Source organism: Eulemur rufifrons, chromosome 30 (genome assembly GCF_041146395.1).
Source record: "Eulemur rufifrons isolate Redbay chromosome 30, OSU_ERuf_1, whole genome shotgun sequence".
NCBI classification, from domain to species: Eukaryota; Metazoa; Chordata; class Mammalia; order Primates; family Lemuridae; genus Eulemur; species Eulemur rufifrons.
In genome coordinates this window covers 80420876-80565054 of record NC_091012.1, presented here as the reverse complement: position 1 = coordinate 80565054, position 144179 = coordinate 80420876, and the positions used below count along the sequence as shown (strand labels likewise).

General features: G+C 35.2%; 2 protein-coding genes across 3 annotated transcripts; one reads left to right on the top strand and one right to left on the bottom strand.

Annotated features, from left to right (window-relative positions):
- The first annotated feature begins 5676 nt into the window (after positions 1–5676).
- ZNF711 (zinc finger protein 711) lies at positions 5677–27053 on the top strand. Of its 2 annotated transcripts, XM_069463703.1 has the most exons (8): positions 5677–5755; positions 13029–13574; positions 20006–20161; positions 20854–20991; positions 22829–22966; positions 23796–23843; positions 25116–25259; positions 25876–27053. In XM_069463703.1, exons 1-8 carry the CDS (start codon positions 5677–5679, stop codon positions 27051–27053), a joined length of 2427 nt encoding a protein of 808 aa, XP_069319804.1. The 2 variants fall into 2 exon arrangements, with proteins under 2 accessions (XP_069319804.1, XP_069319805.1); XM_069463704.1 differs by lacking the exon at positions 22829–22966.
- Positions 27054–36918: 9865 nt separating this feature from the next.
- Positions 36919–136573, bottom strand: POF1B (POF1B actin binding protein). The gene is made up of 16 exons (XM_069463621.1): positions 136547–136573; positions 136107–136430; positions 121418–121492; positions 118365–118445; positions 108871–108972; positions 94307–94489; positions 69002–69132; positions 63658–63685; positions 62455–62529; positions 54493–54585; positions 53525–53638; positions 52230–52382; positions 51770–51889; positions 47789–47917; positions 46868–46950; positions 36919–37114 (listed from the first exon to the last, which is right to left on the bottom strand). The coding sequence occupies exons 2-16, from the start codon at positions 136389–136391 to the stop codon at positions 36976–36978; spliced, it is 1791 nt and encodes a 596-aa protein (XP_069319722.1). The 5' UTR covers positions 136392–136430; positions 136547–136573; the 3' UTR covers positions 36919–36975.
- Positions 136574–144179: the final 7606 nt, after the last annotated feature.

Here is a 144179-nt window from a genome sequence, read left to right as displayed (position 1 = left end):
ACAGAGGAACTAGTTAGCAGGGTGCTGCAGAAATCCAGGTAAGAATGGAAGTGAACCTGAACAATGTAATGATATTAGGATTGGGAAAAGGTGGATCAATTCCACAGATATGAAGGAGGTAGAATCCTCAGGACAGTTTTTTTTTTTTTTTTTTTTTTTTTTGAGACAGAGTCTCACTCTGTTGCCTGGTCTAGAGTGCCGTAGCGTCAGCCTAGCTCACAGCAACCTCAAACTCCTGGGCCCAAGCAATCCTTCTGCCTCAGCCTGCCGAGTAGTTGGGACTACAGGCAGGCACCACCATGCCCGGCTAAATTTTTCTATATATTTCTAGCTGTCCAGCTAATTTCTTTCTATTTTTAGTAGAGACATGGTCTCACTCTTGCTTAGGCTGGTCTCTAACTCCTGAGCTCAAATGATCCTCCAGCCTCGGCCTCCCAGAGTGCTAGGATTACAGGTGTGAGCTACTGTGCCCGGCCTCTCAGGAGATTTTGATTGACCAGTTGTTTGGAGAAAAAGGGAGGAGCAAGGATGACCAAGGTTTTAAAAATTATCTACCACAGTGTATCACTCACAAAGGTGATTGATGTAAAACCCCACAGCACATCTTTCTCAGCTTTCTTCTTTTGGTGTCCTCATGTTGGAATTGCCAATGGGAAAAGACTATTAAATAGTATTTGCCAGAGTATCCAATATAGAAAAATGTCATATATGGGAATACACTCATAAAAATACGTTTCTTCATCTAGGAGGGAAAATAAAAGTGTAAATAAATGACACATACGGGGTGGGCAAACTACACAGGCCAAATCTTGACTGCTGCCTGTTTTTTGGACTGCAAATAAGAACGGTATTTACATTTTAATAGGTGAAAAATTCAAAGAAGAATATTTTTTCATGACATATTAAAATGAAATAAGATTCAAATGTCGATATCCATAAATAAAGTTCTACTGGAACACAGCCATGCTCATTTGTGTACATATTGTCTATGGCGTCTTTTGGGTTACAATGGCAGAGCTGAGTAGTTGTGACAGAGACCCCTTAGCCTTCAAAAATATTTTATTTACTACTGTTTATTTACAAAAATAAAATATTGATTTCCTGGCCCTTTACAGAGAAAGTTTTCCGAATCCTGGTCTTCTATGAGCCGGGTACTGTGCTCGGGTTTTCACATCTTGTCTTCTATAATTTTCTTAAAATCTTTGGTGGTATATTAGGTTATAAAGACTTGGAGAAAGTAGAAGCTAGAACAATAACATGTTTTATTTGTAAATAGTCAAATGACTTACACAAAGGTAATGAGTTATCTTTTTTTTTTCAGTGTTTCCATGCTTAAACACTGCTATCGATTCCAAATGCTTCTAGAATTAAAGCTAAATTCTCAGAACATAAGACCCTTTGCGAATGCAATCTAGTCTCTACCTACCTTTCATCATATCTCATCATTCTCTTCCCCACCTCTCACTCACTGTTCTCCCACCTTTTGCAGACAGAAGCTGAAAGTGACACATTCAAGAGATATTTAGTGTTCCCTTTCATTTAGGTCCTTTGTCCACCTTTCCCTTCCATGCCTTTTTCACTTTCCTTTACTTTCTTCATCGAATTGTCTACCATTATGAAACATAAAAGGAATTAAAGGAAGAAAGGTGGGAAACTGCAAAACGCACACAGGTTTTACTGGGGGGGAGGCATACCTCTTACCCCTCTGGTCAGCCTAATTTGTCAAATCCTCGAGGGTAGGGCCGGTATTTTTTTTAACATCGTCCAACATCTATTAGAGGTTCAGAGAGTGGTCGTTCAGTCATTAATTCTTCCCCTCCCCCTATTCTCTCCCTTGGGAAACCTGTAAAACAGAAAATCTTCCCACGGAAACTCCTCAGGGGCGCGCCAAGATCTGGGCTTGCGCACTTGGACTCGGCCGGCGCTGCATCCCTAGCTGCAAGTCCGCGGGGTCTCCAAGTACAAACCCGGCGCGGGCGCCTAGATCTTCCGGGCGCGCGTGCGCGCCCCCCTCCTTCGGCCCCCTACCCTGCAGCAAGGGTAGTGTGACGTAATGCAACCTCAGCAGGTCATCAGCGCTATAAAGGAGGACGAGGCTGCGCGCCTCCCAGACGCAGAGTAGCTTGTGATTGGCTCAGGCTGCGGAACCTCGGAAACCCGAATGTGAGGACCTTACGGATCCACAGCTGCCGCCCCCCGCAGCAATCCAGAGCGCGGTCATAGTCTGACTGGCGGCGGCCGCAGGTAAGGAGACTCATGAGGATGAACTAGAGGGATTTGGACCCGCCATGCTCAGTGTCTCTTGTGTGAGGGGAGGAGAGGCTCACACCCAGCTTGTAGTGTAGGGCGAAGGGAACAATGGAAGTGGCGTCTAGTCTAAAAGCTTTCCCTACCTCTCGGTCATACAGTTTTTCTCCTCAGCGGCAGGCAGGGGCTGGAGGAATTGAGGGAAGTATGGGTTTCCCTTTCAGCCAATCTCCTCTTTCCTTAGGCCAGAGACCCAGGGAGCTAGTGCTGAGCCGTCGTTGAGCCGTCGGTGGTTTAGGGTGACAGGAAAATGGCGGAAAACAAAACGGCGAACTGAAGAATGCGGCTTCCCCCTGGCATTTTCTCTCAGCGACCCCCCCCCCCAATATTCCTTTCACTCTCGCCTCCCGCCCCTGCCTCCGCCCGCAGCTAATAGTAACCTTTGGAATGTGCGAGGGATGGCGGCGTTTGTGAGGTGGTGGTACTGAATCGGGCATTTTAGGGGATAGGGAGCCATCAGAGCCTGGGGGGCGGGAGCAGCCTTGTGCGGCAACTGTCGTCTTCACTAAAACACCACCATTTTGGTTCCCAGCCGTCTCCCATGTAGCTGGGCAGAGGAAGCAGGAGGAGGGTTGAGGGGCTGGGCAGCACGGCGTGGGTAGCAGTGGTGGCGACCGCTGCACCAAGTGAGAGGGAGGAGAGGAAAGGGTATTCTGGTCTTCTCAGTCTCTTCCTTTCCACTGCGAAGGTTCTCTTGTTCGGTATAAGATCCAGTCAGATGGGTAATATCGGAGAGGGCACCTGTGAGTGTTCTGCTCGAAATGATTGAAACTTGGCATGGTCGTGGGAAACGGAGACTTATGCGGGAAGAGGGCTGCGTCCAAAGCTGCAATACTGCTACTTGCCACGGCTCCTTTGTCTCCCATGTCTGCAAATACTACTTTCGCATTCTCTTGCTCTGCCGCCTTATCATTTCTCTTCTATTCGTCACCCTATTGACATCACTGAGAAGCTAGGTCCTGAATGAGCTATGCTAGAGAAGACAGATAAGAGTAAAATTTTCTTTTTGTGATTTCTGCTCCCCATACATTGATGAAAAGATATTTACTTTAAATCTACATGGTGAGTTACCTCCATTCAATAAGGATGTGAAATATACGCTCTTAAGAAGACTAAGAAGCCTACCTATCCATTGGCCATTGAATACTTAACACACTACAGTTCTCATACTTCATTTATTATTGATCTCATTGAAACTTCCTATATGGGAAAAGGGTGCTTCAGTTTGGTATTCAGACAGTGTAATACTTCTCATGATAGTTGCACTATGTGTTGTAATTTTTACACTTCACTGAGTGGTATTGCACATTTTTTTTGTTTGGGTTTGGCAAGGATAAACCTTGCCCTTGGTTCTCTTTCACTTTCCAAAATATGGTGTTGCTAGTGATTTTTAAAATGTGCCTTAAAGAAGATTTTGGTTTAATCAAGTGGTCGAATTCTAAGTGTAATAACATTGCTTATATTGTAGTAACTAGTTGTTTCTGTTGGAATCCGTTGGGTTGCCTTTTAGATTACCACAGATTTGAGCATATGAGCCCTTCCCAGCCTCACACCACAAATTCAAGTGTAAAGAAAAACATTCTTAAGTTGTGTAAGAGATTTGGTTTAAAATGTTTTAAAATATCTAATTTTGAATGTATTTTTATAATAGGTAAAGAGAACGTTTTCCCAAAGAAAATAATATAGTTCAGAAGGAAAAATAGAAAGAAATTGCTGCAGATTTTACTTTGCAATATGTAAAAAAAATCTACAGTTTCTTCGAGACACTGATATAAAGGTGATTAACAAATTACTTAATGTTTTATCTTATTTAAAAATTAAAGTTAAGTTTTTAAACCATTTTAAGACATTCGTAATTGTTCTATTAGTTATGTGATAAAGAAAGCAATTAGTCTGATTAAAATCCAAATAGCATACTGTTTAAAATGTTAAGAATGAGTCCTTATGGCATTTTAATTTATCTGTGTGAACACACAGGTAATTTATTGTGAATTCTCTTGACCTCATTTTGCATAACAGCAAGGCAGAAAACAATGTGATTGTTTGAAAAAAGATAAAACACAGCTAAGAATTCTAAAAATGTGTAATTTTGCTCACATATAAAGTAATTCTCTCTGAATTGTTTGATACATGGAAATGTCACCTACTTCTGTAGCATATTTATATATACAACTTAAATGTTAATAGGGGTTACTCTGTGAGACTCTCCTGCCTCCTAAATACCTAAATAACTTTTAGGCAAGGAAAAAAACCTTAGCGATCCCCCTGTACTTAAACATAGATTAAGTTGTTTTACATGGCAGCTTACTAAAACTTTCATTAATGATTTAACTTCATCTTTTGTGCAGAATAGCTCAATCTGTTAAACATTTCCAGGTGAAAATGAGATAAATGCTTTATAAAATTGTTAGATTTTTTTGGTTGATTTACTTAGAATCTTGTTTGAAGAGAAATGCAGATATCTAATTGTAAGAAATATATTGAGTGAAAGCATTTGACTTTATGTTTATACTGTTTGATAATCTTATATATAGGATGAGTCATTTGAAATGAAATAGAGTGAGCCCTTGTTTTCAAAACCACCATGAAGCTAGCATAATTTTATTAATCACTAATGAAAACAATTCAATTGTACAATTACAAGTAAATGATAATGCTGAAAGAAACAATTTGCTAAATATTTGTATGTGATTGATCTTATCTTTACCATATTTAGGTAGCAGTCATGTTTCATGAGTCCTCAAAACTGTGAGACAAGAGAATGTAGTAGAGTGAGGCCAGAAGTTCTTACTGGTTCAAAGAACTCCAGGGAAACTGGGATAGCACATTTTACATTATAAGTAGAACCCCGGGAGCCAGAGGTGAATACAAGTTTATCTGCAGAGCTTCGCTGCAGAGCTGAACTGGGTCTGGAAGAAATGGATGAGAACCGCTGGATGAAATTCACTAATACTAGACATCTGAGTCCTCTAGTAATGTATAAATATCCCAACTATCGTCTGTTGTCATCTTGTTCTTTTTTTCCTTCTTTTATAACATATTTAAACTGGAACCCCAACACTGCAATTTTGTTCTTTTGCTTGTTTCTATCACTTCCCCATGGCTCATCACCCTTACTGTGCCTTATTCTCCATTATGTTTGGTTTATGTCCACCTGGCCCTTCTTTTATTTATGGTTGTCACATAAAACATCTCATCAATGTTTTAGTTTGTTTTCTTTTCTTTTGAAATGAGCTTTGCACACCTGGTTGAGAGGCATATTTTCAATTGCATTTTTTTCCTCAAAACAACTGACTTTGAGCTAAATGTATTTAAACTATTTTTAAAATCATTTCTTTTACAGATACTTGTGAATGAACTTTGCTAAGTATGGATTCAGGTGGCGGAAGTCTTGGATTACACACATCAGACTCTAGAATGGCCCATACCATGATTATGCAGGATTTTGGTAAAGCATTTTCTTTGTTGCATTTTACTTTCTTTTTAAAAATAAGAACATACTAAAAATCAAAAATAAATTGAGGAAGGAGAGAATTACAATGAAAAATTGTTCTTTTACTAGGAAAATATATTTGTAGAGCTTATATCTTTAAACTATGTATCAGTGTTCTACTTAAAATTATCCTTACAATTTGTGGGAAGGTGAAGGTAAGGAAACTTGGAATATAGTGGTAATATGTTACTGGAAGTGAAAAACTCAATTTGCATTAACAACTGTATAATTATATCATATTCTGATAGTACATATCAGCTCTCACATGTAAGAAATGTTAAATTGGCTTTCTAAAATACATTTTAACTTGCCTTATTAATAAAGCTGGAAAAAGAAGTGCTTCCATCAATTCAAAGAAGTTAGATGCTCATATAGTGATATATGCAAAATCGTACACTAGATGATTAATTATATTCTGATGCTATTTCCTCAGAAAGTTTTACCATTAGCATACATTTTTTTTTTAAAAAAGAAAAGACTCCCTACATTTGTGGCCAAGTTTTTCAGTAGCCTCTTAACAGTAATCATTTTGGTGAAGATGCTAAGATTCTGTTGACAGTCAACAAAGAAACTGAATTTGGCCAGGGATAGTCTGAGTTATAGAAGAAATAGAGGTATCTGAAATATAAGAGGCAGGGATGGGATCATAAGAATTGAAGATAATATTGGAGTGAGAGCAGAGAAGACATCGTAAATTGGGATAAAAAATAGGAAACAAGGTAGTATGCAGTTGTTGAAGCTGAAATTAATCATGGGGGACTAGAACTAGTGATATTTTGCTCAATAAAGAAAATGCTACTACTGTTCTTGGATATTGTGGCTGACTATGTCATTTGGTCCCCTGTTGTAAAGCCCATGGTAATGGGAGTCAGAAGAACTATTCTAGGCATGGCAGTACTATTAACTAGCTGTGTAAACTTGGGTAAATTACTGAATTCACTTTTATAATGAGGGAGTTGGACTAGATAACATTTAAGTTCCTCTCCATTTCTATGATTCTTCGACATTTCTGTCAGATGAATAAAGTTGGGTAGTTCAAGATTGAATGTGGTAAGGTTTGAGTTGGCTGGGTAGTTAATTGATGAAATAGAAAGGAATCATGAATTTATTCTTCTAAAAGATAAATGAGTTATATTGATTATGGATGATTTAGAAATGATTGAGGTGAAAAAAAGTACAGGAATTAATTCTAGAGGAAGGACAATAGGGCCAAAAAGTAAATGAGTAAAGATATCATTGTGAATTCTTTGCTAGAGAGTTGATAATTTTTAGAATATCGGAACACTTAAATTTCAGTATGGTAAATAAATTTTGGTTGAAATGTCAATTTTATTTTTTTACCTTTTAAAATATTTTAAAAACAGAAGTAATATACTATTTTCTCCATTTAATACGGAATATTGCCTACCCTGCAGCATTTGATAAAGTGCCAGAACCCCCTTCACTCCTGAAGAAATTGCTTATGAACAAATAAAATGTGATTCCTTCCAAAGGATGAAAAAATATGATTGGTGCTGGTGAATATTTACTTAATGTTCCTCTTACCTTCCTTTCCATTGTTCTCCCTCAATGTCTTGAGGTTTAATTAATCCTTTATTACATCTAATACTTATTTCCTTTTAGTTGCTAGGGAGGTAGAGAACATGCATATTAAAATCTTTTTATATACATGTTTTTTCTTCTTTACTTTTTATTAAGATATAATTTACATACCATATCATTCACCAGTTTTATAGTATATAATTCAGTGGTTTTTAGTATATACACAAAATTATATAGCCATCACTACTACCTAATTTTAGAACATTTCATCATCCTAAAAAAAAACCTCATACTCATTATCAGTCATTCCCCATTCTCTCTCTTGCCACCAGCCCTAGGCAACCACTAATCTGTCTGTCTATGGATTTGCTTATTCTGAACATTTCATGTAAATAGAATCATACAATATATGGCCTTTTGTTTCTGGCTTCTTTCAGTTAGCATGTTTTCAATGTCATCCATGTTGTAGCATGTATCACTTTATTTTTTTTTTTTTTTTTTTTTTTTTTGAGACAGAGTCTCACTCTGTTGCCCAGGCTAGAGTGAGTGCCGTGGCGTCAGCCTAGCTCACAGCAACCTCAAACTCCTGGGCTCAAGCGATCCTACTGCCTCAGCCTCCCGAGTAGCTGGGACTACAGGCATGCGCCACCATGCCCGGCTAATTTTTTCTATATATATTTTTAGCTGTCCGTATAATTTCTTTCTATTTTTAGTAGAGGTGGGGTCTCGCTCTTGCTCAGGCTGGTCTTGAACTCCTGAGCTCAAACGATCCGCCCACCTCGGCCTCCCAGAGTGCTAGGATTACAGGCGTGAGCCACCGCGCCCGGCCACTTTATTTTTTTAATTGCCAAATGATATTCCATTGTGTGGGTAAACCACATTTTGTTTGTTCATTCATCAGTTGACAGACATTTGGATTGTTGAAATATTTTTAATGTATTAGAAAAATTTTGTTTGACCTAAAGCTTTGCATCTTAGACTGGAGTATTAGTGACCTTGGAGGCATGTAGCAGTGTGCCAAGGCTTACCTGAAACAACAAGATAAACAACACGTCATCTTGGACTCCCTTTCATTTGAATTGGGGAGAATATGCATACATACATACATCTACCTACACACAGTTATAGTCACATAAATATGGGATAGAAAGCAAAATTTTTATTCACTTTCCCCTCTCTCTTTAGGAATAATAAAATTTGAAAAGTTTGAGAACTACTTCTAATTTTTAATTGTTATTTTCATAGTATCATCTTAAGCCCTTTTAAAAACAAATTGAATACAGTAAATAAACTGTTTTATACCAGAAAAAAAGTTTAAAGCTACTGGTTTTTGTTACATACCTGTTCATGATTCAACTGCCTAGTAGTATTTTTGTCTATTGGTTTTTTTTTAATGATGCAGTTTTAAAAATTTTATTTTTATGTTCTCTTAAATTGAGGTATATAAATCGATGACAACTTAATTGTTTTTATGTTTTGGTGAGATTATTTTTCTGAATTTCCAGTTAGATTAAGAATGACTAATATGTGCTATGCTCACTCATTCGTGTTTAGGGATGATATTGACCTAAAATATGTTAAATTTCCATTTGTCCTTGGTAAATAGATTCTGAACTCTTAAAAGACAGGTACTCTCTCTATATTTTTTCATATGTAGTTCTGAGCACAACTTCATACATAGGTGTTTTCATTTTTTATATGATATTTTGTGAAATGCAAAGGTGTCAGATAGGTCTAAACCTAAAAATACCTTTATTGGGAGAACTTTTGGAAATTATATCCCCAGTAACTTAGATTTCTTCTGAAAGCAGCACTCCTCTGATTGATTATTTTATCCACATATTACACTTTCTAAATTCTAAAATTTCATTAGAAATTAGACACATTCTCTTTAAATTTCTGTTAGCATCAAAGTTTAGATATTTGCAACCCTGTAAATTAATGATATTTGTGAAACATAATGTTTAGCATACACAGGTAGAGCTAGCCAAATAACACTATGTGGCACATGATTTCCAAATTCTTTAAGGTTCTTGGTTGGGAGTATGGGATGACTACTATCCAGAGAATCTGAATCATTAATTCAGAATTCGTTATACCAATTTATTTTGAAGGATCCTTGAGATTTAAAAATTTACAACAGTATGCTTTCTGTAATAACCTTGCTGGTGTCTCAGTATGATGTTTGTCCTTTAAGCCTGCCATTGAATTAAATAGTTGTTTACAATTTTAATGCTGCAAAAAGTCTATGTGCTGTGGAACTTATTGTAAATAGCAAAACAGCCTTAGATAGTGATCCGAGACAGACCCAACAAATAACTCATTTCATACTATCATTCTGGTGATGCTCTAGAGGTATTCACATTTAAATGAAATCACTTTAATAAAATGGAAAGTACCTGAACCAGGACTTGTTTCTAACTATCTAGTTGTCTAATTGATTTCACACTTTTTAAATGATTTTTTTCCTATAATTTATAATTTCCTAAACTAGTAAGATAAATTCTTAATGCCACTTAGTGCTGCTTACTGAATGCTTTAAAACTTAAATGAGTGACTATGTAATAGGTCTTTTTACTCTTTCCCTCAAACTATTCCTCTAGTAGTGTCTCACTTGGTTAAGCTTGTAAATCTTTTTACAAAACACTATCTAGGGTAAATAAACTCTATCTTCCTCTTAAGCAAGTATAAAAAAGCTAGTCTGGAATCAGTGAGTTCAGTTCCCAGCTTGGACCTTGGGCAAGCTTATTTAACAACTCTAAATCATAGTTCCTTCATGTTTAAAATGAGTATGATAACACACTTATACAGTTGTTCTGAGGATTAAATGAGATCAAAATATGTAAAAATATTAGCAGGTTGCTTTTTACGTAGTGCTTAATAAATATAGCTAATGTGTAGATAAATAAGTCACTTTGTTTAGAAATTCGATGAAATGTAACAGATGAGCTGATAAGAGGAAAGAGCAAAATTTAATAGGAGACATCGTAGATCTTGGTCCAAGTAATCTGCCAGTATGCTCTGTGGGGAAATTATTAGTTCTTGGTCTAGTATCCTTGAGATCATTTGGTTCATGGTAACAAGCATATTTGGATTTTTTTTTTCATTTTAGATCTGATTTATTTTGACACGTAAATTCCAACTAAAGTCTAGGTAAACTCAAAAGCACTTATTCCACCCTATGCCATCTCCTTAGAATCCACTGAACCAGGTTAATAACTAGCATTCTATTCTTCCATACTTTTCTATGCTCTATTCTCAGGAACCAGACTAATCTCTAGCAGTTCTCTAAAATAAATGGAATTTTCCATATTTTAAATCTTTGGTTTGTAAAAATATTTCTATGAAATAGTAATTTATTGTTTATATATGTTGAATTCTCATGCTGCGAATTTTACAGGATTAATATCTAATTTTTTCTTGCTAAAACTACATTTCCAGTTATTGAATGTTAAATTTGAACCCCCACCTCTTCCCCATGTCTGAAATGGCCAGTGGAGTAAGAAGTAAATAAAAAGTACTTGTTTTATACATACTCCATTTGTCTACCAGATTTCCAGAATTATAGCTGTGTCCTTTTGGGGTAATTTAGTGGTTTAGGTGAGAGTTTGAGAATGATGAGAAGGATCCAGAAGGGTTGAAAGGAAAATAAGCCCAAGAGCTCTGTTGAAAGATGAGTTTTCCCTTCTCACCTTGTTCTTTGTTGGCTTTTAGAGTATTGACGGTCTCCATCCTAACTTGTTAACTAATTTCCATAATGAGTTGGGTTAAAAATAGTGAACACTGTATAGCAAATGGCACTCTTTCAGGTACTTCTTTATAGAGAGTGATCATTATGTGGGAAAGGTTTGTACTGGATGATTTCTTGTAGATAATTTATTATTATAACCAGGTCCACAAACTCTCTTGTTTACTGTACCATCTCAGGGAGGCAGAACTTAACAGAATTCTTCATGAAGGGATTTTATGCTCATACAATATTTATAAGGTAGGTAGTTGTTTACCATGCTTCTCAAGGAAAACATTAAAACTTTGTTCCTGTAGCTTTACTGTCATCACTAAATCTTAGCCTAAAATGAGTAGGATTTTTCCCCACTACATCAGGTGTTGAAACATGCCTTCCACTTTTGGATATAATAGTTCTTCTTTTTCTTCTTTTAAAAATTTCAATAGATTTAGGGGGTGCAAGTGGAGTTTTATTACATGGATATATTGTATAGTGGTGAAGTCTGAGGTTTTAGTGTACCTATCACCTGAATAGTGTACATTGTACCCATTATGTAATTTTTCATCCTTCACCTCCCGTCTCAGAAAGTCTATTTGAGTCTCTGGTGTCTATTTTGCATACCCATGGCTTAGCTCCCACTTATAAGTGAGAACATGGAGTGTTTGATTTTCGTTCCTGAGTATTTTTATAAGTTGAAGAAGTATAGGAACTTTCATGTTTGTGATACATATTTTACAATAGAATACTTTATTAGCTCACTTAATTTAACATATTAGTATCCTTTTATTTTTTTGTGTTCTTTTTATTTTAATAGTTTGAAATGATCATAGACTCAGAAGAGGTAGGAAAATGTACTACATAAAATCCCATGTATCCTTTACTCATCTACCTCTAAAGGTGGCATCTTATATAACTGCAGTACAATATCAAAACCAGGAAATTAACACTGGTGCATTACTGTTAACTAGACCACAGATCTCATTCAGTGTTCACCATTTTTATGTACATTTGTGTGCATGTGTGTATATAGTTTTGTGCAGTTTTATCCCACATACAGATTCATGTAAATACCACTGCAATGAAGATACAGAACTGCTCTATCATTATATATGTGCTATCCCTATGTATTCACACATTCACCCCCACACTTACCAACCGCTAATCTGTCCCTCTATTGCTATAGTTTTATTAGTTTGAGAATATTATAAATTATTTCATTTATATGTCATATGATATCGTAACTTTGACTGGCTTTTTTCACTGAGAATAATTTTCTGGAGAAGATTCAGGCTGCTGAATATATCAATAGTTTGTTCCTTTTTATTGATGAATAGTATTCTGTGGTAAAGATGTGCCGGAGTTGGTTTAACCAATCATTTACCTGCTGAAGGACATTTGGGTTGTTTCCAATTTTTTGCTACTGCAAGTAATAGCTACTGTGACTACTCTGAACTGTTAGTAATATTTTAATTTTTCTGGGGAAAAATGCCCTAGATTGCAATTGTTAGGTTGTATGGTAAGTACATGTTTAGTTTTGTAAGAAACTGCCAAACTATTTTCCAGAGTCATTGCTACCATTTTACATTTCTTCCAATAATATGAGAAGTCCAGTTTCTCAACATCCTCACCAGCCTGTGGTGTTACCACCTTTCATTTTAGCTGTTTTAACTGGACTATAGTGATATTATGGCTTTTATATTTTACTTAAAAAATAAAGTACATGATTTTTAAGGTCTTAATTTAGATTTTACTAACATAGTTTTCATCTGCCTCTATCCCAGTTCCTTGTTGGTGATGGTTTTTATTGCAGTTAAATTGTCAGCAATTTTTTAAAATGATATATTTGGCCAGGACTATTCAGTGTTTAAGAAATATTTTATAGAATTTGATATATTAAATATAATGCTTTTGATTAATAAAATAACTTTATCACTTTTTGGATAATTGTTTGTATTATAGTGGCTGGAATGGCTGGTACTGCGCATATCGATGGAGATCATATTGTTGTTTCAGTTCCTGAAGCTGTATTAGTTTCTGATGTTGTCACAGATGATGGGATAACTCTTGATCATGGCCTTGCAGCTGAAGTTGTCCATGGGCCTGATATCATCACAGAGACTGATGTAGTAACAGAAGGTGTGATTGTTCCTGAAGCTGTACTTGAAGCTGATGTTGCCATTGAAGAAGATTTAGAGGAAGATGATGGTGATCATATCTTGACTTCTGAACTAATTACAGAAACCGTTAGGGTACCTGAACAGGTTTTCGTGGCTGACCTTGTTACTGGTCCTGATGGACATTTGGAACATGTGGTCCAGGATTGTGTGTCAGGAGTTGACTCTCCCACAATGGTATCAGAGGAGGTTCTTGTTACTAATTCAGATACAGAAACTGTGATTCAAGCAGCTGGTGGTGTTCCTGGTTCTACAGTTACTATAAAAACCGAAGATGATGATGATGATGATGATGTCAAGAGCACTTCTGAAGACTATTTAATGATATCTTGTAAGTGAAACATAAAGTCCATAATTACTCATGAGATTGATTTATATTAATATAATCTCAAAAGGTTTTCTGCTATGGGGGATATATTCAATAAAAGTCATGGGGGAAACTTTGAAAGATAATTTTTTTGAAGCTGTGTTTTTGAGATGCTTTCTTGAGTTTACTCATATTTTTAATTTATTCAATAAAAAGTCTTATTCAAAATGAAGTAAAATGATGCAATTTATTAGTATCTTAAAATAGAAATATAGATTTGGCAGGTTCAATAAGAACATTAACTGATATAAAATTTTAATGATAAATATATACATATATATTTAAAATGGGAACTTTCTTTTATGTAGCCATAGCTTTCTAGCTAGCCATAGAGTTGTGAATTTAGTTTTGCTTAGGAATGTAAGCATAATGTTATGAAATGTTATATTTTTAAATTAAATACTAAAAAGTAAATCATGAATTCAGATTGTATCCTATAGTTCTCCCTGTGTTTATATTCTGTTTGTCTAAATATGTGTGTGTATATTTTATGCAAAACTATTTAACATGCTTATTTCAAACTGCTTTGCAAGACCCTTAAAATATTTCATCTGAAAGGGGAAGGTAGGAATATTTTGTCTCTTTTTAAGTGATAGATTTGCCAGAGCAACAGTGATAATAAAAATCTCATGATAAGTTATTGGAGTTTAAGGAAGAGGTGAGTCTATTACTTATTAAATTTGAAGGGCTCATGCTACAAGTAGTAAAGATTACATAAAGACTTTTCACTTTTCCATGTAGGATTTTTGTTCTTTTCTCTTTAAAGTACAAAAATGATTGATTGAAGTGAATCAACAGGTAGACTGTGTATATATGTGTGTGTAAAGTGATTGAATGTTATATGCATGTCAGTGAATTTAAAACTAAAAATAAACTAGATTTATTTAATTTGTAAATTTGATTCTGAATGTTAGCATGTTAACTTTTTTACCCTATAAGCACTTTTGAAGGTAAATATTTACATTGTCTTTAAGGGGATGATTTAAGCCACTAAAAGACTGCAAATGTTGTTACCTATTCTCAGATGTGGATTACTAAAGCAACTCCATATTTACATCTTAACCTGACATTTAAAAAAAACCCTTCAGTTTTGGTTATCATATAAAATGATGTGACAAAAGTTGATAGTCTCCCTGTACTAAAATAAATTCCATATGCTTTCAAAAGGGTATTCATTAACTTAAACTGTTTGGTATAAAAGTTGTCTAAAATTTAGATGTCATGTATTATGAATAGTCATACTTTACATTATCTTCTGTGATTTGATTCCACCAAAGTTTTTTTTTTAAATTCTGGAATATTTTAAGCTATAATATTTATTTTGATAATTACCTCATGTCAAATGCAAGGACTTCTGTCCTTCTAGTCTAATAGAATTAGACTGAAAATTAAGAAGAACATTGTATTATAATATTATTAAAACTGCTGTGAGGTTATTTTAGGGGAAATTTAGGCTGGGGATTAATTAATTCTTTAATCATTAGTAAAGAAACAGCAACAATTTTTAAAAATTTCTTTAAAATTTAATTATTTTTATTGTGGAAAATGCAGTGTACAAATATACGAAAATTAAGTATTTCCTCTATCACCCATTATCCCATTACTCAGACCCTTGGCCATTTTTATAATGGTTATCATACTCAAATTGGGACTATTTACTATTACCATTTCCATTTAATTTATTTTATTCTAATTGTTCTTCATTTCTTCCTTACTCTTCATTTCATTTTCATTGCTTCTTGGTATCTGTTAGCCATTGAATCTCTCAGGAGTTACAGAATAAATTGCCTTGAAAGACCTCAGTGTTAATTCAAGAAGTCCCTTCTCTGTTTTTTTGTTTTTTTAAAAATAGGGATTTTTCAAAATATCTAAAAGATAAAGTTGAGGACTTAAAACAGATCTTTGTTTTGTTCCTGAATCCCTAAATATTCCTGTAAGGAAACCTCATCAGTAGTTGAGTTTTAGAGTTAATGAGTAGTTTATCTTCTCTCAGTATCTGAGGTGCATCTGAGTTTAGTCCATGTTCAGGCCAGACCTCACAAATTCTTTATCTTAACAGATGTTATGTTCTCTCACTTGTGCTAAGTAACTTGGAAATTAATATAGTATAACTTTATCTGTCTAAAGTTGTCTCAGATGTGCTCTTCTTTAAAAATACCTAACACCCATAAGACATTTATGGGTGATTATTTTCTTTATGAAAAGCTTCCCTGGGACAGAGAAGTTCCTTTATAATGAACCAGTATAATGTATCTAAATGACTTTTTAGAATCAATTCATATTTCTTCCAAGAACATAATTTTGTATGAAGCAAAATATCTTGGTAGGGTCATGATGGGAAATCTCATTCAAACCTCTCCAATTTTAGGGTTAAAATAACAAAGTTATCACCTTTGTAATTTTTCAAAATATAGCAGCTTTATTGAGATGTAATTCACACACCATACAATTCACCCATTTAAAGTGTGCAAATCAGTGGGTTTTTGTATATTCACAGAGTTGCCCACCCATCACCACAATCAATTTTATAACTTTTTTATCACACCAAAAAGAAACTGTATGCCCTTTAGCAGTTACCTCCCCATCTCCTCCCAGGCAACCAATAATTTAATTTCTGTCTGTATAGATTTGCCTATACTGTACATTTCATATAAATGAAATCATGTAATGTGTAGCCTTTTGTGTCTGGCTTCTTTTACTTAACATAATGTTTTCAAGGGTCATCCATGTCATAGCATGTATAAGTACAGTTGACCCTTGAACAATATGGGAGTTAGGGGTGCTGACCCCCACCCACTTGTGCAGCCAAAAATCCATGTATAACTTTTGACTCCCGAAAACTTAATTACTAATAGCCTACTGTTGACTAGAAGCCTTGATAAGTCAATTAACACATACTTTGTATGTGTTTATGTGTTATAATACATACTTTATATGTATTATATACTGTATTATAATAAATAAGCTAGCAAAAAGAATGTTAAGAAAACCATAAGGAAGAAAAAAATATATGTACTGTTCTTTAAGTGGAAGTGGATCATCATAAAAGTCTTTATCATCTTCACGTTGAGTAGGCTGAGGAGAGGGAGAAAGTGGAGGGATTAGTCTGCTGTTTCGGGTGGCAGAGGCAGAAAAAAGTCTGCATATAAGTGGACCCATGCAGTTCATATCCATGTTGTTAAAGGGTCACCTGTACTTCATTCCCCCCCCCTTTTTTTTTTTTTTTTTTTTTGGAGACAGAGCTGTTGCCTGGGCTAGAGTGCCGTGGCATCAGCCTAGCTCACAGCAACCTCAAACTGCTGGGCTCAAGCAATCCTTCTGCCTCGGCCTCCAGAGTAGCTGGGACTACTGGCATGTGCCACCATGCCCAGCTAATTTTTTCTATATATTTTTAGTTGTCCAGCTAATTTCTTTCTATTTTTAGTAGAGACGGGGTCTCGCTCTTGCTCAGGCTGGTCTCAAACTCCTGAGCTCAAATGATCCTCCCACCTCGGCCTCCCAGAGTGCTAGGATTACAGGCATGAGCCACTGCGCCCGGCCCATTCCTTTTTTAATACTAGTAATATTCCATTATATAGATATATCACATTTTATTTATCAATTCATCAGTTGATAGACATTTGAATTGTTTTTACTTTTTGACTTTTATGAATAATGTTGCTATGAAGATTTGTGTACAGGTTTTTGTATGGACATATATTTTCACTTTTCTTGGGTATAAACCTGGGAGTGACACACATTTGAAATCTAAACATGACTAATTTTTTGATTTTGCATATATTGTGAAATACAGATCTTCTGTATATTACCCGATCCCATCCCTGTGGCATATCAGTATACTATAGTTATGATATCATACCTACCATATAATTTTGGTAGATGTAACATACAAAGAGTACAGCAAAAAGCCTACTTAGCTTTAAAAAGGAATGTTATATTGTTCATTTTACTAAAATGAAATTTTAATCAAATTGTGCCAATAGGCTATAAAAGAATATTGAATGTTACCAAACTTTGCAGTGTTGGCAAACAATACACCTTAACTCTTCTATTTTATCATGTGCCAGTAGAATTCTGTAGTGGTTATTATATTATTACTAGGTTAGGAAACAATGCTATGAGGCTTGAATATTGCATGCCTTACAATAAGCAAAAAAGTTAAGCTTGGATTTAAGGTATTTTGAATATTATCTTAATTTAGAAGAGTCTTTGTAGATTTATTCCTAAAGTCAGTTGATTGCCTATTAAGTCTTTGTTAATTTTGTACTTTCTGTAACAAAGGATATAGAATAAATCTTGGTAAAGTTGATGGTTTACCTCTTAAAACTACACACCAACATTTTTAATAACTTTATCACTTATGAACTTGAAATAAAGAACACATTTAGTTACTCAGTGCATTTTAAAATTTCTCATTCTGAGGAATCTAATCTAAGTAGAAAATAATGGATACATTAAACTTAAAGTATGAACCTCAAGAAAAGGTAGAAATGGAATCAGAGAGAATAGCAACAGAAAATGGAATCAGAATAGCAACAGTAATTTCAATACTTAAAGCTAAAATTATGCTACAATGCTATTAAGAAGTGTTAAAAAATGTCTTTTATTTCATTAGCTTTAATTTTGTGAATTATATTTTTAATTCAGCTTATGCCAGAGGGAACTATGGTCACCTTAAACCATTCATGTATAATAAAGCAGGATTTATCAAACAAGAGTATTTTTAATTATTTCATTAATTTACCACAAGTTATCCTAAACTAAGAAATTAATATTTTTGATACTTTTTGAAGTTTTTGTGTATTCTATGTCTTTATTTCTAAGAATGAAAGAGTACTGTTTTCCTGAAAACTTACTTTAATTTTTTCTATGATCTTATTTTATTCAATATATTTTACAAGAGAAGCTATTAAACTAGTAATATTAGGTACTTCATCATTTTTTTCTTTCATTATAATTTGTTTCATTGCCTAAAATGTTGCTGAAAATACCTATTAAAATTAGGAACTATGATGGAATGAAAATATTTAGTCTGTTTATTTCAATCATTTGGATGCTTTCTTTCATAGGCAATAAACTATTCAAACTCTTAAATAGTGTGGAATCATTGATATTTAATCACAAAGTTAAAGTAGCTTTGAAATGTGAAAAGAATTTCTGAAATGTGTGTTTTCCACCATTTTGATAGGCCAAATGACTTGTTTTTGAAGTTATATGTATCAAATTTGAAACTGAAGTAGGGATAATCTTAGACTTTGACCCATTTAGATATTTTTTTGATTACCAAGTTAAAAACTTTTTAATAACACTTTATTATGCTTTTTTAGTTCTAGAATTGTTAGGTATACTCAGGGGCTTCAGAATTTTATGTTTCATATGTATACGGTATTATGATGTATATAATAAGGAGGAACAGATTTTTGATTTAGGTTATAGTTCAGTTTTTTATAGGAACAGTGTTGAAATAAAAATGGTAGGCATATAATATCTAGGGGGACATATTGTTTGAATATTATTTCTGGTCATAGGACAAATTTCATTAATATCTATTTATTGCATAGTTCATGCATAGTATTCATGTGAAACTAAATGTTATACTTAAAGATTATAGCAGAGAAACAAATTTTATAAGTATACATAAAATATAAGTAATAGTCTCAAATATTGTTGCTTTGCCTTTATATATTATTTTTTTATATTCAGTGAAGCATGGGGTTTTTGATAAGGAAAAAGTTAGAAGCATTCATTTATGTATTTCCTTTGTATGTAATTTTGAAATAAAGCATACATTGCTAAATGTAGATGTATACAAAATTTCTGGCTTGAAGTTGTTGTCTATTGACTCAACAGAAATTACAGTATTGACTAAGATTTTCTTTTTGTAATGATTTATGAAAAAACCCTTTTATAAAAATCACTTATGTATTCTCTGTGTTTCCTTTTTTAAATCCTAGATCTTGTATGTTAATTGGTTTTAGAAACAACTTCTGTTTAATTTGGGAGCTGTTGTTTATGCGAGCTTCTTTTATGAGTAAATGTAATTTATGTTCTTAATTTTTCTGTTATTCAATTTAGTGCTGGGATTTAACATAAAATGTTGAAAGTGATAGAAGATTATTTAATATTTTCTCTAGCCATTTTAGTTAAAGGTATATGGTTATTAAGTATTTTATATCTAAAAATCGAAACCTGTGAATAGATTCTTTAATATCATTGTGACCTTGTACCTGTTTTTCCATGAACCATAACACTTCTAATGGCTGTAAAATAGGTCATCAAGTGAATATGGTGGGTAGGTGGTTTAACACATTATTTCAGGTTGCACTTATGCTTAACACCCACTATATGTCCATGGTACTTTTTGACTGAAACTTTTCCTCCTTTATATTTTACAGTGGATGATGTTGGAGAGAAATTAGAGCATATGGGGAACACACCATTAAAAATCGGCAGTGATGGTTCACAAGAAGATGTTAAAGAAGATGGGTTTGGTTCAGAAGTAATAAAAGTGTATATATTTAAAGCAGAGGCTGAAGATGATGTTGAGATAGGTACAAAGACTAATTTTAATTTATCGCTATAATAGGAATTAGAATTTATTCTTACCTTTTCTGTGGACTATTTGAAAATAGCACAGATTTTTCTTACAAGTTTCTTTGGGCATGGTATATTTTAAAAAATTGTATATGAATATAAAGCAGAAATGCAGAATATGTTGTTCTTAGATTCTTTCAAACATGAGTAGAATATTGCAGCTGAAAATATCAAAACAAATTAGTGGAGAGGATTTCGTTTAAATTAAGAAATTATAAAGAGTGTTTAAGAGCATGTATTCTAGAAGCAGGCTGTTTGGGTTTTAATCCTAGTTCTGCCACTTAGCTGAGTGACTCTCAGTTACTTAACCTTCTGCCTCTGTTTCCTCATCCATAAAGTGGCCATAATGATAGTAACTACCTAATAGGGCTGTTGTGAGGATTAAATGGGTAAATATATACAAAAGACTTATGTAGTGCTTGGCATATATGTGTGATGTAAGTGTTAGCAATTGTTGTTACTTCTCAGTAATTACTGAAAATTTAAGGTGTAATTTATATGAAAATTTTCTAGGCACTTTCAAATTTATTTTGGAATTTTTAAAAAATATTTTTCTAAAGGAATATATTTCTTATATTTCCTCCTTATTAATTATCAGGGAATTATTTCATGATACTTCTCAATTTTGATACGTGTTTTAATTTTTAAGGTGGAACAGAAATTGTCACAGAGAGCGAGTATACCAGTGGACATTCTGTAGCTGGAGTGCTTGACCAGAGCCGAATGCAGCGGGAGAAGATGGTTTACATGGCAGTTAAAGATTCTTCCCAAGAAGAAGATGATATCAGTAAGAAAAAAAGGGCACTGTACTGACTTATCAGTGTCCATCATACATTCTTAAATAAAAAAGCAATCTCAGAGATATAAGTACTATATAGAAGAAAAGTTTGATAAAATAAGCCTGACCCTTTTCTTTAAATAATTTAAAAGGGAAGGGTCCTTTTGACCATTCATATATTGTACAAATCAGCAAACATGAAATACTGTGTCTCATATACTATGCTAGGAAGATAGAGATGAGCAACATACAGTTCCTGGCTTCAACGGAGCTTGCAAATATATAATTATTGAGTACCTACTTTGTGTTTATGTTATTGGATGTGTTGTGATGTGTTATCTCATTTAAGTCTCACAAGTTATCTCTGAGGTGGGTGGTATCATCCCTGTTTTATGGAAGGGAAAAAGATGCAGGGAAAATAATTTGCCCAAGATCATTTCAATGTTAAGTAGGGAAGGTAGGATTTGAACTGAAAACTGTCTATCTCTGCTGCTGGTGTTCCTTCCACGTGGCAGTGAGCACTGTTGGCCTCTATCTGGATTTAACAGTGGAGGGCTAACTGGTTGCTTTTCTTCTGTCACTGAAGGGTTTTCTGTGTAAGTATTCTTCCAAGCGAAGCTGCCAGGATCTTGATTTATTATGCTGTTGATGGTCTCCAAGTAGTTGCTGCTTAAGGTTTCTTGGGGCTAAGTACCACAGGATGAAAAAAGCTACTCGGGTTTCCTTTCTTGCCATGCTGCGTGTTTCCTTATAAGGACATTTTACTCTGCCTACTTTCTCCTCACCTCAATATAGGAATGCAGCCCTTTCCTAAGGCGACTTCTGTCTTCTTGCTATGCTGAGAAAAACACTACTTTGTTTTGCTCTAGAAGGGCAAGAGCCTCCATTTCACTGCATTGCCTTGACAATATTGGGCTTTACCTCAGCTGCACTCTGATGCCTGTTTCTTAAGTTTCCTTCTCTAGAAGTCATAAGGTGCTGAGTTCCATGCCCAAACATGAACAGTATATTACAACTTGAAGATATCAAAACAAATGAATGGAGAGGATTTGGATGGAGAGGAAAAGAGTTCAATGAAATAATTCCTGTTTAGTTTCTAAATTCTTTATTTTTTAATTCATTGGTCAGGAAAGGGGCACAACAGGAGGTGGGAGACTGAGGCTTAGGTTAACTGATGTCAGAATTATGTGGGGATTTGGAAAACTTAGACCAGTGTTTAAATGTTTTTAACACAATGCTATTTTTTTAAATGAGCCTCACTTAATGCTTTTTCTCCTCATAGAATCTCTTAAAAACCAGCCTCTTGAAGAGTATCCACATACTCTTGATCACTAGCAATATATATATATATATATATATATAAAATTTTATTTTTTAACTTTTTTTCAATTACTGGTATTTTTTGCTAATTTTCATTACACGTATAGTACTGCATTTCAATTATAAGTGTAGTATGTGGGATAGCATGGACCACTTTCGTATTGTTTCTATGGGAAATGTTTTCTGAGTTCCAAAGAACTGTCAGGCAAATTTATGGAATACAACTCTTTTTACAAATTTGAAATGCCTGATGAACTGTAAGATCAGTCAGTACATTCAAGCGCACGTTTTATATAATTAAAAAGCCATTTTCGTAGGACTTGGTTCTAAGAAGAGAATAAGAATTTTGGTGAATGATAGTCTCCTAGTGGCACTAACCTTCAAAAGCGCCTAATATAAATTGAAATTAAATTTTTAAATTAACCAAACTGAAATCTTGAAAGTTGAAAGATTTAAATTGTTTGGAATTTTTACCCATTTATTAAATATTTGGGGTTATAAACGAGCAATTATTTCTAAAATTTAGGTTGCGCTGAAATAGCAGATGAAGTATACATGGAAGTCATTGTAGGGGAAGAGGAAGGAACTTCTCTCCCTGAGATTCAGCTTGAGGACTCTGATGTTAATAAAACAATTGTCCCTGTTGTCTGGGCTGCGGCATATGGTAGGACACTGGCATTTTTTCACCTGATAAGTACATAACATATGTATTTAATTAGCCTTTAGGCTATTAAATATACTGTTCTAATGCCACCATGAGTTGGCTAATATAATAAAATGTTTTGCTGTGGACTGATTCATCTCTACTTACTTTACATGATTTTTCTATCACATATCTTGTACTATTTAAAATGAACCTTGCTTAATGCATTGCTTTTCAGTAAGATCTATTTTAAATCCTACCTGTATAAGTGAGTGCCATAAAAAGTTTTATTTTTCAAAAATAGGAATAGTTTTTAAAAATCTATCCTTCCCCTTTTAGAAAAACTTATTTCATTTATTAACACCGTACATAATATTTGGGATTTTGAAAAGAAAACAAATCCAGGTATGCTCTTTTACAAAGTATGTAATGAAAGGTAAATTTATCTTTTCTCTTTGTCTATTTTATTTCATTCTTGTATAATGTACAACATGGTCCAGGTATACTCTTTACTTTGAAAAATTTATCTAAACTTGGTTCTCCCAAAGGTTCATTCATTCAACAGTCACATATTGAGCATCTTCAATGTTGGGAGTACTCTACAGAAATATCTACCCAGTTTTTATTTAAAAATTAAAACTGTTCTAGATGTTAACAATTCCAAGGATGCTGAAAACAGCCCTTGTTTTCAGTGTGTGACATTATCTAATCTATGGGAATGGAAGAACTCAAGAAGAAATTTTCTAATCCAAAGAACGATGGGCAAAGTAAGATTTTGTAGATTAAGATGTGATCCTCTAGTAATCACTATAATCAGCATATCAGTTTTTCATTAGTCTTTTTTTTTTAGGAGATGAAAGAAGAGTTTCTCGAAGGTATGAAGATTGTCAAGCATCAGGTGAGAGAGCATTGTGCATGAGATGTGAGTTAAATGTCTAGCATTATATACTGCTTGGTAAGTGTAGAGTTTGTGTCTACAGACATTTGTTGGACTCTTAATTGCCTGGTCACATCTAATCTAGTTAGTTACATAGCAGTTCACCTATTTGGGGTATTGATTAATTTATACATGTGCATAATATGTGTTAATTTGTAAATGCAGTTCATTTTAGATTTCCCTCAAGATACAGGTATCAGGTAGCTTACCACGTGGACCATAAAAGGTTGCTATAGAAAAAATTATATAATGGAAATTATTTGGACAGAAAACTAAAAATTATTCATGATATCAGCTACTTGTTAATGTCTTTCTTAGAGTGGAACTGTTTTCTTAATTTCTATGGCAACCAGTAGATTTATATATAACTTATATAAAACCCATGTGTCAGCTTAATTTTTTTAGTTTTAATACACTCTAGTGTTAGTCCCTAAATGGTCTTTTTTTTTCCCTTAAGCAAGGAGAAGTTTTCTCATGATAAAGTATCTGATTATTCCATTTCTATCCTTGGGAAATATTTGACTCTCTATGCTTAATTGGAGATTTCAGAGAAATTGATGAGAGGCATAGATCACAGCATACAAGCTAATGACGGTTCTGTAGGTCTATATTTTTAAACTAAATTGCATGATACCACAACATATTTGTGAGAACTGGGACTTTATTAAGTACTTACTTCTGAATGTACTGATCCCACTGAAATTATAGTAAATTGCCTGCCACATCTATTTTAACCCCTAAAATCAAACTTAATACTCACTTAATACTCTTCATATCTAATATTCTAAAGCGTACATGCAAAGAGATCTGTTTTGTTTTTTATGCATTACACATAGTTACCATGACTATGATGGTTCGCTGATACATGTATGTTTCTTCCTAAGTCCCTTTAATTTCATTAGCCATTATTAGTGAAAAATTGATCTGATGCCAAGATTTTGTTTAGGGTCATAAAATGCAGTTTCTTATGTTACATTCATGTTACCAGTTTATTCCTTGAGGATGATCAAACTGAGATACTTTAAAGTTAATTTCACATGATATCCTATTCAAAGGATTGGCATGTACATGTCTATGTGTGTATGAGAGAGAAAGAAAGATAATGAGAAGATGGGCATACTTTGTAAAATTTACGACTGCAGTGGTAACTTGGTACCATGTCATGTGTATTTAACAGAACCAAAAAAGTATAAATATATGTAGTTTAATGGTGGCTTGATTTTTTTTTTCTAGGAAATACTTTGGACTCAACATTAGAAAACAGAAGTAGTACAGCAGCCCAGTACCTTCAAATTTGTGATAGCATTAATACAAATAAAGTACTTAAACAAAAAGCCAAGAAAAGGAGAAGGGGAGAAACCAGGCAGTGGCAAACAGGTAAAATACTCTGCTTTATGAATATTATAATGATTTGAGATGTGGAAGTATTTTTCTATACCAAAAGGAAAAAATCGATTGTTTACATGGTAGTCCTACTTCCCATGTACCTGTTTCTGTATGATGCAGATAATTAGGCTTTCTTTACAGTGTGTAACTCGTACTTAATAAAACTATGCTCATTTTCTCTTTATTCAAAAGATGTTTTAAGATTTTTATCCATTGGGCCAGTCTATGTCTCTTGAGTGGGGAATTCAATCCATTCACATTTAATGAGAGAACTGATAAGTGAGACGGATTGCTGTTCCACATGTTGGGTTGAATTTCATTGATCTGTTTTTTTAGTTTGGTTTAACAATAAAGGGTGCCTTTTTCTGATGTTCAAAGTATCTGTAACATAGCCTTTTGGCAGATGAGTAGGACATAGTAGAACGCTATTTATTACTTTTTAGTGAGATACTTTACCATAAATTGCTTTTAGTTGGCATTTTTATCCTGCAGGATTTTATTCAACCAGTATAGTTTTCACATAGTGAATGCCAACTATTTGGCACCTTTGTTATAAAATCCTTTAAAACAGTCTGACCAAATGTCACAACTTCCTTTTTTTATCTAGCTGTTATAATAGGTCCTGATGGACAGCCCCTGACAGTGTACCCTTGCCATATTTGCACAAAAAAGTTTAAATCCAGGGGATTCTTAAAAAGACACATGAAGAATCATCCTGATCATTTGATGAGAAAAAAATATCAATGTACAGATTGTGACTTTACAACTAACAAGAAAGTGAGTTTTCATAACCACTTAGAAAGCCATAAGCTTATAAACAAAGTTGACAAAACCCACGAATTTACAGAATACACACGAAGATACAGAGAGGCTAGTCCACTGAGTTCGAATAAACTTATCTTAAGAGACAAGGAGCCGAAGATGCACAAGTGCAAATACTGTGACTATGAAACTGCAGAACAAGGACTATTGAATAGACATTTGTTGGCTGTTCACAGCAAGAATTTTCCTCATGTTTGTGTTGAGTGTGGGAAGGGTTTTCGACATCCTTCTGAACTCAAGAAACATATGAGAACCCATACTGGTGAGAAGCCATATCAGTGTCAGTATTGTGTCTTCAGGTGTGCAGATCAGTCAAATCTGAAAACTCACATTAAGTCTAAGCATGGTAACAATTTGCCATATAAATGTGAGCACTGTCCCCAAGCATTTGGTGATGAGAGGGAGCTTCAGCGCCATCTGGATTTGTTTCAAGGACATAAAACACACCAGTGTCCTCATTGTGACCATAAGAGCACCAATTCAAGTGACCTTAAGCGGCACATCATATCTGTCCATACTAAGGATTTTCCTCACAAATGTGAGGTCTGTGAAAAAGGTTTCCATCGGCCTTCTGAGCTCAAAAAGCATAGTGATATCCATAAGGGTAGGAAGATTCATCAGTGTAGGCACTGTGACTTTAAAACATCAGATCCATTTATTCTTAGTGGTCATATCCTTTCAGTTCATACTAAGGATCAGTCATTGAAGTGTAAAAGGTGCAAGAGAGGATTCAGGCAACAAAATGAGCTCAAAAAGCATATGAAGACCCATACTGGAAGGAAGATTTACCAATGTGAGTATTGTGAATACAGCACTACAGATGCATCTGGCTTTAAACGACATGTGATATCAATACATACAAAAGACTATCCACACAGATGTGAATTCTGCAAGAAGGGATTCCGAAGACCATCAGAAAAAAATCAGCATATTATGAGGCACCACAAGGAGGCTCTTATGTAATACGATCACTATAAAGAAAGAAGCTATTTACAAAATATGATATGCTACATGGGAGAAAAATCTCACTAACTTTCATCTGGTTTCAAAGCTTGATATTAAATCATAACTTTACATTCTTTGTATTAAAGATCTTAAAACATTTGAATTAACAGGGGATCTCATAGCCCTTTGAAAATTTCTTAAATAGTTTAAGAAGCACCATAGAATGGTCACAGAAAAACTTCTTAAGTGTCTATTTAATAGTATTAAAACTACAGAGGGGAAAAGCAAAGACAAATACTTTATTTGGCTGATCATACTACAGTCAAATGTTTCTGAAAAGAATACATAATTGAGTTTAGCAATGCTTTGCAATAGCAAGCAAGCCTCACTTTTAAGAAATTTTAGAAATTGGGTGGGGAAATAAAATTCAGTCATCCATCAGTCACTTACTCATTGAGCCTTTTATATTGTACCTGGAAATTGAATTCCAGAAATTACAAAAGTTTTGTGTATTCATTAAAAGAAAATTCACTAGAAAACAGGTTAGATTAATTCAGTATTATTAAAAAAGAATTTCAAAGCTGCTAATGTTTTATCACAGGATAGGATGTTTAAAATATAGCATTCTGTGCTGAAGTCTAAGGTGAAGTCTAAGGATTAAAATTCCCTTTTTTGGATGTTCAAGTTGATTGTTCAGTATGGCATATATAAAAAAATATATTTGAGTCAAATGTGGCTTTCTAAAATGGATGCAGCAGTAATGTTGCAAATGAAATCAGCACTATATTTCTTAATGATCTAAAGATTAAATTGAGAGAACACAGTTTTCTTAAGTATTATAATGTCTAGAGGGTTTTTTAGGACAGTCTTAGCAAGTATGATTGTTCTAGTCTTACTTGCTCTAATGTTTAAAGGTGCAATTTTATGCCATTATTGAAACTTTTGATTTTTAAAATCTATATACCATATTATTAACATGAATTTTCAACATGAGGCAGTATTTATGCAGTATTTAACATAACAATATACTGCCAATAGAGTTTGGAGGTGGACATTCAGTTTACAGTGTATAAATTTAAAATATGCATCCCTTTAACAACGCTTTGTGTTAGCATGCTGCACATCAAAATGGCACTTAATATTAAAAGCTGGTTTAGGGAAATTTAATGAAAATCCTGTTCATAAATGTAATGCATATGATGTGTACTTTTAAGTTTTAGTTGTTTCATGTTTACATTCAGCTGTTCAACATAATTAAAATGTAATTTTACTTCATGCTATATTGTGGCTTTGTGTTTCAAATGTTCACCTTTGTTTTTGCACCAGATAAGAATCCATTCCTTGAGAATAAATTTTTTATCTTTCTTAACTTCAGAATATTAACTTTGGAAAATCTACTAAAATTGTGTGTTATGTGGCTGTAAATGATGTACACGCTGTAAAATAAGATCGTCACTGTTACGTGGGATTATTATTTCTAAATGTTACTCATTGAAATGAGCATACAATAAAAAGCATTTGTTGCACTTCAAGGTTTTATGAATTTATTTAAAGTTGTGTTGTAATGTTCATTCTTTATTAAAAGACTTTCCACTTCAAATTTCTCTTAGGCAGTTTGGTCCTTTCTTTAATGTCTTGTTGATTTTTGTGCATTGACAGCAAAATGAGCTAGGAATTTAAACAATTATAATGACTATGGCATGTATATTCCTCAAGTGTCATTTGCTAAAACCATAATGAAATATGATAAATAAAGGTGCCCATTTTAAGACTTGAGATATAACATAGAGAAAATTAAAAGTTCTTAACTTGCTTAAATTGCACAATCCTGAGAAATGAATACATCTAATTATGTTTCCAATATACATTCAAAAGGAAAAGTATTGATTTAAGTATTTGGGAGACATTTCTGCCAGTGAGCATAAAATAACTTGCTATATTCAAACTAGTCAGCATTTAATAGAATTAATGTACCTAGATATATAGCACTATTAGTTAAGACTCTTTGTCAATTGGGTTACTAATTATTCTTTAATAGTCATTAACGGAGAAAGAAGTCTATTAGCCTTGCATGTTAGACCAGTGCTTCTCAAATTAAATGTCTATAGAGATCACCTAGGGAACTTGTTAAAATACATATTCTGATTCAGTAGGTATGGGGTGGGAGCTACTATTACGCATTTCTAGCAAGCTCCATATGCCACCATATGACGAATGAGATAGTAGACAAAAGCACCCAGTGTAATTCTGGTATACATTGGCAACTTTGCCTAAACAGATAGCTGTGGGTGAGTGCATAAAGGCAATGCTTACTGAGGACATGGTGTTTGAGCTGAGACATAAGTTGCAAGAAGGAACTAGTCATATGAAGATCTTATGGAAAAGGAAAGCAGAGAAACCTGCAATTGCAAATAACCTGAGGTGGAACAAGCTTTGGCTGGGCAATGGTTAATGAGGGGGACTGGTAAGACTAGCAGACCTGTGAGAAGTTTAAAGTGGGAAGCCATTGGGGAAATTTAAGCAAGGGAGTAAGGTGATATGATTTATATTTTGAAGATCACTCTGGAAGCTGTGTGAGAAATGTATTGTAGAGGAGCTGAGGGAAGCAGAGAGCCATGTTAAGAGATTATTCCAGTTGTTTGTGGTTATAGTGGAGTAGAAGAAAAGTAGATGAATTTTCTTCTCCTTGTAAATTAGGCCTAGAAAACCTCAGCCCAGGTAGAGCAGTTAAGACTTTAGCCCATGTTACAAACAAAGGACTGTCTTAAAAAATACAGATTTTACTGACACAAGGCTTTTCTATATGCCAGAGCAGATTCTACCTAAGGAGAAAAAAATGGGAATTACTGAAAAATTATTTTTCTAGAACAGTTCAGGGTCATTATGTGCAGATAGATATGTCCACTTGTCATTTTTAAATGGTCTATGCTGTATCAGGAGAGGATAGTATTTGGGAATTGTTACCCAAGTAAGGCCCTTAAATTCAACTCCTCATGTCTCAAGTAGGACAACCACCAGTTTGAATCTTGAATCCCCCTTATAGATATATTTATATCTTTAATTGCAGAAAACCATATACAAAAGTAGAAGAATATAGTGAACCTCAATAGCTATCACCCAGCTTCAACAATTATTACTTCATGACCAATCTTGTTTCATTTATATTCTTCCTCACTCCTCCCTTCATCTACTTACCCCTGATTGGTTTATTTTAATGCCTCCTTCCCCCACTAGTTTAATTTGAAACAAATACCATACATCTTTGTAAGAATTTTAAAGGAAGATGTAGCATAATTTTAAATATATCTACTTCTAGGGGGAAAAATGACTCATCTCCTAGGAAGGCAGAGGAACAAAAGAATCCTCTTATTCAGCTCTTTCTACTTCCCCTTGTTCTGAGAACCCAGAAAAAGCTGGCTAGGCTTGGAATTCTATCCAATAAGATTTTTAGAACTAATAAGTCTTTATTTAGAGAAAATGTAAGACTAGATTTGAACCCTAGAATATTATTGGATTAGAGAATCTTTCCAGTTTCACAATTTTGCAGCTCTACCCTGTCCTTTCAAAAGAATTAGCTTGTAAATTTGGAACTGGTTGAGAAAGATCTCTTAGAACCTTGGCTCTCAGATAAGAACTGAATGTTGTTATCAGCAATCTAAAGGCCCTGCAGAAGAAATTGACTAATTTGTAGATGCAAGGGTATAACACTAGATATCCCAAACTAAAAATGTTTCATCTGCTTTTTCCAGTTATTATGCCTTTCTTTTTGATCATTACCCAGAAACTAAAGGGAATTGCTCCATTTTAAAATCTGAACCAACTGACAATATTGACAACTATCCCATTTAACCCATAATGTAAGTCTTAGTAACCTCCCATCTGATTCTAAAACCCTGTAATCCTAGATTTCAACACCACCCACCACCATAGCAGTGCTGGATCATCAGATCCCTTTAGGGAACTACATCAAAAAGCCTATGTGTTCTCCCATTTTAAGAAATTGGTCTGCTTTGTTGGATCTTGGCACATAGGAACTAGGAGTATTCAACACTGTGTTAGCAAACCAACTGTAGAATAAAAGCATTATATTGCAAAGGCTGTCCCTTAACATAAAGGATCTCAGGAACACATACTTCAATAACAAAGAATTATTTTAATGTGGTAGGCTGAGAAGCCAAACATAAAGATCATGAACTTAACATCTCATTGTGTACAAGAGACCAACCCAAGATTACCAAGACTGCCTGGCTATCATCTAATTATATAACAATTCCAGTGTTCCTTTGTAGACTAAAAAGAGGTATGTTTTTATTCTGGACTAAATATTGTTAAAGGTTTTATTAAGAAAGATGCAATTGTTAATTACATTCTTCATTTAAATGCTTACTATTTACTATTTATCTAGGGTGAGCATGAAATACTTTATATTTTTTTTTCAATTGGACAAAAAATTATGAAAATCCAGTAAATTTAGTATTAGCATGTGGTGGGGAAGATGAACCTTGTAATTAAATCTTTTCACAGCATATAATTTCCTTTCAAAAGAATTACTTTCAAAAAAAGAATTATTTCCAAAAGAAACATGTCAACTTTGTAGATTGAAATAATGGGAAAACAGCATGTGGATGGCTTTTCGTTAAGGTGACCTAAATTGGGTAGTGAGATGACATTTTTTAAAGCTTTATTTTGGTCCTTTTGTACTGTCCATGTTGAGAAAAAGTAATACAGTTAAAGCAACATTACAAGAATAGGATGAATGCTTTGTGAAATGACATTTGAAACAAGTGAGTTATGGAACTTAGAAAACTAGGTTTGTAAGCAAAGAAATTCTAATTTAAAACAGAAACCTGCATCAACTGGAAATTGGACTATGTTAAAGTAGTCCACATCAGGAAGTTTTTTTGCTTTGTTTTGTTTTGTTTTGTTTTCAATGAATACAGTGTTTATTAGCTCCAACATAAACCTTCACATGATAATTTCCTGACAAAAATATACAGGTAAGCTAAAAATCCTTCCTGTACATTTTCTACTTGAACTTTCACAAAAACTATACAGATACTTCACATATTTCACTTAGACATGTAAAAAATTACTCTGCATTTCATCACGCAGCCTCCATTTTATTTGACAAATCTAAAGCAAACACTTACTGGAATAGAAATTAGATAATTGGGCCTCACCTGAAATATGTAGTTTTCATGGATAAGCTGAGTGAAACTTAAGAGGAAAATATATCACTACTATTTCTATTGATCTTAATCATAAATTGGAAAAAAATACATATTTAAATGATCACCATTTAAATACAGAGAACAGCTCTCTATATCATTAAATTTTGTATTAGAATTTTAAAAATTAAGTATAATAAGGACCTTGTTATGACCCCCATTTAATATCCATGGATCAAATGGGCCAATAAAGTGCTTACTTCATAACTGCCCCCAAATTTTGGACTTTGTCATTTTTAATATTTTGGAAAAATCATACCTGTTCTCACTGTCAAACAGTAATGATGGCAGTTTTCTATCAAGCTAATAAAAACTTCCCCTTATATCATTTGTAATATTTGGATAACATAGTACACTTTTGTTATAGTTATATATGTGAGTAGTTAGCAGAGGAGAAACTGCACTATTGTAACTACACCAAGGGGAAAAAGTATAAGGACTATATAGTTCATGGAGAATATTAACATTTTCTATCACAAGATATTGATAAAATTGGAATTACATCAATTCATGTTACAGAGCTTAACTTTTTAACCAAAGTATTAATATAAATAAGGCATTTAGCTTCATATGAAGACCTATTTGAATATATCTATAAAAGAATACTAAAAGCATTTTTCTCATTTATGGTTTAATTTATTATACTGCCTCATCTGTTCTTAACAGTTTCTCAGTAAAATGAATAATTGTTAGAATATAATTATAAGGCATAATAGAATTTTATATGGATATTTGCAGAGATATTTCAGTGTAAAACTTCATTTACATATAACCCAAATATATTTGTTGCCTTAATCTATACTTTGACAAAGGCAACATTTTAATTTTTGCGAATTCTTAACTTTAATCAGACAGGTTGAAATTAAGCAATTTCATTCCTATAATGTTTTTTAAAAATACTTAGGTTCACTTTGTAAGATCATTAGAGCCCAATCAATTAATTAACCAGATTCTAAATGCATTAGATATTCTACTACAAAATATTTCTTCCAAGTAGGATACAGCTATCAAGTATTTATTGTTGCTATTTTATTCCCTAAGCCTTTATATCTATGTAATATTTCAATGTTACATTTATATACCACTATGAAAAAGCCTACATTCCTTCCACTGGCTACTACCATACAGCATTATATGTTTTTTAAGGAATTGGTTGGGCCCATTTGGGTAAGATATGCTTTGAAAGAACAGATTTTCCAAGACACTGATACATTCTGGCTCTAAGAGCTAGAATAACATAATGTACAATTTAGTGAATTTAGTTGTTTAAGAAGATATTTTCCCACTTCCCTGCTAAATGAAATTAACCATCACCTTTGATTTAGTTATGTTTCCAAGAGATGTAAATAGCATGTAATAAAGCATATCTTTTAGTCACAAGGCTTAATGTAAGAAAAGCAAATACAGACAATATATCATGCACTAAACTATTTTTTTGAAGTTCAGTTGTCTTTTGCCTCTTTCTGTAAAAAAAGAAAAAAAAAAAAAACCTAATCTTACAGCCGAACTGCTCATCTAACATCAGAGAAAACTTCTAATGGAATAACTTGTAAAATCTTTACCCCAACAAATTAGTTCAGTATCTAGGAAACAGCCTATCTGAAAAATAACAGGTTATGTTCTACAGTGTCCACAATCAAGTTTAAACAAGCAGGTCCCTCTTTCAGTTTTTATGTCGTTACGTTGAACACATAGATGTTATAGAAATGATTCAGGTTTCATAAATGGCTGGAGAAACTGTCATCTGCAGAACTAATTCATTTCATTAGGTTCGTTGGGTAGCAGCATGGTTCAAATTTTGATTGGCCTTTAGTGATAGAAAAATAACAAAGTACTAATGTAGACACACAAAACCTCCTTTGAGTTGTATACTTTAAAGTGGATTCATTCATGGCTAGAAAAGAAAAAAAAAAGTTATCTTACAAATGGTTCATGATTAGTTTAAGGCATTGTATGTACACAGTTATGGAGAATTATTTAAATTGATATGTATAAAACAAAAGGACATGTATTGCACTTTTGTGGTACTCTTTTATATGTATAGTCAATGAAACAATAATTTATCTGATTTTAGTCAAAGTAGATATTTCAAATGACTTTAAGCAGAAGGGAAAGAAGATTGAGTAGATTTCCTCCTTACTGTCATATTTAGAGGTTAAATATGTCCAAAAGTCTCTGTTCAGAAATATGTATCTATCATCTGTGAACTTAAATATAGTTTGAACTTTCTATCAGTGTCTATCGTCCTTTCAGATATCAAGTTTGATGTTTATTGCTGCACATTTTTAATGAAGAGATAAGTAATGGCTACAATTCTATAGACTCTTTGACAGGTACTCACACTGCTGGGGCACATGTGGTTAGTAGTAGCAATTGCTTTTCAGTTTTAACTTTCATCATCAAATTATCTCTGAGTGACAATTTTTAAATCTTATGCTGACTTTCTCTTGCTGCTCATCTGGTTCTTGGCCATCAAGTACCCTTTATTGGCTAGTAATTAGTAATAAGTAATTTTCAACTAATTAGTGATCTAAGAAAAACAACATAAAGCTCAAATTATGCAGTTATTTTCATTTTGGCATTACTAAACATTGCTTCAATTGATGATAACAACCCTATTTACAAGATTGATGGCTTGGTTGTAATTAAAGAAGGCCTTCAGAGCTAAAAACTTTCTGAATTTTTTTTGTTTCCTCAAATATTTGAGCTTGTTTTACCAAAAGATTTTTTTTAATCTTTAATTTTTAATTATTATGGGTATTTTTAAATTGAGTTATTCAACAGATGCTTAATTTTATTAACAATACATCTGAAGTGTATTTTAAAATTTCTTCAAAATGTTCTGCAGAATACTTGGTTGATATTTGTATATTTATCTATTGCTCATCACAGTATACTTAAGCCTATAAGACTTTTATTGAAGTATAATAAACATGTATAAAACTGGACATATTGTAAGCATTCAACTAAATTAATTTTCCCAAACTGAACGTGCATATGCAACTATCATCCAGATAGAGAAACAGTACATTATTAGTATCCCTGGAAGCCCTCCTTATGCTCCCTTGCAATCAGTATCAATCCCCCGAGGGTAATCCCTTCTTGACTTTAATAAATAGAGTTAGTTTTGCCTACTTTTAGTATCTAAGCAGATTGACAGGTGGGGAATTTTAATATAAATAATCAACAGTTGTCCTTTTCACAATGTTTTAAGTCAGATTCTGTATGATTTGAGAGCTGGGATTCTCAACCTTCTTTCTGTCCATTGCACCTAAGGGATATCACACATTCCTATGACTACTATCAGTGGCTTACTATTAGAATTTCTTACAATAGTGTAGGAGTAAATAATTACGAAAAAAAATTCAAGAGAATTCTGTTCTGTTAGAAGGGTTTCTCAACTTTAGCACTATTAACATTTGGGGCTAGATAATTCTTTGTTGGGGGGGACTGTCCTGCACAATGTAGTATGCTTAGCAGCATTCTTGGCCTCTACACACTAGATGCCAATAATACCCACACACCTGGTTGTGGAAACCAAAAATTTCTCCAGGCAGTGCTAAATGTCCTGTAGGGGGCAAAATTGAGAGAACAACTGTGCTAGGGAATGTATATCCATGTGTTCCACACTTTGTCAATGGACAAAGATTCAACCACCGACAGATTAAAATTATTCAAGGAAAGAATTGTGTCTTTACTGAGCATGTACAGACTTATTTTCTTGTCATTATTCCCTAAACAACACAGTATAACAACCATATATATAGCATTTACATTGTGTCGGGTATTTTTAATAATATAGAGATGATTCAAAGTATATGGGAGGATATTCATAGGTTATATCCAAATGCTATGCCATTTTATACAAGGGACTTGAGTATCTGCAGATATTTGTATCCATGGGGGATCTTAGAACCCATCTCATGGATACTGAGGGACAACTGTGTCTCCCTTGTTTGATGATCACTATTTTAAAGGTTAATAGGTAAATAAGTAAAAGTTTTAGGAAAGTAATTTTCAATCCTTTATAAAAAGAGAGTTTTAATAATCAGTCCCCTTAGCAATGGATTGGACCACTTAGAAAAATGCTAAGGTCCATGCCACCTGGTCATCTTGGAGGATGTTGTAGAAGGTAGAGTAGATATTAGAGCACCTGATGTTTAAAGTACTCTTCAGCAGCCTCACTATAACTGTGGAATTTAAAGCTGTAGAATATATTGTATAATCTAGTGGGAAACACCTCTTATCTTCTTTCAAAATCCTAAAAAAATATAATCTACAAGAATAAGTACCACATTCATGATTGTAAGGTAAATTATATTAAAACATGCCTCTTCTCCATCCTCCACTTCCCTTCATAATTGTGTAAGATGTTTGCTACCTGCTTTAGAAAAATGGAAACTTTTTTTTTTTAGAAAATTTGAATGGAATCAGTTCAATAACTCCTGAGATATACAATGAAATAAATAAAATTAGGATATTTCAAACATTAATCTTCTTTCTCTTTACGGTAAAAATCCTATCTAACTTATTATAGCTTAACTAATCAATTATATTACCCCATGTATGAATCTTTCCAAAGTTTCTTAATTCCCACTGTATATAAGTAATGGAAATATTGAAAGTCTTGAGAAAAAAATGCTCAAGGTTTTTAATTCATTTGATATTTTACCTTAATTTTTAAAAGCTGTTAAGAAATAGTCAAAATAGGGCTAGAAATGCCCAAGTGAACTTACACAAGTCCATTTGTCTTCTGTTTTCTCAATGACAATAGTCTGTGTGTCACTACCTGGTGGTATATATTCATAGTCATCATATAGGAGGCCTAGGATTGGATACTGTGTCCTGTATCTATACACAAGAAAAGAGTTAGTTTACAGGCTGCTTGAGAAAATAAGTTATTAATTTTTAGTTGCTCCTAGTTTAATTGCCCTTATTCAGCCAATTTGGCTCTGAATGACTTTTAACTGTTTCTAAAAAGAAAAACCCCCTTTCAATAGACAAAGATTTACTACCATTATTTTCAAGAGAATAAAGGGAAGAGACTTCTGCTTCTGGCCATAATGGACCACTGCCAACACAGGACAGTGATCCCAGAGAAGGAAAACAAATGATAGGAGCCCTACAAGTGCCCAGCTTACTGCCTGAAGAGATTTTTTTGGTCACAGGATAGGGAGAGGGAAGCCAAAGAGATTCTAGCAGTCTCACCAGGTTGAGGTTACAGAGTTTAGAGTAAATGTAGGCCAAGGAAGCTAGAATTTGTGGGCCAGAATACCAGATAGGAGAGAGCTACATTGATGAAGAGAGGTCAGGAGATCTGTAGAGGCTTCTTAAGGAGTCTGGTTGAGTACTGATCAGTGTACTCAGTAAGGAAGCTACCAAGTCTGAGGAAAGAACCACTGGAAAGGAGCAGTCTGGCAATCCTTGGAGCTCACATAGGGATGGTGATATTTTGTGTTCCATAACAAGGTGGAAAGATTTCCCAATATAGGGGGCATCAGATAGCTACCACAGGAGAGTGTTGCCTTAGTAGCAGGATGAAATTAGCCTTAGACTGCAGGTTGTTCTAATAGAGATTAAAAGCAAAGCTTAAATGTATCAAATTGTTTCCAAGTAACTTAATTTCATCCCAGAACAAAACTCCAAATATTTTAAGCAATATCAAAAAAAATCTAGACTTCAATAATGTAAAATCACAATATATATATTACATTCAATAAAAAAATTAGTCACGTAATGAAGCAGGAAGATATGACTAACAATGAAGAGAAAAATGAATTAGTATTATAGAAACAGACCAAGAAACAACACTGATTAAAAAATGAGTAGGCAAAGATACATCTATTAGACACATACAAAATATACAATATATATTCAAGAAGTTAGAGGAAATCATAAGCACAGTGAACAGAGAAATGTCAGATATGACAAAGATCCACATTGGACTTCTAAAGATGAAAAATACATTTAGATGGGATTAACAGCAGATTAGACACTGTAGAAGAAAATACTAGTACATTTGAAGACATCAAAAAATCCAAAATAAAACATGAGGAAAAAGACAAAAATTGTACACAGTATGCATCATCTATGGAAAATATCAAGTGTCTGTATGTATGTAAAATTGAGGTCCTGCAGGATTGGCAGAAGGCAAAAATAATTAAAGGCATAACAACCAAATTATTTCCAAATTTGATGAAAAACTATAAACACATATCCAAGAAGCTCAGTGAACCTCAAGGAAAAGAAACATGAAGAAAAATACAGAGAAGCACATCATTATCAAATTGCTGAAAACCTGTGGTAGATAATCTTAAAAACAGCCAAAGAAAAAAGATTTTCCTCAAAGAGGAAGAATCATAAGACCAATAGAAAACTTCTTAGGCATAATGAAAGTCAGAAGATAGTGAGGTGACACATTTAACGTACTTAAAAAAATAAACAAACTATCAGCTTACTAGTCTATACACGGCAAAAATATCTTTGAATAATGAAGACAAGATAAAGACTGTTTTCAGACATTAAAAGCCAAGAGAAGTCTTCACCAGAAGGGCAACATGATAAGAAATATTAAAGAAGTCCTTTAGGCAAAGGGAAAATGATACAAGATAGAAATGTGTATCTAAGCAAAGGAATCAATAGCACAAGAAAAGATAAATATGTGGGTAAATTCACAACATTGTTTTTCTTGTTAATATTTCTTTAAAAGATAATTGTTGAAATAAAAAATAATAATGCATTTGAGGCTTATAATATATGTAAAAGTAAATATGTAACAAAAATAATGGCAAGATCATGAAGGGGAAATGAAAGTTTACCATCATAAAATTATTATGCTACATGTGATGGGGTATAATATTTGATGGTAGACAGTGATGAGGTAAAGAAAGAAGAATACTGTAAACTCTACTGCAATCATAAAAAAGAAGTATATCTCATTAACCAATAAAATAGATAAAATGCAATCATGAAAAAATAATCCAAAAGAAGAAAGGAAGAAGGTAAAAGGGAGAAAAACAAATGTGGATGAATAGAAAACAAATAGCAAAATTATAAATTTAATAGCAAGATGAAACTTCCAGAGTGGAGGAGTAAAGAGTTTGACAGATCCCCTCCACAATAAAACAATGATTTAACTGATGAAAATTATAATTTTAAAAATCAATCATTTAAAGTCTCTGGACTCATCTTAAGGGAAGACAGCAAATAGAAAAACATTCAAGAAAATCTACTAAACTTTGTTAAGAACATTGAGAGTCTATGATGTTGGGCCATGATTTTCTCCTTTAACCCCTTCCCTAACTTCATGTTATACAAGTTCTGCTCTGGGACAGTACAGCTAAGAAGACAGTGGCTCCCTCTCCCCAACCGCTGCAGCTTCTTGTCAGGGATTATGGATTTGTCCCAGGATAGGAAGGCTACCTATGTTTCCCATGCAACTGCCTCCCACTCCCAGCCCCATGTTGCAGGCAAAAGTGGCTGAATATCCTGTGCTCTTTTCCTCTCCCCTGCCCCACTTGTAAGATGGAAACTCTATGCCAGACACGGCAGGCTGAGAATATTGAGTCCTTGATCATCCCCATCCCAACGTGCTCCTTGGTCAAAGGTTTCATGATGAGAGGGACAGGCTGAGAAGACGAAGGGCTGCCACCTTCCCCCAGTGTTCGCTGGTAGAACAGGGATGTCACTCTGGAAAAAATGGGCGCCTGCCCCAGTTCATGTGCAGTGCCATAGGGATTCTGCCCAGCATGAAAGGCAGGCTATAAGGACAAAAACTCCACAGCCCTATGTGATGAGACTGACTTCATTTGGAAAATATAAGGTAGAAATCCATGCCTAAGAATGTTATTGAAAACAATGGTGGTCTTGGTGGAGAGCAATTAAGAGGAGGCTGGGAGCTCTAGGATATAAGGAAATGGTAGAACAGCCTCAAGTTTAATAGAGAGAAATAGGGAAAGAGAAGACTAAGAAGATCCATTCTGGGATCACAGTTATCTGTGGGAGTCAAGAAGGCTGTTCATATGTACTAGGCCACAGCTACTAAGGAGCAATCAGAGCAGGATATGGGGAAGACATGAAAGCACTTCACAAGCTGGACAGACCATCAACACAGGGCAGATGACTCAAGGGCAAAGGGACTTAAATGCAACCTCTGACCAATCATTGGACAGTAAGCTACTCTGACACAGGGACAATTCCTAGGAACCAGACTAAAAATAAAACCAGGTTCATACCTAGCAGTCTGGGTAACTGTGTTCACGCTCAAGGCTGCACTCTCTCATGTGCAATAAGAGAGGGAGCTTCAGTCCACTACTCTCTGGGTGAATGTGGAACAAAAAAATGTAAATTCCCTAACTGTGATAGCAGCCTCCATGCCACACACCTATCCAAAAGTGTAAAAATCTAACTAGCTAAGGTGGCATAAGCACATCTTTTCAACGATAAGTATCTTATACCAATATAGGGTAACACCTAGGTAGTTAGGTTAGAAGTAAAAAAAAAAAGAAAATATCTGTAGCAGGGACGTCAGAAACTGCACACTCTGGAGGGAAAAAAAAGACTTTGAATAATTAGTGTAGCTAAATCACTAAACAAACAACGAAGCAATCAACCCCTACCAAGGGGCAGGAGTGTGGGGACAGGGATCAATACCCAGAGTTGCTACCGTGTATTATCTAAAATGTCTAGTTTTCAACAAAAAATTAAGACATGCAAAGAAAAAAGAAATAGTAACACATAAAGAGAGGAAGGCAGACAACAAATACCACTTTTAAAGAGGGCCAGATGGAGGACTTAGAAGACAAAGACTTCAAAGAAGTTATAATGAATATGTTGAAGAGCTAAAAGAGAGAGCAACAGATGGAGCAAGATGGCCAAATAGAAACCTCCAGCAATTGTCCCTCTGCACAAACACCAAATTCAACAACTATCCATGCAAGGAAGCACCTACAGAAGAACTAAAAATTAGGTGAGCAATCACAGGACCTGGTTTTCATGCACTGAAAGGGCACAAAAGATAGCCTTGCGTTGTCTATGCCACCCCTCCCTCATGTCCCACTAGTGTCGTGCCAGTGCACTCAGTGGAGAGAGAATCTGTGTGCCCAGGGGAGGGAGAGTGAAGTGATTGTGGGACTTTGCATTGGAACGCAGAGCTGCCCCGTCACAGGGGAACACAGCACAGGGCAGAATTCTTCAGGTGCCCAAGGAGGGAGCATTTAGACCAGCCTGGCTAGAAGGAAATCCTCCACCCCAAAACGTGAGTTCCATCTAGTCCCACCACCAGCTGACAAAAAGTGGCCTAGGGGATGGAATAAATTCATAAGGCAGTCAGACCACAAAGGATGCAGTCCTTGGGCAATTCCAGTGTCTGTGCTGGCTCAGACCCAGTGGATATTGGGTGCACGTGACCCAGCGAGACACCAGGAGCTGCAGCCAAGCCAGTGACTGTGTCAACCCTACCAGGCCTTAGTTACTAGCTGGTATTTCTAGACTCACCCTGGCCTAGAGGGAAACATGCTGCCAAGAGGGAAGAAAGATTCACCACCTACTGATGAAAAATCCCTGGGGCTTTGAATTAACATCAGAGGCAGCCAGGCAACCATCACCACGGGCTTTGGGTGAGACTGGGCTGGCTTCAGATGTCAGCTGGCACATCTAGCTGCAGTGGCCATGAGGGAATGCCCACATCACTCCTCCCCCAATTCCAGCAGCCTAGCACAGAGAGTGAGGGAAGAGAGTGAGAGGTTTGGCCTGGTAATCCAGGGAATTCTTCTGTATTTTACCCAAGTCCACCAAGGCAGTAGTCTGCAAGAGTCACAGCATTACAGGGCTTGGGATGCCCCCAACACTGATACAGCTGTAGTGTCCAAAAACTTAGATCACAAAACTCAATTCCCTTTGAATATTTGGAAATCCTTCTTAAGAAGGACAGATTCAAACAATCCCAGACTGCAAAAATTAAAATAAATACTTAACTCTTAAATACCCAGACATTGATGAACATTCACAAGCACCAAGAACACCCAGGAAAACATGACCTCACCAAACGAACTAAATAAGGTATCAGTGAACAATCCCAGAGTGATGGAGATAGCTGTCCTGAAGAAGCTCAGTGAACTTCAAGACAACACAGAGAAGGAATTCAGAAGCCTATCAGAGAAATTTAACAAAGAGATTGAAATAATTTAAAAAATCAAGCAGAAATTCTGGAGCTAAAATATTCAATTCACAAAGTGAGAAATGCATCAGAGTCTCTCAAAAGAAGAATTGATCAAGGAAAAGAAGGAATTAGTGAGTTAGAAGACAGGCTATTTGAAAATACAAAGTCAGAAGAAAAAAATTTAAAAAGAATAAAAAAGAATGAAGCACAATTCACAATTGCAACGATGTGGAAACAACTCAAGTGACCATCAATACATAAGTGGATTAATAATGTGCTGTATATGTGTACCATGGAGTTCTACTCAGCCACAGAAAACAATGGTGATCTAGCATCTCTTATATTATCCTGGATAGAGCTGGAGCCCATTCTACTAAGTGAAGTGTCACAAGAATGGAAAAACAAGCAACACATGTGCTCACCATCAAATTAATATTAACTGATCAGCACGTATCTGCACATATAGCAGTAATATTCATCGGGTGTCTGGCAGGTGGGAAGAGGGAGGAGGGGATGCATATATTCACACCTAATGGGTGCATTGCACAGCGTCTGGGGGATGGACGCACTTGAAACTCTGACTCGGGTAGGGCAAAGGCAATATATGTAACCTAAACGTGTACCCCCTTAATATGCTAAAATAAAAAAGTATAAATCATCTAGACCTAAAAGATATCTATAGAAATCTCTACCTAATAGCTGAATATGTATTCTTCTCAAGCATACATGAAACATTCTCTAAAATAGACCATAGGCTATAGAACAAGAAAAAGATTCAATAACTTTAGAAAGACTGAAAATCATACAAAGTATGTTTGCTAACTACAATGGAATAAAGTTAGAAATAAATATTAAATAGCAGCAGGGAATTTGGAAAATTCAAAAATGTATATAAATTAAGTATAATTCCTAAATAATGAATGGATCAAAGAACAAATAACAAGAGAAGTCAGAAAATACTTTGAGATGGCTGCAGCTGAAAACATAACAGACTGGAATTGATGGGATACAGTGAAAGCAGTGCTCAGAGGGAAATTTATAGCTGTAAACCTTTACTTATAAAAGAACAACAATTTCAAATCAACAACCTAGACTTCCATCTTAGCAATGAAAATAAGAAGAGTAAGCTAAGCCCAAACAAGAAGATAATGAAATAATAAAGATTAGAGAGGAAATAAATGAAATAGAGAATAGAAAACAATAGAAAAAAATCACTGAAACCAAAATTAGTTTTTGAAAAAGTCAGAAAAACTGGCAAACCTTCGTTTAGATTGACTAGAAAAAAAAAAAAAGAGAGAGAGAAAGAGAAGGGACTCAAATTGCTAAAATAAGAAATGAGAGAAGAGAAGGGAGATCCTTACAGAAATAAAAATCAGTAAATAGATAACTTGGATAAAATGAACAAATTCTTAGGAAGACACAAATTACCAAACTGTCTCAGAACAAATAGAAAATATGTATAGACCTATGATGAGAAAAAAGTTTGAATTAGTAATTAAAAAAAAAAATCCCATGGAGGAAAGCACAGGCCCAAAAAGCTCCAACTAGAGCATTCTGTCAAGCATTTAAAGAAAAATTAATATTAATCCTCAGAAAGTCTTCCAATCAGTAGAAAAATAAGGAACACTTCCCAGCTCATTCTATGGGGCCAGTTTTACCCCAATACCAAAATAAAAAAAAAAAACACAACAAGAAAAGAAAGCTACAGATCAATATCACTTATGAATGTAGAAGGAAAAATTCTCAAAAAATGTTAGCAAAATAAATCCAGTAACATATACAAATAATTATATAACATGAGCAAGTGGGCTTTATCGCAAGGTTGCAAGGTTGTTGTAACATTTGAAAACCATTTAATGTAATATGTCATATTAATAGAATAAAGGACAAAATCCTTATGATCATCTCAATAGGCATAGAAAAAGCATTTGGCAATTTCCAGCACACTTTCATGATTTAAAAAAATAAACCTCTATAAACTAAGAATAGATGGAAATTTCCTCAACCTGATAAAGATATCTATGAAAAGTTCACAGCTAGCATCATATTTAAAGGTTAAAGAGTAAGTGTTTGCCCCTAAGATCAGGAAAATGACAAGAATATCCACTCTTGCCACTTCTATTTCACATTGTACTGGAGGTTCTAGGGCAATTAGGCAAGAAAAAGAAAGAAAATGCATCCAAATTGGAAATGAAGATGTTAAACTATCTCTATTTGCAAATGACAAGATCTTGTATATTGAAATTTTAAAGAAATCCAATTCGAAAACTATTAAAACTAATAAACGAGTACAGCAAGGTTAAAAAATGCAAGGTCAATACAAAAAAATCAGTTGTAATCCTAGACATTTGCAATGGGAACACTCTGAAAATGAAAATAAAACAATTCTACTTGTAATAGCATCAAAAATATAATATTTAGCAATAAATCTATAAAAGAAGTATAAAACATCCAATAAAAACTACAAAATATTGTTTTCAGAAATTAAAGAGGATCTAAATGGAAAGGGATGCCATGTTAATGGGTCAGAAGACTTAATATTGTTAACATGATAATACTACTCAAAGTGTTCTGTATATTCAATGACATTCCTAAAAAATTCCAAAAGGATTTTTGGCAGAAATTGACAAACTCATCCTAAAATTCATATGGAAAAGCAAGGGACAAAAAATATCCAAAACCATCATGGAAAGATGGACAGTTTGAAAAACCCCCAATCCTGATTTCAAAATTTACTAAAAAGCTATTGTGATCAAGACAGTGTGGCACTGGCATAAAGATAGGCAAATAGACTAATGGAATAAAATTGACGGTCTATGAATTTACTCTTACATTAAGTAATGGTCATTCGATTATAGATAAGATTGTCAAGTCAATTCAATGGGGAAAAGAATAGTGTATTCTACAAATGATGCTGGGACAACTGGCTATCCCTTTGCACAAGAATGAATTTGGACCCTACTTCACATCATATAAAAATCAAATCAAAACAGATGATATATCTCCATATAATAGATAAATGACAAAACTCTTAGAAGTAAACATGGATTTAAATATTTATGACTTAGACTTAGGCAATAGTTGCTTACATATGATACCAAAAACACATCAAGAAAAGAAAAAAGTAGATGAATTTGACTTTTTCAAAATTAAAAACTTATGCTACAAATGGTACTATCAAGATAGTGAAAAGATAACCCATGGAGTGGGAGGAAATATTTGCAAATCATATCTCTGATAAGGAACTTGCATCAGAATATATAAAGGTCTCTTGCAAGTCAACAATAAAAAGAATCCAATTTAAAAAAATTAATAGAAAAAATTTTGAATAGACATTTCTCCAAATAAGATACATGAATGGCCAACAAGCACATGAAAGAATGCCTTAGTTATTAGGGAAATACAAATCAAAAGTACAATTGGATACCGCATCCCACCACCTAGGATGACTATAACCCAAGAGATGAATGATAACAAGGGGTGGTGAGGATGGGGAGAAATTGGAACTCTCCTACACTGCTGGTGGGAATATACAATGGTGCAGCTGCTTTGGAAAACAGTATGGCTGTTCCTCAAAATGTTAAACATAGAGTTACCAGGTGACCCATAAATTCCACTTCTAGATATATATTCAAAAGAAATTAATACATATAACATACAAATTTGTACACAGATGTTCATAGCAGCATTATTCATAATAACCCAAAATTGAAAACAACCCAAATGTCCATCAACTAATCAATAGATAAAATACTATATATATCTAAAATGAGATATTATTTAGCAACAAAAAGGAATGAAATCCTGACACATGCTAAAGCATGGGTGCATCTTGAAAACATTACACAAAATGAAAGAATCTAGTCACAAAACACTACATATTATATGATTCCATTTATACGAAATATCAAAAATAGACTTTTTCTAAAACTATTCATATTTACATAGTTACTTTTTACTTTTACTAATTTGCTGAAATGTAAGCTATGGTCATATCACTACCATGAGGGGAGATCCTGATTAAGAATGACATATACACAGGAAAGAGCAGAGAGTCAAGATGTAAGGACAGATATATAAAGATATATTTTGAGTACACAAATCCATCTGGATGCCAAGCAACCCCAACTAAATGAATTAACTAATTCCCAGTTTATGTTTTTCTCTCTCAAATGCAACTGAAAGTGTTATAACTAATGTGGTTGGTTAAACAGCTAATTATTTGTTTTTCACTGTCACAGTATTTAATATGTTATAAATACAGGGAAAGTGTGCTACGGGATTTTATTGACCATAATAGTGATGTTCTTTTGTGCATATTCATTCTTCGGTAGAGTGACTAGCCAGCAGAAAACTCTGTCTAGAGATGTATCAATTAAATATGCAATAACTTGGATTATATAATACCCATAATGATATCCAAATTTCATTTAAAAATACATTACTTTTTAGTAGTAATAGTAGTTCTTCCACCACTTGAGGGTTGGTTATGAGATGAATATATTTCTTGTCTCAACTTTGAGAGTTCCTTATAAATAAAAGACAACATAATCATTTGACAGAAAGTAGAAACTTGAGGTAACAGATATGTTTGATAGTTTACCAAAGTCACTAAGAATAATTATCCCCCTTATATTTTTAGACTTGAGGTAAGAATTTTCTAATCCCACTTGTTGAGTATCATACAGCGTTGCTTCACAGTACCTAACAAATTATATTATATGCCCAGGCAGGAACCCACTAACTGATATAGTGTATCTATATATGGGGGATAACTTGAGATCAAATGGACATGTTTCTCAAGATGAAGATGTGAAAATTTTTGTCCTAAACAGTTTGAAAAGGATATCCATAGCAGAAAAGTATTGAAACTTCAATATGGAAGCAGATATAGATTCCTAACAGAAAGTCCATGACTGAAAGTTACTACAAGTACCCTTTGTTCAATAACAGCAATACGATATTAGCCATCATTTTTGGTAATTCCTTCAGTGCCTATTTAATGCCAGATCCTGGGATACATGCTTTAGATACAGGGTGAAACATAACACAGTACTTTGATGAAGCAGCTTATAATTCACTAAGGAGCTCACAGTCTTATTGGGAGTTTCATTGATAACGAGATATAAAATCAATGTCTTAAAATATTAAGTGTACCATAGCACTTATTTTTTGCTTCATTTCTAGATTTCATTTGAATTGTTTCTTCTGAAATATGTACCTTCTACTTCTTCACAGGCACTTACATTCTGTTTCATGTAATACAGTGAATCTTGGAAATGTGCCCTTTTCTAGTCCATAGGAAGTATTTATCCTACAGGACTAATTTGTATTATTCCTCTCCACCCCACCCATTCCTTTTTTACCTCTGACTGACGCTTTATAAGGGAATCCTTCTCTTCCAGCAAGCTTGTCAGTTCATGAAGCTTAAATTGGAAGTCACTACAACTTCCTTCTTTTCTTGAAACGTCTTTTTGATACTGGTTTAATTGGGACTAAGGATTTAAAAAGAAATAATTATTATTATAACCTTCATTTACGAAATATGTAACTGAGTTCCAAGGAGGTTTAGTGACACAAACTCACACAGCTAGTTATGAAATGAAAAGTAAAATACCAATGGTTATAAACTTCTATAGGATTTCATGAATATAAAATGTGAATTGAAATGCCAATTAGGAATTTCTCCTTTTTTCGTTAAGGTGCCTTTGCCATTTAGGATTAAGCATTATCTAAGTAACAGTCTTAGGCCACAAAATTTAAAATAAAGCTAAAAAAACAGTCACTTGAGATTCCTTCAAATACTAATTAAGGAAATACCAGTACTAATAACTAATATTATATTCTGATTTTCAGTTCATAAAATATTCTTCCTACATGACTATATCCTCACAGCAGCCCTGTGAGATAAACATTACTATAATCCTCATTTACAAAACAGGTAATGAGTTCCATAGAGATTAAATGACACAGAGTCACACAGTGACATAACTGCAACTCCAAGACAGGTTTCCTGACCACAAATCTTGTCTATTGTCCTTTTTACCTTATATGTGTACATAGATTGCTATTAGGTTAAAGTGCTATTAGTAATGTTGGAATGTAAAATAAATCAGTGGAAGAATCTGCTAGAAAAAATGATAGGTTATTTTAAGTTTTTTATTTTTTATTTTATTTCAGAATATTAAGAGAGTACAAATGTTTTGGTTACATGCATTGCTTTTGTACTGCTTGAGTCAAAGTTATAAGTGTGCCCATCATCCAGATAGTGTACATTGTACCTGTAAGGTATGATTTCATCCATTACCTCCTCCACCCTCCCACCTGCATGATTTCCATTGAGTTTTACTTCCATCTGTGTATTTAAGTGCTAATTGGTTAGTTCCAAATTAACAGTGAGTACATGTGGTGTTTATTGTTCCATTCTTGTGATACTTCATTTAGGAGGATGCTTTACAGTTCCATCCAGATGGCTACAAAAAGTATTAATTCATTTTTTATGGTTGATTAGTAGTCCATGGTATACATATACCACATTTTATTAATTTACTCATGAATTGATGGGCACCTGGGTTGATTCCACATCTTTGCAATTATAAATTGTGCTGCAATAAACATTCTAGTACCAGTCTCTTTTTGATAAAATGACTTTTTTTTCCTTTGAGTAAATACCAACTGGCGGGATTGCTAAATCAAATGGTAAATGTACTTTTAGTTCTTTAAGGAATCTCCATACTATTTTCCAAAAAGTTTGCACTAATTTGCAGTCCCACAAACAGTGTATAAATGTTCCTTTCTATCTGCATCCACGCCAGCATCTACTGTTTTGGGACTTTTTGATAAAAGCCATTCTTACTGGGGTTAGGTGATATTTCATTGTGGTTTTTATTTGTATTTCTCTGATGATTAGTGATGTTGAGCATTTTTTCATATGTTTATTGACCATTAGTCTATCTTCTTTTGGAAAGCTTCTGTTCATGTCTTTTATCCACGTTGTAATGGGGTTGTTTTTTTTCTTGCTGATTTGCTTGAGTTCTTTGTAGATTCCGGTTATTAGCCCTTTATCAGATGTATAGCATGCAAATATTTTCTCCCACTCTGTAGGTTGTCTATTTGTTCTGTTGATTGTTTCCTTGGATGTGTATAAAGTTTTTAACTTAATCAAGTCCTATTTATTTTTGTTGTTGCTGTGATTGCCCTCAGAGACTTCTTCATAAATTCTTTGCCTACACCAATATCTATAAGAGTTTTTCCAAAGTTTTCTTCTAGAATTCTTATGGTTTCATGCCTTAGATTTAAGTCTGTTATAATTCTTGAATTAATTATTGTGAGTGGTGAGAGATATGGATCCTGTTTCAATCTTCTACACGTGGCTATCCAATTTTCCCAAACCATTTGTTGAATAAGGATTCTTTTCCCCAGAGTATATTGCTGCCTACTTTGTCAAAGATCAGATGGCAATATGTGGATGGCTTTATATCTGGGTTCTCTGTTCTGCTTCATTGGTCTATGTCTTTATTTTTGTGCCAGTACCATGATGTTTTGATTACTATAGCCTTGTAGTGTAGCTTAAATTCTGGTAATGTGATGCCTCCAGATTTGTTCCTTTTGCTTAAGGTTGCTTTGGTTATTCATGGTCTTTTCTGGTTCCAAACGAAGTGTGTAATTATTTTTTTCTGTGAAAAATGACATTGGTTTTTTTATGGGGATTGCATTAAATCTGTAAATCACTTTGGGCAGTGTTAACAATGTTGATTCTGCCATTCCATGAGCATGATATGTTTTTCTTTTTTTTTACATCATCTGCAATTTCCTTCCTCACCATGAACATGATATGCTTTTCCATTTGTTTACATCATCTGCAATTTCTTTCCTCAGTGATTCATTGTTCTCTTTGTAGAGATCTTTCACTTCCTTGGTTAAATATGTTCCTAGCTATTTTATTTTCTTTGTAGCTATTGTGAAAATTATTGAGTCTTTGATTTGATTCTCACCTTGACTGTTGTTGGTGTACAGGAATACTACTTATTTGTGTACATTGATTTTGTAGCCTGAGACTTTGCTGAATTTATTTATCAGTTCCAGGAGTCCCTTGGCAGAATCTTTGGGGTTTTCTATATATAAGATCATATCATAAGCAAGGAGCAATAGTTTGACCTCCTCTTACCCCATTTAGATACCCTTATTTTCTTCTCTTGACTGATTGCTCTGGCTAGGACTCCCCATAACCCTTATGAATATAGATACACAAATTCTCAAGAAAATTCTAGCAAACTGAATCCAGCAGCACATCAAAAAAATAATCTACCATGACCAAGTGGGCTCATTCCAAGGATGCAAGGATGATTCTACATATGTAAATCCATAAATGTGATTCATCACATAAACAGAAACAAAAACAAAGATCATTATGATCATCTCAATAGATGCAGAGAAAGCATTTGAGAAAATTCAGCACCCTTTTATGATAAAAACTCTTAACAAAATAGACATAGAGGGAACATACCTCAAAATTATAAAAGCCATATATGAAAAACTCACAGCCAACATCATACTGAATGGGGAAAAGTTGAAAGCATTCCTACTCAGAACTGGAACAAGACAAGGATTCCTACTGTCATCACGTCTATTCAACATAGTGCTGGACATAGCCAGAGCAGTCAGACAATGGTAAGTTTTTTAAAAACATTATTTTCTTATTTTGATATTTTGTAAAGGTTGTACAGTGATACTTGGAGAAACAAATATGTGGTTACTTTGTTTATTAAAATATTTAAGTATATTTTATTACATTCAGGAATCAATAAATTAATGGTTAGACTAGGTTTATTCAACCTAGAATTACAAGATAAGGAAATGTATACTTATTCTTGCAAATACCATCTTAATTTTAATGCCAATTATTAGGCACATAAAATTCAACACTATTTTTATTCTCATGCTTGACAAAGTCCTTGTTATTTAGTCTCCCTCAAAGTTGAGGATTTTTATGAATCCAACTGTGGCTTTGCTGGATAATCTCAAATGTTGCTCTTGCCTGCGTCAGCATGCTTTAAGCAAGATCATAGAGAGTCCTCCACTGACATTCAAAAAATAAATTAATAAGAAAACACTAAAATTAATGTCTTCTTTTACTTTCCTAGAACAGTTTAAGCTAAATTAGAAAACAATTTAACAATGATATTTTATATATGATAATGTCTTTTTAAAACCAAAGCTTCTATGGCATAGTCCTAAAACTCTACCTTTAGTTGATTTTCTCTTGTAGCTTTTAACTTGAAGCCATCATTATCTTGTTAGAAAGTTTGTGCTGACCTGTGTATTTATGCACTGTAGGATCAACATACCCTTAGCTTGCAGATCTCTCTATCTTTCTCCATTCTCAAGTTTTTTACCATCTCCATGTAATGGTTGCCAATCTCATCCATTTTAGCCTGCAACATTGGGCCTGGGCAAGTCTCAGAAACCTACACAAGATAAAATAACTTACTTTAATTGTATTGTTATGAAGGAAATACACATTATGTTAGAAGGCTTATTATTAGGTGAAAAACGTGATTAAAGAAGACACTGAAATAATGAAAATGATTTTCAGGAACTGCATTATAAAGCTCAAATGTCACTGAGATAAGACCTAACTGTGTGTGAGTTCATCAGAAAGCAGTCCATGTATTTTCCCAAGATGAATAGGATACACACACAGACACACACACACACACACACACACACACCTTCATTATTGCCAATGCTAGGATTACAATGGCATAACTAAAGCAATACTATATATTTAAAACAAAGTCTTAATACCTGCATTCTAAGGTTTTTATTCTCTTGCTCTAAATTGCGTTTACAATATTCCAGTTCTTTTAGTCTGTATTCCATGTCTGATAGTGTATGTCGAAGAGAGAGATTGTTTTCTTCCAATGCCTGGCATTTTGAGCTTGAGTCTTGAAGTCCTTGCTGTAAGGAAGACACAAGTACATGAGACAAATGCATTTTACTTTTTGCAGAAGAGTGCTCTTTTAATTGATTAATTCAGTCAAATCAAGTAATTTGTGGCAAGGTCTCACGCTGTTACCCAGGCCAAATTACAGTGGCATTAGCATAGGTCACTATAGCCTCAAACTCCTGGGCTCAAGCAATCCTCCTGCCTCAGCCTCCCAAATAGCTGGGACTACAAGTATGCACCACCACACCCTGCTAATTTTTTTTTTTTTTTTTTTTTTTTTTTTTTTTAGAGATGGGGCCTCCCTATGTTGTCCAGGCTGGTCTTGAAACCTTGACCTCAAGTGATCCTCCTGCCTTGACCTTCCAAAGTGCTAGGATTACAGGCATGAGCTACCACACCAGCCAAAATAAAGTAGATATTTTTCCATGCCCAATTTTCTTATATTATTGCCCTTAGATGATACATTAAATTAGCCATGTAGGATATTAGAGTCTTGTCTCTAGCCTAACTTGCCTATCTTGAGTGAGAAGGAATCACTACTAAATGAGTTTTCAATGTCCCAATTTAACAATCAGACTGTTGCTACTCTTTGACAATATTATATCCTTCCTTCTAGTGGGCACAAAAATTACCATATGCCTGATTACTTATGTGATAAATAGCAACTGAGCAAAAATTTGGGACAGTCATGAGAGTGAAGATTAATAAGAAGTGAGCCTTAGAGACTCATTACAATTTCCTAGGAATCATCTCTGCTCAGACATCTGAAGAAATTCCTCTAGAGTTTTATTCATTCATTTATTCACTGCACAAACATATGTTAAATCTGAAAATACTTTTTTTAATTGACATGTTAGTAGCTCAAATGAATAAGTAAACCTAGATTTTTGGTATTTACACAATTCTTGACACCCAAGAACACAGATAATTGTACACCGTATATTCTTTATATTTAAAATATATAAGGTTATCTCTTTTTCTGACAGGTATTTCAGTCATTGTAAATACCCAAAGCCACTCAATTCTCATATGAACAAATTGTTCCATCATATTTTAATTCTGTCTGGATTGTATCTCATAATTCCAATGTGCCAGTAATTGTGCAAATGAAAGCTATCAATCTAGTTTATCATCAATAAAACTATCAACTTACCTGCTGCTGGCGATTATTTGCTCTCACTGATGCCAAGAGTTCTTCATATTCTTTTATTTGAGTTTCTTTGAATGTCAAGTCTTTCTCAAGTCTTATCTTGTCATTTTCTAGTGACTAGAAGCATAAATTATTTATTATGATTTGGAATTATGGAAACTTGTCAACAGTCACATAATACAAAGACTTTTTTACCTTGGAAGATTTAAATAAGCACTTGTTTCATTTTTACTTGTTTAATAAAGCAGAATTCTTAAGAGTTAAGCAGAATATGGGATAGGAAAGGATAGAAATTTTTAAAACCTGCATTGAAAGAGACATTTTGATGGAATGACTAACTCTAAGTGCAATGAAGCAGAACCTTCTGAAATATTTTAATGTTTTTCTCCAAACTACAAAGAAGCCTTGTTAATCCCAGCAGGTGGGGAATTTTTAAATTAGAGTCTAAATATGTTCATCATAACCCAGAAACAAACAAACAGAAAACTACTCCAAAGTCCTCAAAGAGTTATTTATTATATGGAAAATATTCTGAATATATTTAGCTGATGGCACCAAGAGCACCAATTAAAATAGAAAAGGTTAAGTTCTTAGAGAAAGAAGTTTTCAAGTTATTATGTTTGAAGAGAAATTCGGAGTATACTTTATTATTACAGAAAATAGGGAAATTTTCCTTCAATGAGTCAGGTTATTTTAATTTTGCAGGTTACTCCCTGGCTATAAGCATTACATTACCTTAGTGGTAAACTAAATTATAAGTACACACCTGACATTTTTTCATTTACACATTGGACAGCTCTTTTGTCTTCTCTCAACCCCAATTGATTCAAGAAAATAATTTAGCTATGTCTGAGTGACCATAGTATTGTGCTGTACTAAATTTTTAAAAGGCAGACTGCATATCTTTATTTCTATATTAGGAAGCTAGGAACTAGGAAGGCTTTGGAAAGAAAAATTAAAATAAATCTTACTGTCAAGTCATTTTGAAGATGTCCAAGCTCCTCCCGTATGTTGCTAAATGTGGATAGCACTAGCCGGAGTGACTTATCCGACATACCCCTCATCTGGAGGAAGAAAACAATTCATAATTTATTTTTACTCACATTTGAAACAGACATGTAAGTGAAAGTAATCTTATTTTTATGTTCTTACTAGCAAACTTACTAATAATTTTATTTTTGATATGGCAATATTAGAATAGTGTTACAAGTCATTTTGTCAATAATGTGCTTAAGCACTCTAAGCAATTTTCCTGAAGAGATCATAGCTATGTATTTAGAACAAGGGTTTATTATTATTTCCATGAGAAAGTATCATCTTTCTTACAAGGCATAATCCTATCAGCAAATTTTCAATTTTCCTTTTATTCTTTATTTAAAAGATTAGAAAAGATGATATAGTTAACTTTCAAATAATAAAATGAATCTTCCTAAGTGTACTGCCAAGGGCATGGATTTTGCCTGAGGTAAGAAGAATATAATTCTAATTAAGTTTAACTATAAAGCGTAGAACCGTGTCATATTTTAAAGGAGAGGGAGAAACCATTTGACTAGATTATTGTCTCTTTTTCAAAGAAAACTGGTTTAAAAAACAGGTAACTTCAGCTTCTGGGAAGATATAGTAGAAATACTTTTTCCTAGTCCTCCTGGTAAGTACAACTAAAAACCCTGGACATTATTTATAAAACAAATATAAAAAGACTTGGAACGGTGAAAAGAAAGAAGACTGGTTAGGAAACTTGAGACCTGAGGAATGACACAGCAGTGAGTTCCTGGATTTTCTTTTTGCTTCATATATCAGGCTGATGTTGGGAAAGCTGGTAATCCCGATGCACCAATGGAAACAGACAACAAAAGTCCTGAGAAAAGACTTGTCTCTCTAGCCAAAGGAGCGTGAAAGGGGCAGCCTAGCAAGACAGAAAATTTTTAGACAGTAACCACTCTACTTCAGCCAAACACCACAGAAAAAGCTGCAACTCTACTCATACCCAAACCATAAAAGGCCAAGGGGGAGCCTAGACTCCCCCCACCCCTTGTCAGCCTCTAGGGAGGTACACGAACACCATCACCAGGTTGGTGTCAGAGAAGGCTGAGTAGACAGATGGGGCTTTCATACCCACTGAGTAAAAATGAAACCCAAGCACTGTGATATCAGTTGAGATCATGAAAGGAGCTTGAGCTTTCACCCAATCATATCAAAAGAGGCTCAGTGGGGAAACCTTGACTTCCCCTCTCAGCTGGCAGTAATAAGCAGTATCCATACTTCCTCTGATGTTTCAGTATCATAAGGTGCCTGCCAAAACAAATATTTGAATGAGATGCAGAGTGTCATAACATAATACAAAAAATGCCATGTTTCAATTGAAAATCACATGCTATTCCAAGAACAAGGAAAATCTCAACTGAATAAGAAAATACAATTAATAGATGCCAACATCAACATAATAGAAATGTTAGAATTATCCAACAAGTGTTTTAAAGCAACCATCACAAAATGATTCAAGAAGAAATTACAAGAATACTTAAAACAAATAAAAAATATAATGTCTCAACAACAAAATAGAACATCTCAGCAAAGAAATAGAAGATATAAAGAATAAGTGAACAGAAATTTTAGAACTGAAAAGTTCAATAACCAAAACGAGTAAACAAAAACCAAAACAGAACAAAAGCTCTCAACAGATGAGCTAAAAAGCAGAATAGAGAGAACAGGGGAAAGAATTATCAGTTAGAACAATAGAAAGTATATAATCCAAATATCAGAGAGAAACTAGATTGGAAAAAGTCAAACAGAGCCTAGGAACTTCTGGGAGTATAACACATATCTAACTTTCATGTCATCAAAGCCATGAAAGAAAAGGAGAAAGAGGGTGGAGCTGAAAAAATATTTTTTAAAAATGGTGGAGTACTTCCCCAAATTAGCAAAAACCATCAACACATATATCCATGAAGCTAAATAAATCCCAAACAGGATAAACCCAAAGAAATCTATGCCCAGGAATATCAGAGTAAAACTTCTTAAAACTAAAGACAAATTAAAAAAATTTGAAAGCAGCAAGAAAATCCTTAACTATTAGGAATAGCAAGTAAAATGACAACAGATTTCTCATTAGAAAACATGGGGCCAGAAGGAACTGGCACACTTTATTTTTAAGTAATGAAAGAAAAGAACTGTCAACTGCAAATTCTGTATCTAGTGAAATCATCCTTTAGGAATTAAGGGGAAAAAATCACAACATTTTCAGATGAAGGAAAATGAAAATAATTTGTCACTAGCCAACCTACTCTAAAAGATTAAAGGAAGTTCTCTAAAAAGAAGAAAATAGTTAACAGAAGGAATTTGGAACATTAGGAAGGATGAAATAGCATTTTAAGCAAAAATATGGGTAAATGCAATAGGTCTTCCTTCTTTTGAGTTTTCTAAATTATGTTAAATGGTTGAAGAAAAAATTATAACACTGATGTAGTTCTCAATATGTGTAGAGGGAATACTTAAGATAATTATAAATATGGAGGATAAAGATAATTATAAATATGGAGGATAAAGAGAAATAAAGGAAGCAAAACAGTTCACTGAAACTGGTAACATATTGACACCATTACACTGGGATGAGTTATGGATATATAATGTAATACCGAGAGCAACAACTAAAAAAGCTATACTAAGAGAAGCACTCAAAAGCATTAGAGACAAATAAAAATGGAATTCTAAATCATGTTTAAGTAATCCACAGGAAAGCAGGACAAAGAAAACTGGGAAACAAAAACCAGAGAGAACAAATAGAAAACAAAAAAGTAAAAATAGAGAAAATAATTATACACTTTGTATGGAATCAAAGAAGACCCCGTATAGCAAAAGCAATTTTAAGCAACAAAAACAAAATGGGAGGTATTAATTTGCCAGACCTCAAACTATACTACAAGGCTGTGGTTCTTAAAACAGCCTGGTATTGGCACAAGTTCAGGGACACAGACCAGTGGAACACAACAGAAAATCCAAATATAGAACCATCCTCATATAGTCACCTAATTTTTGACAAAGCGGGAAAGAATATACTCTGGGGACAAGAATCCCTATTCAATAAATGGTGCTGGGAGAATTGGTTAGCCACTTGTAGAAGACTGAAACAGGACCCACAGCTTTCACCTCTCACAAAAATCAAATCACGGTGGATAACAGACTTAAACCTTAGGCGTGATACAATCAGAATTCTAGAAGAAAATGTAGGAAAGACTCTTACAGACATTGGCCTAGGCAAAGAATTTATGAAGAAGACCCCTAAGGCCATGACAGCAGCAACAAAAATAAATGAATGGGACCTGATGAAATTAAAAAGCTTCTGCACAGCCAAAGAAACAGTCCAGAGAATAAAAAGACCACCTACAGAATGGGAAAAAAATTTTGCATACTACACATCAGATAAAGGACTGATAACAAGAATATATTTAGAACTCAGGAAAATCAGCAAGAAAAAATCAAACAACCCTATCAAAAAGTGGGCAAATGACATGAATAGAAACTTCTCAAAAGAAGATATAAGAATGGCTAACAAACATATGAAAAAATGCTCAACATCCCGAATCATCAGAGAAATGCAAATCAAAACCACAATGAGATATCACTTAACCCCAATGAGAATGGCCTTTATCAAAAAAAACCCCAAAACGACACATGTTGGCATGGGTGTGGAGAGACAGGGACACTAATACACTGCTGGTTGGACTGCAAACTAGTGCAACCCCTGTGGAAAGCATTATGGAGGTATCTTAAACAGATTCAAGCAGACCTGCCATTTGACCCAGCAATCCCATTGCTGGGCATATACCCAAAGAAAAAAAGGTCATTCTGTAACAAAGACACATGTACCCGAATGTTTATAGCAGCACAATTCACAATAGCAAAGATGTGGAAACAACCCAAATGCCCATCAATACATGATTGGATTAGTAAGCTGTGGTATATGTATACCATGGAATATTACTCAGCTATAAGGAATGATGAAGATACGACATCTCTATGGTTCTCCTGGAGAGAGTTGGAACCCATTATATTAAGTGAAGTATCCCAAGAATGGAAAAACAGGCATCACATGTACTCACCAGAAAATTGGTTTCCCTGAACATCACCTAAATACACATCTAGGAACGACACCAATCGGATATCAGACTGAGGTGGGGGGTGGGGGAGGGGATGGGGGTATGCCTACACAATGAGTGCATTGCGCACCGTTTGGGGAATGGTAACCCTTGAAGGTGCTGACTCGGGAAGGGGGGGTGGGGGGAGGGATATATACCTACCTGATGGGTGCAACGCGCACTACCTGGGGAACAGACACGCCTGGAGCTCTCACTTGGGCGGAAAGGCAGTACATGGGCAACATATGTAACCTGCAATTCTGTATCCCCCATAACAATAAGATGAAATAAAAAAAAAAATCTTATGAAGAAAAATGTAAGACTCCTTTTGTGTACCCATGATGTCTGCTAAGTTAACTAAAGAGCAAATCACAGCCTAGCACTTTCAGAGAAAGAATCAGTTAGTGCTACTAAAGAGCAATCCTGGGGGACACATCATACCATAATATTTTTAAAAAACAAATGGTTTTATTTGATTCCAGACTAACATGTATTTTGATGGTAAAATATTCACCATCTCCATTAAACTGAATTCTTATGACTCTGTGTGCCTAGGATGGGGTCTTGTGCATGTTAAGTGTTTAAGAAATGGTTGTTTTTTTTTGTTTGTTTTGTTTTTTTTTTGAGACAGAGTCTCACTTTGTTGCCCAGGCTAGAGTGAGTGCCGTGGCGTCAGCCTAGCTCACAGCAACCTCAAACTCCTGGGCTCAAGCGATCCTCCTGCCTCAGCCTCCCGAGTAGCTGGGACTACAGGCATGCGCCACTATGCCCGGCTAATTTTTCTATGTATATATTTTTAGTTGTCCATATAATTTCTTTCTATTTTTAGTAGAGACGGGGTCTCGCTCTTGCTCAGGCTGGTCTCGAACTCCTGACCTTGAGCGATCCGCCCGCCTCGGCCTCCCAGAGTGCTAGGATTACAGGCGTGAGCCACCGCGCCCGGCCAGAAATGGTTGTTGAATGAATGTATTTCTCTTTGTGATAATTGACCCTTCAAGAGGTTTTTAAGCCAACAAAGTTAAATTTGTGTTATGTGTGCAATAATGTGCTTTTATTTTTGACAATTACACAAAGTGTTATAATTGACCTAGAACATTAACAATCTGGGTCTGAACTGATGTGCATTTTTACAGAACCATTTTACAGTATGTGTCATAAGGCTTAAAGTGTTATGTAATTTTTGGCCCTGGAATTCTTCTTCAATGAATATATTCTAAGAATATCACAAAGATTTATGTAAAAATTGATTATAAGACAATATATTTAGGAAATATAAAAAAAAGTAAAAATATGTATTTTATTAAATTACTTGTAATTGAAAACATTAAACCAAATCAATGTTTAATAAAATGACAGATCTGGTGCTAACATATCAATAATTGCAACTTTTAAAAAATATACCAATTAAAAGACAGAGATTGACAGAATGGAAAAAAAATGACCTAACTATGTGTTGTCTACAACAAAGTCACTTCAAATATAATAAAAATTACATATATACACACACACATGTAAACATTAATCCAAAGAATTTATAGCACCAAAGAAAGCAGGAGTGGCTACACTGATATTAGATAAAATCCACTTCAAAACAAAGAAAATTACCAAGGATGGAATTAGATATTACATAATGGTAAAAGGGTCAATCTAATAAGAAGACATAGTGACCCTAAATGTTTATGAAGCAAATAACACGGCTGCAAAACGTATGAAACAAAAACTTACAGAACTGAAGTGAGAAATAGACAAATCCACAGTTATAACGAAGACTTCTATATCCCTCTCTCAGCAAGTGATAGAACTACTGGGCAGAAAATGATCAAGAATACAGAGGAATTCAACAATACCATCAACCAAAGAATCTAACTAACATTTATAGAACACTCCACCCAACAATACAATACAGATTCTTTTTAAGTGCCCATAGAACATATACTAAGATAGACCATATATTTGATCATAAAACAAAGCTTAACCATTTTCAAAGAACTGATCTCATGGAGAGTTGTCCTCCAACCACAATGGAATCAAACTAGAAATCACTAACAGAAAGAAAATAGGAAAATCTCTAAACACTTGAGAACTAAACAGAAGTCTCAAGAGAAATAAAAATACATAGAACTGAAATAAAATAAAAATACAACATAACAAAATTTATGGGGCACAGCTAAAGCCATGCTAAGAGGGAAATTTATAGCACTAAATGCTTACATTAGAAAACAGGAGAGGTTTTAAATCAGTAACCTAAGTTCCTATGTCAAGCAACTATACAAAGATGAGAAAAATAAACCAAAAACAAGCAAAGACAGGAAATAATAAAGATAACAACAAAATTTTTTTTGTGGTGAGAACATGAAAAATTCATTCTTTTAGCAATTTTAAAATAGAAATCAATGAAAGTGAAACTAGGGAAACAATAGGGAACCCAAATGAAACTAAAATCTGCTTCTCTGAAAAAAATCAATAAACTTGATAAAAATCTAGCAAGATTGACAAAGAAGAAAGAGAGAAGACACAAATTATTAGTATAAGGAATTAAATAGGTGATGGCAACATATACCCTGAAGCTATCAAAAGGATAGAATATTATGAACAACTATAAACACACAAATTTTAAAATTTAGATGAAATAGACTACTTTCTTGAAAAACACAAGCTACAATAAATCACCCAATATGAAACAGCTCATTTGAACATCCCTATAACCATTAAGGAATCAAATTTAGAATTCTTTTCAAGCTCCCCAAAACCAAATCTATAGGCCCATTTTTTCTGGATAATTCTACCAAATGAAAAAGAACTAACAGCAAATCTACAGTCCCTTCTAGAAAATAGAAAAGGAAGAAATACATCCCAATTCATCTTATGAAGCCAGTATTATCCTGATACCAAAAGCAAAGAGAGGAAAGAAAAAAGAAAGAAGAAAGGAAGGAAGGAAGGAAGGAAGGAAGGAAGGAAGGAAGGAAGGAAGGAAGGAAGGAGAGAAAGAAAAAAGGAAAACTATAAACCAATGCCTCTCATGCATTTAGATGCAAAAATCATCAGAAAGAGTGTTTCAAAGAAATAGGCCTAGAATGCACCTTGGATAGACATTCCACCACTGGAGATAATATCAGGGAGGTCTTTCAGATTCAGGTTCTAATGAGCACATGTGTTTCCCACACCACTGTCTCTTTATAATACATACTGTGTGCCAGTAAATAATATTTAAGTTTCACAAATATGATATCAGGTTCAATACGTGGATTATCAACAAAGGTCCGAGACCAAATATCAAACTTGGAAACTGGCCTCACCAGACAAAACTGGATTATCTTCAGAATCCTTTCTTGCAAATACATGTGCTCTTCTTTTTAGCCATATTTCCTTAGCATCTATCTTTATCTGTTGTCTCTCTCTCCATCATAGGGGAATTTACTAAAACAGTGATATTTAGCATTCCACATTTCAGGAAAAACAAGGATCTGGCCTTTCCATCTTTCCCTACCAGTGGTGGGGTGGGGTGGAGTAGAGGATGGAATGGAGAAGAGGAGGGCAAATATTATGAGTTAGAGTCAGGTTGTACTAAATGCTAAGGAGTGAGGCTACTCCACAGCAGGGAGTAATATTTCTAGAATGTTTTCCTGAACACTAGTCATTAAATAGTAGTTTTTGATAGTCTGACTAAACTATGATGCAACCCTTGTCTAATAAAAGTATAGTCAACTCTTGGGACTTTCTGTTCTCAATTAAAGGAAGCATCCTAGGAAGCAGTTTGTTAGTGTTGCTGTCACACGTCTACTCCTGACCCCATCTTACCTGCAGAATATAGCGAATTTGCTGTTTGGTAAACTCTGACAATCCTTTAGGAATCAGTGATTCAATGTCTTCGGACTGTAAGAAAAGAGAGGCTTATCCATTGAACAGATATATATTAGCGTTTTAATCTTAGTGTCAGCAGTCCACAGACTTTTGTGTAATGGGGCATATTGTTAGGGATATTAAAAGGTTAAGAAACCTTTTGAGAAATAGTTTCTACAAATTTCATTTCTAGCCTTATAAGTTCTTACTTTTAAAAAAATTAATCATATTACATACACCATAGAAAGAACCCTAAATTCCAGGCATTTTAGGGAAAAGCATTGGGCAACCAATCAGATGTTCCATTTCTATTTTTAAAAGGAGCGATTTAAAAAGAAAATGGTCTATTAAACACTTCATTCATTGTCTCTTTTAACAACTGGAAGTTTTGTTGGGTGATATATATGGCATTTTACAGGCTGAATTTTTAATAAAAAAATTAGGGGTGGTATAGGATTTATTGAGAATTTACATAGAGCTGTGGTAACTTTTGAAAGATTATGATGTTGCCACAGCAACACTGAGAAGCTTCAACTAATTTTAAGTGAGAAGCTGAATTGAAAGTATGTACTTCTTGGAGACAATTTAGGACTAACTGAATTATTGTAATGGATGCAGTATACCAATACATTGGAAATAAAGATAAAAATTAACACAAACAGGCAATTGTGCTTTTTATTGCATTGAAATTAGTTCTTTCTCTTTGTGATTATTTATTCTGTTAAAAGCAATTATTAACAAAATGTATATATGTAACAGGATTAACACTTGAAAAATTTTTGCTTCAGGTTACTGGCTATTTGGTGTGGCACATACAAGGTTTTGAAGCATTTTAAAACTAAATTTGCTTTTTAGTTAATCATGTAGATTCCAGCTTTCTAAAGCAGAAAGTATATGATCAATAAAATTTTAAATATTCTTATAAGCAAGAGAAGTTAAATCATAAAGTGGCTGATAAAACATTTTTTGTGAATGGTTATTACTTTTATAGCCATTACAAAGATGTAAATGGTTATATCATTTTAAAGGCAAAATGATTCTTTCACTAACCTATGTTTTCAGTATAATAAAGGTCCTAAACTGAAAGAATATTATTAGTGCAAGTATCAGAATCTGCTTTATTATCTACTATATTTAATTTTCAACTATATTTGCACTTACCTCATCTGTAGACTCAAAATCCTGTTTGCTGCAAGAATGAAAATAAAAGATAGACAACCTTAGGAAAACATATTCACTAATCATATATAAATTATTTTGTTCTATTAATTTTATCTTACTTTTTGATATATCATAATGACACTGATTCAATTTATAATTACAAATGAAAATAATTTTCCTAGAATTAGCTAATCTATTAAAAATGAACAACATCTGAAAACCAAAACAATAAAATATGCAGAAATGGTTAGTGCCTTCCATTAGCACCAGTTCATTTGTGGCTACATTAGAAGTCCTTGATGCTTGGCGATAAATACTACCTGGGTGAATAAATACCAATAATAATTTTGCTCTATTTTCACCTTCCTTTTTCCCTTCTTGTGTTGTCCCCTTTCAGTACTGATTCCAGCTCCTCTCCAATGTGTTTTTAAATTCTTCATACCATTTTTATCAAAATCAAAACTTACAAGACAAGCCTGAGTAACTTATTCAATCTATGCTAGAGTATATTTGGTAGTGATGAGGCTGGAAGGGTATTTGAATCTCTACATAGGAAAAAAGCCTTAAGCAAAATGGCCAACATTCTTGTGGAATATTAGAATTTCCAGCATCATAACAAGGACTTGGCCATGGGGATTGAAAGGCCCTTTGTGAAGCCATGTTTGGTAGGCAAATTCTGGAGAATTGCTAGTGGTCCTATCAGACTGGCACTTACTCCTTTAGGAATGGTGAAAACTGGAAAGGATACAGTTATAGTGTTACCTCTGGAAATAGATGGGCCTTTATTTTTGTCTACTTTCTCCCTCTCCACTTGGTAGAATTGGGCCCAAAATACATATGGTGAACATACTTCTAAACAAAAAGACCAGTACACATGTTCTGACAGCAAGACAGAATATTTATTTTAAAGTAAAAGTTTTAGTATGTTACCTCCTACCATTACCATCTAAGTCATTGTCTATGAGTAATATATTGCTTATAGAGATTAAGTGGGTCACTCATTGTGCAAAATCTCTTGCATACACTTATAAAAATATGCAAACTAGTATGGAGAAATAGAACTGAAGGTTCCACTTCCCAATGAATAACTTCATTATGTGCAATTGTCTGCATGTATGTATGTGTTATTTCCTGTGTTGCCCAAAACTGCAGCTGTGGGGAGGCCCTAGCAAAAATTGAAATACCTTCTAGTTTTTCAATGTTTTACTAAAGTAACTGCATGTATATATTCAAAGATAAAGCAAGTTAAAAACCTGCATCACAATGCAGTTTTAGCAGCCTTGCATTACTATTATCTGGAATTATGGTAGTATTAATATACCTTTTGTATTTAAAAGATACTAATCCTTCTTTCTCCCAATGCCAATGCCAATCTCATATACATGTCCCTAGTCACTTACTTCTTTTTATAAATAAGAAAACAAAACAAGGAGCAACCAATAGTGCTTAATATTAGAATTTTTAAAATATAACCAGAATGATTTCATGAGACAACCTTCCTTAATTCTGACCTTGCGGCCCACTCATTGCTTCATTGCTGAGTTGCATTTTAGAAAAAGAAGAAAATTGCAGACAAAATGGGCGGGGAGAAGAGAAGGAGAAAGTGGAAACAGAGAGCAGATCATGGAGGTAGAAAGGTCAGTGTGGATTACATCTCTATTTAACACTGGGGCATAGTGGCTAGAATTACATTGGGCAGAAAAAGAAAAAAAATACTGACAGCCTTCTGACAAACAGAAACTCTTGAGCACCAAAATTTTATGTGAACTTATCCACTCTGGAGTGTTTATTAATGTGGAGGCACTAGCTTTTTATTTTCCTTTTGTTATTTCTAGCTACTGTAGGAACTAAAGTCAAGGCTTTCCAGAACTTAATTATACAATTAGGTCATCCCTTTTTATTTTCAAAGTCCCACAATGTGAGGAAGTTATTCAAGCTCCTGGATTACACCTTTACCTATTAATAGATGATCATTATAAAATAATTTAACTTCCCTTGCTCAGTTACTTTCTCTACATTTAAAACATTAATTACCATATCAGTTGTATTTAACTCACACTAGTTTTGAGCCCGGGGCCTCGTGAAGCATATGAACTCACACATCTCTCCACCTTGGGCGCCATGAGAACTATTTTTCAAGCTGCACATAACTCACACAAACAATAAAAAATAGCATATTTTTCCTTAAATTAAATTTTCATTAAATTGTTTTTGAAGTTTTTATTCTATTTTCATAATAAAACACTGTGGCCCCAAGGAAAAAAAATTTTTTTCTTATGTGGCAATCAATGTGTAAATTAGTATGAGACAATAAATTTGGAATATATTTAACTCTCATTCTATAAAAATTTTTGGTGGCTACTTTGCCAAGGCCATGTACACTGAACTGTTGTCAAGCAATGCAAAACACAAATATTATCCTGTTGTATACTTCACACAAACATAATTGTTCCAAGGCAAATTTTTTTAAATTAATTAATTAATTTTTATTTCAGCCAAGGCAAAATTTGAACAATGTAAAATCAGCCTAAATCCTTTAAGCTTTTCAATTTTAATGATTCAAATAATAATTCAGCCAGGTGCAGTTGTTCACATCTGTAAACCCAGCACTTTGGGAGGCTGAGGTGGGAGAATCACTTGAGCCCTAGAGTTTGAGTTTACAGTGAGCTACGATGGTGCCACTGCACTACAACCTAGGGCAACAGAGTAAGACTCTGTCTCTAAAAGAAAAAATGATTTGAATAATTGATAATTCCTTCAATTTGTCTGCAAAATCTTAAACAATTTGCCTGACATTGCACATGTAGTATTGAAAGGTTAAGTGATTTGCCTAAGGAAAAATCGTTCTCAGAGTGTGGATTCTAGTTCCAGGTTTTGCCAATTTTGCAACCTTTGTCTAGTTCTCAAAATTGACCATGTATCAGAATCCTCTGGAGGGCCTGTTGCTGATCCCTACCCATAGAGTTTCTGATTCTGTAGGTCATTTTCCAAGTTCTTGCATGATGCTGATGCTGCCTGTAAGTACATGTCTCAACTCATTCATTGCTTATAACAAATATATGAAATAAGTATTTTTATAATCTCTATTTTAGCGATGAAGAAACTGAGGCACAGAGAAGTTAAATAAGTTGTCTGATATTACACATTTAGTATGTAACAAAGCTGGGATGTGAACCCAGGGTATGAACTCTAGATGTGGAATCAGGGTACGTAAGACTATATCCTCTATACCCCTCAATTTTACAATGTGATACTTTGATAACAATATTCACAGGGCATGATTAATGCACAAATGAGGAACACCTAGACCAACTAAAGGTCTAGGGAAGGCTTTTCAAAAAAGCTGAGTCATAGCTTATAGATAAAAGAATACTCAAAAATGTTTGAATCCTATCAAGCACTTAGTAGCTGTGTGACTTTAAGTTAATAACTTACTCTCTTTGGGTCTCCATCTGAAACTTTGTGGGGTTATTGTGCAAATTAGATAATACAGATAAAGTGCTTAGCACAGTGCCTGGCACATAGTATACAAGATAAATGACTATTAAGAGGAAGGGGAAAGATTTTAAGGTAGTGAACTTGTGTAAAGAGATGAATGTGTGAAATAGTTGTTTGGGTAACAGGAGAGAGGGAGAGTTGTTTGGGTAATGGGTAATAAGAGAGGGTGTTGATTAGGATAAAACTATGATGAAGGCCTAACTGAAAACAGAAACCATGCATTCATAATGGCACCATTTCGAATAAACGACTCTGCTTTTCTTTAGCAGTGATCAGCGACATGGGTATAGCAGGAAAGAAGGCATTCATTCCCTCAACAATATATTTATTTAGCACCATACTAAACCAATCACTATGCTATGCACCAAGGACACCAAGGTAAATAAAATGACCCTCATGGAGACCTCTGCATTCTAAGGACTGTGGATGCTGGGTGTTGGATGGAGGAAGTGGTGGTAAAAAGAGACAATCAATAAGGCAGAGAGCTAGACTCATCCAGAGTTGGGATTTTGCTAAGTGGGAGGGACAGTTAGCTAAGGATGCAAAACAGTTGCAAATAATGGTAAGAGAATGATTGCAGTCACGAATATGAAAGCAAGAAAAGGCAGGAGGGAGGGAGGTAATAAATGGAGAAAAAAGATAGACAAAATATTAAGAGAGACTACGTTGCAGGCACTAAAAATATTATTGACATGGAAATTATATACCACATATTTTTGAGTGAAAAGGTGTACAAAATAGTATAAAAGTGTCATCCCATTTATGTAAACTATTGGGTGTCCGGCAGAGGTGGGTGGGGGAGGGGATGGGTGTATAAATACATAATGAGTGCGATGCGCACTGTCTAGGGAATGGACACGTTTGAAGCTCTGACTCGGGGGCATAGTGGGGCAAGGGAAATATATGTAACCTAAACTTTTGTACCCCCACAATATGCTGAAATAAGAATTAAAAAAAAAGAAGGATAACATGGTATAATGGAAAGAGAATAAACTTTGAGACCAGAAAAAAAATATATATCACGTTGAAAAAAAAAAAGATCTAAGTAGAAGAATCTAGTTATTAGAAAGTCTGAATTAGAAAAATATGCATTGACTTCCCTTTATCTTCCAGATTATTCTAAATTTGTGGAACTTTCCCAAATTTTGTCTCATTGCTGACCACATATATGTTATAACTATATAGTAGAAGGCAACTTTTGGGGCATAGCTTATAGAATTCATTTCATGATATAATATGCTCTCATCTGCACATAAGCAGTTTATAAATTATTAATGTATCTATATTTAATGATATAATTATATGTTATGCTATATAAAATTACATATTTGTATAAATTTATATATAATTTATATATAAATTAATATAATATACAGAGTTTGTAATATATTACATATCTGATATATATTATACTCTGGCCTCTGTATGTTAAACACACATAAGTGGAAGATTAAACAGTGGTGTGTTGGCAATGAGATTGTATCTTACATCATCAGTGTAATATCTTAAAACAAATCATAGTATACCATGCATTTTTTGAGCTCCTTGCCCAAGAGGTTGCTTTTACCATCAAAGTAAATTATAATAGAAGGTACACAGAATTCTTTACTGATCCTAAAAGGGTTTTGTCATCTGATGATTTTCATAAACTGCATTAACTCTTAAAATGAGACATTTGCTCAGATTTGCTCATATAGTTGCCCTGTTAACCCATTAAAAATACTAGAGTTTTGCCATGAACCTAATATTGCTCATAAAAATAAAGCCTATTTAAAAAATACTATGATAGAATGTCGTAAAATGTTTGATAGCTACCACATTGAGGCAAATAATATGTTTACAGTACCTTCCTCCAATTCTCTGCAAGTGTTCTAATAAGCAGTGATATAGATCCATATTCTTACGGCTTAGATCAGCAAGCAGCTCTCCAAAATATTTGGGATCCAATTTTTCAGGGCCATCATCTTGAATTACCACCTGAAGCAAATATCAATCAGAATTGTGAACAATATTGAGTTTTTCTAAGTTCACAGACATTTTGATGTGAAATGAAAAAAAGTAAAGTAACATTAAAGTCATCACATAAATCAAGCCACCAAATTTTCTTTGCATCTGAAGTACACATTTTACAATATGGGAGTAATTTAAAGGAAAAATCAACATTGCAATGGCATTTTTAATTTAACTTCACTCAAGTCTATGTGATCTAATTGAATATGCAAAGTTTGAATAACATAAAAATTCTTGAATCTAAGCACTTAAATAAAACAGTAAAATAAGTAAATAAAAATCTCTGAATTTCCAATTATCACCACAAAGCTTGCTCATCTTACTCCTGTGGGAAAAGAAAATGTGAATTATTAATATATCTTTAGTATTTTTTAAATTAAAAAATTCAATTGGCACACAAAAATTGTACATATTTATGAGTTACAATGTGGTATTTCAATGCCTGTTTACAACAGGGTAACTAGCGCATCCATCACCTCAAATAATTATCATTTCTTCGTGTTGGGAACATTCAAAATCCTCTCTTCTAGCTATTTGAAAATATAGAGTAAATTGCTGTTAATTATAATCTCTCTACACTGTTATAGAACACTAGAAATTATTCCTCTATCTAGCTGTAATTTTGTATCTGTTAACCAACCTCTCCCTTTCTTTTTCTGGCCTCTAGTTACCACTATTCTACTCTCACTTCTGTGAGATCAACAGATTTAGTTTCCACATATGAGTGAGACATGCAGTATTTATCTTTTTGTGCCTGGCTTATTTCACTTAACATAAGGTCTTCCAGGCTAATCCATGTTGCCACAAATGACAGGATTTCATTATTTTCAAGGCTGAATACTATTCTATTGTGCATATATACAACATTTTCTTTATCCATTCATCTCCTGATGGACACTTAGGTTGATTTTATGTCTTAACTATTGTGAATAGTGCTACAATAGATGTGGGAGTGCAGACAACTCTTTCACATACTGATTTTTTAAAATTATACTGACGATAAAAGAATTACTTTCATTTGGACTTGCATATTCTCAGTAAAAGCCAGCTTTATTTGTTAGTATGTCTTAAAGTTATATTAAGTAAACCCACTCAATTCAATGTGTCTTTATGTATTTCTTGTTGAACTCCCTCCATTTATTATTTGGGCTGAATATCTAGTCAATCTGACATGGGAAAGAATAGTTCAGGGGCAAGTGTAGAAAATTTGTAGACTTCAGAGACATCTGAAATACTAAACACAAATTATTATGAATAGTGTCCTAAATAAGACATATTCTATTGGCTTCATAATCTTTGGTACCAATCTTTTCAATATTGTTGGCCACCTTGCCTCCCATCCTTAAGATACACTACCTGGAGGATAATAACTTAGGTCATACTCCATACTTTGATATTGCATGGGGGTCCAACTGTCCTAAAAACACATTTATTCCTGAGTATAAAGATGATAAATGGACTTTGAATTTTACCACTGATACTTTTTTAAACCTGTCCTCTGAATGCAGACCCTACAAAACCATACATTCTAAGGCAAATGGAAGAATTGCGAAGTAAGTAAAGATGAGCTTTCATAATCACATCTGTGACATGAAAAACAATTTACAAGATACTAGTCAGTGAAAAAAGCAGGATACAAACTACAATGTGGTATCATCACATTTTTAAAGATATGTATAATATAACTTTTAAAAGTCTGGATGAGTACACCACAATGTTAGTTATCTTGTTGATGTACCCTTTAGAGTCGCTTTCGTAGGGAGGTAATGATTATCTTCTAAACAGAGTAAAGTCTCCTATATGGAGGCATGAGTAGACAGGTAAACCTGTAAAATCAGTATCATCACACAGTATGTTTAAATGTCATAGAATTAACAAGTAGTACATATATAGAGAGAAAGATAGAGATACTCTATGAAAATAGATATAGATCCATATATCTATATTTATAGAGTGTCCCAAAAGTCACCATACATAGGGAAAATGGGAAATTGTAGCTAAATGTGACTTTATTTACAAAATTTTTCTTTTGTAGTCTCCATATAAGGGAAAAATTTTGTAAAATTTTATAATGAATATTTTATAAATAAAGGTACATTTAGTTACAATTTCTCATTTTCCCATATATGACAACTTATGGGACACCCTGTATATATTCAGTGTAAATCCTTTAGATGTTTACATAAACGTAGTAACACTTTCTATTTCCCAACTTGTTCTGTGCTCCATCATGGTAGATTTCCCTGTCCTGGGCACACACCACGCTACTCCTGCCTATGGGTCTTTACTCACATTGTTTGCTGCCTAAAATATCCTTTCTACTTGTTGTGTGTCCAAATCTTACCTGTCCTTTGAAATTCATCTCAAGCTGTATGACTTCCATGAAAACTGACACTACGCCAGCCAACAAGCTAATTCAATTTAGCTCTTTGTGCACAATTATCTTGAATTGTTTTTATATTATTTTATGAATGTAAGTCTTGTTCTTTTAGTACCTTCTTTCTACCACAAAAGAAATAAACTTAAGAGTAAAAATTGAGTCATACTTTATGGTATATTCCGTAGTATCTAGGACAATACTGATTAAACACTCTATACCTGCTCAATAAATACTTGTTGAATAAAATAAGTCATCTACCTGGTTAGAACTGACTTCAAATGCTAGCTGATTCTGGAAAGAATTTTGTTACTGGTTTCCCTCTTAAAGCAGCCAATGAACAATGGTTAAGAAAGTCAACAAGAGTACATATAGGCAGCACTTCCTCAATAATATTAAAGTGATCCTTTGTACCCTCCTCCTACATCAGAGGAAGAGAAGAGGTCAGTCTAATTGTAGCAACTAAACTGAATCCCTTGTAGAGGTGGAAGTTGGTATTTGGATTCTACCTAGATTTCAGGACCTTGGCCATCAGCTCCTCAGTGACAGGCCCTTTTGAGGAAATGAAAGACAAAATTAAGCAAGTCTTTATTCAGAATTATATCTCATTTTAACAATTAATATGTTTATGAAAATTATCAGACAAGGAACATAACAGCCCTTTTAGGATCCAAAACCCAGGTGGGTTCAAACGTGGAGAGGAGAGGACTGATGGAAGTCAGATTCTCATCTATTGTTAAGTCTGTGACAGAACTAGTACTCAAGACTGAGGTGAAATTTCCTAACCATAAACTGTTGGTGTTGCAGTTAGCAATATTTTCCATTACTAAATCACAGCTCCTTAGAGCTTCTTAATTTTATTGGAACTGCTTGTGGATGTGTTTTGGCTCAAAGCCATATTCTTGATGCCTTGAGAAAGCCAAGATAGGCAGCTTCCCAAAGATTCATGAATGCCTTGGACCAGAATAATAGTAGCATTACTGGATGGAGGTTTTCTCAGTGACAATATTGAGTTAATAGGATACTTGAGGTATAGTTGCATCCCATATCTACTCATCTGCCTGATGAATGAAAGCTATCTCAAACATCAATCTTGGATAATAACTTCAGTTGTTCACATATAAACAGGGCAAGAATACAGACTGTGCTGAAGAATAGTTGTCCCAAGACATATAAAATGTGATATTTCCTCTAAAAATTATAAAAATTTATTAAAGATTCTTGAACATACATCAATGAAGTACATTTAATCAAATTACTATCTAACTATAATAATGGCCCACCAGTCCAACCCTTTGTCTCCTATTGTAGATGAGAAACCTTTGATGAGACTTTCTCTAGTAAACCCAAGGCAAAGCAACAATGTTTAGGTGTGTAACCAGATGCAAATTAGTGCTCATTTTTCAGAAAATCTCTGGAAAGGAATTTCTAAAGAGGAACCATGGACCTCACCTCACTACTGCCTTGGAAGTTCTTGCCCTGGTTCCAACATGGGGTTTTGTTTCTTATTTGTGGTCTATGAGATTCTAGGAGTAAGATGTGGATTTTTTTTGCTAGCCTATACATTATATAGACTTTCATATTCAAAGATAATACTTTTGACCAACAATATTTAGAAAGTTCAGTGATAGTGATTATGGTACCCTGCAGTTAGTAGATACATAACAGTTGCTGATTTTGGCTGAGCTATATATATTTTCTTGCCTGGTTTCCCTCAAGCTTAATGGCACACATTTGTGAGAATGCTTCTCAAGGCTAGGGATAGTTTATGGTCAAGGAACAAATTACAGTTCAGTAAGATAGGGTCTTGGCTTAATTAAATTTATTCCCACTAGGTAACTGGTTTAAGTGTGTGCATGTTTCATCTATTTAGAATGGTTGTTTAGCAGATTATAAAGTGCTTAAAACGCCATGTTATATAAAAGTGATTATACCTAAGCACCTAACCTTCTAAAAGGTCATGAACATATTAAGTAACAAGGTCTTCTGTGTATGGATTCAACTGGGTAGTAACTTTTGAACTGTTGCATGACAATGGAAAACCTCACTGTTACTAAAAGGTTATAACATATTGATTTTACCTAGATGTCCAGCAAAGCTCAGGAGGATATGGTGACATTTGTAGATAAATAAGGTTACCATTTGATTAATTTTGCTTTGATTTGGCACATTTAATAGCTTTCAGATTGACTCCAATCACAGTTAATCCAGTGGGCATTAATCCCTGAGAAAATTAAATGCATTTTAGGTACAATGTCATTTGGCTAATCAGGTAAAAATAATAATAATAATAATAATTGGTCTCTCCCTATTTTGTACCACAAGTAGCAATCCTAGCAAGAAAATAAGTGTAAGAATTATATTTTAGATTTTGAAAATCCTCATTATTATTTAATCTCCATAGATATTTTAATAAAGAAATGATGCATGATATAGTACCTGGAACATAGTAGGTTTTCAATAAATGTTGTCACTGAATTGAATGTACTATACAGCAATCACACTTCTAACATGAAGACTTCTTTACTCATAACAGTTCCATTCTTGAAATAAAGAACTAATTTAACTTTTTACATGAATGAACTTAGACTACAAAGTGTTGTAATGAAAAAAGAATGGAATTTGGAACCAAAAGTAGAGCTCCCACTTCCTAGTTGTGAGGTAAATAAATTGCTTAACTTCTCTGAACCTCAGTGTCCTCAACTGTAAAGTGTAGATAATTTAGTACCTATTTTATAAAGTTTCTGGAGTCATCAAATAAAATTAAATAGCAGATAAAGTGGTTTTTAAACTGTTAAAACATCATGCAAATAATTCTTCTATCCCCAACTAATTAAAACCATGTAGTTGGTTTGGGTTGTCATTTTATGAGCACAGTAATTGAATAATAACATTTGTAAGAGCTTATTCTTTCTCACTGGAAAATAATATGTATGATATTTTCCTATAATACAAAGTGAGTATCAAGAATTTATAAAACTTTTTCTCATACATAATGAGAATTTTGCAACAAATCAATTTTTCTTTTTTTTCTATGATTTCCAGGAACCTCACAATCAAGTTTTTTAACCAATTTAATAATGATATAGAATCCTGTGGCCTGTATTTCTGTGTACTTTTTTTCTTTCTGGTGTCATAGCTCCATTATATTTATACTTTCACTGACACATTTCTTTTTCTAACTAATTGCATCTTATTTATTCTCACAAGCCATTCCAAATCATTTTGGAATGAGGTGGGAGGTATAAATACATAGATGCACAAGTATCGATATTGATGAACTTCTTTTTAAACCAATATGTATTTTTTAAAATACATAATTGGTTGGTAACACCTTTGTTGCAACATTTTCCTCCTCTCTACTTCTCTATTATTTCTGTATTCTGTCACTTTTTTAGCATATAATTTATTCAAGGGATGTGACTACTTATATTATGCAACCTAGGCCAGTGGAGGAACCTACTGCACATATGCACTAGCACTTTTAATGTAATTTATCTTATACTCTATCTTTTTTTCTTAAACGTAAGGCTAAAATCTATACCCAAGAACCAAACACAGAATTTACAAGGTCTCACAGGCATAAGTCATTCATTCATTCAACACACATTTATTGAGAATTTACTAAGAACTGTCCTAAGCACAACTAGAAACAAAAACACATAAGACACTGTCTCCTCCCTCAAGGACTTTATGGTCCTTTAGAAGAGCTAATATATAAACCTAAATAACTATAATGTATTGGATAGACTAAATAATTGATAAAATATATAAAGAGAGGTACAGATCAAAAGGTAAAAGAGTTACAAGAAGGAAAACTAACTCTCAGCTCTATGAGAGAAGTTGTATGATGGAAGAATCATCAAACAAAGACAACTGATTAGGTGTGGAGTGGCAAAGGGAGATGGAAAGGTAAATAATTATGTTAAATTTTAAGTCTAGTGATTATAACACTGGAGATATCATTAATAGAAATAGGGGACATAGAGTGAATAGCTGGTATGGTTAGTTGAAGGTGACTGTGAGATAGCCAAATAGAGATGTCAGGTAGACAATTAAAAATGATCTATTGGAGCTGAGGAGGAAAGCTTTGAAAATTTTCAATGTAGAAGTGGTAGCAGAAGTCAATATTTTACATCATATTGTTAAGGGAGAGACAGTAGGAAAAAAGAGGGGGCAAGTATGGGTTCTTAGGGAAGGGGTCCTGACGAAAGAAGGAAGAAGAGCCTGAGAAGAAGACTTAGAAGGAGCAGTATAGTATACTGGAAAGAAGGAATATCAAGAATAGAATGAATGTACAGTGCCAAATGCAGTACAACTGAAACAAAATGAAGACCAAGAAAAGGAAACAGAATTTGGCAACTTGGAAGTCAATAAATGCAGTTTCAAGAACTTAGTGAAGCTAGAATCTGTTTTGCAAAGTGTTAAGGAATGTGTATGTAATGAGGAAATGGCATCAGTGAGCATGAATTCTTCCTATGGATATTCTGCAGGTGAAGGGAACAAAAAAAGATGAGATCATAAGTCAATAGAATGGTAGGGTTGTGAAGATAATCACCTTGGAAAAAAAGTCAAAGTTAGAGTCTTAATTCTTGAAGATCAAAAGAATCAAAAGTTTGCTTAAGGTATAGAGAAATTTTTCAGTGAAGTAGGGCATTGAAGGAGTTTATATAGTGTACTCAAATTGTGATCTCTGGGCCAGTCACATTAGGATACACAAGGTGCTTCAAAATGCAAATTATTGGTCCCCAGCAATCTCTACTTAAATAGGCCCTCCAACTGATTCTTGTGCACACCAAAGTTTGGATCCAATGCCCATTTTCAATAGAAGTCAAGGCCACCTGCTGAGAAGCAGTGAGAAGCAGCAGGACTTGGAGTATGAGCAGGATGGGAAAGATAAGAATTAGATACTGAAGAGAGTTGTAGGTAACAAGTCAATTAGAATCAATTAAAAGGACTGTCTAGCAATGGAGGAAGTCCAGCAAGACAGTCACAATCTGTACTGCACCAGCCTAATTTGGGGACTTTCTGTAGCATACAAATGAAACCATCCTCACAGGGTTAATTAAAATAACATGACAGGCTTTGGGCTGAAATATCCTTAAGTATTAATAAAGCTGCACTCTGATCCCACTCCCCTGTGACTGCTTTACTAACCAAAAGTCATATATGCCAAGACATAGACAATATTAACTCCCCCATTTTTCCTATAGATAAAACATCTTTAACATTAGAAGCCCATGACTTTCTGAATTTCTGTTTGAACTGTTTTTCAGATCCTGAATTCTAGTAGAATAGTTGGCACCAACCAGTTTGAAGACACTTACCAAGGGACTGAGTCAGCATAAGAATGCAGCTTTTTTGTCTCCTCATCCCATGACTTCACTTTTCCACCAACCACCTATCTTCACACCTCTGCCTTCTACCCATCCAAACCCTTTGAAATCTCTAGCCCCAAACTCCTTGGGGAGGCAGATTTGGGGTTTCCTCCTGTCTCTTTGTTTGGCTGCCTTGCAATCAAACCCTCTTTCTCTGCTGCAACTCAGTGTCTCACTGTATCAACTTGCTGTGCCTCAGGCAACAAACCTGGTGTGGTTACACAAAAAAGTTAAAATCTAAGGGCAGAGAAAGTGGATGATAGTTAACCCAAAATAAGGGATCAGCAAAGTGAGGAAGTAATAGGAGAAGGCAACAAAACATTTATGGGCATCTAGTAGGATCACTGTTGAATTGGCTGGCAATGGAGACCAGTCTGCATTAAAACTGAGGGATAGAAAGCTTGGTAAGGGCAAGGTTAAGTAGAAATGAAAGAGTAGGAGATCTTAAAATGATGATAAGAGTGAGAGACATTTGGAATTCCAGGTTAAACAGTTTCAAGTGATGATATCAGTTCAAGGAGTGGCCAAATTCTATGTGGACTGAAGATGTGAATTGAAGAAATTGAAGGTGATGAAGAGCCATGAGGATAAAGTGTTGGAAAAATTACTGATATGGTTGGTGAAGTTCTTATAGATGATTCCAGAGCAGGAGTCAGTAAGAAGTGGAGATAAGATTGTAGGCTGGCTGACGAAACTGTTGAAGGATGGAGGGAATGACCAGAAGGTCAGTAGATAGTGATAATTCAAGCCAAGAGGGATGGTGTATATGGATTGCAGAGTTTTAAGGAGAATAGGTTTATGAGAGATAGCAGACAGACAAAAACCAGAACATTCGACTGTGTGTAAAATTATATTGAGAAAAGTATTATTAAATAGCAATAGAAACACAGAAAACCAAACAAATGAAAGAAATTAGGAAATTATTAATACCAGCAAAAAAGTTGTATTAATAAAAGAAGCAAAATAATATACAAATTGGTTCAACATTAAATAATATTTTCATAGCAATAATAATGTAATCACTGAATATTGACAGCAAAAAAAAATTAAGATTTAACTCTATTGGGATGATGGTAGGAATGGAAACAGTTGGATGGGAGATTAATAGAACTAAATATGTGTCAGAATTATCAACAGATAATATGAAACATTGATAAATCAAGAAATAGAAGCATAAGTATATGCATACTATAAGTTTAAACTATAGTTTAAACTATTTAGCTATATATTAATATTTTATATATACATACATATATTTTATATATATATATATATATATATATATACACACACACACATATATATACTTAGCTGTATGGAGGTAAATACCAGAAGACAAAGCTAAGAATTGAAAACGATTGCCTCTGGGGATCAGGTCTGGGTGGTGAAGAGGGTTGAGACAGAGGGAATTGCTGTTTGTTATATGGCTGTTAGTACTGTTTGATCTTTTAAACTATGTACATATATTACTTTGATTAAAAACCAATTTCTGAAAAGAGCAAACAAGTAACAGTTTATTCAAAATAAACGTTAAGAGAGACCAAAATGGCAGATTAGTGGGGGCCAGCTAGCTCACCACTCACTCCCACGGAAAGAGGTGAAAAATGCAGGCAGCTGCCTATGTGTACATCACTCTCTCTGGAAGCAGCGTTGTGAATTCACAGAGAAGCAACCCAGTACTCTCAGTGTGGAAAAAAAGGTGATGGGGAGATACATACATGAAGATTAGAGAACTCAAGGAGAACAGTAGAGAATAGAGCACGAGAGAGCCATGCTCACCTTGCCAGCGCAGTGTGATCTGAACTGCAAAAGGACAACAGCCACCCCTACAGACCTCCTTACCCACTCAGACAGTGACATGCCTGGTGTCCGTGCAGAGCCGTTGCACTAGACAACAGGCTCTATGGAGAAGAGGCAATAGCCGGGGCCATCCTGAGCTCTCAGGTGCACCATGTAGTGACTACACCAGGCTGGGGAGGGACTGGACTGATTTGTGGCTTCCCTGAGCCGTACCCCAGAATTTGGAGCCAGGCGCTTTGCCCCTAGAGTTCAGCGGCACCTGAGCATAGGAATTGACCGGAGAGCGGCGGCGGGTGCTGATCTGAGGAGCTCTGGGCGACCGCTTCAGAGGGTTCTGGGCAGGAAGTGGAGGGCTGCAACCTCTGCACATCTGATCTGGCATACATGGGTTCCTTGTGCCTGGGATACAGCCTGCAGCCTGCCTGGCACAGAATCTGCCCTCCAGGTCGGGTTGGAATGCCATTTCCCCAGCCCCAACTTTAAAGACTTCAGTCAGAGCCTTTGCTTCTGGCTCCACTCCAGTTCTAGCTCGGAAATTCTCATGCTGGAGTGCAGTAGGGTCAGTCCTGAGAGGCCTTAAACAGTCGCTTCCACCGGCTCTGAGAAGGATGACAAAAGCTGCGTCCTCTACATGTCTGACCTGCATCTGTGGGATCCTTGTGCCCAAAAAGCAGTCTGCAGCCTGTTCACCTGAGCCCGCCCTCAAGGCTCTAGCTGCCTCCTGATTGCCTGGCCTTGACTCCGCCCTCCAGGTCAGGTTGAAACCAGAGAGTGCTGCTGCAAATGAGCTGGGAGCTTCTTGCAGACAGGGCACCAGGTTCCCAACCCCTTTGGGGTGTCTCCCACCTCACAGACCCAAGCCAATCAGAAGGTGTCATATTGCCCCTCAACCCTCTGGGCAACTTTGTCCTCCTCCCCAGGGGCTTCAACTCCTCAGGTTCGGTCTTGCTCATCCCCAAACAGGCATTTCTCAACTCCAACACAGACTGCAGGAGCCACAGGGGTCCAGTGGGTCCCTGGGTGTTCTGTGTGACTCCAGAGACCAGTCATTCTGGGCGGACTGCCTCCTGGAGAAAGGATCGGAAAAGACCAGATTGCTGGCTTTGCTACATCTAGTCTGTTTTTCTCCCTTGTCCCTACCATACACACAACTTCACAGAGAGACAATTGAGCCACCACACGGAGGCTCCCATAGGGAGCGGGGCTCAGACCTCTCCTTTTGGGGTTCTGCAGTGGACTGAGGGGTGCTTGGTATGTGAGCTCCCTGCCTGCCAGCCCTCCCTGCTGCTGCTTGTCTGGCAGCCACATTAGAGCAAGACAGACTCTGAGGCAGAGGGACACCAAACCGCGTTCGACACCCTGTGGGTGACAGCAGACCAGCACCCTTATTCCTGGCATGGTCAGAGATTGATCTCCAGGGCCTGGGGACAGGCCTGCAGACAAGAACCTGTACACCCAGACCTTGAATGCAGTACCTGGGAGCACAGAAGGGATATTCATGATCTACTCTCGGGAGGTATGGGTGTCTGCAGGGGCAGATCAGGGGGTAGAGTGCAGTGTGGGTTCTAGCTGTGGTATGCTGATGGGGCACCCCTCTGCCCACAAGAGGATGACACTCCCAGCTCAGGCTGGGATCCTGGGCAGGGAATCTCCCTACCTACATCACAGTAACGGGCAAGCTTAGCTATCTTGAGTTCCTGCCTACCGGGAGAGGCCTGAGAGAAACTGAGGAATAGGGGAGGGTTGAAAGGGGTGAGGCCTGCTCCAGACTGCCAAATTGTGGGTCTCAGACAGCCCCACCTCCACACACAGACTTTCTGGTAGAGTGGGGCAACTTTGTCCAGAGGCGGGTAATGGACTATTGAACCCTGCATATCACTTGCCAGCATTTTTGGAGCTTGAGGGCAGGCTCACCCAACCTAACCCCACCTGGACTCACTCCCCAACCTGCTTCTGCTGTGGTGAAGAATGAAGGACTCATCTGGAAGTTCCAGGGCCCTACCCACCAACTGGGGCATCAAAGTGTATCTCCTGAGAAACTAGAACCAGTCACAGGATCCAAAAACAATAGTGCAGCTTGTTCCCTCCAGCAAACACCACTTACTGACAGGGAGGTCAATTTGCATGCCCTTTAACTGCATTTACTGACTCAATCTTACAGGGTTTGGTTGATTCTCACCTACAAGAACCACCTACTGACTTAGAGATTAAACTGGGTATGTCATTAACTAAACAAAAGAAAATTCTAAAGAAGTAACAGCTGCTCCAGATGAGAAGGAATTAGCAAAACAACTTTGGAAATATGAAGAATCAGAGAGAAAGGTCACCCCCAAAAGGGAACACCAGTTTCCTAGCAATGGATTCCAACCAAAACCAGAATATTGATATGACAGATGAAGAATTTTTAACATGTATTGTAAGGAAGCTTAATGGTATACAAGATAAAATAGAAGCCCAACACAAAGAAACCACAAAAACAATGCAGTAAATGAATGAAAAATTCACTAAAGAAATTGAATTGTTAAAGAAAAATCAAACAGAATTACTGGAAATGAAAAATTCATTAAAGAAACTATAAAACACAATGGAAAACTTTAAGAACAGGTTAGATCAGGAAGAATAAAGAATCTCAGAGCTTGAAGACAGGAACATTCAATTTAAAAAGTCAGTCACAGAGGTAGAGCAGAGAAATAAGAGGAATGAATAAAGCCTACAAGATATATTAGACTATGTAAAGAGGCTTAACATAAGAATCATAGGCATCCATGAGGGTGAAGAAGAAAATACACAAAGGTTGGATAATTTATGTGAGGAAATAATGGAAGAGAATTTTCCTGGTGTTGCTAGAAAACTAGATATCCACATACAAGAAGCTGAAAGAAATTCTGGAAGATTCATCACACAGAGGCAAACACCATGACACATAGTTATTAGACTGGCAAAAATCAAAACAAAAGAGGTGTTTCTATGAGCCATAAAGCAAAAGCAGTGGGTAAATTACAAAGGAAAACCCATCACACTAACCTCAGACTTATCAACTGAGACCGTGCAAACCAGTAGAGATTGGGGTCCCATCCTCAGTCTTCTCAAACAGAATAATGCCCAGCTTAGAATTTTGTATTCTTCAAAGCTAAATTTTGTATATGAGGGGAAAATAAAGTTTTTCTCATAAAAGCAAGCACTAAGGGAATTTGTTAAGACAAGACCTCCCCTGCAAGAAGTACTCAGAGCTACATTATTCACAGACCAACACAATAAACACTAACCAATGTAAAATCACACAAAAAGCTAAAGATAAAAAGCCACATACCATGATGGCTCAAGATATAAAACAAAGCAACACCATTCTACTCAATAAGATGAACAGAAGTCCATCCTGTGTATCAATTCTTTCAATAAATGTGAATGGCTTGAATTGCCCACTGAAGAGACATACATTGGTTGACTGGATAAATATACACAAGCCAAGTATCTGCTGTCTTCACTAAACACATCTATCCCATAAGGACTCATTCATACTCAAGGTGAAAGGATGGAAAACAGTATTTCATGCTAACAGAAACCAAAAGAAAGCTGGAGTTGCAGTTCTTATATCTGATAACTTAGTCTTCAAATTAACAAAAGTAATGGAAGACAAAATTGTTATTATATAGTGTTAAAGGGAATAATTCCATAAAAAGACATAACAATTCCAAATATTTATGCACCCAACACAGGTATTCCCAGATTCATAAAGCAAATCTTACTTGATCTCAACAAGATGATAAACAACAGCACCATAATATCTGGGGAATTCAAAACCCCCATAACAGAATAGGACAGATCCTCCAAACATGAAATGAGAAAAGAAACAATGGACTTACACAGAACTCTAGAACAAATAGGCCTAGCAGTCATTTACAGAAAATTCTAGCCAAAAACCACTGAATATATGTCCTTCTCATCACCTCATGAGACATTCTCCAGGACTGATCACATCCTAGGCTACAGAATTTCCCTCAACAAATTTAAAAAAATATACAAAGCATTCTCTCAGACAATAATGGAATAAAATTAGAAATCAACTCCAACAGAAACATTCATCTATACACAAAGTCATGGAAACTAAACAACCTACTGCTGAATGATAGTTGGGCCAAGGAGGAAATTAAGATGGAAATCAAGTGATTTTTTTGAACTAAATAATAAAGGTGCACAAGTTATCAAAATCTGTGGGATACAGCTAGAGCAGTCCTGAGAGGAAAATTTATTGCCATAAATGCTTACATCCCAAAGACAGAAAGTTCACAAATCAACAGTCTAGTAAATCACCTCAATGAACTGGAAAGGATGAGCAAACCAACCCCAAACCCAGCAGATGAAAAGAAATAACCAAGATAAGAGGAGAACTGATGAAATCAATAGCAAAAGAACTATACAGAAGATTAATGAAACAAAAAGTTGGTTCTTTGAAAAGATAAACCAAATTGACAGGCCTCTTGCTAAATTAATCAGAAGCAGGAACTTTCGAAAGGACTCTAATAAGCTCAATCAGGAATGGAAAAGGAGAAATTATAACTGATATCATGGAAATACAAATTATCACTTCTAAATACTATAAAAATCTCTATGTACATTAACTGGAAAACATGGAGGAAATGTACAAATTCTTAGAAACACACAGCCTTCCCAGGCTCAATTAGAAAGAAAGAGAATTCCTGAACAGACCAATATCAAGTACAGAAATTGAAGCAGCAATAAAAAGTTTTCCATGCACACCAAAAAGTCCTGGCCCAGATGGTTTCATATTCCAATTTTACCAGACCTTGAAAGAAGAACTGGTATCTATCATGCAGAAATTATTCCATAAACATCGAGAAGGAAAGAATCCTCCCCAACACGTTTTATGAAGCTGACTTCACCTTCATATGAAAGCCAGGAAAGTACTCAACAAAAAAAGAAGACTACAGACTACTGTCCCTTATGAAGATAGATACAAAAATTCTCAATGAAATTCTAGCAAACTAAATTCCGAAGCTCATCAAAAAAAAAAAAAAAAAAAAAATCAACCGTGACCAAGTGGACTTCATCTCAAGGAGGCAGAGATGGTTCATCATGCGCAAATCTATAAATGTAATTCACCTTATGAATAAGAGCAAAAGCAAAGACCATAAGATCCTCTCAATAGATGCAGAAAAAGCATTTCACAAAATTCAGCACCCTTTTATAAAAATACTTAACAAAATAAGCATAGACGGAATTTACCTCAAAATGATAAAAGCCGTATATGACAAACCCACTGCCAACATTATACTGAATGGGGAAAAATTGAAAACATTTGCACATACAACAAAAACCAGAAAAAGTTTCCCTCTATCACCAATTCTATTCAACATAGAGCTGGAAGTGCTAGCCAGTGCAATCAGACAGGAGAAGGAAATCAGAGGCATCTAAATGGGGAAAGAAGAGGTCATACTATCTCTCTTTGCTGACAATATGATCTTATATCTAGAGAAACCCATAGATTCTGCCAAGAGAGTACTGGAATTGATGAATAAATTCAGCAAAGTCTCAGGTTACAAAAGCAATGTACACAAATAAGTAGCATTCACATATGCCAACAATAGTCAAATTGAGAACCAAATCAAAGACTCAATACCATTCACAAGAGCAACAAAGAAAATAAAATACCTAGGAATATATTTAACTAAGGAGTTGAAAGACCTCTACAGGGAAAACTACAAAACAGTGAGGAAGGAAATAGCAGAGGACATAAACAGATAGAAAACTATACCATGCTCATGGATAGGCAGAATCAACATTGTTAAAATGTCTAGACTACTGAAAGTGATCTACAAATTTAACACAATCCCTATTAAAATACCAACATCATTTTTTTACAGATCTAGAAAAAATAATTTTATGCTTTGTATGGAACCAGATAAGACCCTGCATAGCTAAAGCAACTTTAAGCAGAAAGAACAAATTGGGAGGCATCAATTTACCAGACTTCAAGCTACAGTATAAGGCTATAGTAACCAAAACAGCATGGTACTGGCACAAGAACAGAGATGTAGACTAATGGAACAGGACTCAGAACTCAGATATAAAACCATCCTCATATAGCCATCTGATGTTTGACAAAGCAGACAAATGTATACACTGGGGAAAAAAATCCCTATTCAATAAATGGTGCTGGCAGAATTTGATAGCCACATGTAGAAGATTGAAACAGGATCTGCACCTCTCACCTCTCACAAAAATCAACTCATTGATGGATAACAGCCTTAAACCTAAGGCACCAAACCATAAGAATTCTAGAAGAAAATTTTGGAAAAACTCTTATAGACATCAGCCTAGGCAAAGAATTTATGAAGAAGACTCCAAAAGCAATCACAGCAACAACAAAAATAAATAAGTGGGAACTGATAAAATTAAAAAAACTTCTTCACAGCCAAAGAAACAATCATTAGAGTGAATAAAAAACCTACAGAATGGGAGAAAATATTCACATGCTACACATCTGATAAAGGGCTGATAACTACAATCTGTATAGAACTCAGGAAAATTAACAAGAAAAAAATCAAACAGCCCTATTTAAAAGTGGGCAAAGGACATGAACAGAAACTTTTCAAAAGAAGACAAATGGTCAACATAGGGAAAGTTGCTCAACATCTCTAATCATCAGAAAAATGCAAATCAAAATCACAATGAGATATCACTTAATTCCAGTGAGAATAGCTTTTATCAAAAAGTCCCAAAAGTACAAATGTTAACATGGATGCAGAGAGTTAGGAGCATTATTACACTGCTGGTGGGACTTCAAATAAGTACAACCTCTATGGAAATTAATAGGGAGATACCTCAAAGAACTAAAAATAGAACTACTATTTGATCCAGCAATCCCACTACTGGGTATTTACCCAAAGGAAAAAAAAGACATTCTATAATAAAGACCTCTGCACTCAAATGTTTATATTATAACAACATCAGAATTCACAATTGCAAAGATGTGTAATCAACCAACCCACATGCCCACCAATACTTGAGTGGATTAATAAATTGTGATATATGTATACCATGGAGTACTACTCAGCCATAAAAAAACAATGGTGAATTAATACCTCTTGTATTATCTGGGATGGAGCTGGACCCCATTCTACAAAGTGAAGTATCACAATAATGGGGAAAAAAAAAAACCACCACATGTACTCACCATTAAATTGGCAGCAATTGATCAACACTTACGTGCACATATGTAAATAACATTCACTGGGTGTCAGGCAGGTGGGAGGAGGGAGGAGGGAATGGGCAAATTCACACCTAATGGATGTGATGTGCACTTTCCGGGGGATTGGGATGCTTATAGCTCTGAGTTGGGTGTTGCAAAGGCAGTATATGTAACCAAAGTGTTTGTACCCTGCATAATTTTGAAATTTAAAAAAGCATGCCTCCTACTAATATTAAATAACTAAATAAAAAATAAAGGTGAGTTTGCCACAAAATAAGAATTCAAAAAGACACCATAGCAGGATGCTGCAGAAAGTAGTAAGACACAGATATGTTAGTGTTGGGACAAGATCGACCACAAATAGATATGAATTAAATTTTTGGCAGCAATAGCAATGGGTAGGAGTTTGTACAAAAGGCACTCATTTTGAATAATGGGGATGAAGTAGGAAATAAATATGGAGAGGAACTTGAGCCACTTTAATGAATGAGGGGACAGGAAGAACTTCTGTGTTTATTAAACTGACCAGACCTGAAATTCCATCAACAGTGAATGACTTATGTTAAATAAACATTGCAGCAAGCTTTCTGGACACTTGCTAGAAAAAGCACCTGCCACTAAGATCTATGCTGTCTTGATGTTGACGAAAAAGAATTTTTTAATGATGGAAGAAAGGCATCATATCACAAATTGGAGTAATTTTCATTTGCAAGAGCACTACCCATGTGAACAAGACTACTCCCTTTACATTTTCCCATGACTCCAAATTGTTTCCTGGAATCCTCAAGCCAAGAAGAAGGCAGTTGCACACACAACACATAATTATTTGAGTCTTTCTTATAAACACCACCTGAATAACAACTTGTAAATTATTTCAGCTGTACTTTTCCCTGTCACTAACATGTTTGAAATTATCATTTCCTTGCTACTGGTAGAAAAATGATCACAGCATGTTATTCTTAATTTCCCCAGGGAAGACGTTACTGGTGATACTTTAAATTTGAAACCAAAATGATTATGTTGCTAGGGAGTACCATGGAAAACATACATAAATCAATTTTATAAAAATATTGTGAAGCCAGGTTTTGAGACACCTGATTTGGAAAAAATAATTTAATGTCTTTTGTTTTGGGAAAAGCACTTAAATGTGATTTAGTTTCATCAGATTAAACCAATTTCTTATATTGATGCTTTTAAACATTTGGAGTCTGGGGTTGGGGGAGGAAGATGATCAATAATCAAACATTCATTTCAGAATCTGTTATGTACTCAGCACTAAGGTAGGTGCTTCAGATATTCTATGTCTTTTAATCCTCTTGCAGGATATACTGTACATTAAATTATGATTCTCCACCTTTTACAGATGAAAAAATGAGATTCAGCCAATTAAGTCAATTGCTGAAGGTCATGCAGCTCAGCAGAATCAAGTTTTATAAACTCAGATAATTGAATTGAAAGTCTGTGTTCTTTCCACTTTACCATGCTACCTCCAAATTACAATTAACTCTAAACACAAACTTTAAAAATGAACCATACTTAGCTTTAAAAGAACATAATTTACATTTGCTCCATCTCTCTTTAAAGAGACTCTTCCACCCATGTGTCACAACTATAGAGGACACGTAAACATCAAGGAGCCTAGGTTAGAGAACTCTCTCTTTTCCTTCCTTTTTCCAGAGGATCTGTGCAACCAGGTTACCCTGTCCTCACTCAGAGCAGGAATGAATCAAATCCCATATTCCATAAAAGTGTAACTACTAACTCTAAGCTTCCAAGGATACTATTCTATTTTCAGCAGAACCTCAACTTTATTCTCATAAAAAAGCAGAAAAAAATGTATCTACACAAAAAGTCTCCAGTCTTTAACAAAGCTATATAGGTATCTCAAAATTCAGTATGAATAATAAAATATGAAGCAATATATTAGTTACTAAACTCTGCCCATTTTCTAAGTAGACAATATACAGTCTGTCAAATACATGCACTAAACTAGTAAAAGTATATCATACTATTACTGTTGCCACTGGACAAAATTCTTAATCCTGTGATATTTTTGTGATCTCTGATAATTGTTCCTCATACCATTCCTGCTGTCATTATTCTAGTTTAAGTTTTATACTTAGACTACTGAAATAGCCTGTGATAATCTTTCCTTTGCAAATCTTTCTCCATGACATTATTTTTCATGTTGTAGACATTATAGTTTATGAAAAACTTTCAGCATATATTTTCATTTAGTCTTTACAGCAACCCAAATTTTATGGATGAATATGTTGCTAAGCGACTTAGTATTCTTAAGAACACATAGTTTGAGAGGAACAGATTTAGGAAAGGAACCCAGGTCTTCCCACCCTGAAGTTAGTCTGTTTTCTGTTTTGTTACCAATACCCCTCCAGTGGCAGAGTTTTCTTAATTCAGTGCTCCATTCAAGCTCCATTCAAGCTCACTATTGATCAAGGACTCTTCACATAACTGACCCAAATTAAAGGGGGAACTATCAATGGGCTCTGGAGTTAGGCTGCCTAGGTATGAGTCCTGGCTCCACCACATGCTAGCTGTGTAAGCCTTAGCAAGTAACTTACCCTCTTTGAACCTCAGTTTCCTTATCTGGGAGATGAGGACAATAGTACCTGCCTAATATGATCATTGTGAGAAGAAAATTAATCAATATGCTAGTCTATCTTGCACAAAGCTACTAGGGTTAGCCTTCTAAAGCATATCTATCAGTGTTTTCCTACTCAGTAATCTTCACTCACCCTCCATTGCCTACTAAAGAAAGCCCAAACTTTTTAACTTAGTACTTAAGGATCTCATGACCTAGGACGTAATTTACCATGTTAACATTACACCCTAGTACTCCTTGTCATATGTATTCCATGCCATACAAATCAAACCACTAACTATTCCTGAAACCCAAAACGTACTTTCCCAAATCCATAACTTTGTTCATATGATTCCCTCTTCCTACGATGTTATCTCCACGCAATACCATATTATCATATATGGAAATTCTCCCCATTTCAAAGCCCAGGTCAATTCCCTCCTTATCAAAAAAGCCTTCCTTGAAGTTCCAGCTGAAATTAATTTCTTCTCTCTTTTTTTCCCCAGAGTATGTTGGTTTTTCCTTATTTATGACAGACAACGTTTTGCTTTGTATTATCTTTTATGTTTTGGGCCACTTTCCCCTATTAGAGGAAACTAAGGCAAAACAAAATTAAGGATTAAACTGACCTATATAAAACTGTTGATATTTGACCAATTTCAACCTATAAAATGACAATTTCAAATTATTTAATCTAATAAAATGACTCTTTTATGATCATTACTAATCCATTTAAGATATAAGGCTTTTTCTTAGATTGGAAAAACATGGATTTTAAATTTTTATAATACTTTTTGACCAATATGGCCAAAGTATGTATTACAAAGTTATAGTCCTAGAAATAAACTCATGTGTATTTAATATAAAATAATCAAAGTCTTATGTAGGCAGGTTCCTTCCTTATTTTATCTTGTTCTTTTCTTTTGTCTTTAAGAGTTGCCTATGAGAGAGGTCAATTTGAGATCTAAAGAAATACAAATGATGGTAGATTTTCCATTGTTAGAGTTGTTATTTTTAGTTTGACCAAAATACAAGAAAATCTTTTTTCTTTTTTTTTCTTTTTCTTTTTTTTTAATTATTGTTTCAGCAGATTGTGGGGGTACAAAAGTATAGGTTACGTATGTTGCCCTTGCCCCCACCCTGAGTCAGAGCTTCAAACATGTCCGTCCCTTAGACAGGGAGCATTGCACATTATGTATGTATACACCCATATCTTTCCCCCTCAACATCTGCCCGACACCCGATTAATGTTATTCCTGAATGTGCTCTCAGGTGATGATCAGTGAAACCAATTTGATGGTGAGAACATGTGGTGCTTATTTTAACATTCTTGGGATACTTCACTTAGTAGAATGGGTTCCAACTCTATCCAGGAGAACATAAGAGATTCTATGTCCCAATTATTTCTTACAGCTGAGTAATACTCCATGGTATACGTATACCACATTTTATTAATCCACTCATGTATTGATGGGCACTTGGGTTGTTTCCACGTGTTTGCAATTGTGAATTGTGTTGCTATAAACATTTGGGTACAGATGTCTTTTTTATAGAATGTCTTTTGTTCTTTTGAGTAGATGCCCAATAATGGGATTGCTGGCTCAGATGGTAGGCCTACTTGTATCTGTTTAAGGTATCTCCATATTGCTTACCACAGGGGGTGCACTAGTTTGCAGTCCCACCAGCAGTGTATGAGGGTTCCTGTCTCTCTGCATCCACGACAACATTTATTGTAATGGGACTTTTTGATAAAGGCCATTCTCAATGGAGTTAAGTGATATCTCATTGTGGTTTTGATTTGCATTTCCCTGATGATTACAGATGTTGAGCATTTTTTCATATGTTTGTTGCCCATTCTTCTGTCTTCTTTTGAAAAACCACTGTTCATATCCTTTGCCCACTTTTTGATAGGGTTGTTTGATTTTTTCTGGCTGATTTTCCTGAGTTCTAAATAGATACTAGTTATCAGTCCTTTATCGGATGTGTAGCATGCGAAAATTTTTTCCCATTCTGTAGGTTGTCTATCGAGAAAGACGGCATCCTCCCCAACACATTTTATGAAGCCAACATAACTCTGATACCAAAACCAGGAAAGGACACAACAAAAATAGAAAACTACAGACCAATATCCCTTACAAATATAGATGCAATAATTCTCAATAAAATCCTAGCACATAGAATCCAGGTGTTTATCAAGAAAATAATCCATCACGACCAAGTGGGCTTCATCCCAGAGATGCAGGGATGGTTGAACATATGCAAATATATAAATGTAATTCACCACATAAATAGAAGCAAAAACAGAGACCATATGATCCTCTCCATAGATGCAGAAAAGGCATTTGGCAAAATTCAACACCCTTTTATGATAAGAATGCTTAACAAAATAGGCATAGACGGGGCCTACCTAAAAATGATACAAGCCATATATGACAAATCCACAGCCAATATCATACTGAATGGGGAAAAATTAAAAACATTATCACTTAGAACTGGAACCAGACAAGGTTGCCCACTGTCCCCACAACTGTTGAACATAGTGCTGGAAGTCCTTGCCAGATCAATCAGGCAAGAGAGCAGAATCAAGGGTGTTCAAATGAGGACACAAGAGATCAAACTCTCACTCTTTGCTGATGATATGATATTATATCTAGAAAACCCCAAGAATTCATCCAAGAGACTCCTGGAACTGATAAATGAATTTAGTAGAGTCTCAGGATACAAAATAAATACACACAAGTCAGAGGCATTCATATATGCCAATAACAGTCAAACAGAGAACCAAATCAAAGATTCAATACCCTTCACAATAGCAAAAAAAAAAAAAAAAAATACATAGGAATATATTTAACTAAGGAGGTAAGAGACCTCTACAGGGAGAACTATGAAACACTGAGGAAGGAAATTGCAGAGCACGTAAACAGATGGAAAACCATACCATGCCTATGGATCGGAAGAATCAACATTGTTAAAAAGGCTATACTAACCAAAGTGATCTACAGATTCAATGCAATCCCTATTAAATTACCAACATCATTTTTCATAGATATAGAAAAAATAATTTTACACTTTGTATGGAACCAGAGAAGACCCCATTTAACAAAAGCAATTTTAGGCAATAAGAACAAAATGGGAGGTGTTAATTTACCAGACTTCAAACTATACTACAAGGCTGTGGTTATTAAAACAGCTTGGTATTGGCACAAGAACAAGGACACAGACCAGTGGAACAGAACTGAGAATCCAGATATAAAACCATCCTCATATAACCATCTAATCTTTGACAAAGCAGACAAAAACATACTATGGTGAAAAGAATCCTTATTCAATAAATGGTGCTGGGAAAACTGGATAGCCACATGTAGAAGACTGAAACAGGACCCACACCTTTCACCTTTCACAAAAATCAAATCACAGTGGATAACAGACTTAAACCTTAGGTATGAAACTATTAGAATTCTAGAAAAAAGTATGGGAAAGACTCTTATAGACATTGGCCTAGGCAAAGAATTTATGAAGAATACCCCAAAGGCAATCAGAGCAACAACAAAAATAAATAAATGGGACCTGATTAAATTAAAAAGCTTCTGCACAGCCAAAGAAACTGTCACAAGAGTAAATCATAGACAACCTTCTTTTAACACTTCTATATCAGATGTTTACAATGCTCCAAAGGCTTCATAACATAAATTAGTCACTGAAGATTATATCCCAGATTTTTCATTAGCAACTAAATTTTATTTCCTATTTTGTTGATGTAATATACAATAGAATATATGAATATTCTGACTTGAGTTAGTATAATAGATTCTCAAAGAAGACCTATAGGAGGTAAATACCAGATTGTGAATTGTGACCATTAACATTACATTAGAAAATACCATTTCCAATTAATTATTCATTTAAATACCATACCTCATGAAAATATTTAATGTTGCACCACTGTTGAGCCCATTTTAGAACTTAGGATCAGTTAGAAATTAGGTATTAATTAACCAGTTCATAACTTACCTCAGAGATTTAATAGATTGCTGGATATAAATTGTTTTGTCTTCTGAGAGGAGATGGAAAAATTTCAAGTTGTACTGCAAGGCTATAGTAACTAAAACATCATGGTACTGGCACAAAAATAGAGACAGACCTTTGGAACAGGACTGAGAATCCGAAAATGAAACCATCTGCATGTGGTAATCTAATCTTTGACAAAGCAGACAAAAATATACACTGGGGAAAATAATCTCTTTTCAATAAATGGTTCTGGGAAAACTGGATAGCTACATGCAGAAGATTGAAACTGGATCCCCACCTCTCACCTCTCACAAAAATCAATTCAAGATGGATAACAGACTTAAACCTAAGGCATGAAACCTTAAGAATTCTAGAAGAAGATGTAGGGAAGACACTTTCAGACATTGGCCTAGGCAAAGAATTTTTGAAGAAGACCCCGAAAGCAATCACCGCAGCAACAACAATAAGTAAATGGGATCCGATCAAATGAAAAAGGTTTTGCACAGCCAAGGAAACTATCATTAGAGCGAATAGACAGCCTACAGAATGGGAGAAAATATTTGCTCTCTACACATCTGATAAAGGACTGATAACAAGAATTTATCTAGAACTTAAAAAAATCAACAAGAAAAAAATCTAACAACCCCATCAATAAATGGGCAAAGGAAATGAACTTTTCAAAAGAAGACAGAATAATGGCCAGCAAACATATAAAAAAATGCTCAACATCTCTAATCATTAGAGAAATGCAAATCAAAACGACAATGAGATGTCACCTAACCCCAGTGAGATTGGCCTCTATCAAAAAATCCTAAAACAACAAATGCTGGCGAGGATGTGGAGAGACGAGAACACTCTTACACTGCTGGTAGGACTGCAAATTGGTGCAACCTCTGTGGAAACGAATTTGGAGATATCTCAAAGAGTTAAAAATAGAAATACCGTTCAATCCAGCAGTAGCACTGTTAGGCATCTACCCAAAAGAGCAAAGACATTCTATAATAAAGACATCTGCACCTGAATGTTTATGGCAGCACAATTCACTATTGCAAGGATCTGGAAACAGCCCAAGTGCCCGTCAATTCATGAGTGGGTTACTAAAATTTGATATATGTATACAATGGAATATTACTTAATTATAAGAAACAACAGTGATCTAGCACCTCTTATATTTTACTGGATTGAGCTTGAGCTCATTATGTGCAGTGAGGTATCACAAGATCAGAGGAATAGCCTCCACATGTACTTGCCGTCAAATTGGCACTAACTGATCAACACTATGGTGATCATACGGTAGTAATTTTCTCCATGGACTAGGGGTTTGGGGGTGGTAAACTCACAACTAATGGACATGGTGTGCATTGTAGAGGGGAAGGGCAAGCCTCTAAACCTCACCTGGGTGAGACAAAGACATAAAATGTAACCAAAACGTTTGTACCCTCATAATATCTTGAAATAAAAAAAAATAAAAAATAAAAAACAATAAAAATTCTATAACAAAGCAAAAATACCAGTGATGTAACTCCTCAATATTTTGAGGAAATTTTTTTTTATAGATGAGGTCTTGCTATGTTTTACAGGCTGCTCTCAAATTCCTGGGCTCAAGCGATCCTCCCACCCCTGCCTCCCAAGCAGCTGGGATTATAAGCACACATGACTATGCCTGGCTCTTTGATGAAAATTCAATGTGGGTACATTTATAGTGGTGTGAGAAGGGTTCAAGCATGTTATTCCAGTTTGATAAGAAATCAGCTGATTGATCTTACCTGCTCATGAATCTGGCTCAATCCACCATGGCACATTTCATTTCCAATATTTGTAGAAGTTGAATCACTTCCTGTGATGGTTTGAATTTGCTGGCTAGAATGGGATTGTTGACAGTGTGGAGAGTGGATGATCTGGGGCTGTTGGACAATGTGATGATGGCACTGAACCTCAGGATGGCATTCCTAAGATATATACACATGCCAAAAACAACCACTGAGAATAAAAATTACTAATCAAGAAAAAGCAACTGAAAAAAATTTTTTAAATGTAATGTATTCTTTCACTATAATTCAAACCCTAGGATTTATAGTTTTAATTAGTGATATATTATTTTACAAATTATTCCATTGGGAAAATTTGTATTAAATTCTATTTTTATTTGATCAAGTAGCTGTGACCATCCAAATACTTACCAAGATTGGCCAAGGAATTGCAAGTTTTGATTAAATTAATATTCTAGGTATACTTAGCACTAAAATGATAATGAATATTAACATTAATTAATCTTTCCTTTTTTAACAGGATAATTTATTTATTTTTAATTTCAGAATATTACAGGAGTATACATATTTTGGTTATATAATTTGTTTGTGTACAGTTTGAGTCCAAGTTATAAGTGTCCCCTTCACTCAGATAATGTGCATATTGCCCATTAGGTGTGAATTTACCTATTACTTCCTCTCCCCTCCCATCTATTTGATTTCCACTGAGTTTTACTAACATATGTGCAGATAAGAGTTGATCAATTAGTTTAAATTTAGTATTGAGTACACGTGGTGTTTGTCTTCCCATTCTTGCAATACTTCACTTAGAAGAATGATCTCCAGGTCCATCCACTCGAATGTTTATAGCAGCACAATTCATAGTTGCAAAGATGTGGAAACAGCCCAAATGCCCAACAATACATGAGTGGATTAATAAAATGTGGTATATGTACACTATGCAGTACTACTCAGACATAAAAAATGGTGATCTACTATTTTTTGTAACAACTTGAATTAATCTTTCTTTGATGATTCAACAGACACTTCAGTATATGATTACATAATATTGCTATAATACTGAAGATGAAGATGAATATAAAATTAGAAAATAAAATGATGCAGTGATTTTAAATGTCAGAAGGCATATCAGAATAACAGTGGGGATGCAAAGTTCTTGTGCTTATGAAAATGAGTATGAATTTTTAAAAAAGTTTAAAAACCAGTGACTGAAGCTCTAAGTCCAAAAAACATGGATTTTAACTCTGATTCTATCACTTACTTTATGATCTTGGGAAACTGTATATGCATCATTTATGAACCTCAGTTTCTTCATTTGTAAAAGTGTACATAGTACGTATCTCATTGGGGTGCTATGAGGAGTAAATAAACTAATGTCTATAAATTACCTGGTACAAAGTAGGTGAGTAATAAGCATTGCTATTATTATTATATCATCATCATTATCATCGTCATCATCAACTACTCCACTAAATTTGCAGGTGAAAAAAAAAAAAACCAAACCTGAGGTCCAGAAAGGTAAGATGATTTACTTATAATGACACAGCTAATTTATGACAAAATTGGGACTGGAATTCATGATTTCTAGCTTACACTTCTTTCAGGATATTAAGCTGAATTTGTACTGACCTCAAAATATTCTGGAATTTGTTATTTTTAAACTAAGTCCCTGATATATGTTTGTTTATTTGTCATGGCTTTTTTATGATAAGTATACAGAACATATTAAGAAAAGATACCTGATTATTTTAGTTTTAGGGATTTTAGGTATACTCAAATTGGCTTTTTTATTTTGTTATTATTCTACTGTGATAAGAAGCATCTGGAAGTCTACTTTTAAAGGAAAAATACTTCTTTTTAAACCATAATGGTACATGAACGCACATACAATTAACATTGAAAGTGTAGATTCAATACTCTATTTCCTTTTGACTATAGAAAGTTAACTTTATTAATACAGTAAATCATTTTGCATTTTAAATTTTTATATGAAACAATTTTCAAGCTATATTAAATGGAAAAAAAGTACTGAAGAATGAATGTAGTATACTCCTTATAGTGTAACATTTAAAAAATATACATACATATATATTTACAAACACATATAATATGCATATATTCATAGACCAAAAAACTTATGAGTGGCTGACTCTCAGAAGAGAAACTGGGGATTAGAGAGTCCAGATAAGGAGGTTTATTTTTCACAGTATATCCCTTCATACTCTGAAAAAATTTTACCATGTATAAAAATTAACTTTTCACATATACAAAAAATATTTTGTGATAAAGACAAAATTCATAAAAAATACACATTACAAATAGAAATTGCCTTGGTAGACATATAGATAATAAAGGTCAGAGAATCAGTTCATGAAATCATTTTCTCTGTGCTGTTTCAAATATGACTTACTTTATAAGTACACTAGCACTAAGATCTTTAAAATTTAGGAAACTAACTGCATACTATCAATAACTTTTGTACAAATTTTTAAGGTGAATGAATGTTACATTATTGCCTTTTATTTTACAAAATATCTTCATATGCTAAATTAGGGTAAAATTACACTGACAGTCTGAGAAAACTATCACTAAGTGGGGAGCTTGTACACTATTGAAATAGAATACCTTTTGAAGAAGGTAAAAAACAATGCATTCCTCAAAAAGCAAGTTAGGAAACACTTGGAAAGGACACATCAACAGAGGGCAATAAAGAAAGCAAAATCCACTCTCAATCATCTTCCTTTGTTATCGTATCAGTTGACTCTTTTTAAAAAAAAAAATTCTTTGTGTCACTACTCTTTCTTTTTTTTCAGTTTATTATGGGGGTACAAAAGTTCAGGTTATATATATTGCCCATGCCCCCCCCATCCCCACAAGTCTGAGCTTCAAGCGTGTCTGTTCCCTAGACAGTGCACATCGCACTCATCAAGCAGGTATACACCCATCCCCTCCCCCCAGCCCCCACCTCTTGTCCCATACCCAATTGGTGTTATTCCCAAATGTGCACTTAGGTGATGATCAGGGAAACCAATTTGCTTGTGAGTACATGTGGTGCCTATTTTTCCATTCTTGGGATACTTCACTTAATAGAATGGGTTCCAACTCTCTCCAGGAGAACCAAAGAGATGCCACATCACCGTTATTTCTTATAGCTGAGTAATACTCCATGGTATACATATACCACAATTTACTAATCCACTCATGAATTGATGGGGATTTGGGTTGTTTCCACATCTTTGCAATTGTGAATTGTGCTGCTGTAAACATTTGGGTGAAGGTGTCTTTTTTATAGAATGACTTTGTTCTTCTGGGTAGATGCCCAATAATGGGATTGCTGGATTGAATGGTAGGTCTGCTTGAATCTGTTTAAGGTATCTCCATATTGCTTTCCACAGGGGCTGTACTAGTTTACAGTCCCACCAGCAGTGTATGAGTGTTCCTGTCTCTCTGCATCCACGCCAACATGTGTTGTTTTGGGACTTTTTGATAAAGGCCATTCTCACTGGAGTTAAGAGATATCTCATTGTGGTTTTGATTTGCATTTCCCTGATGATTAGAGATGTTGAACATTTTTTCATATGTTTGTTAGCCATTCTTACTGAATGGGGAAAAATTGAAAGCATTCCCACTTTGAACTGGAACCAAACAAGGCTGCCCACTGTCCCCATTACTTTTCAACATAATATTGGAAGTCCTTGTGAGAGCTATTAGGCAAGAGAGCAGAATCAAGGAAGTCCAAATAGAGAAAGAAGAGATCAAACTCTCACTATTTGCTGATGATATGATGTTATATCTAGAAAACCCCAAGGATTCAACCAAGAGACTCCTGGAATTGATCAATGAATTCAGTCAAGTCTCAGGATACAAAATCAATACACACAAATCAGAGGCATTCATATATGCCAATAACATTCAAACAGAGAAACAAATTAAGGACTCAATACCCTTCAAAATAGCAACAAAGAAAATAAAATATCTAGGAATATATTTAACTAAGGAAGTAAAGGACCTCTACAGGGAGAACTATGAAACACTGAGGAAGGAAATCGCAGAGCATATAAATAGGTGGAAAACCATACCATGCTCATGGATTGGAAGAATCAACATTGTTAAAATGTCTATACTGCCCAAAGTGATCTACAGATTCAATGCAATCCCTATTAAATTACCAACATCATTTTTCACAGATATAGAAAAAATAACTATACACTTTGTATGGAACCAGAGAAGACCCCCTTTAGCTAAAGCAATTTTAAGCAACAAAAACAAAAAGGGAGGTATTAATTTGCCAGACTTCAAACTGTACTACAAGGCTGTGATTGTTAAAACTGCTTGGTATTGGCACAAGTGCAGGGACACAGACCAGTGGAACAGAACAGAAAATCCAAATATAAAACCATCCTCATATAGCCATCTAATCTTCGACAAAGCAGACAAAAACATACTCTGGGAAAAAGTTCCTTATTCAATAAATGGTGCTGGGAAAACTGGATAGCCACATGTAGAAGACTAAAACAGGACCCACAGCTTTCACCTCTCACAAAAATCAAATCATGGTGGATAACAGACTTAAACCTTAGGTGTGAAACGATTAGAATTCTAGAAGAAAATGTAGGAAAGACTCTTACAGACATTGGCCTAGGCAAAGAATTTATGAAGAAGTCCCCGAAGACAATCACAGCAACAACAAAAATAAATAAATGGGATCTGATTAAATTAAAAAGCTCTGCACAGCCAGAGAAATAGTCACGAGAGTAAACAGACCACCTACAGAATGGGAAAAAAAATTTTTGCATACTACACATCAGATAAAGGACTGATAACAAGAATCTATTTAGAACTCAGGAAACTCAGTAAGAAAAAACTAACAATCCTATCAAAAAGTGGGCAAAGGACAGGAATAGAAATTTTTCAAAAGAAGATATAAGAATGGCTAACAAACATATCAGTTGATTCTTGAATAAAATGTTGACATTTCCATCATCTGGGGTGCCTTGCAGCTTCCCTGAGCCTATTTGGCCTCCTAACCATTCATTGGTACCACTGAAATCTTAGCAGGTTTTCAATTTTTGAATCTTACACCTGACTACTAAAGTTATTTTTCTAAAGCAAGATGTTTGTATATTAATCATAGTTTTGAAGTATGCCATAAGCTGAATTTACAAAGTACAAAAGATCAAATATTTCTGATTTATCATAGATTTTTCCTCTTTGATAGAGAAAAAAGAATTACACAGAGTATGAATCTTGCAACTGGCACCAGTGTACCACCCTTCCACTATAAAGAACTCTTTTTTCTTGGACAAGTCTCATTTGCTAAGAGCTAGTACTATTTGATTTAGTCACATGTGACAGTAAACAGGTTAATCCAGACTCTGGCTTTACCCAACTTTTCCTGGTCTATTTCCATGACTGAGGGAACTCAACCAGGACAAAGCAGTAGTAGTTTGTCCTATCTGCATGGTTCCTTTTATCTTGGGCAGCTTCTATGGTAGTTTCTAAACTCCCAAATTGTTTAAGTTATTAATAAGAAAAAGTGGGCACAAACAAGTAAACATTCAAGTTAATAGTAAGTAGCAGCAGTGTACTCTTAAAGGATCTCTTTCTTAAATTGTTCCACATGTATAACAATGATAATGTACACAATATTCAATGTATTACTTTAGACTTCAAGAATTAGAAAAACTTTTTATTCTCTTTAAATCAAGAAGCTGGAAGTAACATGAAATGAATGTGCCTGAAATATTCCTCGGTATTTAAAACGTGTCAAATTTATTGTTGTGGCAGCCAGTTAGATAAAAGACAGATGTTATAATTTGACAGCTTGAGGAAAACTTCCACTGAAGAATAGACATATATGATGAAATATTTCTACTTGATATCATAAGGTCCAGAAATATTCTGCTGCTACTCCAGAATATATGTGTTGAACAAATACTATACCAAACCCTTTAGTCTATATCCAGTTTTCCAAGCAAACCAAAATCTTAAAGATATAGTTGTTTATGATTCTGAGAATTTACTCAATTTCATTTTTACTGGACATCAAATAATAATGTTTTAGTTCCTATGAATCTGGTAACAACTGCCTGTAAATGCTCATAAAAATAAAATGTGTTTTCGTGCCAAGAGGTTCAAAGAGGAAAATCTAGTATATTTTAGTCAGTTTCATTTGTATATGAGAAAAATAATTTTGTTATCAAAACTGATTTGATATTATTTGACTGCTTATTATGGTTTGGATTGTACCCCTCTCAAAGGTATGCTGGAATTCCTAACCCTTAGTAAACTCAGAATGCGACCTATTTGGAAATAGGGTCTTTATAGAAGTAATGAAGTTAAAATGAGGTCATTAGGATGGGCCCTCATACAATATTTGGAAATTTGGACATAGACACAAGCGTGCACAGAGAGATAAGGTGCCATATGGAGATGGAGGATTGGCGTGATGCATCTATAAGCCAAGAAATATTTGAGGCTGCCAGAAGCTAGGAGACAAGCATGGAAGAGTTCCTTCCCAGGGGATTCACAGGGAGGATGGCCCTGCCCACACAGTAATTTCAGATTTCTGGCCTCCAGAACTGTGAGATAATAAATTTCTATTGTTTTAAGCCATACTGTTTGTGCTACTTTGTTACAGTAGCCCAAAGAAACTAATACACTGCCCTAGTTCAAGAATGTCCAAGAGACAAGTCCAAGGCTTTGTCTGGCTTGAACATGCTTATATCCACTAAGAAGAACAATATGAAACCTCTGCTGGTTACAGTAGCAACTCTGCATGAAGGAGTTGGGGCTCCAGATACCATAGAATTACCATGGCCCTGCTGCTGCTATATACTTTGTACTTGGTCTTTCAATTTGAGCTTAATGTAATTTTTAAAATGTGACTTGAAGCTTTAGTTTTCTAGATCTTTTACAGTATTCAGTATTTCACATATCTGTTCATACATATTGTCCATTTAAAATTCATTATGGACATAAGATGGTGGAGTGGTGGTGACTGCTTGGATCTGCGCTCCGGCGAGGAAGCCATGGATCCGGACCTGCCACAACGCTAGAGGACCGCTCCCACACAGGAACAGTGGTGTGAATCCACGGAGAATCAGCGTGGGACAAACAGAGCAAGTGAGGTCTGAGGTGAACGAAAATTAAGATCGCGGAATTCTGCGGAAGGCACGGAACAGACAGTAGCCAGCGGAGCGCGGGCGGGCTGCGCCCGCCCCCAGGTGGGGCAGGGGCAGTCTTTTGGGAAAGCGGCTTGCGCTCCTCACTGACCTCCACCCCCAATTGCTTGGAGACCCCCCCCCCGGCAAGCCAGAGCAGAATCACTGAGGGAGACGTAGGGCATTGCAGACAGGAGGCTTTTTCGGGACAATAGCTTGGAACCTGGGAAGTCTCGGCTGAGACAGCCCTTGGCGAGAAGGGACGGACCTGCACCAGGGGGGAGGGGCACGAAGGATCCTCGATCAGCGAATTGTGCTGTACCTCTGCGCTACTTTTGTCTGTGGTTCTTCAGCCGGTGGCCCCTGGCGGCTTTGCCCGCCAACCCCCCCCCCACGGCAGTGGCGGTCTCTGGGCTCTGCCTGCCGGGGAGCCAGTCCCCCTCCCACCCCAGAGCGCTGCGGGCGCCATCTTGAAAGCAAAGGCGGAACCGCTTGGGAGCCATAAGGTGCCGAGGGGAGGAGTGGCTCTCTCTCCCCGGCGCCCTCTGCTGGTCTCTGGGCCCGCACCATCTCCGCCGGGGCAGTGCTAAGACGTAAAAAAAACATTGAGTCGCCGCTCGGGACCCAATGGAGCAGGCATGAAGGGGCGGAGCTGCGCTAAGGCGCAAAAACACAATGATTGAGCCGCTGAACTATATACTTCAGATTTGTGTATCCCTTCGTTTAGCGATGCGCTGTGGTGCTGTGTAGCTCTGTTTTTGTTCTTTTGTGTTTGTGTTTTTGGTGATTTTGGGTTAGGTCTTTTTGTGTTATTTGTTTGTTTGGTTTTTGTTTTTCTTTTTTTGTTTTGTTTTGTTTTGTTTTGTTTTTTTTTGTTTTTGTTTTTTCTTTTCTCTTTTTCCTTTTTTTTCCTCTTCTCTTCTCCTTTTCTTTTCTCTTTCTTTTTCTTCTCCTTCTTTTCTTTCTTTTCTCTTCCTTTTTTTTTCTTTTCTTTTCTTTTTTCTTTTTCTTTATTTCTTCTCTCTTTTTGCCTTCTAACTGGGAAGCCACGGTGAGCTTCGGAACGGGCCAGGCCCCTGGCTCTGGTACATACCGGAACCTGAGTAGTCACCCCCAACGCCAGCGATCTGCAGGCACGCAATCGCCATCTTGGGGCCCTCAGTCAAGTCACTGCAGAGCAATAGGGTGCCAAGAGGCTCCCTGGACGGCCCCCTCCCCTGGTCCACAGACCTTATATAGGGACCCTGCCCATGTCTAAACATTGACTACTTCTCCAGAAGTGAGAGTGTGGAGCCTGGTCCCTGGGGACATTGGGCCAAGGCAGACTTTTGCCCGTGGGAGCTGGAGCAACTGGGGCGCTGAGCGAGCGAGGGCACCGTCCACTCCCCATAGCTAGTGTCTTTCCTGCAGATAGAGACAGAAACCACCCCTATAGAGGAAGAACCAAAGGGAAACAAACAAACAAACAGAATTTCGGTCTACTACTAGTGTGGACCCTGCTTGCCTTCTGAAAGACCACAACACAGTGTCCTAACTTGCCAAAGCAGTCTTGGATCACTCCAATCCTCTAGGATTGGACCCATTAGAAGCAGTCCCCCAACTGAAATAGAAAAATCTCTAAACAATTCACAACAGTCTTCCCCTCTTGCCAAAGGAAGCAATATACCTAGACTGCTCCACAGCCTAAGAATAGAGCACAAAGAGTGCTGTTAACCAGACTAAATCTATAAGAAAAGATCCACCGATTAATCTAGATGGGAAGGGCCCAGTGAAAAAACACAGGAAGCACAAAGAATTAAACAGAAAGCTCACCCCCAAAGAGAAATACCAGCTCTCAACCATTTGACACAAACCAGACTCAAAACACCAACATGTCACAGGAAGAATTCCAATTATGGATCATAAACAAGCTGAATAATATACAAGAATCAATGGATAAACAACACAAGGAAAGCGCAAAAAAAAAAAAAAATACAGGATTTGGAGGAAAAATTCACTGAAGAAATTGAAACATTGAAGAAAAACCAAACTGAACTCCTAGAAATGAAGAATTCATTCAGAGAGCTACAAAACACTGTGGAAAGTCACAAAAGCAGGGTAGATCAAAAAGAGGAAAGAATCTGAGAAATTGAAGATAACTCCTTCTGACTAAATAAGTCAGTCACAGAGATAGATCAAAAAAGTAAGAGAAATGATCTGAGTCTTCAAGAAATGTGGGATTATGTGAAGAAACCTAACTTGAGAGTTATTGGCATTCCTGAGGGTGAAGAAGATAATAAGCAAGGGTTGGACAAGCTATTTGAAGACATAATGGAGGAAAATTTTCCAGGCCTTGCCAATACTCTAGACATACAGGTTCAAGAAGCTCAAAGGACCCCTGGGAGATTCATAGCAAATAGGAAAACACCACACCACGTTGTCATCAGGCTGATCAAAATATCCACTAAAGAGTCCCTTCTCCGAGCTGTAAGGAGAAAGAAACAGGTAACTTACAAAGGAAAACCCATCAGAATTACGCCAGATTTCTCCGCTGAAACCTTACAAGCAAGAAGAGGTTGGGGCCCCATTTTCACGCTTCTGAAACAGAATAATGCCCAGCCTAGAATCTTGTACCCAGATAAGCTAAGTTTTCTATATGAAGGAGAAATTAAGACATTCTCAGATAAACAAAGGTTGAAGGAATTCACCAAGACAAGACCAGCCCTACAAGAAGTACTCAAAAGAGAATTACACATGGATCAGCACAAGAAAGATCCACGAATGTAAAACTACTCAAGAGCTAAAGATGAAATTCCAGATACCACAATGGCTCAGGAGAGAAAACATCGCAATGAAGTTCTACCCAACAAGCTGAACAAAAAACCATCTCACTTATCAGTTTTCTCAATAAATGTGAATGGCTTGAATTCCCCGCTCAAGACATAGACTGTCCCAATGGATAAAAAAACACAAGCCAAGTATTTGCTGTCTTCAAGAAACCCACCTAACGAGCAAAGATGCATTTAGACTGAAAGTAAAAGGATGGAAATCGGTATTTCAAGCAAATGGTAACCAAAAGAAAGCTGGTGTGGCAATCTTAATTTCCAATAACTTAGCTTTCAAACCAACAAAAATAATAAAAGACAAAGATGGCTACTACATACTGGTCAAGGGCACAATCCAACAAGAAGCCATTACTATACTCAATATATATGTACCCAACCTAGGTGCACCTAGATTCATAAAGCAAACCCTACTAGATCTGAACCAAATGATAGATAACAATACTGTAATAGCTGGAGACTTTAACACCCCACTGACAGTACAGGACAGATCCTCTAAACAGAAAATAAACAAAGACATAATGTACCTAAATAGAATGCTAGAACAAATGGGCATGGCTGACATCTATAGGACATTCCACCCAAAGTCCACAGAATATATATTTTTCTCATCAGCTCATGGGACATTCTCTAAGATTGACCATGTCCTAGGACATAAAGCATGTCTTAAAAAATTCAAAAAAATAGAAATTATACCATGCATCTTCTCAGATCACAGCGGAATAAAAGTAACAATGATCACAAACAGAAACCCTCACTCTTACTCAAAGTCATGGAAGCTAAATAACTTTCTCCTGAATAATTATTCTATAAAGGAAGAAATCAAGATGGAAATCAAAAGTTTCTTTCAATTAAATGACAATGGAGATACAACTTATCAAAATCTATGGGACGCAGCTAAAGCAGTCCTGAGAGGGAAATTCATATCCATAAATGCCTATATCCAAAAGACAGAAAACATGCAAATAGACAACCTAATGAATAGACTCAAAGAGCTGGAGAAAGAAGAACAGAACGACCCCAAACCCAGCAGAAGGTGAGAAATTACTAAGATCAAATCAGAATTAAATGAAAAGGACAACAAAGAAACTATAAGGGAAATTAATAAAACAAAAAGTTGGTTCTTTGAAAAGATAAACCAAATAGACACACCTCTGGCTAGACTAACCAAGAGCACAAAAGTAAAATCTTTAATAACCTCCATTAGGAACATGAAAGGAGAAATCACAACCGATGCTACAGAGATACAAGATATCATCTATGAATTCTACAAAAATCTTTATGCACACAAACTGGAGAATGCGGAGGAAATGGACAAATTTTTAGAAACACATAGTCTTCCCAGGCTCAACCAGGAAGAAATAGAGTACCTGAACAGACCAATATCAAGAACCGAAATTGAAACAGCAATAAAAAGCTTCCCAAAAAGAAAAGCCCTGGTCCAGATGGGTTCACACCTGAATTTTACCATACATACAAAGAAGAACTGGTGCCCATCCTACATAAACTATTCTCCAATATTGAGAAGGACGAAATTCTCCCCAACACGTTCTACCAAGCCAATATAACATTGATACCAAAACCAGGAGAAGACGCAACAATAATAGAGAACTACAGACAAATTTCTCTCATCAATATAGATGCAAAAATTTTCAATAAAATACTAGCAAATCGAATCCAAGTACTTATCAAAAAAATAATCCACCACGACCAAGTGGGCTTCATCCCGGAGATGCAGGGGTGGTTCAACATACGTAAATCTATAAATGTAATTCACCACATAAATAGAAGCAAAACCAAAAACCATATGATACTCTCATTAGATGCAGAAAAAGCATTTGACAAAATTTAACACTCTTTTATGATAAAAACGCTTAACAAAATAGGCATAGATGGAACCTACCTAAAAATGATACAAGCCATATATGACAGACCCACAGCCAACATCATTCTGAATGGGGAAAAATTGAAAGCACTCCCACTTAGAACTGGAACCAGACAGGGCTGCCCACTGTCCCCATTAATTTTCAACATAGTATTGGAAGTCCTTGGGAGAGCTATCAGGCAAGAGAGCAAAATCAAGGGAGTCCAAATAGGGAAGGAAGAGATCAAACTCTCACTTTTTGCTGACGATATGATGCTATATCTGGAAAACCCCCAGGATTCAACCATGAGACTCCTGGAATTGATTAACAAATATAGCAAAGTCTCTGGCTACAAAATTAATATACACAAATCAGAGGCATTTATATATGCCAATAACAGTCAATCAGAAAACCAAATTAAAGACTCAATACCCTTCAAAATAGCAACAAAGATAATAAAATATCTAGGTATATACCTAACTAAAGAGGTAAAGGACCTGTATAAGGAAAACTATGAAACACTGAGAAAAGAAATAGCAGAACTTGCAAATAGATGGAAAAATATACCATGCTCATGGATCGGAAGAATCAACATTGTTAAAATGTCTATACTACCCAAAGTGATCTACAGATTCAATGCAATCCTTATTAAACTACCAACATCATTTTTCACAGACATAGAGAAAATAATTATACACTTTGTATGGAATAAGAGAAGACCTCATATAGCAAAAGCAATTTTAAGCAATAAAAACAAAATGGGAGGTATTAATTTGCCAGACTTCAAACTATACTACAAGGCTGTGGTTCTTAAAACAGCCTGGTACTGGCACAAGTGCAGGGACACAGACCAGTGGAACACAACAGAAAATCCAAATATAGAACCATCCTCATATAGTCACCTAATTTTTGACAAAGCAGGAAAGAATATACTCTGGGGACAAGAATCCCTATTCAATAAATGGTGCTGGGAGAATTGGTTAGCCACTTGTAGAAGACTGAAACAGGACCCACAGCTTTCACCTCTCACAAAAATCAAATCATGGTGGATAACAGACTTAAACCTTAGGCGTGATACAATCAGAATTCTAGAAGAAAATGTAGGAAAGACTCTTACAGACATTGGCCTAGACAAAGAATTTATGAAGAAGACCCCCAAGGCAATCACAGCAGCAACAAAAATAAATGAATGGGACATGATTAAATTAAAAAGCTTCTGCACAGCCAAAGAAACAGACCACCTACAGAATGGGAAAAAATATTTGCATACTACACATCAGATAAAGGACTGATAACAAGAATCTATTTAGAACTCAGGAAAATCAGCAAGAAAAAATCAAGCAACCCTATCAAAAAGTGGGCAAAGGACATGAATAGAAACTTCTCAAAAGAAGATATAAGAATGGCTAACAAACATATGAAAAAATGCTCAACATCCCTAATCATCAGAGAAATGCAAATCAAAACCACAATGAGATATCACTTAACCCCAGTGAGAATGGCCTTTATCAAAAAAACCCAAAACAACACATGTTGGCGTGGGTGTGGAGAGACAGGAACACTCATACACTGCTGGTGAGACTGCAAACTAGTGCAACCCCTGTGGAAAGCATTATGGAGGTATCTTAAACAGATTCAAGTAGACCTGCCATTTGACCCAGCAATCCCATTACTGGGCATATACCCAAAGGAAAAAAGGTCATTCTTTAACAAAGACACATGTACCCAAATGTTTATAGCAGCACAATTCACAATCGCAAAGATGTGGAAACAACCCAAATGCCCATCAGTACATGATTGGATTAGTAAGCTGTGGTATATGTATACCATGGAATATTACTCAGCTATAAGGAATGATGAAGCTACGACATCTCTATGGTTCTCCTGGAGAGAGCTGGAACCCATTATATTACGTGAAGTATCCCAAGAATGGAAAAACAAGCATCACATGTACTCACCAGAAAATTGGTTTCCCTGATCATCACCTAAATACAAATCTGGGAACGACACCAATTGGATATCAGCATGAGGTGGGGGGTGGGGGAGGGGATGGGTGTATGCCTACACAATGAGTGCATTGCGCACCGTTTGGGGAGTGGTAACACTTGAAGATGCTGACTCGGGAAGGAGGGGTGGGGAGGGGAGGGATATATACCTCATGATGGGTGCAATGCGCACGACCTGGGGAACAGACATGCCTGGAGCTCTGACTTGGGGGGAAAGGCGGTACAGGAGCAACGTATGTAACCTGCAATTCTGTATCCCCCATAACAAGATGAAATAATAATATAAATAAATAAATAAATAAATAAATAAAAATAAATAAAATAAAATTCATTATGTTTAAAAATTAGGAAAAAATGATAATGTTTTAAATTATGATTTTTGTAAGGCCAGTTTAAAAGAAAACACACAATGTATTGGGATATCTACACTAAGTTCAGATCTACCATTAATTTTCTACGTGACTTCACATATCTTGACTTCAGTTTCCCTTTCAATAAAATGGAGACAATGATACTTCCCATAATAAAATGGATATGAAAGTACTGAGGATGGTATGAAGAGCTATAGACATAATAACATATTATTATAACTCATGGTATTCTTGCCTGGCACTTGAAAATTGAATGTAATTTTAGCTCCATTAAAATATACATCATTTAAAATTATATACTTATAAAGCAAGTTTTAAAACAAATATTAATTACCTGATTCATATTTAGCTTCTCCACTTTTCTTATTGTTTTTTCATAAATAACATTGTTTCCTGGGAAGAAATGGCCTCCTCTTAGGAATGGAGACAGTGGTTCCTATAAAGAAAGTAAAGAATATGTTTTGTTTTGGAAGTTACCTTTCAAAGGAACCTTAACTTAAGCAAATATCCAGTCTCTAATAGGCTCTGAGGTAGTGGCAGAGTTTAGGAGGAGGGTGGAATGACATCCTAATAATGTACTGACAGATGCAAGGAAATAGTGATAAAGACAGTCTACTTTATCAAAGAAAACAATCTGGATTTCTCCTACTACATTTTACTAGGTCTAACAAAGTCTTTTGGGAAAATTGCTGGGGAGTGGGAAAGATAATTTTTTTCTGTTCCTAAAGCAAGATATAATGAGTTTCCTCTGAGATACACAAGCATGAGGTCAACCTCATTTAATTGGGTTCACTGGCAGGTTTCTTTCTATGCTAAAGTATTGTTGGGGAAATGCAAAATAAACATAATTCAGCACAACTAAGCCATAAAGTAGGTAGAATTATATTAAAGGGTTTTTTTGGAACTCAATTTGGGTGCCCTTGAAGTGTACAATTCTTACTTGTGATTATAATGAAGGCTAAGAATCTCAGAACAACACATGTTTTGAATATTGAGAACAGGGTAGAGGCTTTAAGAGCCACTGCATCTCCATATAATCAACTAAATTGCTGTAGGATTAGCCAAGTGCTTAGAAGATGTCAGCCAATAAAATAAAGGCTGGTTACATGTCCAAGATCTGAAAGAAACCAGGGAAGGACTAATAAGAGTGAGACTAGGATTCTGAAATAAATATAATGTGCACTGCATTCTTTTCCCTTCTTTCGTTTTTCATTTGAGTCTTTACTTGTGGAGGGATATCTGGGATTGCTTTCTTTGTTGTTTTGCAACAAAACAAAAATTGCATATATTTATATGGTAAAATAGGGGAATAGTATAGAAGGGTGTATGGCCAAGCCTGTTACCAGTTAATGTGTGTAGGACCATTTAAAAATCAACAAAATGTAGCAGTTTTTTTAGTCTGCTATTGTAAATATTCTTAGAACAGTTAGGCTAAAGCACTGGTTGTTGAGAAAGCAAGATACTATTGAACAAAAAGCTACATAATTCTTGTATTCAAGTTTGAATAAAGGGTGCTTTAAATAAATGTTCCTTGGGGACTTTGATAAAACAAATATACAAGTGACTAAATTTGACTAGTTGATGAATTATTAAATCCAAAGATGAATATATTTAGAAAGATTCCCATAGAAGCTATTTTGTGTTTGTTTATTCGTTTTTGTAAAAAGAGCCTCTTTGGTAGTTATTTGTAATCATGTAACACATGTTTATGTGCTTGCTATGCATGATGTACTTTGATAAGTGCTATGAGGCATAAAAACATGAATCAGACTTAAATTATTACCAGGAGCATTTAATATTGATCACATTTAGTCAAACTATGCAGCCTGTTTTTGTACTGCCTTCAAACTAAAAATTGTGTTTAGATTTTTAAAGGACTATAAATAAAAAAGAACAAAGAAGATCATGGCTCTATGTGGCCAGCAAAGCCTAAAATATTTACTATCTGACCCTATACAAAAAAAATTTCCAATCCCTGGTTTAGATAATATATTAACACAAACGTCTAAAATACAAAATAGAAAGTGACATTTTCCCATAGAAAGAACTTATGGGATGAAGTTCAGAGGAGGAAAAACTGTGTTTCATTGGCCAGTGCTCAGGTAGGATACTTGGCATTTGAAAGGACATTAAGAAGGTCTTTGAATATGAGGAGATGGAAGAAAATGGTATTCCAAGGGAAACAAAATAATTCAAGTCACCAACTTTGGAAAAGCGTAAGTTATATGCAGGAGACATACGTGGCAGATAGAGCTTGGTTCTCTGCAAGCAGTGAGAAGTCCCTAAGTGCTTTTAAACAGGGGTGTGAGGTGAACAGAAATTTACTTCAGGAAGATTAATTAAAGACAGAGTACAAATGAGAGGAGATCAGTGAAGAGATTATCATAATAATCAAGGACAGTACTTTTCAAAGATGACTCTGAGATCTTGAATTTGAGGAGTGGTCTCCAACCTTTTTGGCACCAGGGACCAGTTTCATGGAAGACAATTCTTCCAAGGACTCAGCAGGGAGGGGGTGGTTTCGGGATGATTCAAGCACATTACATTTATTGTGCAGTCAAACCTTTCTGCTAATGAAAATCTGTATTTGCAGCTGCTCCACTGGTTCGTGGCCTGGGGGTTAGGAACTGCACTACATGGCCAATGGTACCAAAAATACAGTTTTACGTGCTCCTAGTAAGAATCTAGGTATGATTCATGTTTTTATTCCTCATAAGATTTAGCAAAGTATATAGTGCATAGTAATCCCTTTAACCATGTGTCAAAGGATTGCAAAGAACTACCAAAGAGGATCTTTTACAAAAGATGTGCAGGTGGATGCTTTATATAAACGTTCAACACACAGTTGAAAACACAGATCAGGAACTAAATGGGGAGTTCAAAACTGCAGATTTAGATTTCAGGACCACCTGCCTAGAAGTACTAGATAAAACCTGGAAATTGTTGAAAAGGCAAGTGAAGATCAAATAAAGAAATAGATGTCTTACATGGTCTGAGAATCAGAAGAGAAAAATATCATAAGTCAAAAGAAGAGACATTTTCAAGAAGCAGTAGGAAGTTGAAGGTATAAATGCTTCATAGAGGTCAACAGGTGAGAATTACAGAGTGAATTGGATTTGGACTACTATAAATCCATTGGGCTTGACTACCAAAATCAGTGGAAGCAGGTCTAATGTGGAAAAAATGTTACAGAGTCTTAAAACCTGTATTTCAGTTCTTCCTCCATCACCTATGTGCTATGGAAACTTAAGTAAGCCATTAACATTCTCTGAGGCTCAGCTTCCGTATCATAGGGATAGTAATGCAGGGTATTTTGTATCAAGTAAAATAATGTATTTTAAAGTACCCTTAATCTGTAATTGTAATGTACAAATGTCATTGGTGTTTAATAATATAGTAATATAATATTTAAAATCCATGTTGTATTTAAAATAATTTTTGAAAATCTTCTTAGAGTTTTCTAGGATATCAAAATTAAAAATATACAAAAGTAGGCTTACGGAGGTCAGGAACTTTACCCATCTTGAATATCCCATGGTGAATGAACAGATGATTGAGTGAGAAGAGATATGAACCTTTATCTAAAGGGTGTAATCATCTTCTAAGAAGGGAAAACAAATTTAGTAGAAGCATGAAATTTTCTTTTATATGAACTAAAGTTCACTATAAATGATGAACTATTATTTATTTGCTATATTTTATTTATTTATTTCATAATATTATAGGGATACAAACATTTTTACTACATATAATGCCTTTGCCTCGTCCAAGCCAGGGCTACAAGTGTTCCCTTTCCCCATACAGTGCACACCACATCCATTAGTTGTGAGTTTACCCAACCCCACCACTCCCCTCCCATCTGATCAGCACCCAGTGAATAATTACTTCCATGTGAGCACCTTAGCGATGATCACTTAGTACCAATTTGATGGCGAGTATATGTGGTGTTTGTTTTTCCATTCTTGTGATACCTCACTTCAAAGGACGGGCTCAAGCTTTATTCAGGATAATATAAGAGGTGCTAGTTCACCATTGGTTTTTATTGTTGAGTAGTATTCCATGGTATACATATACCACATTTTATTAATCCACTCCTGTATTGATGGGCACTTGGGTTGTTTCCACATGACCTGAATAACATGATAAACAGTAAGGCCATAGTAGCTGGGGATTTCAGCACCCCACTGAACAAACTGGACAGATCCTCCAAGCAGAAAATAAGCAAAGAAACAATGGACTTAAACAGGGCTCTAGAACAAATGGGTTTAACAGGCATCTATTATTTTTTTTTTTAAAAAGAGGATGTTTTAGGCACTAACAGTGTTGATTCTTTCTACAATGTACATCGGTTTCATTATTTGAAATGACTTATTAAAAAAAAAAAAAACCTCCAAAGTTTGGGGACTATTATTTTCTCCAAATCTATAATAAAGTAAAACCAAATATTAATATAAATAAATCATTCTTAGCAAAACAAGCTGGCAAAATAAATTTAACCATAAGTTTTAGATTTCTCAACAAACAAGCTGCTAGACAGTTTTACTATTTTGGCAGCTTGTTTTTCTCAATCTGTCCATTTGAATTGGTGCCAGATCCACCCTAAAAATTAAAAGGTGTTTTCAAAATGGCTAATCTTATAATCTTAATTGTTACTTGTAGAAACTCTGGCAGTAGTTCTCACATCTAACAAAGTATGTAATCCCCAACATCTACTTTACTGTTCCCAGGCCACAAAGCCTTGCTGGAGAAAATTAAAAAAAAAAAAAAAGTTTGCTAATTTGGCCCATTACAAGTTCAAGTTATTCAGCTTCAAGTAGGACTTCTGACTTTCGTGATCATACTTGTATTCATTAAATTCTTGATAACTATGGTTACAAATCTTTTCACTTTCCTCAACCTCTTGTATTTATGTTCCCTCACTTTCCTCCTACTTACAGAGAAAACCAAGAAAACCTACCTAATGAGATCTTTCAATTTTCCCTCCACACCTCAAAAATCTCTCTTTTCTGGTCTTTCCATCTCATTAAGAAAGACATACTCCTTTTTGCTTTTTCTGGAAGTCACTTCTCTGTCTGAACCTGGAATCACATACCCTGTTGTCTCTCTCATTTGTCTCCTTTCTCTGTTGCATCTTTAGCCTTCCTCATTACTGGTTCTTTCCCTCTATCTATAACTCTCCCAGGTCTTCAAGATTCTCTTTTCTCCTTTAGCTGCCACCACATCTCTCCTTCCTTTGATAAATTTCCTTTTCAGAAGAGTAATCCTCAGTCATTTTTCCACTTACTTTTGATCTACTCTCCTATGAACTTCTGGTATCTGGATTTTTCCTCCAAGAGTATACTGAAACTGCTCTCTGAAACATAACTATCACTTTCTTAATGGTCCAACCCTATTCTCAAACCTCATCCTCTTTGGCCTTCAGTCATCTGAGATGGTTGACCACCCCTTGCTCTATTTGCTTTAGTTATTCTGTGTTCACATCCCTTTCTGACAATTCCTCTGCCTGTGAAAGTGGCTCCTTCCTTCTGTTCCCTTAAATAGGCATTTCTCAGAGTTCTGACCTCAACCCTCTCCATTACCTTTCACTAATCTCACTCATTCCCACAGCTTCAATAATAACTTCAAGTGGAATAACTCCCATGTCTCTATCTCAAATGCAATCTTTCTTCAAGTCATTTTTAACTGCCTGTTGGGCATCTTCCCCTTTCATGCACCTCAAATACTACTGGCTCAAACAAATCTCACAATATTCCCCTTTCCCAAAACAGCTTCTCCTCCCCCTCACTTTCCAATCCTTTTAATTAAGGCACCATGACACCCAGTGTCTTAAGCTGAAAAGCTTAGGGTCATATTTGACTTTTCTTCTTTTAGCCTCCACATCTGATAAGTTACCAAATTTTGTTAAAGCTATCCCTAAAATAGCTGTCAAAAAAGATAGAGAGTGATAGACTTGAGCCACAATTGCAAAGATGTGGAAACAACCCAAATGCCCATCAATTCATGAATGGATTAGTAAAATGTGGTATATGTATACCATGGACTATTACTCAGCTATAAGAAATAACGGTGATATGACATCTCTTTTGTTCTCCTGAATAGAGTTGGAACCCATTCTACTAAGTGAAGTATCCCAAGAATGGAAAAATAAGCACCACATGTACTCACCAGCAAATTGGTTTCCCTGATCATCACCTAAGTGCACATTTGGGAATAACACCAATTGGGTGTCGGACAGATGTGGGGGCTGGGAGGAGGAGATGGGTGTATACCTGCATAATGAGTGCGATGCGCACTGTCTGGGGAATGGACATGCTTGAATCTCTAACTTGGGGGGTGGGGGAATGGGCAATATACATAACCTAAACTTTTGTACCCCCATAATAAGCTGAAATAAAAAAAAAATAAATAAAAAGTTAGTTTTCTTATTAGGAAAGCATGCTAATGATGTTAATCATATTAACACTTTAAATACCACAATAAATCATGTTTTATTATTTCTCCAAAACAAATATGTTATCTCCAGACTCTGAACTCCAATAAGACTTTATCTGTATTTCTCTCATGGCATCTATCCTACATCCTACCATATGTTCTATATAGATATTTGTGGACATGTCTTATTTCCCCCCTCAGAGGAATTGTAAGCTCCTCTAGCTTGGGAAACATGTCTTTTTCCCTTATTTCTATTTGAAGGCTGTATAGTGTGCTCCCCATAGCAGGAGCTCCACAACTATAAAGTTGATGGAATTGATTAATATTAATTGGTTTCTATCCACTTATAGAACAAAAGTATTTCCTTAATTTATGGATCAAGTTTTAACTAGGATGCATAACTCTTTTGAACAAAATGACAACAAATGGAGAATGAGGAAGATCAGGAACAACCAAAAATAAAAAGGCTGAACAGAGACAGAAGGAAATCCTAATGAGAGAAGGAAATTGGGATCGTTTTAATTACAGGAAGGAGAAATAAACTTTAGAGAAGCTGGGAGGTGAAAGAGGATAAAGTTACCCTTTAGGAAGTTCAGCTTATATAAATATTGTAATTAAACTAAAATCTTCTCCTGTGAGATTTAAAAGAGCAAACAAAAAAGGAATACACCTAGATAAATAAAATGGGGAATATATCTAGACAGGATTTTCAAGATACTTTGAAAAATCAGTTAGATTGTTTTTGTTTACAAAGCATGGAGCGTGAAATTTGTTTTATTCCTCAATAATGGAAAGAGTCAAAAGCTTTAAAATGACAATTTTTCTTCAACCCACTGCTGGGTCTTCTTCCTGAGAAACTATTTGCTCGTTTATAGCTGAATATAGCCATATTGATGAACTCTTACAGAGGCAGGCTCAGTGTTTTCTAATATGTTAGATACTTACATACACACTTAATTTTTCTGCCTTTGTAACTGCAGTATGTGTAAGGAGGTGTGCAGGTGAATGTCTGGATTCTAATTAACTCTCATCATCAATGGTCCTTAATTTGCACATTTTTCTCTCCTAGCTCTGCATTGTTCAATTTCAATTTCTATGGTTTTGTAATTGAATAGTTTTATACCAGTTAGGAGCCTAAGTTGAAGAATGTTGGGACCTTGTTTTGTTCACTGCTCTATATCCAGTTTTTAGGACAATTTCTGGCACATAGTAGGCAATTGATAAATATTCATTGAATAAATGACCAAATTTCTCTGTGCTTCTGTTTTCTCACCTTTTTTCAGGATTAAAAGGGATAAAATATATAAATTGCATAGTGTGGAGTATATACTAAATAAATATTGATTTTTCCTTTTCCCCATTAACTAAAGAATAAAGATTAATCCAATACTCTCTGGCAGTGTGGATTGGAATCCAAATGATTTAATATTTATTTATTTATTTATTTATGTTAATACCAATTTCCTTTATTCAGAGTTCAGTGTTAATGTCATCACAAAACATTTTGAGGGCACATAGCTGTCATCCTAGGCTATTTATAGGCTAACTCACCCCTTAAAAAATATATCAGGTTTCTAGATTATCTTTACAATTTCTACAAATGATTTCATATTTAAAATCTCTTTGGATATAACCTAAGCGAGCACAGCAATTCTCACATTATGAAAAAGAAAGTACTATCTAGAAATAACTCACTGAATATCAGGGATATCAAGTATACTATGCATAACAAGTATGCATGTATATCCCCCAATCTGTGTATGAAAGAAAGAAACAGAGAAAGGGAGAGGAAGAAGGGGAAAGTGCAGAGTGATTGGTCTAGTGAGAAAAAGAGATATACTCTCCTCTCCTAGGCCCTCTTTATCTCCCTCTCCCTCCCCCCACATTTTCAGATTTGTTGCTTAAACATTTAATTCTGCTAAAGAATGAATAGGCAACTGATTTAGCTGTAATCACATTACCATTCAATATTTACATGGATATATGAAAACTCAAGCAAATGTCCAAAGCAATCACCCCTCAACTCAGAGACTCATAGGTTCATAGAACATGCATGCACAACTAGCAGCCTGCTTAGCTAAGGAGACATGAGAACATGATTTTTAAACAAGTTAAAAAGGCAAAAGGCTTGGTGGCTCACGTCTGTAATCCTAGCATTTTGGAAGGCCAAGCCAAGAGTATTGCTTGAGGCCAGAAGTTCGAGACCAGCTTAGGCAACATAGCAAGTCTCTATCTCTACAAAAAATAGAAAAATTATCCAGGCATCATGGTGCAGGTCTGTCGTCCCAGCTACTCAGGAGGCTGAGGTGGGAGGATCACTTGAGCCCAGGACTTTGAGGTTGCAGTTATATATAATGACACCACTGCATTCTAGCCTGGACAACAGAGCAAGACTCTATCTCAAAAAAGAAAAAAGAAAGAAAGAAAAATAAATAAATAAATAAGGAAGAGAGGGGATAGAAACTAGTAGAAAACTAGTACATCCTTCCCACTCACCTAGAATAGTAGCAAGTGGTACCCTAATTTAACCCTTTGCTTTCCACAGCTGAGGCAAATAATTTATTTTGTATTGTAGGGGAGGGGAGAATTGTTTTGCATCATAGCAGAGAAATAAAGAGCAAAGCAAAGAATTTATGCATTCCTATCTGGATCACACTGTTGCCAATTGTGAAAATAATGTCCTCATAACCTCATCGTACCTCCTGTTGCAGCTAAAGAAGGTAGAGGTGTGTGTGTGTATGTGTGTGTGTGTGTGAATGTGTGTATCAAGGAAAGCTTATTAATGTGGATAAAGGTTTTCTTAATTTTCTCCTCAAAATTAGACACAGAATAATATCCTAGTCTGTGAAATGTAAAGTTACACATCTCAGTAAAAAAATATAATAATTTTCTAATAAGCTCATTGCTAGGCACAAAAGTTCACACACACACCATAGGCAACAAAGGCCTGGAGACATTTTTGAACTTTGACTTTGAGTTTTTATCTTCCTAGTCCATATCTCAACGGCAAATCTAAATAAAGACTCCAACCGCTGATGTAGCAGTTGATAGAGTTTTTATGTGAAGCCTCTGAAAGAACTTTGCCCCTTTTCCTTCGGTTCAAAGTGCATAAAAATTCTCTGTAGCATAAGGGTGGGGCTATACAAGTGTAAAGCCTTTATAATCTAGGAATTTCCAAGCTGCTTGGAACTGTTGCAATTATGAGTCAGAATGTACGGCACATGGTTGTCTGGAATTTAAGATGGCATTTTTTTATATTAATGGTTAGAAATTGACTTTATAACTGGAAGAAAGTTCAACAATATGATCTTAAAGATCTGGTAACTGACTCACTCTTCTTGTTTAAGCTAACAACTTCTAAGAAATTATATGTTGTGAAAAGTGTTTGCATCTTACCTGTTCAGGATTTTGTACTATGTATCTTCTAATAGTGGTCTGTGGATAGGTAGTGACTTTCACTGTTGGAGAATGGAGTTCCTGTGAAGAAAAGATAAAAGCTGCATATAATCATAATTATTTAGTGACTTTGGAGCCATCAATAATAATAGGGAATAATTTTCAGAGTAAAATTTTTAGAGTCATTTGCATGAATGATGATGTATGATTTTATGATTTAGTTAATTTCAGTTTCAGAAACATATGAAAATGTGTGCTTAGTGCTTTTCTGGGTACTTGTATTATATTCATTTCATGGTCTTTCATCACATTTTCTAAACTATATTTGATGAAAGTTTCAAAATATTTCATTGTAAATGTCACCACATGATTAAAAGAAAATATAGCTTAATATTGATTAATTAAATCTTTGGTTTGGAAAGAACATCTTATATTTTTTTAAAAAACTAAGAGGAGGTACAAAGAGAAAAACGTGCATGTGTATTTAAACATTTAAATCTTCAATGTGTTGGAAGGAGAAGGCCATAGATAACATTAAAACTGAGACAAAGCGGTAGAACAAAGTTATTTGTAAACTTTGTAAACAAGCCCTCCAGGGGATTCTGATACATAGTCAATTTTGAGAGCCACCAGACTAAGGTTGCAAAAATGGCAAAACCTGGAACTAGAACCCACACTCTGAGAACCATTTTTCCTTAGGCAAATCACTTAATCTTTCAATATTACATGTGTGATGTCAGACAAATTGTTTAAGATTTTGAAGACAAATTGAATGAATTGTCAAATATTTGCATCTTTTTTAATTTTTTTCATTTAGATGCAGTATTCCCTCTGTCACCTAGGCCAAAGTGCAGTGGCCCGATCATAGCTCACTGCTGCTTCTAACTTCTGGGCTCAAGCAATCCTCCCACCTTACCCTCCCAAGTAGCTATGACTTACAGGCATGCACCACCATGCCCAGTTAACATTTTTAATTTTTTTTTTACAGAGATGAGGCCTCGTTTTGTTGCCCAGGCTGGTCTTGAACTCTTGGCCTCAAATGATCCTCCCACCTTGGCTTCCCAAAATGCTAGGATTACAAGCATAAGCCACCATGCCTGGCCTATTTGTAAACTTTTATATCATCAATAAATAAGACAGCTCTTATGTATCAATGAGAAAAAAATCTTTACACTAATACAAAAATGAGAAAATGACATGAACAATTTATAAAAGAAGAAAAGCAAATGATTAATAAACTTAACAAAAGTGTTCAACCAAACTAGGAATCAAAAAAATGTAACAAAAGAAGCCATATTTTTATTGAAAAATTATAAAAACTAATAGCACTGATGAGGGTGCAGTAAGACAGGCGCTCTCCTATGGAGAGGAGAAAGATTATATAATCATCCATAGGCTGAACTATGTAGCCATTAAATAGTGATCTTGAGTAATACAAATTCATATGAAAAAACTCATAATGTCATGTAAATTTATGTGAGAAAATGAGGATATAATACTGTATATATGATATGATCTCAATTTTGTATTTGAATGAAAGAAAACACAACAAAACATTAAGAGTAGTATCTCTGGATGGGGGAGGGAGTCAGGAGTGATTTTTGTTTTTGCTCCATTATATTATCTTATAGTTCTAAAATTTTCTACAACAAACACATATTTTTATTATCAGAAATAATATGTACAGTGAACCCAATTTTAAAGCCTGTCATGAAAAATAACATGGTTAATAGTTTTCTGACTGAATTTGAGTGTAGTGAACACCCCTGTGATTTAAGTGGACTTACTTTTTGAGGCAATCATACCTTTCTGGTACTCCCTTGGTTTCACATTCCTTTGATTGGCTGATCTGATTCTCATATGTAAGAATCCCCTTTCTTATTTATTTTATGGTCCTGACATTATGTGAATGTGTAAAGTCTTATGAGGCCGTGAAGATTGCTTACTTATATGAAAAAGATTTACAAAAAAAGAAGAAAAACAAATCTAATCTAATCAATTTCTAAGTCAATCATAGCCTTTATTCCACTGTTGCATGGTTTGTTATATATGTGACCCATGCCAGTCTGTGAGCTCCTTGAATAATAGTGATTGGGTCTAATTCACCTTTGTGCAATATTTGGCACATACTTGGCACTCAGCAAATGCTAGCTGAATAAGTGCTTGACTAACTGATCTAGCTGTAGTCTAGGCCAAATTGGGAAGTGGTAGGGAAACTTTCCTTTGATAATCTTTTTATTTGTTCTTCATTATATCACGTTTTTCTTACTGTATTCAAGGTCTAGAGACCACTTTTTGTCCATTTTCTCCTCATTGTCCATGTTCACACCCCGATACCTCATATAGTTCAGATTATTGTCTTAAAACAGCATCTCTCTCCCTCCTATCCTCTATATCCCATACCCCCTCTACTCCTCTCCCACGTAACCACAAAAGTAGTGTGTTTTATGTTTTATTTTCTTAGAATTTACTTTTTGACATATGACATTGAATTAAACACATATTTTTAATATGGTATTTAATTATTATAATAGATAAATTTTGTATTCAAGAATAATCCTAAAAGTGGGATTATTAGGCCTTAAAGGCTAAGGGAGTTAGAACCTTGTGTATCTTTCAAATCATACACTTATGAGAAGGGCTAATTCTGACCCTACAAGTTATTCTCTCTGAATATAAACTTATAGTACTATCACTCACAAAGTAAAGCCCTCAATCAGTTCGAGATGTAGGTATTTTATTTGTGCTTAAATCAAGGACCCTTAAAATATCCATACTCACTAGGAGACCCTTGGCTAAAATTATACTCAAACTAAAAGCAATTGGATGAGTAGGCAATGAAAGTGAAGAATCTGATTCATAGCACTTGTTTCACATTCCTTTAATGGGTTGAGCTGATTCTCATATGTAAGTATCCCCTTTCTTGTTTTATGGTATTGATGTTGTGTGAATGTGTGAAGTTTTATTTTTATGAGGGTCTAAAGATTGCTTACAAATATACACAAGATTTACATAATGAGAAAAACAAATCTAATCTAACCTATAACTTTTACCTGTTCAGTATTATGGGTTATATGTAGAGCATTTGGGGCACAAGTAGATATTTTTGGAGTTGGAGAATGGAGTTCCTGTTAAGAGAAACAAAAGAGAGTTCAATAATTGAAAGTCTTTAGTTAGTACCAAGGCTTGGGCAAGGCAAATGCATTACATGTAACCAAAATGTTTGTACCCCCATAATATCATGAAATAAAAAAAATGTATAAATACACAAAGGAGTACTATTCAGTCATAAAAAACAAATTGAAACTCTTAAGTTCTTGAGATATTATTTCCTTTATTTTTATACTGACCTGATTAGTTAGAAATAAGAGCATTACTTAGTGCTATCTTAGGTCATGTCCATCTTTCCAAGGAGCTAAATTATTTTGTCAGCTTTGCAAGTAACCTAATGAAAAAAGAGTTTCTACAGTGCTTTCATAGCAATAAATTCTCCTTGTACTATTAGGTTGCATTCTTTATTTTTCTTTTCAGCATATTATGGGAGTACAAATGTTTAGGTTGCATATATTGCCTTTTCCCTGCCCAAGTCAGAGCTTCAAGCTTGTCCATCCCCCAGATGGTGCGCAACACACCCATTAGGTGTGAATATATTCATCCCCTCCTCCCCACTCTCACCTGCCTGACACCCAATGAATGTTACCACTATATGTTCATATAAGTGTTGATCAATTAATACCAATTTGATGGTGAGTACATGTGGTGCTTGTTTTTCCATTCTTGTGATACTTCACTTAGTAGAATGGGCTCCAGCTCTATCCAGGATAATACAAGAGGTGCTAGATCACCATTGTTTTTTGTGGCTGAATAGAACTCCATGGTATACACATACCATATTTTATTAATCCACTGATGTATTGATGTTTGCATTCTTTTTATTTATCCTTTGAGAACTCTGCTAATACATACCCCAGTGTTATTATATATTAATATTTGCAATTAACAAGATGTAAAATTTTATCAAACAAAAATATTAAATGTAAAAATTCTCAAACCAATATAAGAAACTACCTTTAAAAACTCAACTAAGATTATTGCTCTTAGAATACTTCAAGCTGACTCTTAGTTATGCTTTGTCTCATCTGCTACTAGTTTAATTTCAAAGAGTACTCGGCTCTGCTGTTAAAAAATGATGTATAAAAGTGAGAGAATATGATTTTTAATAATGATCAGATAAAATTATTACTCTATCCATTATGCTGGCATTGTTTATATTTTTCCCAAATCGGCAAAACTGCACAGCTTTATTAGTGTGAAAAGAGTTGATAACATTACTCAAGCTCCCTATATCTCACCATAATTTACAATCAATTGGCACAACTCCATGGATATTTTCCCACAAAGGTAAAATGTTATTTTCTTTAGAATAAGGGGATTATCTACAAAATTAGGTAAGATGATCTGAGTAAATGGCCAAAATGAACAAAATCTTGATGATGGAAGGTACTTTCAGTGTCATCAAGCTCTAGGCAGAATTACAGCAGTCATCCCACAAATAGCCATTGCCTGTTCCATAGGAATTAATCCAAATGTGTTTGCATGAATGAATGAAGAGGATGCCTTAGTTTTAAAGGTACCCCAAGAATAAGAATCTAAAGCTCCCTCTTAATAATCCATATTATTCAATGTTTAATTTTCAGTGTCACTGATCTGTATGTTGCTTACCTTAACCTTCATATTGAAATCATTAAATTCAATAAATAGTTACTTTTCTTGTTCTTATGCCCTATTTACCACAGGCCCACATTCTGGATAATCAAGTAATTAAAGTTGGGGATGGGGTGGTGGCAGCTATTATGATATAGTGGAAAGATTTCTGGACTTAGGAATGAGGAGCCCTGAGTTTTGCTGCTGGTTATACTCTTAGCCAGCTGCATGATACTGGACAACTCATCATCTGTCTAAGATTAGTTTCCTCTTGTGAGAAATGGGATGGGGATGTGGGTGAGTATGAATTAGATCTATTTCTGATATTCTGTGAATATAGGAGATCATTCTCATCTTATTTTTCCATACAGACAAAACGTTGTCAAATCTTTTAAACTTGTCAGTCTTGTTTTCCTTTAATGATGATGATGATAACTAACACCTACTCAGAGCTTCTATACCAAACATATTACATAGATCATCTTATTTAACACTCAAAACAACCTCATAAGGAAGATACTATTACAACCCCATTATTCACATGAGTAAAGTTAGACAGAGATACATTAAGTAACTAGATGAATATCACACAGCTAATGCTAAGGTGCTAGAATTCCAGCTCATGTAGCCTGACTCCAGAACTCATGCTCTTATTCGCTATACTTTGCCACATCTATAGCTTGCCTCATTATATTTTCTGTTTTTCAAGTTGTATAACCTCATTATATGGTTAAGTTCAACTAGTTCTTATAATAGGAGGCTATATATTGTTTTTTTTTTATTATTATTTACAGTCAAAAGAAACTTTTGGATGCCGGAAAACAAGAGACCCACCTGAAAGTGACTGTGTGAGAGAACAGCCCTAATTAGATAATTTAGGATTCTCTAAACTCAATAGAGGTTGCTTATAGAGTGCATGATATATTTATAGAATGTATTCACAGGCCTTTAAACTCAATAAAACATTGAATTTTTATTTAATATTTCTATCATCCAAGCCCTTCAATTTTGCAGGAAAACCTTTCTTTTTCTGATAAAATATTCAGCATATTTATTTATTCCTGTGGCTCAGACCTGCATAAACATTATACTTTGTTGGTTACTTTATTCAGGCAGAGTTCTAGTGAAAACAAATTTTGTTTATACTTATGTGGGCTCAGGCCCAGTGTAAAACCAGGCCTGTTTTTCCTATACTGCTTCAAGTAATGATTTTCAACTTCGGGAAAGTCGTAACAGATCTCTTCCTCCTTTACTTTTTATGAAGTACATATGGCATTACCAATTTTAAGATCTGAGTGGATTAAAATCAGTCTGCTTTTTGGGATAATTTAATTGCAACACTTAAGATAATTGGCCATACCTTAGTATACCCTAAATCAGAGCTGGGAAACTCTGGTTTCCCTAGGAAATTCACTATTCACAAAAATGTATCTTATTTTCAACTGTTTGTTTTTCAGAGTTAAATCAGATGAAGTGCAAGTGCCCCAAGTTTCTCAGTTATTTATCTTAGTGGTATTGCTTTTGAGTAGCTCAGTGCAATGGAGAAATCATGGAAAGCAGAAGCTAGAGAGGTATTATTCTCCTTTATTTATTTTTATGAAAACATTAAAAACTTAGGCTATACCCTGAATTCCAGGATTATTTCAGAGCAAGACCCTGAATGGAAACTATTTTTGCCCTCTCATATATTTTTGATACTTTCCATTCTGATGACAGAACATTAAAATGGGAAAAATACAGTAAGGGTAATTATCAAATAATTTGCTGAATTCAAAAAATACAGACCTGTTTAAACTGAAAACACTTGAGTATCTAACTAAGGTTAATTAAGGGAGACATCTGATGTAATGAAAATATCAGGAGATGGTTTCTATATTCATGGCATTCATTAATTAGCTGTGCACACTTGGACACATTATTTGGAGCTATTTGAGCCTCAGTTTCTTTATTTAACAGACAAATATTACACAATGCATACTGTCTTTATCTGTACACTGTACAACTTACAATAAACATAATAATACGTTTTCTACCTAATTTTGGAGTGCTAGTGAGTAAATAAATGTATGTGAAAGAGTTTTGAAAAATAAAAAAAATCATCTATTAATATGAACCATTATTTTTTCTGGATTGGTTATATATGTGGCTAAGTTATTAACTTGCACTTTGTTCACTATTAAGTAATGGCATTGAGAGAGGTATAAAGGATGGATAGAATATAATCACTACCCTCACTAAAATTATACTCAGGTATGGAATAAAAACTATGATTAAAAACAAGAATTAAGTGGACTATCATAAGAACTAAAAGGAGTTTACTAGATGAGATTTGAGGTCTAAGAGACAATTTCAACCTGGGACAATCTGAGGTTTGATCACAAAATTACAATTGAGAAGGTCTTAAAAATTGGTGTAACTTCTGGCCGGGCGTAGTGGCTTACGCCTGTAATCCTAGCACTCTGAGAGGTCGAGGCGGGTGGATTGTTTGAGCTCAGGAGTTCAAGAACAGCCTGAGCAAAAGTGGCGACACCCCGTCTCTACTAAAAATTGAAAGAAATTAACCAAACAACTAAAAATAGAAAAAAACAGCCGGGCATGGTGGCACATGCCTGTAGTCCCAGTTATTCGGGAGGCTGAGGCAGGAGGACCGCTTGAGCCCAGGAGTGTGAGGTTGCTGTGAGCTAGGCTGATGCCACTGCACTCTAGCCCAGGCAACAGAGCGAGACTCTGTCTCAAGAAAAAAAAAAAAAGAAAGAAAAGAAAGAAAAAGAAAATTGGTATAACTTCAGCATGTCTAGATTGGTCAGGGAGGGGAATGGGGCATTTCATATATAAGAGCAACTGAGTGAAAGACAGAGATGTGTAAGGTTGGGGGCTATATTTAGATAACAATGGTTTATATTTTGGCTGAAACATGATATCCTAGAAAGAGAGTTCCAGGAAGTAAGGCCCATAGCAGTCAGATAATGGAGGGCTTTGAAAGTCAGAATAAGAAATTTATAAATACTTACAAGGATTTTGCGGCAGAGGAGTGATGTGAGGTGTTTGTAGAGAACTTAAGCAACTTTTCTAGAGAACATATTCTTAGGTGTAATTAGGTTTGTGAAGATTTTTTTAAAAAAAAATTATACAGGAACCTATGCATCCAAGTTGAAGTTCATGTTAGAAGAGAAATGGATAAATACTATACTTGAGATAAAAATCATTCCTTGGAAAGTTCTAAATGTGTTTTGGTGTGTGAATGAGTATTAAACAGAAGTACAGGTTGAGTATCCCTAATCTGAAAATCTGAAATCTGAAATGCTCCTAAATCCAAAACGTTTTTAGCGCCAACATGACACCACAAGTGGAAAATTCCACACCTGCCCTCATGTGTCAGGTTGCAGTCAAAACTCAGTTGAAACTTTGTTTCATGCACAAATTACTTAAAATATTGTCTATGTGCATGAGGTGTTTATGAAACATAATGAATTTTGTGTTTAGACTTGGGTGCCATTCCTAAGATATCTCATTATGTGCATGCAAATATTCCAAAATCTGAAAATATCAAAAATTTGAAACACTTGCCAGACTCAAGCATTTTGTATAAGGCATACTTGAACTATAATAGGATTTATGAGGGACCCTCTGGACATATACCTGTTATGCTAAGCCAATAATAGCATAACTCAATTAGTAAAAGCACTTCACATAGACAACTTCAGCAGTAGCAGAGGTGGAGGGAGGATATCTGTATAAGCAGACTAAATAGCAGCTGCAATATAATTTGACTAAAAGTATCACAACAAGATCCCAGGGAAATGATGTTATGACAGATCAGAATAGCTACCCCTTTAACAAAATTTGCCATAAAAAGTAATGATAAATATTTGTCCATAGGAAAAAAAGTACAAACCAAATATAAATAAGTCAAATCTAGATGCTTAATGGGGAACAAGAACTAGAGTATAAAACTAATTGACTTATTAAATATCTTCCTTATGTTTATTTCGTGTGTTGTTTGCTTTTTGTAAAGAGGCAATTTCTGTCTTACTTTGCATTTTCAGTTCAAATATAGGGCATAGAAAAGAGAGACCCACAAATCATTCCAGTTAAGTCATGTACCTTTACTAAAGCCACTACTGGTGGCCATATTCAAGCATTTTTGAAAGCCATAATCACAGAAAGGGAGGGGAGAGAGAGAGGGGAGAGAGAGAGAGAGAGGAAGTCCACATACAATTTCCAGTTCCATTCTATTTCCCATTTATTTTGACTTGTCTATGAGGTTTGATTTGAAAAAAAATCTCAGCCCTCTAGAAGTATACAGTCCATGGTGGTAGGAAAAAAGGATCACAGAAATATTATTAATATTATGTAAGTCAGTAATATAAGTATCTGTGTCACCTTATACTTAAGTAATGAGAACTGATACTGGCTTTAAAACGAGACCACATCTAGGATGGAGGTGGCAGTGGAGTACCACATCGAGGAGAGGGTGAGAAGATTCAGGGTTGGGAAAACCTTGAAGAAGACAAATTTCCAGATGGATTTTGAGAGATGGGTGGAATTCCAACATAGATGTGAGGGAAGAGTGGATGTTGTCAGAGCAGGGAATAGAATGAACAAAGGTGGAGTAGAGAGGGAGGTAAATACTCAGTTTATTCAAGAAATAAGGTGGGAGGATATGGGAAATGAGAGATAGACTGTAAAAATAGGATGCGGCTGTCTTTACAAGGCCCTTTAACATCATTAAGATGAGGAGTTTGAACCTAACCTTGGAAGTTGATTATCAACATTTTTTAAAAGATTCTCAATTATAATTCAAATGCCATTTTATTGAGATCATAAATTTCACAATAAGGTACAAGCCAATTTTATTTCTGTATAATATTTGTGTCAAAGTTCTCCCAAAGCATTTATGACTCTTTAAATAATTAAAAATTAATCAGCTTATTACCCAGTGTTAGAGCACTGTATATTTGAATATAAAGCAATCAGCAAAAATTATGAAAAAATATGAAGAAAAGAATTCTGAAAAAATATCTGCCTTTTTGGTAAATAATATAATATTTTAAAATCACTTTCATGTACATTATTTATTTATGATCTGGCCTATGTACATACTATAGGATTTTAGGTGGTTAATAATGAGAGCATATGCAAGAAAATGATCATGAAATGTAACAGTGAATCAGATATTGGAGACTGTGAAACAAATAAGAGCCAAATGTGTAGACCAGGAATATACAACATAGCATAATGGTTATAAGTATAGACTTGGTACTAGACTGCTGGACTTAAATCCCAGTTCTACCACACAGTAACTGTATGAACTTGAGCAAGTCACATAACATCTCTGTGCCTTGGTTACCACATCTGTAAAAATGGGAATGATATTGAACTTTACTTACTAAAGTTAAACACAAATTCAGTAGGTTAAGGCAGGTAGAAGGCAGTTCCAGAGAGAATATGAAACCCAGATCATGTACCCGTACCCAAAACAACAAAGATGCATTCTGATTGAGGGGGTTTATTTTCCATCTTTTTCCTGTTCTTAACCATTTGCTCTGTCAAAAAAATGAGGTACTTGCAAAAATTATATGGATGCATGCATACATCTATAAATCCTTCATTCAATTCTTTTATTAAAGGCTTATGAATTCAATTCCCAAACTGAAATACTCACTCTAAACTCATACTTTGAGAGGGTATGGCTTCATTGTTTGTTTCATTCCTATGTGCCCATTATACCTGATCATGTAAATTTCCAGTACATTGATCACACATTTGTATCACCACAAATTTCTTTTAATGTAATGATCTTGGGTATTTCTGTATCTCAGTAATTAATGGCTTGAATGTACAGAGCTGCACTGTCCAGTAGAACTCTCTGCAATGGTGGAAATGTTCTATATATGTGCTGCCCAATATAGTAGCCACTAGCCACATGTGACTGTTGAGCACTTAAAACAAGGTTAGTGTGACCAAGGAACTGAATTATCTAATTTTATTTGAATTTAATTATTTAAATGTAAATATAAATAGCCATATTTGGCTAGTGGCTACTGTATTGGAAGTACATCTCTAGAGGAAACATTAGGTAAGAGGTAGACTGCAAGCAAACTTTAATGCTTGGTGTCACTTTACGTTTAAAAATGGAAAAAGATATCAAGCATTGTGGTGCACACCTGTAGTCCCAGCTACTCAGGAGGCTGAGGCAGGAGGATTACTTCAGGCCAACAGTTCGAGGACATAGTGTGCTATGATCATGCCTGTAAATAGCTACGGCACTCCAGCCTGGGTAACATAGCAAGAACCTGTCTCTACAAACAAACAAACAAACAAAACCCACTTCAAAAGAAGATAGACGAATGACCAACAAACATATGAAAAAATGCTCAGCATCTCTAATCATCAGGGAAATGCAAATCAAAACCACAATGAGATATCTCTTAACTCCAGTGAGAATGGAGTTAAGTGGCCTTTATCAAAAAGTCCCAAAACAATACATATTGGGGTGGATGCGGAGAAATAAGAACACTCATACACTGATGGTGGGACTACAAACTAGTACAACCTCTGTGGAAAGCAATATGGAGATACCTTAAACAGATTCAAGTAGACTTACCATTTGATCCAGCAATCCCATTATTGGGCATCTACCCAAAAGAACAAAAGACATTCTATAAAAAAGACATCTGCACCCGAATGTTTATAGCGGCACAATTCACAATTGCAAAGATGTGGAAACAACCCAAATGCCCATAAATACATGAGTGGATTAGTAAAATGTGGTATATGTATACCATGGACTATTACTCAGGTATAAGAAATAACGGTGATATAGAATCTCTTATGTTCTCCTGAATAGAGTTAGAACCCATTCTACTAAGTGAAGTATCCCAAGAATGGAAAAATAAGCACCACATGTACTCACCAGCAAATTGGTTTCCCTGATCATCACCTAAGTGCACATTTGGGAATAACACCAATTGGGTGTCAGGCAGATGTTGGGGGAGAGGGGATGGGTGTATACCTACATAATGAGTGTGATGCGCATTGTCTGGGTAATGGACACGCTTGAAGCTCTGACGAGGCGGGGGGGGGATGGGCGATATACATAACCTAAACTTTTGTACCCGATAATATGCTGAAATAAAAAAAAAATGAAAAAAGAAAAAAGAAAAAAAAATTAAACTTCATCTCAATATTGAGGTTCAAGTTCAAAGGCTCTAAGAGCATGAAAACTTTCAAATTACTCTTCCTAAAAGATAGGCCAATTAACATTATAAATACATCCCTGATGTTCTAGTCTTTTGACCATATATCAGGCATTTTAGAAAACTGCTTTTATGATTTTGCTCATTAGTCTTTCTAAGCTAGTAGGGCCCTAATAAGCCTTTCAAGCACATGTGCTTACCTAATCTTTCCAGTGTGAAAGGAACTCTTACTTTATGGTCTGTCCATTTAGTGTATTATCTTGTCTGTGCAGGAAGGAGTTTTGTTTGGCTGTATTTTTAGAAATCAATAATGAGAATAAAGGAAAGAAAATTGAGTGCTAGCTCTGTCCCAGACAGAGTATGGGACACATTCACATGTTATGTTTTTCAATACACACTAAAATCCTGAAGGAAGGTATTCTTATCCCCACTCTACAAATGAGGAAACTGAGGTCCTCAGAGATCAAGTGATTTATTCAAGGTAATATAGCATTTAATGCTTACTATGTGACAGGCACCGTGCTATGTGTTTTCTACCATATAATATCACATTTGAATCTAACAACAATCTTATGAATTAGGTGTCATTATTGCCCCATTTTACAGATAAAGCAACTGAGGCATATAGCTCGCAAGTCCTTGAACCAGGAATTAAACTCAAGAAGTTTGAAACCTATGCCTACATTCTTGGGCACCACAACTAGGCGGCTTCATGGTTCTGTTCGGCCAAACACCACCTCATCACTGCACATTTATTATTTGGGGCTCTCCCTGAGACATTCCACATAGACCCATTTGTCTGGGCGTTTTCTTCACACAATGTTCTTTGTGACCGCTCTTTAGACTCTGTAAAATCTGAACCTTTTCAGTTAATACCTATTGGCTTTTGTTTCTCTGTTGATAGCTCTGGTCAAAGAGCTCATGACCCTGGTGCAATAGATATAGGAGAGACTGATGGGAATGAGAATTAGATAATAGACAGAACATTACATACATAGTACAGAACTTTGTTCTCTAAATATTTGGAAGCTTTTTGAATGAACATAGGACTTTTTCATGTTGTTTAATTTGAGTTTTAAAGCTTTACTTAAAGATTAATATATAATATAACATTCCACGAAGGAAAACCATGGGAGCCTTGTGGGTGCTCCTGTCAGTCCCAATGACCATGAGAATCACTGAAAGCTGTAACAGTGAGTTACGAACAGCCTAAGTTGAACAGTTTCAAAAGAGGCAGTATCTTTAAAAGCCACCTGACATTTATATTGACAGAATTTGCCAAGGCAAACCGCCATTTGAATAAATTCCCTGAACACTATGGGAGATGCTTTTGTTAGGACCTTTCAAAACCAGTAACATGGTTAAATGCCTGCCTTAGGTTATTGTTGAGATGTTATAGTGAACATTGTACAGCAAAAATCATGTAAATTATAATGATCTCTCTTTAGATGAAACACTTCCTTTATTTAGGATAAAATCTGTGATTCTATTGTCATGTAAAGAAAGCAATAGAATGTAGTATAATAGAACTACTTCCCTCTCTTCTTCTCCCCAATGCCAATCCCTCATTTAAAAGGCTCATTCCTAGGTTCTTTCTGTTCTTTTCCTGAAGAAAACTAGGAGATGGAGAGAAAATAAAATATACAGTCCCTTTGCAGTGCTGTGCAGTCCCTTTTCTGTCTTTAAGAACTATATATATACTCCATTGGAAGTCAGAAAAGGATATCTGTTGAGATAGTTCCTGTGTGAAGAAAAAGTTGCCTCAAATATATTTGTTTAGAAAGATTTTACCTTTTACATAGGGATTAAGAGCATAGCAAATCTCCCGGTTGTTTCACCATAAATTGTCAAGAAAAGAAATTTGGACAACAGTTGAAGGAAAACTTCCCCTCCCTTCCCCTTTTCACCCCTACGTCCCTCCCCCCCCCACATACACACAATGACAGCTTGTGAGTGCCATTGACAGAAAACAGGCCCAGCAATTTATCAGACCTCCCTTAAGCAAGAGATAATTGCCATGAGCATTTTCACCAAGCAATTAGTTGCACTGAGAAATTTCTATAGCTTCATTTAATTGTAAGCACAAAACGGATGACCAAAGCTGAAAACCCAGCTCCTTTATCCTATGATCTCATTCTTTTTTCAGGCAACCTACTTCCTGAACAATCATTCACTTTAGTGACCACACCCTGGAATAACAATTTATCAAAGCAACACACCCCTCTCCACGGAACAGGAAAATTTTCTGATAGTGTATAGAAATCCAGACAGAGCAGGGGAATGATCCACAATCTTTGCAACCAAAGAAAAAGGTAAAAAATCATATAAACAAAGGTAAGCTCCAGTTGAATAATTATTGAGAATTTTCCCATTCACATTTTCCCTTAGGCTGCTCTCTACAGTTAGATTTGGTTGCAAGTTTCAAATTCAAAAGAATGGCAACCCTTATAACATATACATTAAAATATCCTTTCTCTCACCAAAATATATTTCAGTCAATGAAATACTGACAGCCACAACACAAAATAATCTTTTAAATGAAACATAGATGTAGGGGACACCTTCAGACCAGCCCCTGTATGTCTGTCCTCTAAGTGGACTCTCCCTGGACAAGTAAATGGTATTTATCCAGAAAATCATAGTGCTTCCTACAAAATACGCACTTAATAAACATGTGTTTAGTGAATGATTGATATTAAAAATAATTTATTTTGATCCATTTCTCTCTCTCACAACAAAGCTCCTCTGTATACATGGAAGATATCTTGAACTTCATGAAAACCTAAATTAGTAGAAAGGAAAAATGTAAGCCCAGTGAGTAATTTATATCAATGCTGTTTTTTTAAGGCAGTATTTCATTTTGAGTTAATGATGGTAGGTTAGTATTTAAGCCTTTTTAAAGGTTGAATTGTAAGTTTTTTGTTTTAAGCCTTCTAGAACTCTCTTTATTTATAAAATCACATTCAGTTCTAAAATGCCTCTGTGACCTTGATTATACCTGTGTTTGATTATACCTGTTTATATGGATAGACTTTAATTCTCCCATTAATTTAGCCAATTTCACCAGCAACTGGTTTCTACATTTAATTTTCTCCGAGAAACACCCTATCAGTCGGAAAAAAAAAATAACCGAGAAAACCATAAAATATATCTGATCTGATCAATTATAGAAAAGAAACAAAGCAACATTATATATCTGGCAAAATTTAGAATATGTTTATATTCATAAACACCATTTTAATGCAAAAGAGGGTAATAGGAGAAAATATGTACTAAAACACCAGAAATAGAAAATACTAAAGTGCTGTAAAAAGCATTTGGTTAAATCTAAAATGTCTACTACATGAGCTAAAATTAAAATTCAGGAAGCAAAGAAGAATGGCATAAATTTTGGTTTCTCAAAGGGAACATATTTCACTACTGGCAATATTTGTTTTAAAATCTCATGTCATCCAAATGCCAAGAGGCTAAAAACAAAATAAAAGTTTAATTGAATACATGTTAACCAACAGTTGATTGTAATACCCATTTTGCTAGCTGCCATGGCAACAAACTTTGGCATCAGAATAATTGCTACATATTAACTCATCTGAAACATGTCATATTATGGAGAGACTTTATTAAAATATAAAAGGAATAAAAGGGTTTTGAGTAATATGTGCTGCTTGCTCATGCTTGGCATGATACATAATAAAGCTGCCATCACAATTTACCCATTTTGTCAGCATGAAAGTAATTTCAGATCAAATCTAAGTACTATTTTACACAATGCCACAATGCTATTCCACTAATAAACAGAGAGAAAGGAAAATAAAAGAGTTTCCTAGTCACATTCTTTGTGGCAGCCATCTAAAAGCTGTCTTGTCAAAATATCTTATAATTGATTTGTGAATGCTCTTTGATATCAAAATCAGTTTGAAATTGTATAGTCAAATTTCCTCTCTTCTTGTTTCGCTAAGGGAATAACACTTCTTTTTTTTTTTTTTTTACCTTTACCACATAGCTTGACTCTCACCTCCCTTACCCATGCCCAGCACTTACTTTTCTTTCTTTTCAGTCATAAATAACTTCAGACTTTATAGTACCTTCCATCCAATCTCTTACTACAATTTCTGTGGCCACACTTTCTTCCCCTAAGGCTCTTTATAAACTCCTTCACGGGGAAACTACATTTTAGGATAGAGATAGTCTTGTAAGGATCATTTTGGCAAATATCAGGTAAAAGGAGAAAAATCTTGTAAAAAGCTCAACCAGCTTGGTCCTGGATCATTTAAAAGGAAAATTGAACCAAAGAGCAAACAATAAAGCATGATCCTAAAAATTATCCTATAGTAAATATTTATAATTTCCCAAATTTCAGCTTTTAAATGTGCATCTATTTACCTTTGTTTTACTAGGAAGCTTACAAAAAGCTAAATATGTTTAAATAGCTACGACAAATTTTAAAATTCCTATGATAATAGTAATTGTTGTTATTAAACTTCCCATTGTTTTTGAGCTACTATGGAATGAAGGTGACACCCACTTTGTTGTCCATCCTAATACTGAATATTGGAATGTACATTTGCATTATTATTATCACTTATACAAACTAGTATTTTTGACCTTTATGTTTTTCTTCCCCTTGACCTCAATATAGGTGGAGTTTTTCTCAACTAGGAAACTACTGACAGTAAATTTCAGATTTTTAAAAAATATTTTCCCTGAAATTAAGCTAGGAGTGAAATAAAGGAGTAAAATTTTGGCATTTGGAGTTTTGAGGTTATCTATGTTTTTGAATAATTATTTTAAATAGTTTTATTATGTACTTTAGAAATGTCACTTCATATCTTACTTAAATTTGTGGTTTTGGGAAAAATAATCTACATTATTCTTGATTGGTGAAATAATGTAACATCATAGCATAGTATCTCAATGGTTGCATTTGAGATGTTCACAGTACAAATTGTATCTTGGAAACATAATTTCAGTTTAGATAGAAGTTTCCAGAAAACTTAAAGACATGCAAATTTAATGTAAAGAGTCAGAGAAAGAAAATAGACAAAAAGCTGTTAATTTTATATAGTATTGAAATGTTAGTTTTCATTTATTGGCAAGATTATTAGCATAGGTATTGATGTTTTAAAAAAAAACCTTAAAAACAAATTTATTTAATCTTAAAGGGTGTCTTAGAATTCTATCTTTTATAGCTTTCATATAATAATTGCTTACATCTTGCCTTCCTCAATCTTATATCCACTCTTTCAGTATTCTTTCTACCAATATTCTATAAATTATTCATCTAGGCTGTAGAATCAATGTGTCATTTTCAGAAGATGAAACGCATATGACAACAAACATTTGCACCTGTCACTTATCCTGGAGCAGCATACTATTTGTTGAACACAAATAATTGCTTGTCACTCCGTATATGCCATTGTCCCTGCACCACTATATTTGGTACAAAAAACCTGTTTGCTTCTGTTATGAAATGAATGAGTAGGAACTTGTTCTTAAAAATGTACTGTATTCAAGTCGAGGATTGCTTTGCTGTAGGGGCAAAAGGATAACTTGGATCAGATCTTCCAATCAAATCTAACAGAAAATGAGCCCTCCTATGCTCTGGTTAGATTATGAAAATCATTGGAACTAGAAACAAACAACCACAGGCAACAGTAAATAAAAGAACAGCCAAGAGATGGAATGTGGGTGAGGCGACTATTCAAGGCATATATAACTGCAATCCACCAAGAGATAGCCTAGATAGAGAATATAAAGGCAAAGAAACAGAAAGAAAAAAAAGAAATCAGATTTAAGATTTCCCCTCTCCACTAGCCTGGCATAGCTTTCTTTATGGTACCTGGGAATGGTCGCTCCAAACCAAATTTTGGTAGGAGGAGGCGGTGTTGAGAGGGGAGAGTACTTCTTGTGAACTGATGGGGTCCAAGGCCTGCACCACCTTGTTCATGGGCCCACTGTAGGTCCTCACTCGCTCATATACTACGTTTTTTTCTGGAAGCTGCTGGGCTTGGTTTGACTGATGGTAGTAGTGGTAATGCTGGGGCTCGCAATGCAGCACCTCTGGGGGCTGCTGGGTCCCACAGCTGCTCCTACTGGTCTCACTCCAATAGCTTGAGCTCATCATCTTCTCAGGGGTCAGCAAGAAACTCCCCAGATGCTTTTCCTAAGGAACAAACAGAGAAATACAATAAAAGAAAGGGCAGGCAGGCAGGCAAACCTGTAGAAGCCATTTATCAACCACTTCTGCCCATAGTGGTGCCAGGGAGAGATGAGTGTTACCTGAGCAGCAGCAGGGGCAGGTCTGGCAACTGCAGAGGAGGCAGCAAAGTATTTGAGTTCAAATGTAAAGCGGAGCCACCCTATGAGATTGCTCCAGGATACGGTACCGACACGCCCCTGAGGGGCGTATTCACCTGGCAGGTTTCTGTGCCAGGAGAGGCCCTGCCTTGCCACAGAGATAGCTGTAAGACTGCCAAGTAGGTAAAGGATCCTGGAAAGAGCAGAAATGCAGAATTTCAGAGATGAAGCCAGAACTTCCAAGCCCGTGGGCTTGAAAATTCACAAAGCCATGCTGCCAAAACTTGCTAGGAAAAAAGAATCACAAATGTCACATGAAAGTGCCTTTTTCATGGTTCTTAAGTTTAGCAAAGGTAGTTACAAGCATAAGTATTATCATTCCAGAATCCCAGAACAAAATAAGGGGTATTAGTCTAGGAACACACTAATTTTTACAGATAAATTTGCATTCTTTACCAAACCGCATTGATAATTGCAGTTAAGGGAGAATAATAGTATGGGATCTCTTTCCAGCACCTCTCTCTAATTTATGGACCTGTTTATTTTGCTCCAGGCCTAGTATGCTTTTGGATCATACATTGAAGGAGATTTGTCTAAATGATTGAATTGCTGTCTAGAAACAGGGGTGGTCAATAAAACATAACCATTCCACAAATGCTTTGTATTTTAGCATTTTTATCTATTGTTTTGCATTTTTTGCAAAGGAATTTATCCTGACTTTATTTGTGCCCCAGGAAACACTGAGTTTGATTGCCTTTTTAATATCTAGTTGCTAAGGGAGCTGCGAGTCCTGAGAGGTGCCTTACCTGACATGATGAGATTTAAATGTGTTCAGCACTTACTCCTACTTGAAATTCCAATCATAATGCCTACGTACCCACCAGATTTTGCCTTGCAATATACTTCAGCACCACTGAACTCCATAATACTCACTGAGAGTGACTTAAGAAGTATCTTCTTGATGTGTATATGAACCATAGGACCTAGCATACCGTCACCATTCTCAAGAGTAAGAGAATGTCATCCAGCCGGCTAGCCAGTTGTTTCTGCTGAGTGAACAAAGGGTAATGATTTACTGGTCAATATGTGCAAGGTGCTATTCAAGGACCTTTATATGGATTATTTCACCCTCACAACGACCTTATGGGGGTTTATAGATGAGAAACTGAAGCACAGACATGGAGATGTTCAGAAACTTCCCAAAGTTACAACTAATATCTTATTTACTGTACTATACTGCTAGATAATTTTTTTAATTGTTCTGCATCTTGGCCATCTAATAACTCTTCAAAATGGAAAAATCAAAAAGCACTTCAGAAATGCTAGCTTGTAAGTGACTTTAAAAGGAACCTTTTTTTTTAATGGGGGAGGTGTGTGCAAACAACTGAAAATCAACCTTAAAAAATCTTTAAATTGAGTTGTATATTTACATTTATAATTTGTGTGCTGTGTGAAGAGCTTTCAAATCTAATCCTTGTTCATTTTAATGCTGTTTCTCGAGGATCAATGAAAATTTAATTAGAAACATGTGACATGTCAAACAACCTGGTAAAATACTAGATCAATAACTCACTAATATCATTAGCAGTATCATTTTTGAATAAACTTTATGTGTGAACAGAGAATGGGTGTCAAGTGGGGTCATCCAGTCAGCTCTGATTGTTAAAATATGAATTTAACACACACACACACAGACCTGGGTTCACACAGAGTGCTGTTAATATCTGCTGCCAGTCAAGAGATGACCTATTAAATAAAGAGATTGAGATGAAGAAAAAAATTCCTTTATCCGTAAAAGGGTAACCATATCTGCCCTTCACATTTCTTGGATATATAGTGTTTTGAGGCAGCCACCTTGATAAAGTTGGGCTACGATTAATGTATAAAACTGATACCTTCACCCAATCCCTAAGCCTCATTCATCACTGGCCCCCATCTCTGGGTATGAAGGAAAGAGAGCCTGAAGCTCAGGAATAGTATATAAGAAATGAAATCAGGCACTATCTGGCAGAAAAACCACATCTAACTGTGAAGCAGATGTTGACTACCCTTGTTTACTTCAGAGAGGTGTATCAATCATTATGACCAAAGTTTCTGCTCCTTCTCTGAGAATTCACTTGTGCATTTGTATGATCTACATCTTCAATTGTTTTATTTCTCCTTTATGAAGATGATGTCAATATTAACCTATTTTAAATTAATAAACAAATATAAATATATCTATCTGCTTAACAATAGTACTTGCCCAGTTTTACAACTTGAAAATCCAAGGGATTGACACCCTGTATTCTGCAAGCTTCATGATTATGCTACACTTTTCACATTGGTGGATGGAGTACTAAGAATTGATTCCTTATTCTTAGCTCCGGACTTGTCCAGAGATTTCTTAATTATATTTCTAACAGTTCTTTTGTTTCACTCAATAATATAGATATTTTATACTTACTACTGAAAAAAAACTCATTTACAATGATGGATTTGGGGGACAGAATTGATAACCCCTTAGAAGCTAATTCAGTTCTAATGGACTTAATAACATCTTTATAGTTTCTGATTATAAAAATACTGTATTCTTTTAAAAAATCAAATAAGTAAACAAACAAATAAAGTAGAAAATGAAACTCCCTGTACTGATGATAGGAGTAAAGGGATAGAGTAAAGACCAGAAATGTCTTCTGCATAAATTAATGGTAATAAAAAAAAACACCTCTTTATATTTTGACGGAATTGTCTTTAAGGCCATCTGAAAAAGTCCTGATTTGACCTACTGAGGCTAGTGGAAAAATATACTCAGTTGCTCCTATACTCTCACAACACAGAATGCTTCTGTGACTCCAGATAATACCAGGATTTCCCCCTCACTCACTGAGCAAACAATCAGTTCTGCAGAGACACCAGCTGGGTGTCCTCTAATTCAATTCTGATGATATCTACTTGGAGTGAGCATCAGATCCCATGGGTTGAGGGCTCTGTCCACAAGACTGCTCCACACTTCAGACACCAATCAAAAGTCCCAGGTTGTTTTGTGCCTGTGCTTCCAATGGTCTGGTTATACATGTGAATTCACATGACCCCCTCCTTGGGTTTGATTAATTTGCTAAAATGGCTCATAAAACTCAGGGAAACATGTTTACAGCTTTATTATAAATGATATTACAAAAGATACAGATGAATGAACACCAGAGGGAAAAGATGCATAGGGCAAGGCACGCAGCCTCCATGCCCTCTCTAGACGTGCCACTCTCCCTGAACCTCTGCTTGTTCAGCTACCTGGAAACTTTCCAAACCCAGTCATTACTGAGTTTTGATGGAGGCTTCATTACATAGGCACTATTGATTAAATCATTGGCCATTGGTGACCAACTTAACCTTCACTCCCTTTCCCCTCCCTACAGGTTGGGGGATAGGGCTAAAAGTCTTAAGGCTCTAATCCTGCCTAGGTCTTTGCTCTGACCAGCCCCCATTCTGAAGCTACCTAGGGGCTGCTAGCCATCAGTAAATTCATTAGCATACAAAAAAGACACCTCTTTGTAAATTTCAATGATTTTTGGGAGTTGTATCATAGGAAGCGAAAGGGGAACCAAATATCTGTTTCATAATATCACACCTACCTCATAAAATTCTTAGAATCAAATGTAAAAGTGCTTGTTAATTGTGCCAAACTATTCAGGTATAATATTTTTAAAATATATTGTTTAATATTTATAGATAGTGTGGTCTAATTTTTGTGAAATAGTAGGTTTTGAAAAGTAAACATGAATGTCCCAGGAAGCTACAGGCCTGGTTTTTAAAAAGCTTAACTACCTGAAACCATTAAGGTAAAACAAATCAGTAATTAATTTATCAAAATTGATGTACAGAACTATCTTAGAATATTAAACAATAAAAGTAATTATAAATTTATCACCAAATACATCTCATCAGCATCAGTAGCTTTTATGTGTACAACTAATCCTGTATTCCACCTCTTATTTTATGGGTATGATGCTCAAATCTATTTCTAGTGTAGTTTCACCCCAGGGGCTAATGATATAATGGCAAAAGGTAGAGAGTTAAAATAAAGTTGTGCAAGTCTTTTTACTAATGCCTTCTCTATGATCAAGGAGAACTATGTACATACTGCAAAGGGTCAACAAGTGTTGGTCAGAAGGAGTTGAAGCCCAAAAGTAGATGAGATAATTATATGAAAGCATCTATGCTTTACTAAATGAGTTCAACGCATTTGATCCTGCAGAACTCCATTCCAGTCTTCTGACAGAACTTAAAGTTGAGCTTGTTTAACTGCCATTGAGAAACACATAAACTGGGCAATGTTTTAGAATATAAGATATGAACAAATCTCTGTCTTGATTTGAAAAAAAAAAGAATGGCAGAGTTTAAAAAATGGACAATTAAGTCTGACATCAATTCAAGTTAAAATTCTATATCAGATTATCAGGTGTCTGATGATACATATACCTAGAATAGAGATAGGTGATCCCTGAAAGACATTTGGTAGCCTTCCATAATGGTCTCTGAATCTCTGTCCTTAAGTAAATTTTACCAGTAGCATACATTTCTTCAGAACTAAGTGATCCTAGTGTTACAAGTGTCATACTAGAAAAAGTCATACTTGGATTCTGGACAGAGTAAATAAATCCTCGATATGATTTGAATGCAATGAAACCAAGCCTCTATGATTCTGGGAGTTTCCCAGGGACGCCTGACCTCTCCTGTAAAAAGATTATTTTAGAGCAGGGCTTCACAAAGCATGCCCTGAATAACACTAGTTCTAAAGGGTACTATACCTAGAAAAAAAAAGTTTTGTGGCCAAATGAGTTTAAGAAATACTTGGGTAAATATAATTTGAGAAGTAGCTTTATTGTCATAATTCTTAAAACTTTTCATAAGCTAATGTACACTGTGATCTTCTAAATGGATCAGTTGTGTGTAGTGATTTTCAAGTTTTGTTGGCAATCAAATATATTTTCTGTGGAATATATCTCCAATATATTTTGTGTGGAATATTTTATATTTTTCTAATTTTTCTTCTTTATGATTTTTTCTTCATAAGCTTTAGAGTACTCATAAGATTACTTATACAGTAACTGAGAATTCACATCTAGTTTGTAATTTTACCTATATCATGAAAACATACTAAAGACCATGTAATCAGCCACAGCACCATACCAGTGATACTCACGTGAGGTCTCTGAACTAGAATCACCAAACTCAGCTGGGAAATTTTTAGAAAGGCAAATTTCTGGGCCCCACCTCAGAACTACTGAGTCTGAAACTCTAGGGGTGTGGCCCAGAACTTTGTTTTAACAAGGCTTTCTGGTGCTTCTGATGTATACTAAGGTTTGAAAATCCCTGAACTATACCACATATTGGGAGGAGCTTCGGACAAAAGATGAAGATGGTAGTGGCAGAGAGATGAGACTTCCTATTGGGTAAGAATTTGTAAGCAGCTCAGGAGTAGGTGATTAGAAATCTGCAAGGAAGTAGAGATGAGCTACTGCCCTGAGTAAGAATCAAACTGTTCTACATATATGGAAAAGTTAGGATGGTAGTGAACTACAATGTAGTACACTAATTATGCTATCTAAGGTATTCTGAGATTTAAAATAAAAGAGGAGAATATTGGAGTATGCCAGAAGGCTATATGTTATAGCATTGGTGAATATAGTTTTGCAGTCAGAAAGATTTGGACTTAAATTATGGTTCTACCATGTATTATCTCTATGGCCTGGCAAACCATGTTACTTTCCTGAGCTTCTATTCCTTCTCAATGAAATGGATATTAGCCCCTAACAAATAGCTTGGTGTGTAGATTAGATAAAATTCATGCAAAGTATTTAGCATGGTGTCTGGTACCTAGCAGCTGTGTAATAAATAGCAATTCTTAACATGCTCTAGGTCTGGCCTGAGGTAAAGGAAGAAAGGGCTTGCCATGGCTTTGCAGATAGAGATATGTGTATAGTAAAAAGTATCACATAAGACAGGCCTGACTAGTGAAAGGGAAAACAATAGAAGTGGGGAAATGCCAGATGTCATTGTCAGAGGGCAGGCTCAATTAACTTACCAACACAGAGAGGGTAGAATGAAGGTTGAGTGCAAGACGGTCATTTATAATTCAAAATGTTTAGCTAAGATGGAAGACCTCAGTTGAATATAAAGTCCTGTCATGTCTGTTCTAGGTGTCTGTGTTGCAATATAAAAAAATTATAAAGAATAATTATAACATAATCATATGATTTAAAATATATGTATAAAAGTACATGAAGCAAGCAGAATAAAGGAAATAATAAATATAAGAACTGAAATCAATGAGATTGAGAGGAGATAAACAATAGAGAAAATCAATAAAACTAAAAGATGGTTCTTTGGGAAAAAAATCAGCAAAATAGATAATCCTCTAGCAAATCAGACAAAGAAAGAAAGATACAAAATACAAATAAAATTATGAGTGAAAGAGGGAACTCTATAGACATTAAAATTATAATTAAATATCTTATGAATAATTCTATACATGTACATTCTACAACTTAGATGAAATCGGGGATTCTAGTTTCACAAGGAAATAGACCAATCCCTTTTGAGAAATGGACAAACTACCACAAGTCACCCAAGATGAAGTAAATAAACTTAATTACTATATATCTATCAAAGAGCTCAAATTCATAGTTATAAACCTTCCAAAAAGAAAAATGATGAATTCCACCAAACATTCAAGAAAAAAACCAATACATTTCCTATACAATCTCTTCCAGATAATTGGAGGGAACACTTACCAATGCACGTGATGGGGCCAGCATTATTCTGGTACTAAAAATCAGACAAAGAGAATACAAGAAAACTATAGAACAATGACCCTCATGGACATAAACTCAAAAACTCTCAACAAAATATTAATAAATTGATTCTAACAATACATAAAAAGAATAATATGTTATGATCAAATGGAGCTTATCCCAGGAATGCAACACGGATTCAACATTCAAAAATAAACCAATATAATTCGTTGCATTAATGAATCAGAAAAGAAAAACCCCATAATCATTTCAATAGACACAGAAAAGGCATTTGACAAAATCCTACACTCATGTCTGATAAAAAAAAGTCTCAGTAAACTAGAAAAAGAAGGGAACTTCCTCAATCTGATAAAGAACATCTACAAAAAACAACAGTGAATATCATCCTTAATGGTGAAAGACTGGATGCTTTTCCCCCTGCAATCAGGAACTAGCAAGATATCTGCTCTCACCACTCCTATTCAATATCATACATGAAGTCCTAGACAGTGAAAAAAATGTAAGAAAATGAAATAAAAGGCTTTCAAATTTTAAAGAAAAACATGAAACTATACCTATTCACAGATGACATAATGGTCTATGTAGCAAGTCCCGAGGAATCATCAAAAAGCCTCTTGTAAGTAATAAATGAGTTTTGGAAGATTGTATAATACAAGGTGAACAAACAAAAATCAATAATATGTCTATATACCACAAATTAACAATTGGAAATAGGAACAAAAACAATGACATTCACAATATCCCCCTCAATGAAATATTAAGGTATATAGCAAACAAAATATGTGTAGGGTATGTATGCTGAAAACTACCAAACACTGATG

Excerpts from the sequence above, each read along its gene's own strand:
- ZNF711 (XM_069463703.1), top strand. The coding sequence starts at position 5,677 with ATGGATTCAGGTGGCGGAAGTCTTGGATTACACACATCAGACTCTAGA. Across the intron at positions 20,162-20,853 it reads TGAAGATGATGTTGAGATAG|GTGGAACAGAAATTGTCACA; the intron begins GTACAAAGACTA and ends TTAATTTTTAAG. Across the intron at positions 23,844-25,115 it reads TGAAGATTGTCAAGCATCAG|GAAATACTTTGGACTCAACA; the intron begins GTGAGAGAGCAT and ends TTTTTTTTCTAG.
- POF1B (XM_069463621.1), bottom strand. The coding sequence starts at position 136,391 with ATGATGAGCTCAAGCTATTGGAGTGAGACCAGTAGGAGCAGCTGTGGG. Across the intron at positions 54,586-62,454 it reads AAATTCGCTATATTCTGCAG|ATGAGGGGTATGTCGGATAA; the intron begins GTAAGATGGGGT and ends TTCTTCCTCCAG. Across the intron at positions 46,951-47,788 it reads TTATAAAGCGTCAGTCAGAG|GAACTCTCAAAGTTGAGACA; the intron begins GTAAAAAAGGAA and ends TTTATTTATAAG.